Source organism: Aphis gossypii, chromosome 2 (assembly GCF_020184175.1).
Source record: "Aphis gossypii isolate Hap1 chromosome 2, ASM2018417v2, whole genome shotgun sequence".
Classification (NCBI taxonomy): domain Eukaryota; kingdom Metazoa; phylum Arthropoda; class Insecta; order Hemiptera; family Aphididae; genus Aphis; species Aphis gossypii.
In genome coordinates, this window is record NC_065531.1 from 8,937,765 (window position 1) to 9,081,943 (window position 144,179).

Below are 144,179 nucleotides of genomic sequence, written 5' to 3' on the forward strand. Positions count from 1 at the left end.
ACTTTTACATAAACATATAGTATAACGACTATATTAAGTAGATTATGTTTTAATATTTTATAATTTTAGATGTAGGATTATTTATCAATAAATTCATAAGATACCTACTTAGAAGCATATTTTTAATACTCGTTATAATTAATCAATATTTTTATGGGCTTGATAAATTATATATATTTTTTTTTAATCGTCAATGAATAGCTAATTATAAAGTATAAAGCGAACTATGCAAACACCATAAATTGCCTATCATAAAAATAAGACAATGATGATATATAGGTGAACATCAGAAGATAGGTATAATTTATCAACATAAAAATAATGTTCAGGAAAAAATAAATTATTATTTATCATCTATATTTTCCAAAGCTACAAGAGATTGTTTGAGGGTTATATTTTACTTAAAAGTAAATAAGTAATAGTAAAATAACCTGAGAAGTCACTCTGCTGTACAATTAGTGTTGAATGTACCTACATTTCTATGAATTAGTCATTGAATACAACACATTGTAATTGATGTTTTTAATTATTAGAATTCAATGATTAATCATTGCACAAAAAAAAAAAAATATGATTCTGAAAGGTGACAATCTGTCAGCCTATATTTCTAACGAAAATTCTTAATTCATCTTTTCAGTTGATTGCACGATAATATTTTTAATTTATCATCGTGTATAGTTAATAATAATATACGCAATGGCAAACAAGTTTTAACGAATAATATTCTTTGATCTACAACAAAGTAACTATAATCTATATTATTCGTTAAATGTTAAATTTTGTCGTAATTTATTTCATGACTAAAACAATGTTACCTATGCATATTATGTGTTTTCAATTTATTTAATGAATGTTAAAATTACAATTGATGTATGGATATTTAGTCGTGTGATATTCGTAACATCGGATTACATAGAGATAAAATTTCTAAGATTAATTTTTTTTTTTTTAAGTATCTATATTGTTTAAAATCCTCTAAATAACACGTTTAAATATTATAGGTACCTATAGTGGTATTTATATCTGAACAATTTAGTAGTTATAGTAGATTAAATATAATTAAATTATATTAAACACAAACAAAATATTGAATTTTATGTTCTTTTTATACCTAAATTAATCTTATTAAAATTATGTATATTATACTTGATTATACTAACTCAATATTACAATAATAATATACAACAAATATATTTCAATATTTGATATAGGCAATATCCTACTTAACCATCATGGATAGTTTAGAACAGAAATTAATTTGAAAATAATATGTATTTTTAGAATACGCCACGCCTGATCCATTCATTCAATACCTTCTATTCAACGATACTCAGCCGATGTCATGGTTACGTATTGAAACATTCTACATGCTGTCTTGTTATTAATAAATCCTAAAATTTACTACTGTGTGTTGTAAAACATATTTCTTGGAACAAATCAATTTATTAATATGGATCGATACGACAGTACAAGATGATAGGCAATATAAAAGTAGGAACGCAGCGTACTTCAGTCGTTTTATAAATATTTAATAATTAAAACTTACGTTGTATTTTATATTTTCGATTTCAAATTAACTTAAAAGTGCGTAACTATGAATACGTACTGATGTTGGAAAACGATATGCATGATGAACAAATTGACCCTTTTGAAAACTAGATGTCCTTTACGCACGCGTATTTAAATATTGGAACTGCGTGAACATTATTTAATCCCTGCGTAATATGCAGGCTATATTTTACTTGGATCTCACAAATAAAAAAAAATTCAGGGGGGAAACGATGTGGTTGAAAATATCACATGACGGCCACTCTACTGACAGGGAAGAAGACACTTCACTCCACTGAAGTTTTATAGTATTATTTAGAGGTTTACATTATTGTGTAGTGGCGTACGTCAGTATAACTACATCACTATTTTTATATATATATATGTATACGTATTCTACGAGGTACGCCTCGACCACCCACCTATGGTGGTTTTTTTTATGACACAGATTTTGTCGACGGTAATCCACTGGGATTTTAATCGAATTTATGTGGGTCAAAACGAAGCACATTGTGTAGAGCTCTTTTGGTTGTTGTTGTTTTTTTTTCTGTTTTGTTTTGCTTTTATATTGTTCGAATACGATTTCGGCAGCAAGTCGCTGTCAGACGATAACCACTTTAAGGGACTTTTACGCGTCGTAAAGTATACAGTAGATAACTGCTACCTTATACTTACTTCTTAGGTAATACGATCATAAACATAATAATAAGTGCATTTGGACCACAGCGTATCGAGCGGAATCGGAAATCTTCCAACAAAGTACCTACATAAAATAATATGATACGGATACCTATGCGGCCAAGTTCAAAGTTTAAGGGTTTTAAGTTATGGACTCAGTCGATTTTCGTGTGTTTGGACGTGACCGCAAGAAGGGTTATTCTGCTGAACAATCAACATGATATTATCGTACAATTTTTTAATTGAAATATGAAACGATCGTTTTTTTTCTGGACAATTTAATCTCTCCCTGTCTATTTCTCGCTTTGTGTGTGTGTAAATATTATATTTTACAAAAATATGTAGTGCAGTGATGGAAAACATACAAAAAGCAAAACTCATTAAATGTTAAGGCACGAGAGAGTTATTGGAAAATAATGATTCCCTAAACAGTATAACAATAATTACGAATGACTTTATAATATTATCACCACGCATTAAAAATATTTAATGGAGCTTAAGCTTTCGGCAAATATTCAAATTATTCCATTTCGTGCTAGACGCGCTTATAATAATATTTTAAGTCTTTTAAACACATTTGAAATTTCTAATTTACGATAATAGCATTTTGTCATATTTTATATTGATAGGTATTATTCATATTCAATATAAATGAAATAATACATGCAGTATTCTATCAAATATTCAAAATATTGAGTGATAAAATAATATTAATAATAAATAAACACGTTCAAACGTCAATATTAAAGTATACAAACATTTTATAATTAAACGTGATCGAAATTCAGAGTTTATTATTATTTCGATGCTTATATTATAATTATTATCGTCGATTTTGATTGATATTTTAAATGTACCTAATGTTAGTAATTTGAAAAATACTTAAATACGTATGCATTGAAATGATCGTAAATTGATAAACACTACAAGAAAAATTAAAACGTAAGAAGTATTATTGATGTTGTTTTGTTTAACTAATAGGACATGGTTAAATTTTGTTCTAGCTGTGCATAAATAACTACAAATTATTGTCTCCATAACGTATTACCGAGACATAAAATTCTGTGACACATAACTTTTGACTAATAGAAAAATGTTTAAAAGTTTTCGATTTATCTAACCTAACTTTCCAGCAAACCAATGAGACAATATTGTATTACATTTATATGTGCAGAAAGAACATGATCAGAGTACTTTTTCATACTTATAGCAATAAAGCTGTACATTAAACTCAATCGATTGGAAACCAGATGTAGGACATTATAGGTGTCTTATCGAATCCAATAGACTTGAAAATTGAATTAAAGGTCGGGCGCTAAGGCAAGACTTTGATCACAATCTTATAAATCGTAATTTCATTTTATAAACTTTGGAATGTAAGGTAGTATTGAACGTAAATTATTCCTTGCTAAGTTTTCACTGACCGCAAAAAGAATATATTTAACTTTTTATTAATTATTTATAATTTATCATTTATGAAATGTAAAATAGTCTATATTTTATAATTCAGGCTTGGCTTGTAGGAAATCAACAAATTAAGTCCTTCATCTGATTCATTCTAGTGTAAATATAAATGACAAAAAAATACATTCCAAATGAATGCATCAACAACTCTTTTGAAATTTCATAATTCATTATGAATTTTGAATTACTATATTTATGAATAATGTAAATTACAATCTATAATACCACATACCTACAGTGTAGAAAAATAATAATTATGAATAAGAATGTTGATTATCGACTTCAGTTTTCAGTGAAATAAATTATTATTTTTATTATTATCGTAATATTAGAACTGAATGTTATTATTTGTTTTATTTGCATTAATTTTGTTATATTAATATACCAATACCGCATATTCTATACTACTGTCTACCATATAAAAATATATCTTTCCTAAGATATAGATACTTCATAACCATGAAAACTGGAAAGTCATTTTATGGATCATCTTGTTGTCTATCAGTTCTATCAGCGCACTATACTATTTTCTAGCCCAGTAACTAGTTCTACTACTGAACGGTCATTCAGTACTTAAGAGTTTGTCCATTACAAATGTAGGAATAAACTACTAAGTAGTAGAATATTTCAATTCAAATTCGTAAAACAAAATTTAAAATTGTTTAATGATGCAACAATTGAAAAAAAAATCACAATTCAAATATTAATGTAAAAATACTAAGACAGATTCAGAAACACATATAATTCAACAAATATACGAGATATAGTTAAAATTAAAAGTGATGAAGATAATTCACTTAAAAAGATGACATTTTTAAATGTTTAGAAAAAAATTATAATAATATTTCAACATAAGATTTTGATTTTTCGTTCTAAACGCTCAGAAATCAGAATGTCAGATAATTGAATATAAATGTATTATCACTACCAAAATTATGGAGTCTGATTAATTCTGTGCTTATTAATTATGTTAAAAAAATCTTAAATTATAATCAATTACATTTTGTACAGTATACCTACCAATTTTTAATATTTTGAAATATAATTCAAAATTTAATAAATATTTCTAATTTTTACACTCCTTGAGTTAAAAGAAAAATTCTATTAAAAAATAAAATTTAATTTTTAAATTTATGAAATTTACATTATTACCTTTACTTCAGTTATAGCAATAAACGTCAATGAAAAAAATTGCATACAATTTTAAATGTAGTATATTTCTTGTAACGTATTTCAAATAATGGTTTTGATGGTATAGTACCTATCTTTTAACTGCGTACAAAAGAAATATCGTTAAACTTTTCACTATTCTTATGTAAATTATTAAAATAAAGTAGGATGCCATATAGCTTATAAATAATACGAAGTTATCCAGATATACAGTTCAGATTTACAGCAGGTGATAACCAAACCTCTTAAAATAGTGTCTCAACTTTTTGAATTAAAACGTATATGCAATAACGTAAATATTTATACGAAATATAACGAAAAAATGAATATTTAAAAAATATATATATTATTATACACAAGCAATCAGTTCTAAATAGAGTAGATAACAAAATTCCTTATCTAGGTTAGTTGTAAAATTTAAATGACAATTATATAAACACTCTTCATATATTTTTTTACATTTTTATTTTTAGTATTGTAAATAGGGTGTAAATATTCCACGATATAATTTCATTTGCACGACACTCACTCGAAACAATTATATGTTTTATCGCAATAAGGAAAAGTTAACTATAGGTGAGTAGTGACTTAAGGATCACTAACGGTCTAGTTCATTGCAGGATATATTAGAGTGTCTGATTTTATCGTTTACAGATATTATGATAAACGTGCAATATTCATAAGTACCTATATAATATATTGTTTTACTAAATATTTCCTTGCAGATTTATTTTTTTATTTTAATCTCTTAACTATCAAGTTATAAATTTAACTTAAAAACTACAAATGTACGCAAATTATTATCAGTGGCCAAGACACATAAGCAACTTTAACACATCACCTGCATTTGCCTTACAGTTTACACACTAAATAATTAAAAATATATTTTATGTTATACAAACTATATTATTATAACTTTAAATATAAGACCTATGATAAAATTAATTATAAATACCAACAGAAACACTTATTACGAGAACTATAGATGGCATTAGTTTATATCTAATGTATGATCATCGTAATTGATAAAATATCGTAAAAATTAATAGCAATTAGTAAACTTTAGAATAAATATGTGGCACTCACCACTTAATGTATGTACAATATGTATGTTATAAAATAAATACGAAATTTGTATACACAATTATTTCATAATAACCTTATTAATGCCTTTGATTTTCGTAGTGTTCTTAAACATACAGATTTGTACAATAGTTTTTAGCGGTTTTTATCGCTTGCTTTCAAGTTTAAGACTAAAGATAGATACATAATATTTTATATCCATGTGCAAATACAAGTCGTGGTTGGTGAGTTGCTGAAATATTATTATAAAATCAAATTCAAAAAATTCACCGGTTCTTATATTAAAGTATCTACATGCTGCACAGGGTGGCATTACATACAGGAACCAACCGAAACCATAAATCATCATTGTTTTCGTTGCATCGTGTGATATTATATTGGAAGAGTTGTGGAACAACCGGTCATACAAATAATTGTAATAATAACATGCTAAATATGAGCGTAGGAATAGTTATTAATATATGTGAATTATTGATAGTTGAAACACTTGTCTACAGCCCAATAATGCGTGCTAACATTTTTATATGCTAAATATTATTTTAAAATTTTAATTTTGAGAGATCCAAAATATTTTATTCTTATTTTACTAAGTACAATGTCTACTATAGTATATTCATGGTATAATGTTGAGTATTGTTTATAGGTAATAATTCAGTTTTTTTACAAATTGTACTGCAATTATTTTTTTCATTAAGCATTCTATAAAAACACCAATGTGCATATGTAATAGGTACTTTTTATAAACATATGATATAGCTGTTTTAAATAAAAATAAGAGTGTTAAATTTTACAATTAATAGTTTTTAACTTTTCATATAATATAAAATAAGTAATATTATAAAGAACATATCAATTATTCTATAAGATATACATATAAAATATTATCTCGGCACTCAGAATTCTTTCTATCGGCTTACCAACTAATCGGTTGAGAGCTTGAGACCAACTGAGGAGAATTTGCAGCTGTTGGAGTGTGTCCTTTATTCCATCGTGACGTGATCATGTCTTGTTATTTTTAATCCAGTACCTATAATATAGGAATTAGTTATGTTATTTGTTATCGTTTATGTGTATAATATACTATATAATGATTTGTTTTTAATTATACAAACATTTATTTTAATTGTAGTTTTAGTACTAGTACTTAAAGAACTGGACAGTGATCAGTAAGACTTTATATAATACACAAATACACTATTATGCGTATTGTATAAAATATAAAATATTATTTACGTCGATTGGTATAAGTACACTCGTCATAAATTATAATTTAAATGATACACCTATTCATCAAAGATGTACATTATGTGATCAATTACCATTTCACTAATGTTTAACTTTAGTTTTCCAAAATATTTTTTATACTTCAGTTGAAGATATTTGTGTAAACATTATTTCCCTATTTTTCTATCATTTATTGATATGATATTAACTTATAAAACTTCTATGGATATGTATATGAAAGCCACCCACTACAATCCCTTTGAAAAATACGATATTACATTAGTGAAATCAACCAGACGAGTCCCATTTGATGAATTTCTTACCAATCCAGTGTGCAAGCATCCATCGATCTGGAGTCTTATATTATTAGAGCCTAACTGTGTGGGATTGACTGCATTGACCAAAGAGTTTTTCTTTCAATTGGTTCTATCCTTAGCCTTTGTGGTTCGTTCATCCTGAATTATGCCATTCAGCATAGAATTTTACAATTCCTCGTAAACACGGTGGTAATCAAAAATATATAATAAATATTTAAATATGTATACGAAATACAAATACAATACATCAAATAACAATAAATAGATATAATATAATCACATTTTTACATTATTCTATAAATCTGCGTTACGCTATTATTTTACAAAAGTTGATTTGAATTTCAAATATTTGTTCTGATTTACACACGCTATAACCATATGTGCAAACGTAAAAAAATTTACAGACCCACATAAATGGTCGTAGAATTTTAAAAAAAATAACTGCAATGATTTGCCTATAATGTATATAAGTAACCAATAATATGGGTTAGGTATAATACGATATGAATGATATGATGGGTGACTTGACGCTTAGCCCTGGGTACAGACATTAAAAAGCGATCAACGCTTTTCGTTGGACCAGAAACGACGATGCTCGTAAATAAACGTATAAGTAATACAATAAGGCTTGATTCTCTTAGATTTTATCATATAATAAGCTTTTGGCCTTTCTAAACAGGCTATTAGAACATAGAAATCATTTAATGGGTAATAAAAAAGCATGTACTCCATTATAACATTATTGTAATAGTAAAATCTGATTTCCACTACACCGTATAGTTTTGTCTCTAGTATATTATTTAATATGTCGGTAACAAAATATCGGTAACACGTTACCTAAAAGTTTAATGTACAATCGACTATACGCGACATGGTAACTTTCCATATGGTTTTGTCATTTAATATACGTACTACGTGCACGCTCAGTAATTCTTAATGTTTCCTTCGAAAAGAACCAATGGTAAATAAATTATATACCTACGGCAAGTGTGTAGCCGAGATAATTTCAGTATAATTCTAGTACGCAATTTTTTTAGTGAATATTTTTGAAATCAGACATTCAATCAAATATTTTATTAAATATGGTTAATTATACGGTATTACCGTTGATTAAGCGGTGGCACAAAATCCCAATAATTGTATTCGTACAGAAATAACTACGAAGCGATGACACGCAAGTGCACAAATTATTGTAGCGTCTTCGATCGGAACTGATAGTAAACTGAATTATTTATTTCACATTCTAATATTCGATATCTCTGGAGATGGCCGAGGTAGCATCACTTTAAATCGACGTCCATAACCAAATTAGGTATTGATGGATGTTATGTACAGCGTTTTTAATGTGTATTTTATTAACGGTTGATCACTGCGACTTCGACTTGTTGTTCGAAATGTTTGGTTTTTATAAAAAACCTTTGATCCATTCATCTTCACAGTTCACAGAGGCAACAGCTAGTGGTATAGATCGCGATAAAAGCAGAAAAAAATGTTAAACTGTTTAAATGTTTAACCGTTATAAATAATAATTGTGTCAAAAATGTTTATTTTATTTATCTTGTCCAAGACGTGGTATACAGTAGTAAAGTGTATTTTTATTGAACTACCTACCGTTATACCCGTACATACGTATTATGTAATATTTATGGTGTAAATAAAAGTATAACACGTTAACAATTATACTTTATAGTTTATAATGGGAATATTTAAATCACTTTACCCAATAATCATGTATAACTAAATATTGTGTTATAGTCATGAATATTTTACAGCCGATTTTTTGATTTACAGTAGCTATATTATTTTGTAAACATTCACTCGTAGACTGTAAGATAAAAGAATATCAGACATTTTATCAATTTGTATAATTTTTGTCTACAGTTGACAGTATTTTTATATTTATGTGAATCTACCGAGTTGAATAAAAACCTATATGCATAGATACATACTAAAACTGATGAAACGAGGCATCTGGTATAGATGACTATTTTGAAAAAATAAAAGAAACAGGACAGTTGTTACCCTCCCCACACCACCACCAAAACAAATACGTAAACGATTCAATATTAAATCAAATGTTATTAATTATACATTAATAAATAATATTATATACTTTAGTTCACAGTGCATATTATGCCATACAACATATTTCATGATCATCGCTGATTTAATTGTTCATCGGCATGGCCTTCAAAAACTGTTTTTGTTATTTATAACTTTGGTTATAAAACAGTTTTAAATTTGTTTCATACATCAATTTCTTTTAAATACACTAAGTAATAATAAAGAAAAACGGTATCAAAACGGGATCATATTTTTAAGATGGGATAAAAAGCGTCCAGATCGAAGTTTGTACGGACAACAGAACATAATGATCAAAAATGGATAATCTCATAACAGGACGTTTGGTCATTATACTATTAAAAAAATAATATTATAAATGCATTATAATACAGCATAAATCATAATATTTTAAAATTTATTGAAAAGTTATTTTTTCACTCCTCAAGTATTAAAAAAAAAAAATAGAAAATTCAGAATAATATAACAAAATAGTTCCTTACTATTATTTAATTACTTTCGTCTTTTAATATAATATTATTTTTCAACTATGTATTTCATTTTCGATTCACTGAAAAATAACAAAGATTTCGTTTATTTTCAAAACATTCAACGTTATTATTACTTAGTTTCATTACAATGTTATATTATGACGTACACTTTAGTATACCTATACAACAAAATGTGTAAATATTTTTAGGAATAACTCAAATAACTGTATACTATCTTTCAAAATATAGACATTATAGTATTATTTTTTAGTATTTATTTTTATTTTACTTTTTTTTTCATTATAAAATATAATTATTTTTCATTATCTGAAAATTAATTTTTTTTGTGATAAGTAAAAGTGATGATGGCGTATTAAATTGGTTATATGATTTTGTCTTGCGTAAAGAATTCATTCATTGTTGGAACTGCATGTCATGCGGGCTTATTTAATCAATTAGCAGGTCACGTCACCATTCCCATTCAGTTGTCTTCTGAGGACACCTGAGATGTAAGTTAGGGGATAAGAGGATTTCGATGGTTGTGTAGGTTTGAGTGCAGTCGTTTCAAGGTTTAGCTACATTTTGTAATAGCTAGAATTGAGAGATCTTGAATTATATTTTAATGTAATTATAAAACCAACAATATGATAACAAAAGACTAAACTTAATGAAAACTGTACGGTATATTACAGGTAAATTATACAACGAGTTAGTTTTACTTTATTCACTTAAAAGTTGTAACTAATTGCCTTCATGAAAATTATTCAAACAAAATTTGCGTAAATAAGTTTCTATCCAACAAATATTATTTTCTCTGACTAAACAAATCAATCCATCGTACACGATATAAGATACAAAATAACTACGTAACTTAATGTGTTATCAACTTAAATATTGTGAATTTAGCTAATAATTATTCTTTTACATTTTTTAATAATAAGTTATTAAAAAAACTTATTTTGACGTATTTATAATCGTTATAAATTTTTTACATTTTAAAGTTTATTTTATTTTATAAATGTATTTTTAATTGCTTACATAAAACATTAAATATGATATTATAATGTAATATTTGTAGTCATTACCCTTGTACTTCAATTGAAAATATCATTTCCACTTTCTCAGAATTGGGACATCTGGTCAATCACGTTCATAACATTAAGCGCTTTTCTAATAAATTAGCTTTGCCTCTCTTTAAAAAAAAAACAAGCAACTTGGACTCATACAAAATTGAATTTCTGCTGTACACCAAAATAGCTGTCGAAAAATGTTATCCACCCAAAACCCACCTTAATGTCATTGCGCTGCCTGTCTTATGGGTACACTCAGAGTTACCTACTACAACCATGATCCATGATATATCAAATATGTAAAAAACACAGATCTTACGTATGCAATATGTCACCAGTCTTTTCTTCAAAATGTGTACTATGCCATAGCAGTCACCCAGCCTATTATAAAGCCTATTCAGTTTATAAAAAAAACCTTAAATTTTCCAACAATCGAATTCAACGAGAACGTATCACTCCTGCTTTCAAAATCAAAGATAGGTAACATTCCTAAATCCACTTTAAATAAATTTCGATTCAGATAAACCATCATATGCTCAATCTGCTTCTTCTAACCTTACCAAAACTATCCTCATTTTTCTTCAAACATCGAAACATTATTTACTTTTTCTATTTCAAAATTCAGAGCTATTTAAAGTTTCTCCAGTCTATTCTAAAAAATGTATTAGATAAATATAAATTATAATTATCTATACTGTAGTAAATCCTCCTCATAATGTTGATATTGTTTAATTTTAATACAATAAAATCTAATTAAATTAGAATCATAATTTTATATTTTTATTTTAATAATTATCTTTATTTTAAATAATAATATAAACTTAAACTACTTTCTATATTGTATTCATTTAATTGAATTGTCGCAAATAGTACAATTTTCTAATTATTTAATTTAATTATTGAGCTAGCATAATTTTATACTAGTAACTAATAGAAAAAATATATAGAAATATATCTTCAAATAGTAATAAATATCATATCCTAATAGATGAAAATAAAATATAAAAAAGTAAATGTTATAACTCTTATGTACCTACCTAAAAATAAAAACCGTTAAAATGTATACCACTATTTTGTTTTATGAAAACTATTCTTTTTCTTTGATGATATCGGAATATTTAGAAGTGTAATAATATAATATTACATATTATACTTTTAAAAATAGCATAGATCTATACATTGTACTTATTTATTTTTGCTTTTGAAGTGCTTTTAAATGTTCGTCGTTCTTTTTAATTTTCAAATAATTAAAAAAGTTACGTATTGTATTATCAGTCATAAGAATGTCGTAATAATTTACAAAAAAAAAAAAAAAGTTAATGTATAAACAATCTCACAATTTCAAATACTTATATAAAGTTCATAAGGATACATTTTATATTAGTTTTTACGAGTAGTAATATATTTCAAATTATAAATATAATATTTAAATGTATCTGATTTATTCAACAATGGCAATTTCTACAACTTGAATAAAAGTTATTTTAACGACTTCGTAGTATTGTATGATAAAACAATTAGTAGTGCATAAATACGGTATGATATTTCTAATATCATTTTGAGAATTCTATTTATAATTTTTAATTTATCCATGTTCTGTTTTTTGACATTTTTAAGTATATTTTTGAGTATATAGGTACATTTTAATTCATATAAATATATAAGAAGTACTATGTGGCAAAATAAACTTATTTTTTTCTTAATATTTAATAACCAAACTTAAATCAATAGTTTCTTAGTTATTAAATAACCATATTAAAATAAGTTAAAAATGTAAAATAGATATAATAATGAATTTAGTGTTAATTACACTCCAAAAAATTTATAAAACATTAAAGTACTAAGTAATATTATAATTTTAAAATTAGCCTTTGTATATTTCAAACATATAAATTATCATAGATATATGCATTAGTACACAAAGCAAAAACTCAAAAATTAATAATCCAAATTTTGATTATATTATAAAAATATTCAAAAAATATAATAGCATTAACCCTATCGAACTCGAATTAATTTAGATAGAATTAGCGATGTTTAGTATCAACTTTTTTTTTTTGAATTTAATTAATATTAATTTTTGGGAATAAAAATAATTTTTTGTTTTCAATTTTTATCGAAAAATCTATTTTTAATAAGAGATATTTTTTTCTATTTTGTGTAAAATAAAAAGATACGTATTTTGGTATTGGCTACACTATTTTAGAGTCGAAATTGATTACGATAGATAGAAAAAAATCGTTAAATAATTTTACGGTAGAAATTGGATCTGATATTCACCATATACTGAAAAAAATGATGATTCTCATTTGAAAAATATAAGTTTGTTAAATATATTGCTCCCGTGTTTCTTTTGTTAAATGTATGTTAGAGTGCAAATGGTATAATTGAGATTTTTCTTGTGTACTTTGGGTATCGTAATGTTTTCGTGGCACGTGTCGCATATTGGGGCTGGTTCTTTTGTAATAAGAAAGGATTATGTGTTCTATTCTGACCCAAGTAATTATTACTTCATATTTTCTTTTAAAAATAAGAAGAAATTTCCATATTTTAATGGAAGGTTTTATATTTCTTAATTTGTATAGAAGTGGTACTTTATTTCAAATTTTCTGCCATGCTTCCTTTGTTCTGAGGTTATCAACCTTGAGTGTCTCTGAGGGTAAGGTTAGGTTAATGCTATTGTATTTCTGGTTATTGATTTTTGTACACAATACTACTACTAATAAAATATATTATTCTAGTGCAAAACAAAAAAAAACCTGTACGGCTAAGTGCCCTATTTACCCTTCCCCCTATAACTCAAGCATGCTTCCAATTTATCCTTTTTCTTGAGCGACTACCATCTGCATATCTTGGTAAAAATGTCTCCTTAATTGTAGACCAAAAATGTTTGAAATTTAATGTCTTCGTTTATAATTTATTATACTTGTTCTATGATTATATAAGTGCATATTATATCTTAGTTAGGATAAATAATATATACATATCTTATTGTATATTTTCAAAACAACAAAAGAATTTGGATCTACAATGTAGAACATGTCGATTTTTAAATTTAGAATGAAAAGCTTTCCAGCTATTTGTTGTTTTACAGTAATGTTTATTATTAAATGGTCAATAATAATAATAATAATATTATAAGTATAATATACTCATCTTAAAATGATTAATATTAATCTGTGTGTAACTTATATATAAAAAAAACACAGACCATGATTCAGATTAGATTTTTTTTCGTAATTATATCTGGGATACTAGTATTATGCAGTCTTTTCCTTTTAATTTTATTTTGGACAATGTAATGCATGACTATTGACTATGATAGAATATTGTATTCCAAAAACTATTACAATCGACTCCTTTCTCACAAGGTTAGGAATTATAGAAGCTATATATGTCATACAGTGATATATCGCTATAACATTTTAAGATTTTCGTAATATTTTCAATGCAATTTTTGTCGTTCAAATGATTGTTATGTTGATAGAATGAGCTACACGGAATTACTTACATAAAATAATCGACAAATAAATATTACGGCGGTACTATGTGGATTTGTTGATTCGTTATACAAAAAGTTCTCTTTTAAAAACTTCATTCTGTTCTTTTATTGTTCTTTTCTAAACATTTGATTAAAGCGATGACGTAAGTCATGACTTAACTTTTGAATAAATATTTATATATATTATAATAATATATATAATCCAATGTGTCACAGCGCTCTACTTCTAGGAGTCCACTAAGCTCCTATGCTGATTCATTATAGTGAGTCGCTCAGAATAAAATGCACACGTAAGTTGGAAATCTCACTCGGGATTGATGTTGCCTATTATATTTTTGTATTTATGCAATATATCTTCGAGTTAACCTATTTACAAAGTCTTACATAGAAGGAAACGAAAAACATTACACATATCTATAGTTCAGCTGTATGCTGATTCATATTTCATTATGCATTATGTTTTGCTTCGAAGTTCTTAAGTCATTTTATCCAGTGATTCTTTTTAAAATACGAACTTAGAAAACTGCATAATCATATACTTTTAACCAAAATATAATGATCTAATTTAAAATATTGAATGTGTAAGTTGCTATAAGTTATTTTTAGTATCCATAAATAATATTTTTTTTTCTTCAAATGATAATCAAGCAATCAAAATATTTTTGAATGTTAAATTATTTGCATCGAATTAATAAAAAAAAAATGTGTCAACTTACTTGTCTTAGTTTTTGGATTTCGTCTATAAGTATTTCTTCAACTTCTGTAGAATCATTTTTTTTTTAACAATCCAACTCCGGAATCATCATCATTTTTATTTTTTGCAATGCACCTATGCATTACTAGTGTATTGACGTGACAGCAAAGTTTCTTTCAACGCTTTTTAAATTTGGAATAATAATACTCTATGCGCAAATAGTTCTATGTTTGCGTTTTAAAGTATTGTCGCGGGATGTGTTACTTGATGAAATATTTGGCTTGAACTTTTTTCCCCGTGGTGGACTGAACATGGGAGATCATCCCTGGAAAGCCATCAACTACCTACGTGACTATAGCTGCGATAAAGAACATCGTCGTTATTTACTAGCTCCCTGCGGCCGTCATTCGTGTTTTTTGCAATCATTTTATATAACATTATGTTTTAAAGCGTGCAACTATTGTAATAAATACTTAGAAAAGCTTTTATTCAAATAATGTGCACACGCGTGGTGGCTTGTATAATATTTCATAACGTTACGGGACAAACCGGGCGATACTCGCGAATATATTATTATTATTATTGTAACACAATGATACTGGAAGCGCGGGAAAAAAAAATAAATTCGTCGTTTCCGTCGGGTCTGGACTGTTTAAAATGTTAAAATTCTGAACACGGGAGAATACTTCGGAGGAAGAGCACGCGCGCACACGGTCGCCACTCGCAAGCATAACGTAATATAGACGCACGGCCACACGGGTCAGGGTTTCCGGTCGCCCACGTGCGTACTATACCGATACAAATATACCATGTATTATGAAAAATGCATACAACCTATGTATATATTATTATTATCACGAAGGGGCAAAACTATAGCTTGAACCTTTCGCATTCTATAGTTTAGTGTGTATAATGCAATATTGTACGTCGTCCATACTGCACCCGTATTAATATTGCATCGCGTTGTTATGCGCGAGTTACTCACGTCGCCGTCGTATAATAATACTCTTACATAATATGCGTAGGACTCCAATTCTTATCCGATACAGTCTCGATCCAATTGACGTGCAATCATACGATCATAGTATATATGATTGATATTAATATTAACTGTTTGTTTTATTTTTATTAATGTATAAATAAAAAGTACATTGATTTTATCATTGTGCCCGTGCGCTACGTTTTTTGTACTTAAAATATATTTTATATGATACAGGTAACAGGTATTATAATAGTAATTAGGTGTGTGTGAGTACGTATAAATATTATGTTAGTAGAGAGATAGTAAATCATTTTTATCTTCAAATTTATTTATTTAATTAATTAACTGTTTCAAAACACCAAATGTTTTCAGAACGTTAACAATAAATCATAATATAATGAAAAAATTATTTAAATATAAATATATCTATTTAAATAATTTATCAAGGCAATTTATTATTATTTATGAATGGATATTTTTTACAATGAAATATAATATATATATATAAGATTTCTATTTTCTATTTTCTAAGTCATTAGACAAACCCTTATAGAAATCAGCGGACAAATATTATATTTTTGCTTCTTTAACTAATATATATTTTATTTTTAAGAACATTGAAAAATATACATTTTTTTTCTATCTCAAAACGTACATTATTGAGTACATACTATAGTATAATGGTGTAAAAATAATGTTTATATTTAAATGTGAAAGTATAAGGTAATAAATTCTATTCGATAAAACTTTGTATTATCAAGTAAGTTATATTGTAGCTGCACCTTTGGCTTTATCTATTTTTTCTACTCTCTAAGATAAGATAAATTCTTTGGCAATAAAAATAGAAACACATAAATTCAACTAAAATGTGAGAACCTAATACGTGACCGCTTACATTGCAATACAGTACAAATATCCAAAGAATACTACGTAAGTTTATGTCCAGAAAAAATATAATTATATTTTCAAATTATGGTGTCTCACTTTGCACTTTGACGTTTCCGGATGCATTGTTAATCTTTTCAAGCTAAAATAACGGTATACAACTTTGAACCAATAATTAAAAAAAGTTTTTATGAAACTTTCAAAAAATTTGCATTTTAAAAAAAATACGTAGTACTTCAGTAATAACTTAATTAGTTAAAAGACTTAATACTAATTATTTATGCACAGTTTTCGTGAATTATTCATCGATGGGATCAGTAAATTTTAATGTTTTTATATAAATATATATATATTTTTTTTATATATATATAATGAAAATTTATGATTTAAAAAGCAAACGAAAGCGGTTGGGCGAAATGATGATTTTAATTATTATTTGAAATGCAAATTTTTGGATTTTGCAATGTTTTGTTTTCACAAAGCCCTCTTCAATTAGTTCTTTAAACTTTTTACCTCCGGTATTTTGTTTAAAACGAAAATAAAAAAATAATTAGTTACTCACATCCGCCAAGGGAGACAAAGTCAATGCATGTATACATTTTAAAATTATTATTATTTTATCTCAAGACGTAAATATACACACTACAAACCTATAGTTATATTTGTACTTTTTGGTTCTTAACTTATTAACATTTAAATAGGTACTGTCATTAGTCAATTTAGTTAACGTTACTACCCTATGTGAATATAGTATTTTATTTACTGAATATATTAAAGTTTTTTCCTGATTGTGCTATTATATAATGTTATATAAATAATAATATATTAATGTAAATAATAAAATTGGTAAATATGACTCCGTACCTATCGAAAAAAATAAATGCATATAAAATTAAATATATTATAGAAGTATAGAAGCTTAATAATTAACTTGAGATGAAAAATGCTATGTAATAAAAAACTAAAAACACTAGTAATCTAATAAACGGATTATTATGAATTTAGCCACATAAACTCAACTAAATAAGAATTTTAATAGAATTACGATCACTAGTAAATTATAAATAATTTATAGTAATAACCAAAAAGTATTAATACATTTATACATATTATGTATATTATTTTAGTATATAATATAATTCTTGGCATAAAAGTGAGATGAATTGTATGAATATTATGTTATTTTTAAAATTATTTCCACATCTAAAGACATGATAGATTCAACTAAATCTAAGAATAATAATACCTATTATTATGTTTTGTTTTAACAGATTGTGATGAAAAAACGATTAATTTGACTAATAAAACATCAAAATGGATCAAATAAATAATTATAATGATTAATCATCATACATATAATATATTAATTCGTTTTAAAAATATATTTTTAAACTCTAAATGTAATACTGGAGTATGTGCAGCTTTAAAATGTTATTTCATGTAGATATTTCATTAGATAGCGACAATTAAAATTGCAAAAATCAATATTGCAGCATGAACATGAAGGAAATGATTCTATATAATGTGTAACTATCTCAATTCTGCTATTGAATAAACTATTTTTTTAGTTTGACGCATATATAGTATAAGTAGTATTATTCATAAGACACATATTTAAAAATATCATATGTGTTGTGGTTTTATAACTTTAATAAAATTGATCAAGTCATGTAATTTATTGTTTAGATTTTACAAATGGAGGTTGTGTAAAACTATTTCTAAGCCAAAACCATATACCTAACTCTGCATACAAAATAATTAACGATAAATAGTTAAAGTTTACATAATTAATAATGCAATTTTATTTAAAAACAAATACAATAAATACTTACATCAAATTAAAATTGTATTGCTATATTTTTATTTTTTATTTTTTGTGTTTTGTTGTAAAAATTCACTATAATAATTACCATTATTAAACCTAGAATTATTAAAATGAGGAGAGGCATTTAAAAAAAATAAGTAAAAATAAAAAAGTGGAAAAAATTCGTAATTGAAAGGTGTTTGTGTATAATAAAAATGTTTATCTTGCAGTGTTGTTTCCGTCAGAGCAAACAGGTTAGTTTTTAATATTGTTTCATTTCCTCTTTTGTATTCACTGATACTTTTGTCCAACAAGAGAATTGAAAATAATAGCATTTTACGACAACAATACACGATGATAATATTTTAAGTAAGAGAGAGAAAAGAGTACTTTGTAGGTTTTTAGTATACGTATCACATAATGTTGGAAATTTTGAATTACCAACGAGTATTTCAATGCTTATTGACTTGTGAGATAATATTTAATATTGAACAAAATAACAGTTTTAAAAAGCAAACTATATTAATTATTGCTATTTTAATAAATGTTGTTGTTTATTAACATTAAACTTTTTTAATACGTATACATATACACCATTTAATCAAATAATGTTCACATTTCAATAAAATAAAAACTATACTTTATAATAAGTATCTGCTTTATTATTTTTAAATTCAATTAAAATTAAAATCATTTACTCATCTTTATCGTATTATAATAATATGTTCGTAGGTAATATGTTTTTGAAAATGTATTTATTTCCACGAGTACATATTATTGAAAATCTCAATAAATATAATAACATAATGATACATTTTTCAAACGTTTATAGTTATAAAATATTTTAAACCACAAAATCATTAATCCACTACATTAAAATAGTAAATAGTTACCACTCGGTAACTGAATTTATAAAATCACCTGTTTACAAATAATTAAAATATAGAGTAGCTTCAAGAGCTTTTTTGACTATGAATTTATTAAATTATTTAATATATCCTAGACGGATTTCAATATTTAACTTAATAGGGAAACTAAAGCATATCATACCTATTAAGGTAATATTTTATTTTTTTCAAACAGATTTTGTCATGTTAATAATATACGAGTATAATTTTTTTTTAATAATATTCATATTATATGATACGTATATTATTCATTAATTTATGCAGCAAGTTTGTTGTTTATGTCATCGTCTATATTTTTAAAGGGAATAATGCAATTCTAGAACAATACATAGTTATTTATACTCGCTTTCAGCTACTAAATACGTGTGAAAGGTTGACATATTGAAAACTTAAAATGAATACCTACCATAAGATACTATAAGTGTACTATAAGATAACTTAACGTAATTATATTTGTACTTTTGTAGTTGTTTCTATTTAAAACCTAATTAAAGCTGAATTTTAAAATAAATAAGTATTGGTACGTGTGCTACGAGTAATGTACAAATGTTGCAGAGTATGTACTTAAAATATAATAATGCATTTATTTAGTCAATATTTCAATACAATTAGATATATCAGATGTAGGTGGTATACAACAGCCGTCTTAGCATAAATTATGTAAACTTAGTCAATTCATAATCGGAACACGTCTGATGTGTAAAACTTGTCACTAAACTGTTGAGTCACAGAATAGTAAGCTTTCTACTAGTCTTTTAACCACCTCGCCAATGAGCTTAGAAATTTAAAATTATTTGTACAACTCGTGCTGTAATATAAAGCGCTTATCCATCGACAAGGTTAAGTCATTGGTTATATTCACATGTAATGTTAATCAGTTCAAACATAAATTGACACCAGAATATTGCAGTTGTATAATATATTACTACCTATGCTTCATATTATAAAAAAAGTAAGTAGATATCTTATTTTAAAAACTAATTTTTTTCTTACTTAGCTAAGGTTTAAGGTTAGCTAAAATTAAATTAAAATATTATGGATTTTAATACCTGTGTACTATTTGTTTACCCACTCTCTTCAACAATCAGTTGACAATTGTTGCTATATAATCTTATTTTTTAATCTTACATAATATATTTTAAATTAAATTAATAAGAAGAATAAAAAATTGAAAATTAAGTACGTGTTAAATACACAATGTGCATTGTACTTTATATTAATAATTACTCTTTTAAAACTGCAAATAACTATTTACTATTTTATTAGTATTAAAATAACTTAGCTTTTTGTATTATATTTTTTGTGAGCATTTAAGCACTTATATTATTTATAAAATCATAAAATTACAATGATTTTGTGATGTAGACCATATTATATTGTATGGTAAAAAATTACTATGGGTTAAAGGTACAATGATTAGAACTTCACCACTTCGGTACTTTTCAAATGTAAAAAAAAAAAAACTTTAAATAATAATTAGTAATTTGTTTAAGAAAACGTAATAATGGAATTTACCGTATAATAAGTGAATAAGTGTAGGTATACATAAAGTATGTATAATTTTTTCACACTACCTGTTAGAAGTACAAAAACTAATTTAATGTTACACGTATAATGTGGAGAACTAATTAAAATATTATCCAAAGGTTTTTTAAATATAACAATTTCACAATTCAAAATTTCGTTCAACAACCTTAAGTACTGAGCAGAATTGTAAACGTAAAAATGAACATAGCAATTTATAGTGAAGTAGAAACATAATGATTTTAATTAATTATAACAAGTAAGAGATGTATAACACTCTTATATTATTATTGCTAAGTTGACTACCAATTTTTTCAATTCTAGAAATATAAGATGGTACTATTCTTTTTAAATTTCCAATCTCTAGTATAAAACATTTATACTTATATTATTAAACCAATATAAGAAAGTTTTAAGATTAAACTAATAAAATAAATAATGTTTAGAATAGTATTAGATATATCATAAAATTGATAAAAATAAAACTGTGGCCCAGTTTGTGTAAATTATTATCCTAAGATTGTAAAATAATTAGAATATTTTACTTACGGTTAAGTTAGGTTGTGTAATGTATATTTTTCATCGATATACATTTTCATTCGTTAAAATATCTACCTATTTTTTTAATTTTACTTTAATTTCTATAAATTATGTGAATCAATTACCTAAGTTATTTCTTACAAAAAAAACAATTTATCAACTTTTATAAAAAAATGAATGAAATCTTTTAAATGTTTATTTTTGTTTAATATAATGCATAAAAAACAAAATATTATATAATTATTTTAATTATGCTTAGAAAGATTTCACAAAAATGTATTGTGATTATTACATATTTATGGTTGTTTATTTTTAAATTACAACTAATTAACAAAAAACTATTTTATGGAACCTAACATCGCATAAATAATCTTATTTTTATAATTTTTTAAAACCAACCCTTCCTTCAAGATATAAAATTAAAAAAATTCACTGTTCAAAAAAAAAAAAAAAATGATAAAATTAAAACATAAAATTAAAAAACCAAAAGATTCATTACTTAGTTTAGAGTCTAAAATATTAAAACGATATACCTATAGTATCTAGTGGTTAAAGTCGTAACCACTCAAGCCAGCTAAACCCAGCATACTCGTATTATCTTTTAATAAACAAAAAATAATAATTGTAAAAATCCAAATATAGTTAAGTTTTTTGTAATAACCTTCAAAGTAAATATTGAATTACTTATAAATAATATTAAGCAAAAATTATACATTTGTTTTGTTTTTAGGATATTGTAAAATGTTTTAAAGCATCAAATGGTTTCAAAATATTTAATGCTAACATGTTGATTCTAGTAAGTTTGCCATGGACTGCAATATTATATCGTTATAGTTTGAGACATTAATTTTTATTTAGATACAAATTAAATGAGGAATAAAATAAATTGTACACAGAGTAACATACTATTTTGAGCACCCATCAAAAATAGAATGTCAAAATTATGAATAATAATTTATTACATATTATAGTAAAATGTACAAAAAACCGGCAAAAATGACACGAATCAGGAACAGGCGAACATACAGTTTTGTCAAAAAAGTAAACACACAAAGCAATTGTCGATGGATACATTATAAAAGTATATTATACTTCTGTTGTTATAATTTATAACTTTTATGAACATTATAGCCACAGAGTTATTTTTTTCTTGTCTCACATTTACATATTTTTACTATAGTACATCCATGGAGAAAATTCACTGCAAAACAAAAGTATATTTTACTATACAGTAATTATCTGTAATTGAGGCACACATACAATTGCTTTGACATATACTTTTAATACAAAACCATATTTATTTATAACATACATATTACACAAACTTATAGTAAAAAAAAAAACATTATTATTATAAAATATATAATAACCTAGGTACGTAATTTATATCGTCATTCCTTGTACTAAAACACAGCCTTTTTAGTTAATTTTTTATAGAGTATTGTCTTGGCTCGAGCTGTTATTTTATATAAATTTGTATCATATAACTCGTCTTTAAACCGATCGACTAAAGCTCGTCAAACTGAATAATATATTGGCTTAAAACACCAATAATATGTTATAATTATGATCTACTTACTTACAAATGTTTATTGTTTAGACTATAAAGAATATTGCCCACACTATGAAATGGGCAATAAAGTAAAAAAAATTAATTTAAAAGACAGTATTTTTATATATTATAAATTTAATATTATAAAAACATAAGTTAAGACTCGGCGTTTTTGTTCATCAATATTTAAAAGATTAAAATGATGTAGGTAATACATTTTTACAAAACTGCGTCATAGTACTATAATATAATATACATTATAAAATATAATGTTTTAAAGTTTAATTGTTTACGCACATGTGGTAGGAAACAACTATTATTCAATAGTAGTAGTAATAATAATAATAATAATAACAAATGTTACATCGTTAAGAGTTACATTTTAAATTATATTATCACGTGTTACGTTATAATTTGTTTCTATATTTGATCAAGATGGCTATGTCTCAGAATCTTACTCGGTATGACTATAAAATATATGTACGAAATTGTCTAAAGTCTACTAAATATAAAAAAAATAGTGACATTTTAACTGTGTGGGGACGATGGTTTAGAATCCGGTGGTGTAGTCCTTTCACTGGCAGTAGTAGTTGGTGAATTTTCTGGCCTTAACGAATCGTCCATTCTGTTTTCATCATCTTCGTCCTCAGTGTCTGCTCTGTAAATACTTGTCTCGGCAGCTGAAGGAATAGTTGCCAAAAATCGAACACTCAATCTATTAGGAGAACCACCCACGACCAACTCGGGGTCGTCTAACACGGCTGGTTGGCGAGTCAGCCGAGGCTTTGGTTTATGATCGCTACAACCTACGCTAGACCTGGAAGTCCTTGTGCTTACACTAGTGCTGGCCGTGTTAGCAGAACCCGAACTGTCATTTCTCGAGCTCGATAGATTTGAGTCTTGTGAAGTCTTCCTAGTCACAATCCACGAACTGGCACGCCTCTGTTTTGGATCAAGAAGTCTCAAGGGCACACCACAATGATGATGATGATGGTGGTGATGGTGTTGTCTCCATGAATCCGATCTTGACGAACTGTAATTTTCACTAGAAGACATCGATGATGCACGTTTATGCTGCTTTTGTTGTATTTCAGCAATTTGGTAGGCATACCGGTCGCTTCTCATGTACTGTCTGCCCGAATCAGATTCTCGCTGCAAACACGACATTATCCTTCTAAATTTGATGTTGATCCAATCGTAGAATGTCTCTTCTGTTTTCACAGACTTGTCATCCAACAATTTAACGTTACAGCTACATGGAGGATGAGGATAATTGTCTCGCGAAGACCTATCAACTAAACTGTTGGTGTTGGCTGGTGTCTGCCTGTTGCTGAAGTTAGAACTATGCCTACACCTTCCGATGCCTCTAGTCACTCTCGACTCTTCGATAGCTTTGCATATCATCACACAATCTTTTTTGAACTGTTTAGTCAATATTGCATACAGAAAGGGATTGCAACACGAGTTCAAAGGCAACACAAATACCGTGAACACTTTAGCTTGTTCCAACGAGACAAGATGAAACCCACAAATAGCTGTCAGAGAGACGAATGCTATAGGGGCCCAGCACAGCAGATCGGTAAAAACGAGCAATGCCATGCGTTTAGCGATTCGTGAATCGTTAGAATTCCAAGCCTGGGAGCCTCTGATGGCGCAGTACATTTTCAAATAGCATCCCATGAGTATGAAAAATGCCACACCATTTATAAACATCAAAAATACTACATACACCAAACTCCATGTGCCAGTAGTAGTTTCGAATGGCAAGCATGTTGCATACTTTCGGTAGTCAGACACGCCAAACAGTGGCAACGCGGCCATCCCACCAGCGAAAATCCAACCACAGAGCATTATGTATGACGCATGCTTAAGTGACAGACGTTTGTTTAGATGCATGGCGTGCGTTATTGCGTAATTTCTTTCCAGTGTGATCACGGCCAGTGTATACACTGAAAGTTCTGAACTCAGCACTGCTAAAACGCCAGCCAGTTGACAACCGGCAGACATTTGCCATGGTATAGCGAACACTTTAAACTCTCCCAAAGTGCCAGCGTCAACGACAGCTAATATACCTGTAAAACAGTCAGTTAATGAATATCTTGGTTAGAAAAGTTACATAGAAATATTTGGATAGATTCATATATTATTTTAATACTATACCTAAATAAAGACCCATGAAGAAATCGGCTGCTGCCAAATTGCATACGAGAAACCTGGGCACGTCTATTTTACTTCTGGCAAATATTAGCACAAATACCACAGTCCCATTTCCCAACATGGCTAATAAGAACACAACCCATACTCCACATCTCAATGTCCACCAATCAAAGAGATCTTGGCATGGCAAAAATGGACCTATAATAAAAGTTTTAGTTCAACTCTCTGGTAGTCTTATTATATCATGTATGAATAATTGAAAATATTTACCAGGAAGTGGCAAGCACTTGATTTTTGACGACATAACATCTTGTGACCTTCCTTCCAATTGTTGTTCTTCAAAATATTCCTCCATGTACGATGGTAAATTCCCTGGATACGTGAAGTCTGAACCAAATGAATCCCATAAATCATTGACTTGCGTTCCAAATTTTTTACTTAAGTTTTCTGTAAATTTATGATAATTTTCATGTACACATTTATAATTATTTAAAAATAAATGCATGAATAATTTCAAATAGGTATATAATTTTCGGTTGACTGGATTTTAACAAAAATTATAATGGATAAATATAACAATTATTTAAAAAGGGGTGGATGACTTTTGTATTATAGCGCAAAATGTCATTCTCAGATGGCGTGCGTTTGTTAAAAAATAAGCGCTCAATTTTAAGTATAAAAAATGAAATAACTCCAAAAGTTTTATTTCACTGTACTTGAAAAAATCTCAAGTAGATAATAGTTTCATTTGAATAACTTATTTATTTTATACTCTATCTGCTGTTATTGCAGTAAAAAACTGATCAGACACAGTACAGAGACTAAGTATGAATGTCACTCACAACCAAGTTTATAGCTGGTATGCACTTAAATTAGGGTTATCATATTAAAAATATATATATGTAATATTTATATTTTAATAATAATACAATAATATTCTCAATGAATTATCAATAAGATGTTACATGCAACTTTCAACTGCAAAAACAAATGAAGGGAAAAAAATATGGATAAGAATGTTCCCTTACTTTGAATTTATATTAGATTTCGAGGGAATCACTTTAATTTATATATTGAATTAAAATTCAATGGTAATAACTAATATATCAATGTAAACAAAAAACAATTCTGAATAAAAATATTCTGTCAACCTATTTTACTAACGTAACTTATAATATTTTTTAATATGTTTTATTTTAATATACAGCAATACAATTTATTAGTTTTACTATTAGTATATTGATTACTGATTTTATAATATAAAAATATTACATTTATTTTATTATTAATATTTAATTATAATAATAATATGTTTATTAAAAGCCACCATAAAATATAATTGTTATTAATTTATGAGTCAATAATACTACATTAACACAAAGTTAAATTAAGTTAATTAGTTAATTATTTGAATAAGTAATATTATAAAATTATTCTAAATATTTTGAAAATTTCATCGCATTTAGTAAAATTCATTAAATACGAAAACGTTTTAATTTCCTATGATTAATGTTTTTGAACTATAAAAAAATTATTAACATCGTTATTCATAATTAAAATATGCAATTTTTTTCTAAATTTGATTATCAAATAACTATAAAAATAATTGTGACTGAATGTTTTTTGAATTTTTAGTTCCAATATGAACAATTTATGTACGATCATTAAAATTATAATTTACAGTATATAAATTAAATTTTATAAACATGAATATCAGTTAATATTATCTGTACTGGAAAGTTGGAAAACTCTAAAAAATTATATAATAACTTTTTTTTTAAAAAAAACTTTAAAAGTACGTGCTTGTATATAATACCAAACGTACACATAATACAAAATTACTATAAGAAACAAAAGTTTGCACATTGAATATAAATATTAAAAATTCGGAGAATATTATAAATTATTTTGACGTTATGAAATATGTTAATAAAATGCGTATTCCTTTTATACTTCGTGTATATTATGTTTCATATGAATGTTAGCTATAAAATGTAATCCAATAACAGATGAACAAAAAAAAAAAAAAAAGTAATAATCATAATAAAATAAAATCATGCCACAGTGTTGTTTCTCACTTTTTATTTAGTTATATTAGCTAGACAAAAATATATTTTTCTGTGACTTTTGCCAATAATTATTCAACGATATAAAAATTATATATTTTAGTTATTATCTTATTAAAATGCAATTAATTCAAAAAAGAGCTACGTATTTAGACATTGCTATGATATATATATATACTTAATAAGCTACTCAAACAATTCGATACTATTGTATTATTTTTTTTTATAATAGTTATAACTCTATTATAATATTTTATACACTTTATTATTAATGTAATTATTTAAAAAAAAAATAATTTTATTTAAATTTAATACCTATGCATGGAATATAATTAGATTTAATTACATAGTATAGTATGAAAATGCAATTGCATTTTTTATATATATTTTTTTTAGTTGAAAGTTTTATTTATTTATTTATTTATTTTTTTTAATGGATTTGCTCTCGAAGCTTCGTTCTGTGAATATATTTTTTCAAATATATCGATCAAATACTGTTAATATGTTTATACTAACGCAGTTGAGGCCATATGTCAGACATGCTGGAGTTCCAGAGAGTCATGTCAAAATCATTTTCGTTGGCTGGAAATATGACAGATTCGTGAAGACTTGTCTGCGAAGAGGGCGGTGAATCATCTTCTGACTGGAGTGGCAAAAACGAACAACAATGGTATGCATATGATAGCACCAAAGATTGAATTCTGGGAAAATGTTCAGGAGTTGGAAATTGTCTCAAGTTCGGGTTATTAAACGTTTTTAAGTGTAGCAATCTCTCCAGACCTTTGGTAGGCAGATGTTCAAATACGTTTTTTCCCACGTTTCTGTAAATAGTTTGTATTGCTCATTTTCAAAATATATGATTGATACCTTAATATAATATTATACATCAGCAGATACGTACAAGTCTTCCAGTTGGCTAAATGACAAAAAAGTTTCGTCATCAATACGGTCAATTTTGTTCGATTCAAGATCCCTGGAAAAAATAAAAATGAATTATGATTATTATGGCGCCATCTATGAGCGTTATTCTCGGTCGAGATGTTTCACTAGCAGTGATCATAATATTTTCTATTTTAAATGTGGCAGTGACATCTAGTGGTAGTGTAATCATCACACTTACAAGACTTTAAGCTGAACTAATCCTTGGAAGGCGTCTCTGGGTACCGAAGTTATATAATTGTGACCAAGTAAAAGGTCGTGGAGATGAGACAGATTACGGAACAATGATCCGTCCAATGACGCTATATGGTTATTTGCCAAATCTCTGAAAAATCAATTTTGAATAAATCTTATGCTTTATGATTTGTTTGTAATTTTATGTTATCTATTTTAATGAAATAAATTATCAAATTAAATTAAACAGTTCATAATTTTACATTGAAATTAAATTGTTTTTATAACACGCAATCTTGCGTTGTATTTTGATTATGTATAATTGTTACACCTAACATCTTCATGAAATTATATTAATCATAAAAAATAAATAGTAATGAGTTTTTGTATTTTTTTTAAATTATTTTGTTGAATTTATAAAATTTAAATCAATCATAGCATTAAATAAAATATTTTATGAAAATCATATTATAAATATGTCAAAATAAAAATTAACTCACAACACTCTGAGTTCTTTACACTTATTGAGATTCGGTATCCTAGATAATCTGTTCCATTTGATGTCACTAAAGTAACATACACGAAAATTCAATAATTTATAACGTTTTGATTCATTCTTACATCGGCAAAGTAGTATCACTTACAGGCTTTTTAATTTAGGACACGTCGTACACAGCGTATCAGGTATCGAATAAATGCTCGCCCTGTCGATTCGGAGCACTTCGAGCGCTGACGTGCCGTTAAGATTCGGAAATTCTGTGAGTTCCCTGGCCTCTGACAATACTCTAGAACAATAATTATTATTGTTAATAATATAACACACTGAGACGTAAAAATGTGTTAAATCTAAGAGCAGTTATACTCACAGTTTTCTTAATTTCGGTAGGGAAGCGAAAGCATATGGGTGCACGCCAATCAAAGGGTTGCCTTTGAGCTCGAGCAACGCTAGACCTTGTGATCGTTGCAACACTCCTTCTGGCACGAACTTAATATTATTACCAGACAATGACCTGAAACAAACCCCAAATATAATATCAATATTGTCGTTTTATTAATACCTTAGCTCCATACACAATATTATGCATGTTATAATAATATGTAATATACATATAATACAATACTACGTGAAATCCATACTCTATGGTTGATATAATACGATATAACAAACAAACTAAATTTTATTACCAAAACTCTAAATAACACGTGTCCTGAAAATATTTTTATGATATGAATTTTACCCCATACTAAAAATCTCGTATTATTTTAGTCATAAATTGCCAGAAGATCTGAAATAATGTTTTGATAAGTCTTTCGAGAAGCGACCGCAACGGGGATAGAACCTTTTTGTTTCAAGTACTACACTTTTTATTTTCGCCACACTTATACGAGTATAATAACTTAACCTAAGCTGTATAGTGTATATCATATATTATACGGTATACATTATTATGAAGTATAAAATTTATTTAAAGATAACTGCACAGTATGGTAAAACCATGTCATTCATTCATGTCTCGACTTTATTTTACCCAAAATATCCCCTATAACAAATCCTAACACTATTCTTTTAAAATTTTCATAAAATTATGTTATTTATAAATGACATATAACTTACTCCAAGGACCTTATTTTCTACAGTGTTTTTTCATTTTTCATTTTTTTTTACTTTCCATAATAGTATTCTACATATCATAATATCTCTTTACGACTTTAGTGCACTTACCCACTTTACTTGACACATTTCTTTTTTTCCTAATGTGTGTATAATAATATTTGTATATAAACGTATATTACGTATCTGAAATGTATCTAATATTTGTATTTATTTCGATGTTCGTATTATCTTTTTATATTTATTTTTTCTCCAAATGTACATATAAATGTATTATACCTAAATTTGTTCTAGAAATATTATACATAAATATATTAAACTATTTTTTTAACATAGAAGTAATCCAAAAATAACTATACTCGAGTAGAAATGCATGATGTACATTTAAACTAAATTATAATTATTTAAATTACAATGGTACATTATTAAATAAAAAACACAAATGAAGAATATCGGTAGTCTATTAACAGTTCCATTTGATTAATGTTATTTATTGTTTTTAATTAGATTATATAATAATTAACTAATTCAAAACCCAATAAATTGAAACCATTACAATACAAATACTACAAACAGAAGGATTTAATTTTAAACGAAAGACAAAATACATTATTATACATTTATGTGTATATATAAATTTAAAATAATTATATTACGACTACTTACTATTATTGTTATTATTTCATAATACTGTGTCATTAAACATATTTACGCTGTACATAAAATAGTTTTATTGTATCAAGCTTATAAAGAACATCGTAAGCTATTTTATATTAGTTCGTTTATTATTTTTTGGAACGTATTCAAAGTTTATTCCAAAGATTAACAATAATTATTTATTAATTTTAGCTATAACCAAAACTATTGGACTTATTCCAAATAGTAAATTTATAAACATTCATAGATGTGTAATTAATTTAGGTACATATTAAAAATCAAACTAGAAAAATCTTTGTCTCAATATGGCGTTAAAACAGTTTAAGTAGGTACTTAGTATCATGAATTGTATAGATACCTAAACATTTTTGTATTCAAGATAACGAATGGAGCTGAAAAATAAATATTTTGTTTTGGTGTTTATATTTTGGCAACATAAAAGATATTAAAAAATATATATTATCTTTTACATTGAATGGTACTTTTTAAATATATTACGTTATAAAATAAATAAATATTTTTTCGGATCTTGAAGGTGTTGAAAAAGATAAAGCATTGGTGTTTCAAACTGTTTTAATCTCTTTTTTAAGTGAAAAACCCGAGAAAAATTTATAATTCCATCGTTTGAAATAGCTAGTAAATCGTTAAAACTCTGTACGAAAGCTATTAAAAACTAAAAAATGTAGTATTAAATTATATACGTTTAATTCATTTTTTACGTCTCAAATAAATTTATAACTTTCAAGTACACCTATATATACATTCAAATTAAATTTATTGTACATAAAAATTATAACTATAAAAGTGAAAATGAAATTCTTAAGTTAATATTATTACATTATAATTTCTAAATATTACAATATTTAAATAATTTTGGGACATAAATGATAACGATCATAATGATAGTCAAATATTCTAAAGCTACAAAAAAACTTATTCTTGTTCATTTTATTTTTAATTGTTACCATTTTTATTTGTATAGATCTTACAAAGTCTATGATTATTGTTTAGGTTTAATTTAATTAAAATCTCTAACTATACATTATGAAGTTATAAGATTGTAATTTCCATTATAAAAAGAATCTTACTCGTAACAATTCTGATATTTTTTAATTAAGTCGAAATTTCAATGCAAATTGCGTTATTTATTCATTTAAATATATAAGCAGGTACATAAAATAAATATTTACAAAAATTTGGAATATGTTTTTTAGCATATTTGTGAATGCGAATTCCATGATATAGCTTACCTACTTTTATTTTATAGTAAATTTATTTTATTTTTAGTGCTTTAAGAATGAAAAGTTTGCAAAAAATTATGTCGTTGAAAGTGAAAAAGTATAGACAATAGACAATTGGGAATTTATAAACTCATGAATAGAGCTTGTTAGTAAAAAGTATGGAGGAGGGGACCATATAAACGAGGTGCAAAAACCAAAACCCAAGTGGACGAGCATTATTGTGACTCATCTGCCAAAAACCGTCTAACACATTCCAATGAGTTAAAGCCGCAAATTTCGTACATGTGTGTGCACGGATATATAAACGTGGTTCATACATATTATTTATTAAAAAATATTTACAATAATAATAATAATCATCTTACAGCTCCTGAAGAGATGTCAACTTGGCAAGAGCGACCGGGATCGTATCCAACTGATTGTCGTCGAGTTCCCTGGAAAATACACACGAGATTTAATACGCATTACATACGTACCGTATTTTATATTATTATATATTATATTATATTATATAAACGGACGCGAAAAACGAGAAAAATGGAGGATGTAATGTATAGTAATATACGTAATAATCCTTCGTCTCGTAAAATCCGATTTTATTGTTATTATATTACGAAAGCTGAGATAAAATATCTTGCAACAATCATAAACGCCCTCCGATTTATTATGTGCAGCGTGAGACGGCAGCAGCGGTGGCGGTGATGGTGACGTTTTCCATGAGAGGTCTTCGACCCAACGCGAAAATAAATAATAATAATAAAAAGCGATACCGAAAGACAGACGACCGACGACGATTGCAACCCATTGACCCCGTCGGTTCGGTTAAATACGCCGTGAAATAAGCTTTCCCCCGATGACGCCAGTGTTGTATATTTTAGGAATGAAAAAAACGTGTGTGGTTTTACAAGGATTCAACGGCGGCAAATTGACGAGGATGATAAAAGTTTTTTTATCCGTTTATACTCCTAGTAAGTACAATGCGCCTACATCAATACTGTAATTATGATTATGCTATACAATAAATTGCTTTCCTTTTGTCATAGTTTAGTATCCCTAACTGATCCTAAACGGAGCGTAAATGTATTGATTTTAGATTTATGTGTATGTGTATGTATGTGTATTTTTTTGTGTGTCTGTCATCAACTTTTAGAGCTGCAAAAATGTCAAGATTTTAAACTTCAATATCTGCTCTGATAGAAAAGTGAATCTAGTACCAACTTTGAAGGGTCAAAAGCAAATTCTTAGTACTTTTTTAATAATTAAGAAAAACGGAAATTTTTTTTATCAAAACCAGTTTTTGACTTTCGATTTCATTTTTTGATATACTTTAAAAACGAACAACCGTTGACATACCTGTTTCTAACTATGGTCACAATCTTTTTGCATATCTCACGCTAAGCTTTGTCAACCTTTATAATAATATACAACACGGATTCATCGTATAAGTGTTGTGCTGTGTTTTTTTCCTGTTTTTACTATCCTCCACGTGGAAAACAAATAAAATAAAAGGCGGAGTTTTTGGTTTTATTATCACTCCAGTCGACGATTTAAAACGATTAATCCCCGGAGGGTGTATCTAGAAAATGTTTTTTCTGCTGTAGAGAACTTCGGCGTTGTGCGTTATTTGGCTTTCCGGGAAAATGAACCGGAAAGCAGTCAGCGGAAAATCAAAATTATTTTGGCCCACTTAACAACGACTACACAAAAAGTGATACCCAGCCAACTGACCACCATCGACACCACACCTCCACCGCCATCGCCATTAACAACGACGCCACTGCTGTCGCCGGACTCACTGCTATCTAACAGTACAATAAAAACAATGATTTTAAAGTGCCTCTGTATTTTTTGTTAGATAAGATAAAAATGATAATAAACAATTTCTACAAAAACGGTCTTGATATAACAAATCGATTATAATTATAGGTGGAGAACGAAAAAACTCTATATTACCCCACGTTAAATTTTGTATAAATTTACGGTAGTACATAATTTAATTCATTGGGTTTTAATTAAAATATTTACAAGTAAACATTAGGTTTCGACGTAAATTATACACCTTTAATCAAAATATTATCAGCATTTCATATGTTAGAGTGAATAAATACCAAAAACAATTTCAATTTTATGTTTACAAAATTAAAAATCAAAAATTAAATTTAAATCCACGGTACAAAAGTTATTGAAAATAATTATTTCTATTATAAAATTACTATAATTTTATAAAGGTTTAAATCTTTTTTTTCTTTAATATGCTTTTGTGTTTTGTAAAAAATGATATACGAGTAATACATATCTGAAAGCAACCTTTAAATTATGCAAAATAATAAATAAATTGTATTAATTAGTCTTAACGACACCTCTCTTGGGAAGGAACATCTGCAACCGGTGCTTCATATCTGCTATCTAGTCATTTACATTAAAGATTCCAAAAGTCACTTACAAGATATTTTAAAACTACACCAGCTGTTATTCGGCACAATTAAAGATTTTCTAAACTATAAATTGGTGTAAACTGTAAGCTATAAGTATAATTACCTTACTAAAAACATTGCTATTGTATTTTTGGTCTTAATATATTATATTTATGTATATATAATATATATATATATATAAATAATAACTTTGAACTATATTTAAAATAATATTAAGTTTAATAATATTATAAGTTGTACGAAACAAAAATAATTTATGTAAAAACTTTAGCAGAACAATGCGTAACTTCAATACAATTCTAAGCTATGAAAAATGAATTTATTTAATGATATTAGTTTACCAGAAATAAATTATATTATCTTGTTGATTAAATTATAACTTATAAGTTAAAACTTATGAGTATGAGTATTAAAATGATAATTTAATAATTGCTATTTTAAACTTAATGATATATTAATTATAATATATAAGTACAAAAAAAAAATAATAATAATATAATATTAATGTATTGAATTTTTGATATACTTAGGTATCTGTTATACAGATTATATCAGATCAAAAATTCTATACATTGTACTATATAAGTACGTTCCTGTTTAAAAGAAAATCAAATAAAATATTTTTAAAGACATAATATTTTATAATATTTTTTAATTTTGTTTAAGGTTTTGTTTATATAATTTTTATATGATATGCATAATGGTAATACAAATATTAAATACAAAAGAAAATATTTCAAAAATGATTTTAATGATTTAACCAAACCTAACCTAACAAAATTTGCAATGATTCAAGAATATAATTTATTACAAGCATAAAAATAAACTAAGGATGTTCTATATCATTGTTAATGCATTTAGATACTACATAAAAATAAATTAGCTCTATAATTAAAAAATTGCAGATATATTGTGTCTCCATACTAATACAAATTAAATTTAAATACAAGTGCTATAGTTGATTAATATTAATAATTTCTATAAAAATAATCTAGACATTTTTATGACATAATACAATTAAAAATATTGATAGCTAATACTCACAATATTTTCAAAGAAGTAAGGCTCTCAAACGCAGTTTCATCCACGAATTCGATTTGATTTCTCTTAAGTAGCCTATAAATATGATACTTAGTGAGAACTTTTATATATTGTAAAAATAAATGTTTTTAAACTAATACAGTTTTATCATAATACAAAAGAGCAAGTTAAAATAAATAATATTAAATTAAAAGTTTTTAATCGATTAAAAATATAATTGTTTTTATTTTATTTTTGTCTAGTAATAACTAATAATTAACATGGCTAAAATAAAATAAATATTTAGTTTTATGAAATTTTCTAAGAGTATTATAATTCATACTATGTTGCTATTATCTTTTAACCGAACAAATATATTTATGTGAAGCAAATCTATAATAAATGGTTTTTATTACACATAAAAATATATATTATTAGATTTTAATATATTATACGAAAAAAATATGATATGTACATACAATAACTTATTGCACTAAATCACGAAATAGGCAAAACTTATAATGTGTATAATGTGTTTAAAATGGTCAAAAATATACTTCAAAATAATATACCGTAAATATTGTTTTATTTATAGCTTTTAAAGTTATGTCACAAACAAAAGCCACTTTTAAGTATAGGGTTATAAAATTAAATATGTGTATTTTATATGTTTAAATAAATAATCCAACACGAAAAAAGTAGACAATAAAGAAGAAATATTTATAAATCAATATAATTAAAAATTGTTTTAAATAATCAAAGAATAACGCATTTAAATAACATTTAAATGTTGTATAATAACTAAGAAATTTAAAATGTAGAATATTTATTTAAATTGTGACACTAAAACTAAAAAATAATATATATATTTTGATTATTTGCATTAAGTGCCTAGGTATATTGAAACATAATATTAAAAATGGAGAAAAAAAAGTATAGTAAATATTCATTAAACAAAAATCAGTATTTTATACGAAAACAAAAAGTATCGAAACTTCTTATGATATTACATTGTATTTAGTTCCTTGTTCAAGTTTTATATTATTACTGTCACATTTAATATAGAACTATAGTTGATTCCCGCCATTGTATTCTTTTTTATTAAAAATAGTAATATCTATAATAACTTATAACATAAGCATCATAATATTTTATTTATTAAGATTGATTGCTTGTAAATTTTGTTTATATTTAGTATCCGTGTAAAGTTGTAACATTGTTATAAAAAATAATGTGTAATACATATTAAAAATTATATATTTACAGAAAAAAACTATTTATATATACTTACAATATGACCAGATTGGGTAACGAGGAAAATGAGTCATTTGAAATATCTACAATTGAATTACTTCCCAAGTTTCTGTAATTAAATATTAAAATTAATGTATAAATGTATCATCATATAAACAATGATAGAATATAATTAATAAATTACACAAATATAAAACATAACTACAATAAAGTTATCAAAATATTATTATTATGTATTATAATAATTATATTATCCAACTAACAAAAAAAGTTATATAAGTTATAATACGGCCATGCTTAAAGTTAGATAAAATTTAATATAATTTTACCTTTATTATATTTTATAAATATAGAATTTTTTTTTGAAGTGTCGATAAAATTTTTTTGGCGGAGTCAAAATATTTGAAAAATTAATACAAAGTTCCTCATAAGTTATTCTTATAGCGGTAAAAAAATTATAAGAATACATAGGCACAATTTTTTTTTATTAGCATTTGAAGTTCAGATTTTGACAAAAACTCGTAAAAATCATGGATATTTGCAAATTATTTTGTAGTTCAAAATTCTTAAAATTGTTTATATTTATATCTAACGTTAAATATTTAGACTGACAAATCATCTCTGTTCAGAATCGTTTTTCGTATACAATGATACCTATCATTGCATTCAAATTTAACCTACTCTAGTTCGAGATCCACCCCACCCCCTAATGTACAGCAGAGCGGTACCCACTTGCCGACTTTTTTAAATGTTATACCTATATAAGACAGTGTGATTAGTGAAATGTGATTGATTAGGTTAGAGGTTATAAATATAAGATCGAAATTATTACTTTTTTGTGTAATATAATCTCTGTAAATGGTATAAATAAAAGACATCGAATGATGAAGACTTTATAAGAATAAATAAAATCAAATACTTTTTCTTAAAATAAAAATAAACAATAATAATTCATTATTTATTTTGTAATTATCATTATAAAATGAAGTACACAAATATTAATGAAATGACTTAACATTTTATGAATGATCAATTTGGGAAAATTTAAATTAATACCTACGTATTAAAGCCATAAATTAATTTCAAAATATATTTATCGTTTAGCTAAAAAATAAAATAATGGAACAAAAAAATTATATTCATATTATTTAAACATATTATATATTCACATAACAAACAATGAATACATAGATAATAACATCCTTTCACATTCATAGTTGTTACGGTTAGGTACTGTATCAATAATTTTAAGTTATTTGTTTTCGATAATTTTGTTTTTATATTTTTACGTTAACAGTTTCAATAGGATATCATATTTTAAAAATTATGAATAAAAATTAATTTATTGAATTGTTGTATTAAAATGAAGTACAACAAAAATTCTATTCCGCTTTCTTTTTTATCATCATTGTTGCAGCCTTTATAGAAAAAAATAAAAAAATAGAAATAGAAATGCAACTGAATAAAATAATAACAACAAAAATCCTAAATAATAAAGTTTTCTCGTCACGCAACGCAGCCACTTGGCCCCTAAGGGGATTTTTATCGAGTCGCAAAACTGGCGACATGTGTACTAACAATAAAACCTGATCTTGTTCCTTTTTTACATCTGAAAATCATATACAAGTTTGGAGAAATACGAGATGTCGAATTCATACAAACCTAATTATTTCCAGAATACAATTTTATTTTTAAAAAATATTTAAAATCACCAAGAAGTTTCCACTGTAAATCAATAAATTAAACTTATTTTATTTTCCCTTTCATGTGTACTTAATAAAGATAATATTTTCATTTATTGATTGAATAGTATTAGCAAAGATAAGCTTTTATTGTGAATCTTTATTATATATTTATGGTAAGTCATAATAATAAGAAAATGAAATATTATTATATTTTAAAGTAACACAAAAACTTTTTAACAAATATAACTTATGAGTAATACTACGTAAAGCGATTAGGTATGTACTTAATCTATTCATAGTGTTCTTAATGTAAGTAGAAACTTGATAAAACATTAGAAACGATTCGTAACTAAAATAGCCTTTGTTGGCTCAAGTTGTAAAAAGTAAATTTACCTATCTCGTAAATTAATAATTTATAAGGATTAACATATTTTACAACCTCACATTAAGTATGGAAATAATTTCGTTATGTATACAAAAAATTGAATGAAATTTTAATTTTTTTCTGTCTAGATGTTACCTGAGATATTACATTATTATTATTATTGACATTTTTATTTCGTATAACTATGTTTATACTACGCCATGATATATATTACAATATAGTTACTTCTATTGATTTTTGATACCTACGCATGAATGCATCATTATTGCATATACATATCGCCTTACTTCTCCAATTTTAAATTTAACAAAATATATAATAGCAAGTGCATTTAGTGACATATTACTCGAGGAGGGAATATGGATATCGATGTGGATAATGGACATAAACATTTTCTTGACATTGTTTTTCAATAAATTATACATGCAGAGGAGAGTGCTTTTATAACAAAAAAAAAAAAAAAATCAACTCCATAGTTGTAGGTAAATATTTAACATTAAATGTCAAATAACAATAATAGTTAGTGATTAAATACAAATTTTTGATCCAGGAAAAATAAAAATGAGATAATATTCTAAGTGTACACCCACTATATTATTATATATAATTATAAATCGTTTAAATGAAGTATTCAAGTACAGTTATATAGCTTATAGTCTCACTCACTGAACGACCATGCTCTGGTGATAAATAGGTTCATCTCGTTGGTACACCAGCCGAATATCAAACAATTAAGGCAGACGAAGTTATTGTTGAGGTAAGTCTAATAAATGGAAATTTTAATTCTGTATTATAGAAATTAGGATTATTACTATGTATGAAATAATATAATAAAGTAATAATTTATTTATACATTTTTCCTAAATTTGTTATAACTTGTAGCATAACATATTATTTAATATCTCAGTTAGTGGGTTATTATATATGTGAATTTAGCAATATACCTGGTTTTAACGTTATTCAGTCATTATAATTTTAAGACAACTTTGAGAATGAAAGGACGTAGAAAAGATCCTAAATATGCCACTGTTTACATTGTTTAACTAACTTTTATTATAATTTAAAATGTATTACATTTTTTATGAATACATTTCTAAACTTAGTTGAAATCAATTTTTATTTTTTTATTTTTTGTATTTATTTTATTAAAAAAAGCATAAGCTATACTTATTATTTATTAATAATAAACTAAGTATGAATTGATACTCACAATGCTTCTAAGGTAGGGACTAGGCTTAACGCTTGTTTAGGAACTTTAGTGAGTTTGTTATTTTCCAGTCGAAGATTCCTTAATTGAGATAGTTGGTCGAAACACCGATCGTCGATCTCAGTCAAATGGTTTTGATCTAGTTGTCTAAAAATGAAAATAAAATAATTTCAAAAATAACTTAAATAAATAAAAAATAACTCAATGTCATTGTTTTTCTTGCAATAATAATATTTACCCTACCACATAATATGATCAATTTTATGTTTAAAAAAAATACCACCATATACGATAGTCCATATTTTTCATGGTCATCGTTGAGTTTCATATTTTTTTTTTTACTTTTTTCACAACTACTGGCTGTAATAACCAAACATTTAGGTGGAACACCGCAAAAATGGTGAACCCAAAAGCTTTAATACGACAACGATAAGGTTTATGCTAATGCGTTTAGGATAAAGAACATGGTAAACAAAAAAACTATTCGAGTTTTATTCTTACAAGGACGACAGTTGTCTGAAACTCTGGAATGTTTCACATGGCGCCCGGACAAGTTGACATTTCTGGAACGACCTATATATAAAAAAAAATAGTGGTAATACGTTACTTTTTATATTTATATAAACTTTATTTTATACACCATCTAAGTCCATCTTTGCGTAATGGTTTTCAATTCATATTATATATATATTTTTTAACCAAACATTTCGATTTTTTATGAATTCTATTATTTCCAGAGAAAAGGAAATCGTCAAAACCGTAAATTCTCGTTTCAATAGCTCTAGGAAAAAAGAAAACTTTTGGACTACATCCAGTCTTTTGATAATAATTGCCTTTGAATTTCTGTGGAGAGGTGTTTGTTAATCGAATGAGAGAATAAAAGGCATGGATAAATTTATTATGGAAGAAAAACGAGTTGACAAAAATAAAAAAAATTACCAATGAACGATTTAGAAGTTTAATGGACTGTATTTTAAGAATTTATTATAGATTTGAGATAAAATTTGTCATGCTTAGAACGAATGTTTGGCATTCCTCCACGATTTAAACATGCTTAGGGTATATGAAAATAATGATATATTTCTTTTATAATATTTCTTTTAAGTTGTCTTTAAAGAACAATTGATTTAGATCTTTATATATATATATTATATACATTATACACATATGTATTTATAAATTATCCGACATCCGTGTTATATTTTTATTAATCACTTTAAAACTACTTACAGACGTTTTAACCATATATTGTTTAGAAATGCTCCGGGGTGTATCTCTTTGATAGGATTATCAGCTAATACCCTGAAACAATAAAAATAAATATTTAGAAATGTTTTTAAATATAATTTTAAATTACCGTGTGATAAAATTCTTGATTTAATACCATTGACAATACATATAATCATACATTATTCATTACCATAAAAAAATATATATCTACGCATATACTAATATCTCCATTTTAACAAAATCCAAAATGGAAGTTATTATAAGAATTAGCCAATAAGCACTATATCATTAAAAATTGTCAAAATAAAATAAATTTATAAATTGTTTAATATAATAATTGTAATTCACATTATTTATCAACAATTTAAAACGGTGATGTATCATAATATTATTCAAATAACCAAATAACCGATGTAATACATATTTTTCTTTTTTTAACACCTACTAATCTTTTTCAATTGTAATAATAACATGCAACGACATTGCATATTTTTGATAGTTTTGGTTAATTTATCTACGTTTTTACGGTTTTATTAGTTTTATAACACCTCACAATGATTCTAAATTATAGTATTATATGCTTTTATTGCTGCGTGTTTGGTTGATTTTATATGATCAAATAAGCGTCTAGTATAATTTAACATTGTAATACAATCAATATCATAAATGCATAAATTTATAAATTGTAAGTGAAAGTATGAAATATATTTAAGATTCCAAGTATGTGATACATTTTTAATAAATTATTTTTTTATGTTTACATTTATACTCCTATCTTATGTATAGACGACACATATTCAAATTATTATTTAGTTACCATTCAATATAATATAATGCATTACAACAGTATACAATATACATTTAAGTAATTTAATGAATATTAGTTATAATGCATACCTAGGTACTTATATTATACATAAATACATTTTTTTTTCATGGTGTATTGTCATTTATACATTGTATATTATAATACATTATGTTCAATGAAAATGACTAGTTTTCTATCATTAATTAACATTTTAATACGTTAAATAAAAATGTATACGTTTTTTAAAAATATTAAACACAGTTCTAAGTGTATTATACCATATTAATTAATAATGCTTAATAATTACAATTTGGTAATTACAAATATAACACATTCGCTTAGTATTACCTATATATAAAAAATATTGTTATTGATAATATTATGTTGTATTCAAATATCTGTCTATTTAATTTTTAAATCAAAATTTATTCAAGAGTAATACAGTACTTAAAATAATTTATATTATTCTAACTGTATTATTATATTGAATTTATGGAAAAACTCTAGTACTACTAAATATGACTATTTATAATTTAAAAATAACCAATAAATTTAAATTTATCTATATTAATACGTCATAAAGATGCAATTATTATTATAATATTGTTATAGATACCAAATAAATCATTTCAATAACTTTTAAGTATATATTATTTTTTAATTACAAATATTTTATTACATTTATTAAAAGAACTTTGAAAAAAATAATTTAATGTTTGTTTTTAATGATATTTATAAAGGTTTCAAGTATTTATTTAAATTTATATATTATTATATACCTAATACATTATATTATTATAGCTTTGTTTGTAATGGCATAAACTAGATATGAAAAATAAAATAAGGCGCATAACCTTTTTTGATTTTTATCTTACTGGTTAAGTTCTATAATAAAAACTAGAAATAGGGTTTAAATATTAAAAGAAAAGTAAAAAGTTATATATCCAAGTAAACAATAAAACTTTACCAAATACTTTAGTAGGTAGTGGTGTTACAAGGATGCAATCAAAATATTAAATCGAACTAAACTTCTCAGATAAAAAATATATTAGGATGTTTAAAATTATTATTTTGAAAACATTAATAAACTGTGAAACTATTCAATAACATTTAATGTTCTTTGAAACAATATAATATATTTCTAGATACTGCTTGTATATAAAATTGTTCGGAACTTAAAAAAAAACCATACCTAATTTATTAAACTATCAAGAACTTTTTTTATCCGTTTCTACAAATTTGATGCATTACAATATTGAATACATTATAATATAAATATAATATTATGTAGAATGGATATATATAATATCATGTATATGTCTATAGTCATTATCTGATATTATAACTAAATCTCTTTAATCGACTTTTCATAAAGTAGACTTTAGATTGTAGATGCATGATAATTATATAATACGACACCACATTACTAAGAACGTCCATATTGACTTATTAACAACACTATGATTTATATTATAGAATAAAATCAAGACGCATAAGCTACTTAGAAATAAATATAATAATATATTTTATTTTTATTTTTTTTTTTTTTAAATACAAATCGAAAATCATTATCTTGATCAATGTATATTTTCTAATTAAAATAAAATTACAATATTTCTGAATAGTTTGAATTGTTTAAAGTAGTCATTCTTGTGATGGTACATTTTAGAAGAAAATATTTTTTATTATTTATTAGTACTGTTTATTCTTGTAATTTTTAATTTTTTTGATAATAACTGGTATTATTAATTATTTGAATTACAATGGTTGTATTTAAACTTTGATATAAAAGTATTGAAAATTTTTTATAAGAAAGTTTTTATATTTTCTTTTTCATTTACCTTCTATATACAATTGAAATATTTTCTTTTCATATATTCGATTGTTTTCTCTTAAACTGTGATATAATTAGTTCTTTAAATAACATGAAAACATAAAAAAAAAAATTTCCTAATTATTCAAGAAATAAGTGTTTATGTCAAAGTAAGCACTATGTAAAAATTTAATTATTTTGTTTTCAATAAAACTTTAGCTCACACTTAAAAGGAGATTTATAAATATAATAGAAACTAAGTGCTTATTTATTGTATCACTGTGATTGATAAAAATACGAATGCTTATCATTTTTATTAATAACAGAATGAGAGAAAAATATGATTTATTTCTGATTTATAGAACTACATGAGAAACTTATTATGATATTATGATACCTAAATATTATACAATATGAACAAAATAATGTCCCACCTACAATACAATTTTTTTATTTTAAACTTTATCGTAATAATAATAATAATAATTTATCAAAAAAAGTACCAACATTTTTTATTTAAATCTGTATTATCTGTATTATTTTATTTTAAATTATAAAATTATAATACTTGTCGTCATAAGTTTTTAATTCATCCAATAATAAAAGTTTTAAGTGTTTTTTTTACAATTGGAAATAAACAAAATGTAATGATTTATAATATATATATATTAAAATAGTTCTCTTTCCCAATTTAAATATTCAATTTACAAGCAACACATTTTAATTTCCAATCTTAAATTAATTAATTTTTCTTTCTTATATATTCTAGTTTATCTAATGTTTTATTCTTCGGAGTAAAAAAAAAATATCAATCAACTAATGTATCGATTTAAATCATGGATTTTATTTCTAATTGATCTGTATTTTGCATTAACGTCTATATTAACCTAACGAATATTTATAATAAAATATGTTTTTTTCTATAGCATTGGTATCACTTGTATAAGTATAACTTACAATTCATAGTTTAAGCAAATATTATTAAATAAATACGCACAAGACATACATGATTTATGAATCATATTCTGTCATTTTCTTCATTTTATAAAATGTCTAAAGCTAACAAAAAATTTGGTAAGATTTACATTTTTAGTAACTTGTGTATTCATATTATAAAAAAATATATATAAAAATAAAGAAAAGAGTAACATACAAAGAGAAAAACATACATTGCTTGTTACTCTATTACTATAAGTTCATAATAATGTACGGAATATTATTTGAAAAACTATATTTTTTACTAAGCTGCACTTATTATAGTGATTAAGTTTATACATAATATAAAATTGCGTAGTAATAAATTAAGTAATAAACTAACCAATTCATATTATAAATAAGGTAGGTATATAATAAGATATTTTATGAAGCAGGTCGTAATAATATTTAAAACGAACTTTTAAATTAACTTATAAATTAATATTATTATAAAATACAATAATAATTAAACTATTTACTAGAATATAGTTTTTAAACTATATAATATTATGAAGTGACAAAATTATTAATTTTAACATGATACCAATGTATAGTTTTATATACATTGAATAACTTAGTTACCTTAAATACGAATCATAATATAATTTATATTTATTTGTTTTAATTAAATACAATGGTTATTTATCCATATTTGATAGTAAACAACAAATATCAATTATCTGCGGGAACTTTTTAAAAATCACTTATAGTGTATTACATAGTAATGAAGTAGTGTATTCAAGTACAATTTATAATAATCTTGTATATAATTTTTGAGCGATACATAACATGTAATTTAATTGAATGACGTTATAATTTATGAGAAGTGTTTGATGATTTTACTTAAAACGTTTTCGAATTCAATCAATCAACTATAATAAATTGAATACAATTTGATAGCTTAATGTTCAATGTTCATCATATCGCTATAGTATCGTAAAGAAAACTTTTCAGATTACCGCAGTCTTTCAAGTATTTACACTTATTCTTATAAGTCTTATTTTATTTCATATAAATATATATTTCTCCACACGATTTCAGAATCATATATAAACACAAAAAAAGATTAGGGTATGTTTTTAGATTGGGGGGTGGAGACGTTTGGTCGTTTTGATTAGGTTATGGGCGTGCATTTCTAAAATACATATATATTATATACGATTGCCACTCTCATCTATGTTTTAGTTCACTACTCGGTCATTTTCTCGTGGGACATATTATTATAAAACGTTTTAAAACGTTACAGTACATATTATACATAATGTTAATGAACATTTATATGAATAAGTTGAACGTGAAATGTTAAATTGACTCCCTAGACGATGTTGGCCATTTTTAACTGACAAGTATAACTCGTTAAAATGTAATGCAAATGTTATTAGCTATATAATGACGATATGTGAGTTGCTATAAATCATGTCTATAGTTTACTTAGAACGCTGTCGTGAAATAATAATTTTTTTGAGATTATGTGTTTTTACATTGACAAAATAAAACTTAATAATTTTAATAAAAATATAATATCATAAAAAAATATTGTTTAATGAAACATAAGTGAATTACAATTAATTAAATTTGACATATCAATTAAAACAGTTTATTAATGGTATTTTTATTGTTAATTTTATCAAACCATAAATTATATACCTAATAATGTTAAATTATTAAAATGTCTAAAATTTAATATGCATTTCATAATATATTAAATTACTTTACTTCATAATGTTGGTATCTAGCATATGATTAATGACTTATGTCAATAAAGTAGTGTAGAACTACTGCAATAGTAAGTAAAGTAGTAGAATGTTTTAAAAAGGCCTCACGCAAACTTGACAAAAATATACTTAAAAAAATAACATAGATTTTACAACAAGTTTGCTAAGCTATCGTAATAAATAACTTTAAATTCTTACTCAAAACTTATAAATTATATATATATTTAAAATACTATAACATCTGTCTTTATTAAAATTTAAACTCAGTAATAGTTTAGGAGATTAGTAAAGTTAAAAAGAACAAAACAATATTTTTAGAACAGTTTATTAATCCCCACACCTGTATTAAATTAATAATGTGTTCGAACTTCACTCTGTGTTATTTCCTCATATGTTTACACTATGCCTACAAATATGAACATTTCTGAAAAAAAAATATTTCTAAATTTTGGATTTCAATCAATATCTTAAAGATTATACAGCATTATTTAATATTTCTGGACAAAAACAATTTTTTCGGAAAAATATAAAAAAAAACCAGAAGGTAAAAACATTCCTTGCTCAATCAGTGAGTAAAAGATTACCTATACATTGCATACAATTTTAACAAAAAATTAAATTGTTTGTATTTTATCATTGTTAAACTAAGAAACGAAAAAACAGATTACCAGTTCCTTGTTCTTGTGTAAATCTTAAAATTATAATTATAGAAAAGTATTTTTTAAACGTAACTAAAGTATATGAAAAATTTACTATATATAGTTGTGTACATTAGATATATTAGTTTTATTTAAAAATATCCATAAACATTTACTTCAATAATTATTAAAATATGATTAGATTTTATAGGTTAGCATGTAAAAAACAACAAAATGATGAAAAAAGGTAAAAAAAAAAAAATAGGTTATTAATATTAATAATAGCTATAATATATAAATGCATTAATATTACCTTGGAAATCATTAAAATGATAAATACCTAATTTGATAAATCCTAAATACAAAAATATTTAATATTTCTCATTTTCTTATTAATGTAAAAAGAAATATTATACTACATTACTTATTTGTCATTTGGATAACTGTTTTGAAGAGAAAACAACTTTAAAAGCTTAATGTAAAGAAAATTATAGTATTTTGTAGATAGTTTAATAGTGGTAGTTATAGGTAATAAAATAATATTTTTCAAAACGTTTAATGCAAATAAAAAATTAAATTGTTAATAATATATAATACATAAAATGATAACATCAGAAAATCAGTGTTTCGAATGTAAAGTTTTTTTTTTTTTATTTATATATTATACCTACATAGAATCAGTTTATAACGAATATCAGGTAATTGTTTTAGATTAAAATCACTTTTATAGAAACAACTAATTATTATATTAGACACTGAATTTGTGATATAACGTTTGAAAAAGTAAACCATAACATTTTAAAACAAATCTGTTGGGTGCGAAGTTTTGTTAAAATTACAGTTGTTTAAATTTCCTAATTTCTTCAGAACTTATATGTTATGTTCTTTATTTTTAAAGAAACTAGAAAGATTGATAAATTGAAAAATCAAAGTATCAATTAGACTTTATTTTCAATCGATAGTTAGGAGTATTTGTAAGTTTTGAACCACTCCTTTTGACCAACAAAGTGTTCTTGAACATTTTATTTCTATATACATAACGTGGTTAAACCGATACGTGCTTAGTTCTGTGCAAACTAAAGTACACTAAGTAGTTATTTTTCTAATTTGTAACCAATACAAGACTCTTAAGATTATGAACTTTCATTGATTTTTCCATTAATATAATTATGATTTTAATTTTTTATTTAAAAACTTATTTTAACAAAATAATCTTTTATTTTCTTAGAAAAAACATGCATGTTATTAAAAGTTACCAAAAATTGGTTTTAAGCAATAGTAACTAATTTTTCTAGAGTAATTTAAAATTATATCCATTTAGAATGAACCATTTTATGGACGGTTAACGATTCTTCAAACACTCAAAAAGTCCTGTACAAATCCGAATTCCCTAAATAATAGTCATTTAATCAACTTATACTTTTATCAACAGCACGAGAACAAATTCCTCTTAAAGTGGACTGAGAATATAAAACGTTCAACCTGACAAATTTTACGGACACGACGTGACCGAAAAACGTCAGTACATTCATGAAAGTGACTAATATTGTACCCATTATTACAATACATTTGTAACATTTATATCAGAAAAAACCTTATTGAAATTAAGTATATATGTATATACTTCAACAATGTACATTTTTCTAAAATAATCGTAACATTTTTTTTCTTTTATTTGTAAATGTAAATAATGTTTAAAATTTAAAACCATTTAATTATATATTTATAATATACATATAATACAAATAGTTTTTCAAGCATACATAACACTTCACAACCTTTAAGTATTCAATACGAATTTATTGAACTAGAGTATTTGAAATTTGATAAGTTAATATTTAAAAAATAAATTGTTATTCTTAGTAGAAAATTCAAATTTGTTACCTACTTTTGTAAAAAATAAGACTTAAAACTTTTGAATTTTTTTTTAAATAGTAATAAGAATACTTGTTTCCATTTTTCAAGATTTTTGATAAAATTCCAATTTCTATAACATTTAAATTGTAAATAAAAAAAAAATATATTTTCATTTCAAATTTCAAAAAAGAATACTACTTATTATTATAAACAGTACATTTGTAGAACGCATTAAGTAACAATCATAATTATCATGAACTCTCTACATTAGTATTTTAAATATGACAATACAACTAAAATAATTTTTATTAACAATAACGAGTATGCAATACAAGTTAGTAGTTCTTTCTTCTTTATTTGTTTATAATTTATTATTAAAGGAAACTAATGACTATAGTAGTAATGAGAATGTCAAACATGACCTGTTTAAAGTATCTACTAAATAAAAACCTCAAACTGAAGTCATATGAATCTTTTGAAGCACTTCTATAAACTTAATTTTAAATAATGATAATATAGAAATAAAACTTACAATAACAAAATACATATATGTACTTTATACATGTTCCACTAATAATTCAATATTTTAATGATGGGTATATTTTATATTATTTGTTGAAATAATAATTTTACGTTTAAAAACTAATACTAGTTAAGGGTTCTTAAATTTATTATCAAATTATTCTTATGGTTCATATAAATAAAACATTCAATAATAAAAAAAGGTATATTCTATTAAATCACTTACAGATCTTCCAATAAGGTCAGTCGGCTAAATACATGTTCATCTATCTCCGTAATATTGTTACTGGCCACATCTCTAAAAACAAAATAATTCATATTTAAATAAGTTTCAACATTTTCAAAATGGGACAAACTAAAATTTTGTTCACTTAAAATAATTATTAACTATTTAATTGAATTTATTGATTCGGAATGGAAATTAAATTTATTAATTCCTTAGTCAGTCCCACAACTTAATGTTTCATTAAAGTGTATTTTAAAATACCATTTACTAAATAAACGATAATTTCATCAATGAACTTCTTCGCCTTTAAAGGCATTAATCTTCGGGCGCATACTCACCCATTTAGTTTTCCAATATTATTGATGACATTGAACAAATAACTTTAGGTCAATAATACAAACATACATAATGGAAAATAAATATATTATTTTATATTTTTTGAGAAAGAAGTGTTTTTAAGTTGTTTCAATTACATTTCTAAACGCACGGATTTTCTAATAAATTCTACTGAAATATAGAAATGTCATATTTATTATCACTTGAATTTTATTTTTATTTTCCAATGCGATTATCTATATGATAATGAATGCTATTTAAATGTTTAAGTTTAAAAATTGTTATGTAACTTAAAATAAATGATACGGTATTAAGTATTGTCTGTATGTATTAAGAAATAAAAATACCATTAAGTGGACGTTTAAAAACACTAAAATGGATTTTCTTACAATAATATTTGATTTTATTTATTTAAACTTTGTCTGTGGTAAATTATAGTATTGTACATTAAAATTCGTATACTCTAAATGTACAAAACAATTTAAGAATAATAGAGTTAAAATAAATTCGTCATCGGGTGTATTTTAACGTGCCCCCCAAAAAAAAAACTTATTGAAAAGTTACCAAACACACACATAAACAAAATTGTTTGTCAAAGCATTTCTCCCGGGTATATGTCACGCAAAAAGGGCTGATTGGAAAGAAAGGATAGAGATGATTTGCTGAATAAAATTTGTTGCCAGTGACACAATCCAAATATCTGGTCGAAAAAATTGAATACATTTTTCAACGCATAGTTCAATAACCCTCAAAGACACTCAACGTCAAAACTAAGTCGTTGCAGAGATGAATTATAGTGGGCTTACGAAAAAAAAAATAAAATGAAACGAAGCTATTAATCATCGGCGGATAATCCTCGAGCTCCAGTACTATAAAAACAACGCGTTATCATTTTCTTTATTTCCCTTCAAAACAATAAACGATAATCGACCAATTTTTATATATACGCCTGGAGTACCCAAATACGATGATAAATTCGAAACCACTCAAACCAGTCTACTGCTGCACTGATGATAGAGAGTAAAGGGTGAAAAAAATACCAGAAAAGAAATAAATTATTGTTTGACGGTTGGGTTGGATGAGTGGAGAGAATTGCAATTTTTCAGCTTAAGTACAAAACCTGGTTTGGGGTGAGAGTTTTGGCTTACACAAGGTTTAATGTCTCTGTTTCATTCAGTCTATGTCATTAACAACAAAAACAACAGGGCCAGCCCATTATTTGTAGCTATCAGTGTGTGAATGATTAACCGTTTCGTTATAGTGACCTGCCGACTGAAGAAAATATATAAAATGTTATTAAAATATTAGGCTGAAAAAAATATTATCTACTTTTACTTATGTCTTTGCAGATCCAACATGCACTAAGATAGCTATTAGTATAATACGTCAAAGATACTTTCTTAGAAACAACTAAAAGTAATATTTTTTAAATAACTCATGTGTTACTCAAACAAAAATATACACAAAAACTAATTTAATTAAAATGTTTAGTTATATGTTGAATTCTAGATCTTTGAACCTTCCAAAGTAATTATGTCAAAATGAAACAAAATAGTATAAGCATTTTGTGCACGTGTATAAATTTACTTTCAGTTTTTATCTCGTCTAATATGCTGAAAAACGATAAAAACTTTCGTAATAAGGATCACGGCTATAATACTAAACGTTAAGTCCCCAAAACCCATCTTATGCTACTTTTATGTTTTCATTTAAAGAAGAAGGCATCTCTTCTTGTTTATTGGTAGTGAACGTCGATCGTGTTAACGAATCTTATTAGACTTAAGGGTTAAAAAAGTGATTAATTAAACCTATAAATCCGAAAAGTTATCAATCATCAACATTTCTAATGAAACAGCAATTTTTCCCCTTTCATATTTTTAAAAATTTTACGGGTAATAGAGGTTTTTGTTAATGTGTAAACACTCAACACTACTAAAATCATACACAATAATTGTGTAACCACAACAACAGAAAATATTTATTAAAATTTATACTAAAGATGAAGTTTATTAATTTAATCACACTTTTAATAAATTTTAGAATTATATTTATAACATACTATAGATAATATTTAGTATGCAAATATGTAACCATTGGAGTTATACCAATATAATATTTTAACTATTTTTCTACTATCGTATTATACAATTGCAATAAAACGTTTGAAAATTTAAACTAAATTATAAAATTGAATAAACGATGATAATTTATTTTTAATGCTCATAATTTTAAGTAATTTTATTTTAAAAGAAAATTAATTAAACAACAAAATGTTAAAAACAACTCATTTAAAAAAGTTATTTGTTTCAGTAAGTAAATATATTTATTCAATGATTGATTAATTTTTAATCATCTTTAATTGACTTATTTTAAAAATGTCCATACATTTTCATTAGATTAATTTATATTAATACGAAATATTGACGTTTTGACTTGACTTATTAGTAATTTAGTATGTTTTAGTTAAACACTAATAACTAATTTTTAGTTAATATTTTAATTATATTTAATGGAATTGTAAATTTAAATATATTATTTCAAATAGTTTTATTCAGATATGTATTTAAATTTAAATTTTGGCTCTTTAACAATGAACCTAACGGATGAAAATATTGATAAAGTATACGCCCATTTATTTGTTGAATGCCATTTAAATAATCCGAGTCATTCATACGGCTTTAATATGGTTTTAGGGCCAACTGTTTAAATCTAAACATTTCTTTAGGGGGGCGTGGATAGAATAGCGTTCTAGGTTTTTACACCATAGATAATAATATTGTAAGTCCGAAAGCGACTGTATAAGGGAATACAAGATTTGGCCTACCATTGTGTTCGAAAAAATCTGTTTTATGAGTTTGACCTCCTTACAACTCAAAAATCCTCTTTCACAAAATTAATTAATAAAATAGATTCACGAATAAATAAAATTTATTTCAACATTAGGCTATTCAATTTGTATTATTAATTTAAAATAGTCAAATATATTATGGATCAATTGCTAAATATAAATTATTATAGTAACATAATCGTCTTTCAATAATATGCCATAGATGTAAATGTTTAATGTACTTATGTATGTATTTTATGTAGTTAAAAAATGTATAATCTAACATAACAATCAAACATATTTTAGGTTCAGATATTTTTATTTTTATGATTAAGTATAAAAAAAAAAACTATGCAGACAATTAGTCTAAAAACCTGTTCGACGAGATTGTTGATTCTTTATTTTACACTTTTAGGCATAACCCATTATTATATTATGCCTAATTATTTTTTTTTTTTATTATTTTATGCAACAGCAACTCTTATTGCGTAATCGTAGGTATGCTCTTAGAGAAAAAAAAATAGATTTGTGTAAATTTAATAAAAATAAAATCTGTGGCACGAAATACGTCGAATTCGGAATATTTGACTTTTCAACCACGTGCGATAATGGAGTCAACTAATTTCCGGGGTAAATTTCCCTTTCGTAATGTTCTCGTAAAGTCTCATGGTGACGGCGGATGTAGCAGGTATTTAGGGCTCGCCGTAATAGTACCGGAAGCGTTGAGATGCGGAGGAGGAGGTGGTTGGCGTGTCCGGGTTGGGAGCGAAAGAAACACTCGGAAAGCGGCGACGACTACGACGACCACGGTGGCAGTGGCAAAGTAGTCGAACGTAATGTCGAGAGTGGAAGGAAAATGAATTACGACCGCAGATAACGGCGGACTCAGGTAATAATTATTTCGTAATGAGTACCGGCGACCGCTGAGACTAATATTGCACACGAACCTGAATCTAAGCGCCGTATACTGTAATTGATATTTACGACGATCGGTTCGCGGGTACGTATATTGGCGAGGTAAATCGTTTTGCATTTTTGGGAGACCGCTAATCGCCGTGGTTACTGTCAACATCATAGTGGTGAGAGGGGGGGAGACGAGTGTAGTGGCCACAAAAATCTTTTCAGCATATACGCGAGCTCACCAAAACCAAAAGTCGGTTTAACTGTTAGGTAAACGAGGCGCGAAGGTGGAAGTGGTGGGAACTCAGGGTGTTTGTATGTGCGTGTAGGAGGGGTATGGGGCGTTCTACCATCCACCCACTCTATATAAGCCTTTGGAGGACAACATGACTATAAATCTGTCTCACGCAAAAGCGTTAAATCCAATTAAGGGCGTTTTCCATTAAGATTATTCGGAGAGCCAACGACCTCGCCGCAAAACCACTGCACAAAAATATACGTATATACATAGACATTATGTAACGATAAGTGTCCGCAAACGGAGAGAAACGGTCGTCGTCGTCATCGTCGTAGAATACGGAGGAAAGAAGAAAACGAAAAAAAAAAACAAAAAACGAAAAGTATTTTATTTGTTTAATTCTGCACTGTGACGCAAACGGCAGAGGCAGCGTGTCTCTCGGATATCTTTTTCCTTTTTCTTTTCCGTTCCTTTTTTTCCACCGCTATCTCTTTCACTCCACTCGTCAACTCCCTTTAGTTTTTGTAGTAAATCATCCGGGCGAGTTACACTATTTTTAATTTCCGGCCAAAGGGACGACATGACACGGACACATACGCACATACACATACGCACAACAGCACGCATGCGCGTACTTACGTACTATGTATTCATAATAAAATGGAGATAAATTCAGAGTGGTTAAATGGGTCGGAACGGTATGGCAATATAGCGACGCAGATCGGGTAATACGATATTATATTGTGCCATTGAAAATACATCAATCAACCTAATTACCTACTAAACGAATTTTAACGTTAGACGGATAATTTTTAATCTTAAGGTTATACACAAACTGTTTACAGTAAGCTCGTTATTATGATAGTGTGTGTGTGTGTGTGTGTGTGTGTGGTTAGGGTAGAAAAAAACCAAGAGGAACTTTATACTATTGTCTTTTTGGTGAATTTCCGGCCCGTTGAAATATTTAAAAGGTTTTTTTTCTTCGTACCCCACAACCCATAAACCAGCCGCTTTGGTTAAATTGCCCGGGATGTAATCTTATTTTGAGCTAGTGGGCCAGATATTTTTTCTTTGCTTATTTTTTCCCTGCTTTTACGCATATATTCTCTCACTAAACCATATTTTTTTTTGTACGGTAAACAAACAAATTTTTTTATTATGCTTGGCAACCACCAAAATTGTACGTGCATCCCGAACAATATTGTTTTTTGTACCTTTACCTATATTTTTAGTTTTTACAGTATTTTTTTTTACAGTTTATAATAAACCAAGATAATGGTTACTACGATAACAAACGAAAATAATATGTATTTTTTTTAATTAAAACCTAAATTTATAAATTATTATTTTAAATGATAGATGGATTACAGTAAGTAGTTATGATAATATGTTTATACGTAATACAAATAATAGTGTTATAGAATATTATGCTACAAAAGATTTAAATACTCATCAATATTTCTTGCCAAAATAATAAATTATTTCTCAAAACGACAACACGATTTTAAACAATTTTAAAATACGTAATTTATTTTAAATAATAACTTGACATTTTAAAATAATACTACAGTTTATAAATCTATAGTTCTACTAAGTTATCAAATATTTTAAGTTTCTGAAAACATCTGTAACAGCAATAAATTTCACAACAGACAGAGTATTATATACATTCAAACTTTTGAATACCGAAGTAAACGGAGAGATATTCGAAAAACCATTGGTAGTCATATAACATGACATTTGATTGTGTTGTATAAAATTTAAATGAAGTATTTCACTTGTAAACATTATTCGAATTATCATGATTTTATTGACACGCAAAAATATCGAGTTTAAAATGTAATACAACACATGTAATCAAATAATTTCTTGTATATAAATTAAATTTAATGCTCATAGTACCATTAAACAACCATTTAAATAAACATATGAGTTAAATATATTTCAGTTTGAAAAAAAAAGTTTATGAGATTATTTTATGAATACCATTAAGTATCAAAATATAATTAACCTAAATCATCTGCAATTTATTTTAAGTTACAGTAAATCGATAAATACTAAACACGTAGGTAAACAGCATTTCTTTTTCATACATAATCCAATAACATTTCCCAATGGACAATATCCATACATAAAAATAAATTATTTATTTACACCCTATAGGTAGGCTGTTTTTAACAAAAATAAAAACGACCCATTAACTTACATTAATAAAATTATATACTTTTTTACGAGCGATTCTGCAAATAACTAAGATAAATAAACATATAAGCTCCACATGATTATGTTTAATCTGTTTGGCAATCAAATAGATAATCATATTATGAACGTTTTTTTACCATAATATAACACATGAAACTTGATATTTCGGAATAACTTTGTAATAAATTACGTTTTTAGGTCAACGGAGTTATATTGTGGAGATTGAACGGTAGTTATACAACAATAGTTTTTTTTTGTTAGATGTCAAGGAAAAATAAAATAAATACGTATCCGAGAGTGAATAAATAATGCATACACAATTCGTTTTGTACGATCTGTGACGTTACGTTTTACGACCATTGAAATATTGTACTAACTTGAAATCGCCTATCATCTATTAGTATCATTTATAGGTACATAATATGAATTACATATTTTATTTTATCTAATAATAACGGTAAACTAAATAAGGATACTTTGTTTTCATATAAATTCAAGTATTAAATATTAATTTTAACCCATTGTACATTAAATTACGTAAGTAGATTATAATAGTATATTCTACTTGTACTGATATTGTCTACTAATTGATCAATAAATAAACAATACATTACCAATCACAGGTACCTAATAAATGGATGTTTTATCTAATGATGTAACGTAATGTATAATATAGACTGCAATACTGCATATTTTATTGTACCGTATAATTCATAAAATATATCATAAAACTAAAGCGCTTTATAAAATAACCAATAAATTTAAATTATATTGTAATATACTCGTATAAACTCATTGAAAACATCTTTAATATACAATTTGTATTCAAAATATGAACAAATATTTTTTAATATTTTTTATATTACACACCAAAATTGTTTACCTAATTTTTAATTGATATAAATTATTAATTTTAAAAACCGCAGTTCAATTAAAATGGCTAGGATATTTATGTTTTGTTTAATTGCTTACTTTTTAAAAATAATAATTTAATAATTTCAATAAATTGTAATTTTTATGATTAAATATACGTAGATAATTTTATTTTGTTTAAAATGTACCTATGGATTATTCTAAGTTATCAACGTCTTATAGATTTTTTGATAATATGTATTTGCTTGTTAGATTATTATAAATTATAAATTATTAATAAATAAACTTGCTAGGAGACAAAAGTATTTTTCTATAGCGAGTTAATTTTCTATGAACTTATTTAAGTTATAGCTTATTAAATTTCACATTATTTCCGTATAACAAGATTTTGTGTTTAATAATAATAATTAATAGATTGTTCAGGTTCTATAAGATAGTGTCTAAGGAATGTCTACTAAAAAGAGCTTTAATTTAAAAATCCATAAAACCTTCAAAAATCTTGTTCCATTTTTCGTAACTATTTTGTATACATTTTGAATATGTAGGTACCTATAATTTATAGTACACATATTGCCATAAATGATAAAACCCTAGTACCTATCTAATTCAATTTTGTCGAATTATGTAATATCATAAGTTTATGTCCACAAAATATTATGTAATAAACAATGCATTTTTAACGTACTGTTTACACTAATAACAGTTATATTATAAAATATGAATTTATATATTATAATGAATTGACTGTATTTATTCATATCAATGATAAAATAAATTTAAAACTATTTAAGTATTATTTTTTAATAAATGGTTGAATTCCAATTAATATAATCATACAATTATAGATTACTATTATGATTTATGATACAATAAATTTCCAAATTTACTGACAAATTTTAGTTAAAGTATTAATAAAATAATTACATAAATATATATATATAAACATTTATTTAAAAATAACACGTCTAATTATTCTACATCACTATATATTTTTAAAACCTACATATTTAGAAGAATCCTTTTTGTAACAAAAATGCGTTAATTACCTAGTTGCCCTCGCCCACTATAGCTTTTTGTATAAGCTTGTTTAAGCATACCACAACTATGATGTAAAATTAAAATTAAGGTGAGTTTTACTTGGCAACTGTAACATGAAATGCTTATTCAACCAAAAACAAATGTTCCAGTCTTAAAATATCATTTGTTGTAAATTGTAACTGAAAATTGTTTTTAAATAGTTCACATAATATTATATTTTATGCTATTTTATTTTCAACATCTCAATCATTAAAAATACTCAATATATTCTTAAATATTGTAGTACTAATCTATTTATTAAAGAATAACATGCACTAATATTATATATTATGTATCGGATTGACAATTTTTATAAAACGAAATAAAGTTATAATCGTTTTTAAAATTATTAAGTAATTTAGTAATTAGTAATAATCATTTTCATTCAGCCTGTACAGTAACACGAGTTACATTATATACAAACATATAACTGGTGACATCATAAAATTTTAGTGTGATAAAAAAAGTTTTTAACAATATGATACCGAATTATACAACATCACTAATCTCTTTTTGCATACAATTGTTTTAATTAAATACATAACTATAACTTAAAATCGGGTGTCCAATTTTCTTGGCACTAAAATTATCATCAGAAAAGTGGTTTTGGACAAATCTGTTAGGGAAAATTTAATAAAAAAAAAACCAATGTTATGTAGTCAATAAAATATAAAAAACAAAGAGCAATATAAAATATATCGTCGGCATTTGAAATTATTCACGTTCAGACTAGCATTTTAAATGATTTTCAAGCACCGCGTATTATATATTACCCTGTATTATTTGACAACAGTTGGAAAAAAGGAGTGAAAAAAAAAAAACAAAATCAAAAGGACAAACAATTTAACGATGGTTTGTTCGCTTCCACTGTGGCAGTACAACGCGTATACGACAAAAATCGAATATAGAATCACGTTAATCATTATTATTCGACTCGGTGGTATAGACAGGTCGATCGATCACACACGAAATATGTGTGCATATAAAATAATACATAATGCATGAGCGCGTGCGCAAACATATTAAAATAGTATGCGCGTATATAAACTGTATAAGTACAAAACATAATAATCATATATTATATACGCGCGGGCGGTCGGCACCGTCGCGAATAACGCACTGGGCGAGAACGGTAAACTGACTATTTATGCGAGCCAAACACACATGGTGTACATAGAATAACAATAATAATAATGGGTAAGATAAACAACAAAAAACGTGCAGATTCGGCGGTTCGGGCGGTCCAGTCGGTAAAATTTGACTGCCAAATCGTTTCGCACCTGAACTTTGTTGTGCTTTCGCTACGCTCAGCAATGACTTCATTACTGACATGACACATTTAACCAGTCATATAATATTAATAAGTATAATTTATGTATACCGATTACAGTATACACATCAGCGTATAATGTATTGTCATAAACAACAAGTCCACACGTATTACATATAAAAATCAAGCTGCAGGGTACGGATCTCATAACAATTGGATGATATTAACAAACATTACAAGAATATCCAGTGAACAAATATAATACATTTAAATACAAAACTTTATTTTTATGCATTTTATTTATTTTGATTATTTGAAAGGTTTCAAATAGATATCGTTATTTAAAATAAATCCAATTATCATTATGTAAGCAATTTATTGCAAATTATTGAAGGATAAAATATGTTAATTAATTTACTTAATAACTATCGTATATTTTATGAGAGTTAAGCACAACTTTCGAAAATAAAAAAGGGTACAAACTCGTTATCCCCTCAAAAACCTATTTTTCAAATAATTAGTCTGCAGAAGATACCTATTTGAAGGATAATTTTACATCAGCACAACACTCATATATACCTTTATCGCTTAAAAGTTACATCGCGTATTTTGTTTTTACCCGCTCAATTTCAAAATGTATAATATTACAAAATTATATTTGTATAAAATATATATAATAAACACAAAATTTCAAACAGCTAATTCATAAAAATTAGTGCTTGGAGAGAAAAAAAATAATTTTTATGGTTTTCATTTTGCTTTTTTTGGGGGGGGGGGAGCTGTTTTCTACTGTTGCACATGCGATGCGAACTAACGTCACCTTTTGGGGAGAGAATTGACGAGGGAGAGAACGTGGTGTAGTATGGCCAAGTTAAACGATCTATTAGCGTTTAGGAGACGGCGTAGGGGTGGACAAAATGCAAAAGCGACAAAACGGTCTTCGGGATGCGACCAAAACACATTTGGGTTATTACAAATCGATACAGACCCACAGCGGCGGTGGTGGCTATTGTGGCACATCTGTGACGACGACGGTGGCGGTAGTAGTAGTAGTAGTAGTAGTAGTAGTAGTAGTAGTAATAGTAGTAGTAGTAGTGGTAGTAGTGGTAGTAGTAGTTATAGCGCGTTATGCCGGAAAACCCTTTAAACGAGAGATAGATACGTGGGCTGAGGTAGAGATACCCGTTTGCGTGAAAGGGATGAAGGGGATGAGAAGAGTGAATGTGTGTGAGTGAGAAGAAGAGCGTGCGCAAAATTCGATACACACACATACACAGTATCGTCCAAAGTCTGCACTAGCTGCAGCAGTTACACTATATGGAATTTCAAATCGATTTCGATTTGTTTCTTGTTGTTATTACTATTATTATTATTATTATTATTAGAGTCTAGTTTGCGCGTTTTCCGTCTTTATTACATCAACGATATATTTTTTTTATACCCGTCGACAAAACACACCCTGCATAGTGCACACACGCACGAACCGAGTTTATTATTATGACGATATCCTATGTGGTCCCATCCGAACAACCATGCTGGAGGTGGTGTAGTGCAGGTCGGAGACGATAAGTCGTCGCAGCAGCAGTCGTACAAATCAGTTCCGATACATTTGGCCCGGTCGGGAAACGGAGCAAATTTACTGCTAATGTTCCTTTCAACGTACCTACCCCGTTCATGAACGTACACAGTTGATAATATGTATGTGTACATGTACATTTCGTTGGTTTTACCCTTTTGGCGATGTTATGATCCCTCCACCTCAGCTCTACTACTGCCACCGCCGGCGCCGCCGCCGAATCCGAAATTCTCCCCAAAAGGTTATTGCACTCAAAATACGCTCGCGCGTGCGCGCACGCGCGAGCGCTTTGACTGCCTGATCGGAATAGACCAGAAGGGCCAGTATTTCGTACGGTAATAACTTTAACCGTATAAATTATACCAGTCGATCTGAACGCTTGTAGTTAATTCGATCAGAGTGTACAGGGATTGCATGGATTTTAGGGATCTTCGCTATCAGCTGTATCATCCATTAGATAAAAAAATAAGTAAAAAAAGTGCATGCCGTATTTTCACCATCGTTTTGGTATCTATTACTCAATACTATTCAATTTCAGACAGACAACAACTACACTGCTAACCAGTATTTGCAAACCATCGTCGTCATTAACATAATTATTATTTAATACTGAAACCACATATCTCTCTATGTATACATAAGCAATGTACACAAACAAAATAACGATAATATCCAATGACTAGTTATTTACGAAAGTGTTATAGTGGAAGAAACTTAAAAATAAATGAATTTCTAAGCTCTAAATAATATTAAAATGTAGTTCACTATTTTATTATTATCATCTATATTAAACACACCTTTTTTCCCCTTTATTATTACTCATCTATTGTTCAATAAATAATCATCATATTATATATATAAATATAATTGGAGAAAAAATGTATTATAATTATAACGCTACAACTTACAATAATTAAAAAACATTTTGGTATACTAATTAAATGCTTAAGTCTTATTACAAATTTTTTATTTTTCTAAACTACAAAATATAATTTATAGATTTATAATTTTTCTCATTGCTTAACACAAATTGCATAGTATAAATATATATATTTTTTTAAATAAATAGTGATTAATACAGATCAACAACTATCAATAATAATTGGTTATATTTTATATTTAATTAGTAATATAAATAATATTATGTATTTTATTTCCTTTTTTGTTGGATGATTATTTAATAAATAATATAATAATATTAACCCAAGTCCTAATATTATTAATTTTCTTATATTTAAATGTGTCTTTACAATTCACATCACAAAATATCTCATAGTAATTACATCAAAACTTCAAAGTTAAATGAAAATGTCAATATTTGCGTAAATAACTAGAATTACACCAACAATAATACTGTATAATGTGTATATAGTTAACATTAAAACACAGAACTGCACATAATATTATACTCAATCATAAAACATTAATCCTTAATCTTTTTTAAATAAACGAACAGTGCTATTAACTTAATATTATACAAGCACAATATACATTATTATTTAGTTCTTGTAGAATATATTTGAGACATAAATATATTTTTATCGATTCACCTAAAAGAACATTATTTTTATTATTTCATATAAATATATGAATATTCATTTGTGCAATATGCACTCAAATACTCAAAACTTGGGGAATATTATTCTCAAAGTCCCTATAGTAATAACGTATACAGCGTATACAGGGTGAACTAATAAAAGTTTTACTTTTATTCTCTTCTTAAACGTTTTTATGGAAATAAATAATACCATGTATCCAACCCTATACAGGAAAGATTATTAAAAACGTTTCTATAAAACCATAGAGTACTTTATAACATATAAGTACTTATAGTTATGGCGTAATCTCCACAAAAATTTATTAAAAGTTATTGTAAACAGAATACAAGGATATTAAATTTGTCTTGTATTATATTTATAAATTATAAATACCTACCTAAATAACCTATTATTCTGGTAATTTAACATTCAATATATTTTGTAACATAAATAAATAAATCAGTAATTTATTAATGTAAATGATGAAAATCATAACATTGATACAATCTACAATAATTGTATATCCATTAGTTAAACAAAATACAAATATATGAAAAAAAAAATATCTACTACTGAAATATATAAAGATATTTGATTACAATACTATAGAAATTTAACTCAAATATAATTTATTTCTTATAACTCTTCCCACAAAAACAACATGAAATATAATACAAGTATATTTCGTTAAATTATGAAAAATGTTTGTAAACATTTATCTATTTAAAACTTTCATTTCTCTATACTTATTTGCTTTATTACTTCCTTGGTGAAAACTTTTCTAACTTTGTATTTTAACGAACAAATTTTTAAAATGAAACTATTATTATTATTTAAATTATTCTCTTAAACATAACATTTTCTTTATGTTTATTTAATGCAATATAAATGCAATAGTGGATATGTACTATTGTAATACTATGTAGTTTTATCAGGTAAATGTACGGAAACGTAAAATTGTAGGTATAGCCGGAGACAAGTGTTTATAAATGTGTTTACATTTTTGTAGTGAATGTGAATAAGTGAATAATATTATGAAACAAAGTTTTTTTTTTGGCACTGAAAGTCGGATAAAATGGTGAAACTTCCTGCAAAGTGTTTACCCGTTACATCAGGTAATCACAAACTATATTTAAATTAATGGGTTGCTTATTTCTTGGAGGTAAGTTGATATGTTTATATTTTTGATAAATATAAAAATAAAATATTTCAATTATAGGTGATGTATTGTCAAAATATAATATGTATTTTGTAAACAGTTTATAATTATTATGTTTAGACTGACATTTAAGTCTTTAATGATCAAAAAGTTTCCCGAATTTATTTAAAGAGAAAAAAATATTTTTTCTTACAAAACGTTTGATAACTACTCGAATTAAAAGTAGACGTTATTTTCTGTTTAGTCGGCTTATTCGTTCAAACTATAGTAGAATCAATTTTGTTTGAAAAATAGAAAGTTGGTTAGTTTGTATATCACGAAAAAGCACAAATCATATTTTTTAGTACAATATATAAGTTTAAAAGTGGGGTTTTATTTTTAATAAAAAAAACCAGTTTCCAAATTTACGCATAGCCCGTTTTCACTAAAATAGCTCTATAAAAAATATATAGATTGATCTCACAAAAATATAAGTCATACAAGGAAATAATTATTTTTTGGAAAATTACATATGGCGATAATATTAAAATATTGTGAAATTCAATGATTAAAATATTTATTAAGTAGTCAAATAAATACCAATTAATATTATTTTATTTTATTAGGTAGGTACGCATAGGTTAGGTTGATATATCATTTTAAAAACAATAATACAATTTATTACGTCAATACTCAATTGTTTAACGATATCTTATCTTATGATTAAGACTACTAAATACATTTTTTTGTTTTATAAATTTAAATTAAATAATTAATTAATAAATCATTCATATATGAATTTAAAAATGATTTAATTATAGTACAATTTTTCTTTTATATTATAATATAATATATATCATAATATATCATTAAGTAACTTTCATAAGGGTAAACTAGAAATGTAAAGTCACTTTATATTGTTATATATTTGTAATTTATAAGTGATAACAACAAACTTGTCGAAAACAATATACTTTTATGTAAGAAAATAAATTGTGCTTCAACATTTTTTGTTTATAAGTATTTTACTAGAATCACGATAAAACAATTTCTTAAAGTTTTAAACATCAAACATGTACGAGGGGGGAAAAATATTATTGACACATTGTGTACAAGTCTTTTTTCATTTAAAATTCCATTGGAGACTCGAATGTTTTTGACAACACGTATCCTGACGTGGAAATAATACGATGATGAAAAATATCTCAAGTACATTATATTATATTATATTATTATGTATGTTATTCAATCTAAGTTTCTTGGCTAAAACACTATCATGCTACGTTAAAAACATTTTATTGTTTGCATTTATGATATAAATTCTATATGCATGTTCAATGTACATGTAGATATAATATCCTCTTAACCATTGATAAATACGTTTATATTTTACAGCATTTAAGAAAAATATTTAACAATAGAATATAATATTATAACTTAATTAGTAACATCAAATTAATCCATATTTGATTAGTGTTTTTATCGACAAACGAATACATTAAAAAAAAAAAACTGATTCGAATGATTGTTGATATTAAAACGAAATTGCATGGATCTTTGAACAATATCATTAAACCAATCGATGAACTCAGATCGATTTTTGATTTATACTCAGTAAAACCATTAACTGAGAAAACATATTATACACTTGGAACAACTAATTAAGCCATTAGCTGGTCCAAAAACTACACCATACAGTACGAGTCGTAACTTGGAACTATGACATTGCTAAATGCCAACACAAATGTTACATATATAATTGTATATGTACTATACACGTAGATAGAGAACAATTTTCCGTATCTGGTCCATTAGTTTTGTATAGTTATATAACCAGACGCATAATAATATAGAAATAGCTGCAATACTAGATCTAAAATGCACAAAGTTTTAAAACCTGGTGACATTTATACGGCCCGGCGGTTGGTCTGTCGTTTATCGGTCGTTCCGCGTGAAATACTTTCAGTACCCACCGGTGGACCTTTCTTGCCACTGCCACTACCGCAGGTCATTTACTAATACTATTACTCTTATTACTACTATGCTACCTACCTACTACTGCTATTATTACTACTACACCATTATTATTACTCGACAGCACAGTGCAAAAGCAGCTGATGTTACGGAAGAACTTTCCTTCTACAAAGTAAACAAATTGCGAATGAGTAGAAAAGGTCACGTCAACAATTATATAAAAAAAAAGCGTACCTAATGAAAACTGGGAAAAAATAGCTGTAAAAGTCTGTACATTGGTTTGTAATTTTGTTGAGGAAACTAATTCATGACAATGTAGTGTGAGTTATATTGCAGTAGCAAACTAAGGGACGGAAACCTTTGAAAATAAATAAATATACTTCCGTCTTTGTTAGTGGAATAAAAGCACTGACAGAAGAGAGACGATAAGAATGAAAACCAGCTCATTTTAGTGAATAATTCAAAATATATAAATCGTTAATCGAAGAAAAATATAATTGTAAAAAAAAGTATAAGGTAATTACAACGATACAAATTTGATTTAATTTTCATTCAAATTTCAGTGATTCAATATTGTAACATTAACCTGGGGCTCACCCTCATATTTTTTTTTCATGGGTTTATTAAAATTCTGATTTTTTGTTTATTTTTTTAAATATAATCATTCTTTGGTGATTTAAACTTTATTTTTTAAATAATATCCAATGGATTTCATTTTAAACTGCAAAGCAATTGATTTTTTTTTAAATTTAATTTATCTATTTAAAAATTCTAATGAGTAGTTTTCAATTTATTAAATTGTATATGTATACACTAAGGACGATGGTCCTTAAAAATTATTGCCTACCTATACAAAACTTTAAAATAAATGTTAATATTATATTCAATCTACTATTTACTTATTTATAATACTTAGATCATTTTTATAAAATACAAAATTATTAATAATAACTGTAATTTTTCAAATTATATCTTCAAAATGATATGTTTAAAGTGTTACCATCCTTATCTATTATATTTATTTACAAAAGTAATTAAGTCAATAAGTAGTACTAGTACTCATTTAAATTTTGATTTGGATAAGAAAAAAAAATCTTTAACACAACAATTTGTTGGAAAAGGGCAATTCTCATTAAAAAAAAAAAAAAAAAAAAAAATAGTTGGTATTACTTTAATACAATTTTTGAAATTTATACAAAATCTAAGTATATATTTTCAAATAAAATCATATGATATTACTTAATAATTCTAAAAAATATTATTTTAAGTGTAACTAAAAATAAATTTAAATCTTATACATGAGTTAATTTAAGGTATACCTTTATTTTACTGCCATAATTGTATATATTTCTTTAGTAATATGAATTATTATTAAGATTGAATTAATTGTATGCTTAAATTCATAAATTTGCATAGTCGTTATATTATTAATATCTTATAAAATTTAAATGAAGTATATACATATATTATAAATTTGGAATGCATATTTTAATCAATTATGGCTATTATAAGAAATGCATCCATTATTGTAAAACTAAAATAATTATTATTAACTTATCATGAATACGAAGGCGTGTAAGTATAAAACTATGTCATAATAATTATACCAAAAATATCTGAGTTTAATATTTTAATTTTAAATTCTATTTAGCATTATACATTTGATTATATTATTTTGTTGAGTCTTAGCAACTATAAAAATAATTTGATAGTTAAAAATCTATATTCTGTGTATTCTAAATTGTATATAAATAATCTTGACTAGTAACACCTCGGATAAACAACGTTAAAAGCTATTAACGAGATTAAAATAATCCTTTTAGTTCTTTAAATGTAGTTACATTTTATGTTGGTCAAAATAGTTTGTGCCAAAAACATTTCATTAAACTCAAAGTCATTATTCACCTATACAAGACCAATTCTGCTGTATTGCCGGAGTACATTTTCGCGTAAAAGTCATAAAGTTATTTCAGAGACTCAATTTAATAGAGTTTCAAATATAAGATGTCTAAAAACAGGAAATCGCTTTCAGTATATTATCTTGACATAGAAGATGTTGTAGGCATTCGTATTTTATTCTATTTATTTATTGTTATACAGTTTAATACCAACTTAATATTGGTATTTTGTACACATAATTAGAACATGAGCATTAGTGCTTAAAGTTGATGAATTTTAGAATGCCTAATTCAATTTATAGAGATATACATTATAATGAAACACTAAAACAAAAATGTTTATGTTCAAATAAATGAATTGTTGAAAACTTTCAAATGGTATTTTATATCCCTGCCAAATTTCAGAGAAATAATAAATGTTTTTTTTTTTTTGTTATCATACTTTATAGTATGTACTGTAATATTGAAAACATTCAAATATCGATTTTCTAGTGTTTTTGTTTATCATACTAATGCAGCCATAATTCCTACGCTTGAATTACTGTAGTTTATAAAACATTTATTATTCTATTAATATTCAATATTAGCTAACACTTCCACTCTAATCAAATGTATAGTACTATTGACTTATATTGAATATAAACCCTATTTAACATAATTTTATTCCTAAATAGTCCGACTATAATATGTCACTTTTAAAGGTACCTAAATGATACAATAAGCTCTATTATTTTTATTTATTTTTTGTTAAGACGAATTATTTTTTATAAGTTTATTGATCCAGTTTTATAATGCTTATCATTATATACTTCCTAAAAATAGAATTGAAAAAATACATGAAGGTAATATAAAAATTAATTGTACTTGATATTCTTGTCTACAATAATATTAATAAATATAATTATTACGGTTAACTCATCGGACATTTGAATAACTCTCAAAAACCGGAAACTCTGTTTCAAATTAACATTTTAGCAAGGCAGGAAAAAAGGTCAAATAATGAATTGCTTTTTTGCGTGTCCGTTTTTTTAAAATTAAGGGATTTTCTAGATATGTACGTCCATTATATTTGTTTTATAATTTCAAACTAATTTTTCATTCATACACAGACGGTCGGGGTCAAAAAACTGAAATTTTATAGGAAATAGTAGTTGTAATATTTGAAAATATGTATACTAAAATATAAATTATTATAGCACCAATTTCATGTTTTATATAATATAGTAAAATCTTTAAATACCATACATTCTCGTTTGTTGAAATTTGGTCCACTAATCAAATGGTTTAGTTTGTAGAATGTTGGTAGTTTGCCCCCTTCCAAAAAAAAAAAACTATTTGCTGATTGGAGGTATCCGCTATTTAGAAGTGTTATGTTTCACTCTAAAATATAGCAATAAATAACTATACAAAAAAACTAATACTATGACAGAAAAATAATTATACCTAAATTAAAATCTATTTTTTAAAAATTTACTTTAAACTTCAGTTAAAATATCTATATAATTATTTTACTTTAATTTTTTAATCGGAAAACGTATCGTATAACGACAGTAAATAATTAAAAACTATAAAAATCCCCAACCATTAATGTACTGTATATTTTAAACTTATGGTTATCATTATAGTGATATATTTTAACATTAACCTAAAAACCAAAATTCTGTAAAGAAAAAAATATAAATAATTGTATTAATGAAATAAAACGTTATTTTAAAAATGTCTGTGCGTTTTTATGTTTTCAAATTGTTTTATCAGCTAAAAATCTCACCATTCCTAAAGTATTTTACAATAAGTTTCATTTTCAATAATTTATTGAAATCGGTTTATATTTGAATTAAACATCATGTTTGATATTTAATTATTCATTTTGTATGAACAAAATATGAAATTTTGTATTTAAAGAAACTTTAAATCTGAGCAAAAAGTGTCATGTCTTTTGTTTTATGCAGAACTTTTTTTTTTCTTCTCTTAAATTAATATATTAATTCAAACATTTATTCCGATGAATTAAAACTTATTTAAATATAAATTAAAATATAATTTTTATCTATAAAGTATTTTTATTCGGTGAACAAATGATACGTAGAAATAATAAAACGTTAAAGATTAAAGAACATTCCGTGAAAACTATGTGATCATTTATTTATCATTTTTTTTTTTTTTTTTTAAATTATTATCCCGTTTAATGTATATCACAGGAATATGCGCGTTGGTATTGTAAGTTGTTATTAATATTATAATAACCGTCGAAATTTTAGAAGATTGGCTTGACGTACGAGTACGATAGAGGCACTCGTTTTTAATATACGCGTCTGGCAATGAAACATTTGATATATCATATTTTTCGCGTAACGGTGGTGGCCAATACCTAATAAAATTTGTTAAACTAAAACGCTATAGTTGCCACGACGCGCCCGTACGCGTACATATCGCTTGTATATTAAACGCATTAGCAGTAGATCCCTACGCTATAGAACACGTACATATAATATAATTATATTTATATTTTTATCGTACACCGTTTGTGTTCCAGTTTTATTTCTAACCATCAACGCCGCCGGCTGCCGCCGCCGCAGCTATACAGTTATACGTCGTGCGTCGTCCTAGTCCTACACTAACCCGAAAGTGACGTCATTAAAACCGACACGATTGATGATCACTTTGCCCCTTCTTTCACTATCAATCGTTCTCTCTTGCGACCATCCATATTTGCATGCCTCCCCCTGGTTTGTACGCGTTATACTACGTGTGACTGTATGCATTTCAACGAACCGACGACTACACGTAAACCGGAAGTTCTCATGTATGTATTTTTTATTTATTTATTATTTTTTTATTATTTCTTTTTTGTTTGTTTGTTTTTTTTTTTTTTTTTTGAAGGTAAATAAGACTCCAGCCAGTACATTCGGTATTATCACGGATTATTATATGCACATGATAGCAATATTTATAGATATTCCTTAAGGTTATCAAAGAAACGAAACTAAAAATGAAATAATAACTCTATAAAAGACATTAAAAGTTACTGTTTTCTTTGGAAATGGGAGTTTAAATGTTGAAAAAAATAATTGTCAAATTGTGAAAAAATTTACCTCTTTCAACCCAAAGTAGATATCTACTTAGTAGTGACATTTTCATAAAATACCATTAAGTAAAATTAATTTATCAACAATGTCAAGAAATTTCTAAATCCTAATTCAAATGATTTATTATCTAAGTATTGTATTTGTTGTATGAATGTTCAAGTAATATAATACACAATCTTTTACGTGAAACAATAAGAATACGTTATTACTTTTGAAATATTATGAACAAAAGAACATAATTAACGTGAGGAAGAATCTGTTCAAAAATAGCAACTCCAAAAATAAAATATTTTTAAATTTTAATTAAAAGAACAAAATGTGAACAAACGAAATTTATTTTAAATAATATTCGTAAACATAACATTAATATATTATGTATAAGTACAATATACATTACATTCATTACAATAAAACTCTGTTCTTTTATATAGTTATCTCTACATTATTTTTTCTTTCATAAAAAAGACAAGCTTCTTCATTTAATAACAAATCAGTTTAATTTTGTATAAATTATATTATTATATTTTGTATTTTGTATAATCATATATGATTATCCATGCCAATACGCGTACTCCAGATAATGTTTTATTTTAACTGTCAGTCGTAATTTATTAAAACTAATAATAAATGCAATAAAATGAATGAAATAGGTACCTATCTATAATAACATTTGTGCCATAATGATTAGTTTAAAAAATATATATTATAGCATAATATATTTAACTAGTTCAATATTTTTAGATTTTATGACTAAGAAATTAATGTTAATATATTATGTAAATCTTAAAACTACTTATTTTTAAGCCAACATTTTGAATCGTAAGTGCGTATACAAATCACCTAAAAATAATATGTGTGTATTACTATATATGAAATGAAATTGAGTATTAACTAATATAAAAACAGTATCATCTTAATACACATAAAAAAAATATTATTATTTGAGAATAAAAAAAGCGAGGTAGGGATGTATTTAATAATATTAAATATAAAACATGAAACTTAACTCTATGCACATTATATATAATATATGATATGAAAAATAATATCATGTATTTATTTATATTTTTTTAAACTGTGTTTTCAATATTCTGATGCCAACTCAATAAGTATAAATTTGACCAGTTATCGTTTCTGATCGCATCCGTATACCGACCCTACCCCAAACTTACCATTGCCACAAATAATGTTATGGCTCACCGACTGAGGTTTCTATAGTATTTTTCCGAACAACCATTATCGTAAATTGTATTCAACGCAAAGAATTTTGTGTGTGAAAATCCAGAATACGAGTAACTCCAAAAAATGGAAATCACGAGCTACAGAAGAAAGTACAATGGCAAATTGATATCCCATCGGGGAACGATGGACAACTTTAACGGTACCATGTCGTTGTTGACGACTGAAACGGTTGAAAAGATGTGCAAGAAAAAAAATATAACTGACAACAAACGCAAAGTTTAAACGACTGTAGAAATCGTTCAATAGCAATGTTAACCTTTGTCTGTAAAGAGAATCATTATTTTATTGCTCCAGAGAGATGTATAATCTCCTCCCCTACTAACATAATATTAAATTTCACAGTTTTTGTATGTACACTACTAGAAAGTTAATTTTATTTGCTTGACCTCATACACATAACAGTATAATTTTATGAACAAATAATATTATATTAACCCCATAGTTAAACATTCAATGCAAATAACATTTATTTTTTTAATTTGACATGGGGTGTTAAATAAAATATTATGCTAAAATTACACTTATAATCAACATTTTTAATAAACTAAAACAAATGAAAAAACTGTCAAAAATGTATAATTTAACTATATTTTACAATTAAAACTTAAATAATAAGTTTTAATAATTTAATTTTTTTTTTTTATAAAACAAATTTAAATATAACATGTAGCAAAAAAACATTAAATTTGTGAAATAGTTTAATTTAGTTTTAGTGTGGAAATAAAACAATTACAGTTTTGTTAACTAAAACCTAGTCTAAGGTAGCAGAAAATTAATTTTTGTAGTTTTTAAGCATTTATTTTGTCCCTTTAGATTTATTCAGTGCAATCAGTGGAAGATATATAACTAAAATATAATTTCAAAATATTTAGTTCGTTAAATTTTGTATTGTCGTTCTATAGAATAATTGTTACTATTTACTAACTCGATGACTAATTATTATTATATTTTATATACTTTACATACTTATTTTTATTAAAGATACCCAGTATAAGTAGAAAATTATAATTTATGTTACCCAATCTAATCTCAATATTTTGATAGTTAATACCTTTAAAAAAAATTACCTCCGGCACGATTACCACGTTCAACTGAATTTTGTAAAACTCATAATAAACACAAAAACTATAACAACTAAAGTACCTAGTTTTTAAGCAACTAAAGGATTAATGTTCACTCCCAAACCTTTAGAGACCTTTGTTGATATCTGATATATATATATACCTAATTATTAATAACACTAAACAAAATATTTCCATATATATATATATTAGTATTATCAGCAAAACAAAAACTTTGAGTACAATATACTTTTATGAAAATGGATCTAGATTAAAGGATGAAACTAATAATAATGTGTTCATGACTAACTTGATCGGTTTTACTAACTTACGTGTATTAAATTGCTTACTATAGGTTATATACCTATAATAATACATATAATATGTGTATTGCCAAAAGATGCACGTGGTCAGAATTTTAAGATAATATTAGATTAAAATCTAGATTTGTTCCTGTGGGATTTCAACACAACAATATACTTTTATCACACTTGCGCACATTCACCGGAAACGTTCATTACGTACACCAGTTTTAGTCAGCTGATGAAATGTAATTTTAAAAACTATGTAGAGCTCGATCAAAAAATATAGTATAATAGAATTTAAAAAACATATTGAATATTTCAAAAGTCAAAAGAATTTTATGAAAATGTGTGACTAAACAAAGGTTTTATAAATTATATTTAATTTATTTTTATACTTTGTATGTACCTTACCACCTACTAATGATGTGCAATGTAAAGTGTCAAGACAAGAATCCCGATAGTAAACACATTATAACGTATGATGTCTAGGCATCTGGCACAGCTCAATTGTTTGAGTTTGACTAACAGTCACACGATGACTACCACGCAACAAATATATATATATATATATATATGTGTGTGTGTATACAAAACACAATATGCCAAACTTTTTAAAATATCAAACCTAATTACATAATAATACACAAGTGGACAAATTATATATTAATATGATAAAGGGAAGTGTCTGAAAATAGGTACCGTAAAATATTAGTTGCTGGCAAGCGTCCAAAATAAATTATTTATAGTTTTAGGTGTCACTACTTTAATGATGACGTTTCAATATAAGAGAAAAAAAATCATGGAATAATTGGGAAATGCTGAACAACTAACGGGCTTGACTTATTTTAATGGTAAACTGCATAAATATGTGTGAATACAAATTGTAGAAGATGTTTAATTGCAGTAATTGAATGTATTGTTAGAATATTATTTTTTTACTTTTTTGGATGTCAATGAGTTTAATTCAGTATTTTTTGAAGGCTAAATTGAATTTTAACCATGAGAAAAAGGAGATAATTTTGAAGGTTAATTTTCAATGTATTTACTGTTATATTATACAATAATACATGAATTGAAATACTCATGTTATGTTCTTTTCACTTAAACATTTCACTCACAATATGTGATAATAATACCTTTTTCAATTTTCTGCGCCTCACAAAATCACATTCTGAATGCTTCTTTTAGTTGAACTGTTGATTCATTGTTCTTATTGTTATAGACTAAGGTCAAAGCTTGTTTAACTTTCTAATCATGCTGATCTACCTCTTAGCTGACACAAGCATATTAAAAATGTATTTACTACATTTTGTTACCATCTAAATAATAATCATTTTTATTTTATTACAATATCTATGATCTTTTGTATTTTAGTTTTTTTCCTCTTCAAATATGTTTTTTTATTTATTTTTTTACACTTGATACTGTGTCAGATAAATAATTTTTTAAGTTAAGCTCTTTTGTAACTTGTTATTTTAATAAAAACTATTTTAAATCATTTAAAAACAAATTTAATTAACGAAAAAAAAGAATTAAAATTATCTTTTAATAAGCATTCTATCCGTAATATTATTTTTTAATATTTTGCATTCTCTGATTAGGTACTAAAATATACTATGAAATAGATTCTCTGTAATATTATATAGCAACTAGCAAAATATTATTTTGTCTAGTTTAAGTTATGTAATTTTATAATTTTAGATATCTAAAATAAAAGTGTAATATAAGTTAACTTATATTTTTTAGTTAGATAATATTATTTTCCAATTTTCATTTCAATATACAATGTATTTCATTATTGTTATTATGCTAGACACGCATTTTCATTTCTAAAGCATTTTAAGCTCTTTTATGATTAATGGATGAAGAAAATTCGTTACATTATTCTATAAAATATAATGAAAGGTAATTAACACAATTTAAACAAAACTTTGTGAATTTATATCCATACTATTCAAATTTCAAAAACTCTTAGCTTTTAGACTCTAAACAATTTCTCTAGATAAATTTATAATACCCCAAGAAAAATAATTTTGGCTGTATTCAAAAATAAATACCTAGTTAACATTTTTAATTTCAAAATAACTATGTACTATTCTATATTTCTATGTCTTATAATATGCCTAATATTTTATTTCAAAATAAAATAATTAAACCAAAAATTTATATTTGCTTATAAGATAATGCAGTGCTAGTCAAATTGAAAATGTAATTTTGTATAGCATTTTGTATAAGTTTGTTTACCAATTATATACTTTAATATTGTTTCAAACGAGAATTACTAAAATTTAACAGAAATATTAGATCCAGTTAATGAATTTTTTTTTCATTCATGTTACAATAGATATAACATAACCTATAAATATTAACAGACACAAATTTTATAATTATAATTTACATAAAAAATATTAATAATATTATAATATTATTGATTATCTAACTTATAGCTTAGAAAATCTATTGAGTAATTTTACAGAAGTCAGTTATTAAGTATGCGTTATTTTACCATTAGATGTTTAACATTTTCGAATAATGCAATAAGAATATACTAAATAGTCTAAAACTTTTACTGATCGATATTTTCCAAATTGCAATATAAAGTTGGCTAGTACAATATTTAACTAGGCTTTCTTACAATATTCACTAACCTACTATACACTTTACAAACTTCTCAATGTTCTTGCATCCAAATATAAAATAAATTTGGTTTGATTATAATATCAATAATTTTATGAAAACTACCAAAGCAGATAAAATTGTGTTTATTAGATTTTATGAAAAATCTCCCGTAAATCTATACAATATGGTCAATAATATATTATATCATATTTGAAATATATATTCGCAAATAAAGGTGATTATTTTATATTAGTTAATAATAAAATAATAAAAATAGAAATTAGAAATAAAAAAGTAATTTAATATTGAATACAATAAAAATTAATTCGATGTAATATTATTAAATAAAAGATAATTTTATAATATTTATAAAAATATCATTGTAGTTAATTAATACTATGTACCTATAACTAATTCAAATTTAAGAAATATTAAAATACTAAAAAAAAAAAAAATTAGAAATTAAATCTCATGACATTTTTTCTATTCAAAATGTATTTTTTAATGTATTTTTAAAAATAAATACAAACAAGAATAGAACATAAAAATACATTATATTCTTCATTTTAATTAATTGATATCTTTGAGCCATCATACTGTCACTATAATAATACGAAAATAATACTAAGAATAGATTTTCATTACTATTATAATTACTAATTCGCAGACTAAAAATATTTCAAAAAGACATTGCTCGGAAAAGTATCATGAAGGTTTGTATGTCACTAACTAAATATTATAGAAAACAGAAAATTATCCAAACAACTTTTGAGAATATTGTACTATTATAACTAGTATAAAGTATTGTAATGTACAAGGACTGAAGAGTAAAATCTAGTTGGACATTTCGAGTTACCGCAGATTATTTCTATAAAGTTTACAGAAAACAGAGGGGTTTAAATTAAAGTTGTGTAATAATATGTTTCCCAGCCATCGGGTTATGTAATTTTGTTTTGTAAAATCCAAATGTACAAAATCTGGGATATTTATTATAATAGTATGCTACTAATGTACAATATTTAATAATTATAATTTCCTTCATTCTATCTTAACTTAATTTTAAAATGTAAATAGTATCAAAAAATAATAATTTTATTATAATGCTTTAAAAAATACTTAAAATAAAATAATTATGAAATCTCTCTGTGAATATAATATATTGTTGTTAGCTAACAAATGATAAATTTCAAAATCACCGGTGCGTTAGTTGTACCATTATAGGTTTTCTAGTATCGTAAAGCCGGAAAGGCAATAAAAACCGATGATCTCCCCCTCCACCGCCAGAAATGTCGCAAACGCATAAAAGCTAAAACTATCCTCCGACCTATTATTTTGGTGACAACTTTAACGTCTCAGCAAGGAGCCAAATTTATGTGAAATATCCTCTTTTTTTGTTCTTTATTTTCCATGGAGGAAAAGCATAGCTATAATACGACATAGTTGATCAAAACATAAAAGTAGAAGCTAAAACTTACACAGATATTAGTTTTTATTTAAACATATTTAAATTTTAACTTAACAATTTTATGTGTAAATCATTAATATAATAATGAACCGACTATTGAATATGGCGCAATATCATCAGTCGTGAGTATAGGGAGATTCTTAAGGAGTCAGTACCCTTTAATAGAGAACTAGACGAGCAACTATAGAGTCCTTATAAGGTGAAACAGATGTAAACTGGTAGTTGTGACCGATAACTTGAATTCTTTTCACACCCGATAACTGTGAATAAAGTCTTCAAAATCAAATTAATATTTTAGAGCATCATGCTAAATAATAAAACAAAATATATTATATTATAATATAATAGTATATTAATTCAATATCATTAAAGTATTTATAAAAATTATAAATTATTCTAATAAAACTAATTGTATTCTTTTTACTTTTAAATTATTATAATACCTATTGATATTTAAAATCAGTTTTATCTTACGTTTTAGGAAGTATACATTCGCAAATCGTGAAATATTAAAACACACAGATCCTTGCGTTTGTTATCTATCTTTTTTTAGTTAAAAATTACAAATCGCATTTACGTAAAATTTAAAAAAAAATAAAATCGACTACCTATTATAGATTTTCTACTAAACTGTCATAGATTTATTCAATGCATTTTAGAACAAAATTTTAAAATCTATAAACTCGTTTGACATCGATTTCGACCTTTAATTAAACGGCAACGTGTGGTTAGTTAAACGTAATCCTCGGTAGCGCCTAATGTATCAAAACCTGTCATACCGTTGTTCTAACGAAGTGACTCGTATAACGAAATGCGACGTCATACGATATCAGTGTACCTAACATACATAATAATGCATTTTTATACGATAACAATTTTAAATTTATATCATGCAAGGCAAAAAATATGAGTTATATTTTTTCATCTGTATTCAAAGCAACATTCATTGGGTCAAGGATTTTAACCAAAATAATATTTAATGTTTATTTAATTTTTATGATGATAAAAAATAAATTACTTGACGTTTATACCGTTACATATAGTTTGCTTTATAATCTTTAATACTAGGTTATAATATAGAATATTTTTTTTATTAGTTAGGTTAGGTGTGGTACAAAAAAGTATATATATTCTAATTATTTATTCATAAAATTAAATTTAAAAAATATCGTTTTCTTTCTATTTATTTTTAATTATTCTAAAACGAATTAATAACTTAAATATGTTATTATTTTATTTATTTTCCTTTATATCGTGTTCTTACTCTTAACTCGTAAAAACTATATTAAGATGTTTTTAAACGAATACATATTTATCTCTCCTCAATCTAAAGATTACTAGGAAACTAATACTAGATATACATATGTGTACCAATCATCTACAAAGGTTAGGTAAACTTTTTTCTTAACATATTTAAATTAGATATTATAATAGGTATAAATAGTAATTCACTTGATTTGATTTTTAATTATAAACAACACGTTTTCATTAATTTTTTAACTAAATTATGATATTTGCTACACATTTGCTTAAAATATTTTTCATAGTATGGTATAATTGTTGCTAAAATTGATATCATATTAGAGCTTATAAAAAATTATTTTATTCGGAATACGAATTTATTGGTAGAACATAAGAACAAATTTAACACAACAATAGTCAATATAAATATTATTAACTAATAATGAAATAGCATAAACGGTATACTAAAAACACTGTAATATATTATTTTATACACAAAAACATTTTGACGGCAATTTATGGGGAGGTTCGCACTACGACATTGCTACTTTATACTTATTTCGGTATATAGAACAGTAAAACGTATGCTTTTTGGGCACGTCAGTCGCGTTGTGCGGTCGTCGTCGTCGCAGTGGGGTCGCTCGTCTAACGCTCGCAAATACAATTAAAACGACTTAACTGGAGCATAGAAGATAGCTAAATGTTTTCCAACTCAGTGGTTTCGTTCACGCCCGCGACCACTCCGCCTGGCCATGACGTAAAATGCAATTTCACGATTTTAATTTCAACGCGTGATACACACACGACGGGTTTTCCTGAAAATCACCATACCAACTGCTCAAAGCATCGAACAAATGCAATAATATTCCACGCTACAATAAAATTATCATGGCCAACGAAAAATGACAAAAATATAGTAAAAACACATTATAAACGTATACGAGTGAGTGTCGCGGTGGCTACGAGATGCGGGAGACCTTCGGGGATACGATAATTTATGTGCCTATGCATAAAATATGCAAAATACATATCTAAGTAAAGCCACTATCATGATAGGTGATATATTTAGTTTTGTCTCGTCTATGCGTGCTGGTTGATATTATTTTTAAAGTATAAGCTTCGTCGAAAATCTCTCGGGGGAGGACGGCAGACGTCTCACATAAACACAATATACATAAACACACGTGACACGCGGGGGCGCACACAATCACATACACCCCTCACAAATATATAACTTATATATGCATGTAGATCGTGAATGTATTACGTTTTAAACAGTACCTGTATGTACATATTATAATATATACAGTCGTCGTTTGAACGAAGAGAGCCACTACGCTGTGCTTGGCGTGGCGATTGGCGACAACGCTAGCAGGAAACAAGCATTTAATATTCCAGACCACGAGCCAACCGGAATTACTCGCAGCCGTTTTTGATCCCATTATAAAATCCTTCTCCTCGTATACCCTCATCCCTCACAACCTACCAACAGACGATACTGTTGAGTGTGTACGCCGAAACGGGAAGGGGGTACACACATTGCCAGAGGGTGTACGCCGTGAATTCGAGACTAGTATACACGTAAAGTGCACGACAATACGCGCGCACTGTTTTGGTATTACCCACGTTTTCATCCCTCCATCACACCTCGCTCGCTTTCCCGCTCGTCGGTGTGACGATAGCTCTCTAATTGTTCCAGCGTTTAACCTCCTCTGTACAATAACCTCTGACTTTTCTCTATCAGCCCACCCCGTTTCGTGAAGCATTCGCCAATATATTGTACCTATTATAAGCCAAAAACGTGCTAGCGCCACCGCCGCTGTTGACTTTCACGTAAATTCAAAAAACGTACGGCGCATGGTACGACTGTGGTTACAGTTCAATTTCCAGTGAGTAAACGAAAAATGAGTGATGGCAAGAGAAAGAGGAAAGTAGACAACGAGTTAATTTTAAAATTATTTCCGTACCTAATACGAATGCAAATGACATATTATGTTTTATGCGTAGGAAAAGAAAATCTGCCATAAAAATTAAAAAGTACTTTTATTTTATTTTATTTTTATCGATCGTAATTCGTAAGTATTTTCTACACATTTTATACTCACTGTTTTCAAAATAAAAATATTTCTATTTTATCTTATTTTGTTCTGTCTTCTATATTATATACCTACAATAAACTAGTTTGTCTTGACATAATGGTCAAAAGGTATTTTACTCATGACTCCGTAATATTAGTCATAATTAAAATATGCTGTGATAAAATAATAACAGCAATAAATTATCCCTAACTGTAATACCTGGCTTATTAACACTATGTTTGTATAATAATATGATCCTGCATTATAATAGATTATTGTACAGTTATTATACAATATAATAGTATACTTATCTCCATAATGTATGCATATGATCAGTGACAAACTGAATAAAAAATTTAGAAGAAAGGGAAAACATACTTAATTCACCAAAATTAAAATTATAAAATAATTATTTGTTTTTATATACAATACTTAAAATGCATTTTATGGCTTATAAACAAACCATCTTATTAAATAATTTTAAGTGTATACGAGTTTATTAATAAAAATGATGTAAAATTATAAACTTTTAATCATAATTTATGAAATAATATTATTGGGTACTATTTTTGTAACCCAAACAATACGAAAACGTTGACAATACCTTAATATACAGGGTGCGGCATAAGTCGGTTCTCCGAATATATTATTAGATATAATAGATTTTATTTATATTATTAAATAATTACAAAAAATCACTGGTTATGCTCGAACTGATGACAAGGAATACTGAATTGATAAGCAGTTTTGCGATAACAAAACAGCGGGAACCGACTTATGGCGCACCCTGTATTATACAACATGATAAACGTAAAATATTTTATTAAAATAATATTTGTATCTTATCAACGTATTTTATTTATTCTTTATTTTAGAAAATATTACTATTGTCTATACTCTATTAACATATTTGAGGGAAGAAAACTTATATCTTTGTCCCCATTCGCTAAAAGTTCAATATGTGAGCAGTTGCCCACAATTCAACCATTGTGTAATATCATATTATATTATGCTACTGTAAAATAATTTATTTATATAAGATAAAAAATTAACATAGGTATTTATCACCAATAATTTATTATCGGAAGAAAACATATTTTCTATTTGAACTTTTTCACTAGTTGTGTTTAGTTAAATATTTAAAGCTTACAACATTAAGGAATAAAGTTCTACATAGGTACTTAATTGTTCCAACTACACAATTTAGTAATATACTTTTTAAAGAAAAATAATGTACTGTAGTATTAGTTTTTACTTAATTAAAATGATATTATAGTTACAAATTATATAATTATATAAAATATATAATTTCTAATAATTATTTTATACCAGCGTTTTAATAACTTTATTATATGTCAATATTTTTCTTATAAAAAATTACAACTTAGAAATTAAAAAAAAAAATTATTCAAGTTAAATCTTATTATAACAATACTTTTTTTATTTTTTTATTCCCTTACTAAAGAATATTATTGTATAAATAATATTAATGTAACTCTTTACTTTCAAATAATGTATGTGGTCTTTAAATAATTTAGTAAAGGTACCTATATTTGCGTGTTTTATGTTCATTAAAAATTTAATTACGATAAATAATGATTAAAAACTTTATAAGTATAGACTTACAGTTTTAATCCAAAACTTTTAAGTTTAGTCCTACACAATAATAAAAGTAGTAGTTTACTCAATTACTCCTTTAACAATAACATAAGAGGTACCTTGTTAATAATTGTAAACATTAGCAAAGTTTTATTTACTAAAAACTCTCTATTTAATATAAAATAATATTATTTTTAGACTACTAATAAAAAATATAATTTTCAATAACTAAATTCTCATTATTTATATAAAATTAACTTAGATTATACAATACATAAATTGTAACCACTTTTTGCTATTTGTAATGCTATGAACCATCGATGCAATATACCTAAGAAATTGTATTCGATTCTTTGGTTATGATTGGCGTCTCAATGACTTACCGTAATTTGATTATAATTGGATACATTTTTCACTTTTAAACAAATTTCAGAATTTTGTTTAAATAAATAAACTAAAACTAAGTGCACAACTATTAAATACTTACAGTTATAAAATTATTCCTTAGAAAATAACACTTATATCATAAGTATGAAAACTTTTGATTTGTACATAATAATTATAAATATTTATAATAAAAAGATAAAACTTCTTAAACGATAATGATGTTACATCATTAACATAAAAAAATGCCTAATATACATTATATAATATTGTAAACATAATATTTAGCCATATAGGTATTGTTATAATACAATCAATTTTTTTTTTCTATAGTTAATATTAATTGTCCATAATATAATGGTTCCTGAACTATTTTAGATAAAAGAAAATATTTTAAGAAAATTATTTTACTGAATCTTTTTTGTCAATAGAAAATAAATCGGAAGCATTTTAATAAATGTGCAAATTCAAATACGGCAAGAAAGAAATCTTAAAAGTCATAATAGAATGACTTACGGTTATTGAGATAAATCCTACACGTATAACATTTCCTTCAATAAAATTATATTACCAAATGCCCATTTCAGTTCGTCTCGGGTCAATGGTTTTTAGGGTTTCCGTTGTTTATGATAACGAGTCCCCTTCTCTTCGTATAACACCAACGTCAGTATAATATACAAGGGAACGGCCACAGTGGCGACCGAGAGAGTAATAATTAAAAATGCCGCAACATCCTCTGGTGCCGAAATTTAATCTGCAAGCGGATTTTGCTGAGAGTAAAAACTTTTCTCGTCCCGATTAATTTATTGTCATTATTACGTTATACGAAAAACCCCTTCTCATAGTTTCATTACACGGAGCTGAACAAAAAAAAAAAATTCTAAGTCATTAAACATTAATTAGGGAATAAATCGAATTTATTTTACGCTATACTTCTTGGAAGAAAAATAGCAGTAGATTGAACATTTTTAAAAACTTTTTAATTCCACTACATTAAAACGGATAATTTTTTTAAATCAATACAAATACAATAATATTGTATAACTGTATGCTTATTTCTTATACTACCTATTAAGTTATAAAATTATTTTGATTTTACAAGAATTATTTTTGAAAAATATCAATAAATAGCTACATTATGATATTAGATAATTAAAACTTAAAAAAAAAACATTAAAGCTATTGCCTTATATTAAATACTATTTCACAAATATATTTTTAATATAATTAAAAAAAAAACATTCAGGTATTAATAAATTAACTATTCGATAGTGCAAAATAGATTATAAACTTTCAAAGATACTGTACACACATTACACATATTATACAAAATATAAGACGTTTTATAATATTATTAAAATCAATAATTTAGAGTTACCTATTAATATTTTTCTAGTAAGTTACATACTTATAACACTAATGACTCATTTAATAAAATCTTAATAAAATCGTTCTTTAATTAAAATAAGATATATTTTTATTTAATTGATGAAAAAGTTATTTTTTAATTTATCTATAAAGTAGTTCAAAAAGTACTTTTCCTTATAAAATGGAGGTAGTTATTTCCGTATCCCATAAAAAAAATAATAACAATGTATTCTTTAAAAAGTAAAATAAAGATAGTTTTATATTTATTTACATTTGTGTAAGGACATTTTACAATTGATAATGTTGAAAAATATTTTTAAAAAACAATTTCATAAATGTACAGTAAACAAGAAAATAACGTAATATTAAAATCAACAGAGCATGCAAATATACCACATAACACTGAGTAGACAGATAATCTAACAATATTTAAATGCAGCTATTACAGAATATGCCTTGAGGGGGAATTATAAAAAATAAATAATTTAAAAAAATGTTCTATTAATTTAATATGAACAAAAAAATATATATATAGCTATAAATATTGTACCTACTACCTTGGTATTCAAAAGATGATTAGACAAAATAGTATGCAGTTTGCAAGAAAATATTTAAACAAAATTAAAGTGTTTAATTTTTTTTTTTTATATATAACATAATAAATACTTACTTCAAATAAAATGGAAAACAATTAAATTTAAAACTAGCTGCATCGTTGAATTAATTTTTTTCTAAACAAGTAATTTATAATGAATTTAACTATTGTGAAAACCAATATATTATAAAATAATAAATATGATTTACAATCGTAATATTATACTTAATTTTAAATTATAACTGAATAAAATATGATGCTGCTGGTTATACAGTGATTTAATTATTTTAAAAGGGTTTTCAAAAAAAAAAAAAAAAAAACTGTTCAACTATTAAACTCGCCAATTTAATCAAAGATTAATGGAGTAGTGGATAAAAACTAAAAATAGTTATTTGAAATTTTATAAATCTTTCGAATAATTTTAAGCAATTGTAATAATGTATACATTATTCAATATAAAATTTTGAGAATACATATTATAATAAGTATACACTATACAATACAAATCATTCGCACCATTTCTCCGTATCATCATATTATATATATCGTATCTATCGTATTCATATGTTGAATAACTATATAGTCATTATGACTGGGATCACTGACGTAAAAAACTGAAAATGTTGTAGTATGTCTAAATAGATTTAAATAGGTAATTAATCATAACTCATAATATTATATAAGTATAGTTGTGTTGATGATTATTATTGCATCATAATAAAATAAATAATGACTGCACTTTTAAAATTATATTATCAAGATGGATTTTTACTCAATATTTTCGTTTTTTTTTTTTTTTTAATTCGCTAAGGTCTGATTGTATCAAATTTAGTTAAAACGTCGTTGTATTTTTTGGTTATTTTGTTGCATACCTATTGAATAGTACAATTTTTATTAAATACTTAACACTAATTTAGTACATTTAAATTATAATTTTGATAAAATAGTTTTAAATCCGTGGATGCTCACTTTCTGACTAATTAATTGATTTAACAATAAAAAAAGTTAGGCATTACTGTATCCAGTAGGTCACTATTATTTATTTAGATGTGTTAAATTTGAATTCAGTTATACATCACTATGTACAAAAATCGATTCTGAGCGGTAACTTCCTGTCAGTTTATAATATCACAATATATATTCTATCAAGACATTTTTTTAATTGAAACCTTGCATCAAATTTTCAAGTATTTTTACAAGTACATAATTTTTTTATTGACATTTAAAATAAAATTTCAATTTTCTATTAATACCTCAAAAATAGTTGAAATATTTTAAAAATTATTCATGATTGAATTATAGTGGTTCAACATAAAAATTATCATTTTTTCTTAATTTTTTATTTAATTTTTCAAATTATAAAAATAAAATCATAGACATTTCAATTTTTAAGAATTTGAAGTACAAACTAAATCCAATATTTTATCCCAAACCACACTAAAACTAGAAAATTAAAGCATTTTTCAACAACTTATAATGCACTAATACACATAAAAAAACGACATACATCATAGTAAAATCAATACATCAATACATTCATTGTTCCATTTAAAATATATAAAATAGAAGTATCTGTGAATCTAAAACCATTTTAACGCTATAATTTTATGATAAACATAGTAACATACTACTTAACAATTTTATTCAATAGAACGTTGTATAGAACAGACTATATATATACATAGTTTGATAAATGTAATAATGCCGTTTTAACATATAATAAAATGAATCATAAAATCATAAAATGAAATGTTTTAATGATTTAGTTTTTAAGGATCACAATAAATATTTATTATTACCAAAATATTTAAAAGCTCTACTAAGTTACGAAATTTTTTTTATTGACTCGTTAAAGTTGTATTTATTGCTGGTAATATTTAATATTATTAGGTATAAACTTATTTTGTTTTTATTATCAATGTACATTTTAAGAAGAATTATCATTATTATAAAAAATAAAATATCTTTTAACGAAATTATAATTGTTACTAGTGTAGTTTTATTTAAAAAATATTATTTAGTCAAATATGACTGTAATAAAGGTTGACATATGTGTGTCGGACCAAACAATTTCGGTAGAGAAAACCTTGGCTTTGTAATAATTAATGGCCCGCATTGTGTGAGCTCTGTGGTTTTAACCTCGATTTTCACCTTGCTTGAAAATATGTAATACAACGTATAGACATAAGTTAAACATTATCAATGTTATATGTTTGTGTACCTTCCACTGAAAATGAATAATACTATTTTGGTACTTTATGGTATTGGCATGACAAAATTATTAACCGATAAGAGGAAAGTTATCTTTTTTCATAATATCGTATTTCTGATGCCGGACGTCTGTCAAAAGCAACGGTGCAGAAAAAAATAGTAAACGGCCCAAAAATATATAACAGAAAAGGAATCTCTATAAGAGCAAGATAAATAGTAGCCAAAAACAGAGCTCACACAAGTTTTTCATGAAATGATTTATTATTGCTCGTTATTTCTCATAACAGTTTTCTTTATCATCGTTTCTGTATAGTATCATTTCGATTTATATCATTTTGAGAGAATTTACGCTCTTTGACAGTCTTTATAGTTCAAATCTATACTTCAATACATAATTTATTGTCCGTTTCATTTATTTATTTTTTATCGAAAAAAAAAGAGTTATATTACAAAGTTTATAAATTACATGATTCATATAAAAACAATCAAGTAAATTTAAAATTTTAAGTACTAAGATAATCAAAATATATTTTTTTAAATTATTTAATAAACAAAAAATTAAGTTAACGATTTTCAAAACAATTCCAAAATATAAATTATTATAGACATTCTGATCTCAATTTTTTATTTCAAATATTTCAAGATTCTAAAAATTTTAAAAGTATAAAATTTCTTACAGGCAACATTATCCCTCAGGTGCCATATATTTTAATATAAAACTTTTTTAGTTAAAAAAAATTACTTAACTAAAATAAATCTCATAAACAATCGTACTTAGAAACATTACAATATATTATATAGTTAGAATGTGATACAAAAAATATAGTCACGTATTTAACTCAAATAGTATTATCCCTTTAAACCTATATACTTAATTTAAGATCAAAAATGCGCAAAAGGGTATAAAAAATTAAATCATTTATTTCATACAATAAATAAAGAAAAATTAATATAAGGACAAATAAAATAAAAATATAATTTCATACATACCTAACCCTTTTCCTAAATATAAAATTACTATGGTAGCTTTAATATAATATGCATACTTAAAATATTTAATTTCAAGTAGCTACTTATAATTATTTAAAACATGAAATAATTAAGTTATATTTCTAACTAAATACAGATATAGGTACCTAGTATCATGATTTAAAAAACTAATTATATCAACGTTATTAACTATCAGCAGAATACATTTAACATTCTTTGATTTTCAGCTGTTTCTATTGTAAAGTTTTAAGTTAGGTTCTTATTAGTAAATATTCAAATATTAACTAGTAGAATCATAAAAAAAATCTAGCACTTAACGTTAATAGTCAAAACTAAATTATGATCAATAAAAAAAAAAATTAAAAATTAATGTTATTGAATATATAATTAAGTTATTTACATACTTATTATTACTTATTCAAAGTAAAAATACCAATTTTGAAGTATTTATAACCTTCATACAACTAAAATACATATTATGTGATTCTTTAAAACAAGTGATGACAAACTATATAACTACATAGTAAATAAAATGGTGCAATTATTTTACTTTTTACTTTATGGTTATAGTAACTGTATACATTTAACGGCGTCGTTAAAAAGGTCCACCCAAATCCGATTTCGACATACACCACTCTCAAGTCGATGACTGTCGTTTACGATCACGATTATACACTGAAATATAGGTGGTTAGGGAAAACCCAAAAGATATTGTTATTTACGACCGACGTGGAAACTTTTCCCGAAGGAAATATGAATTTTGCTTTCATCATCAAGTGCCTTTCATCCAGTTCTTCATATGAGTGCCAAAAAAAAAAAAAAACATGGAAATTTATAGTCGAGCCAAAAGTTTGTGCTGATAAAAAATATATTATATAAATTTGAATGCGTTGTTTTCTTATCTAGAGTACATATTTAAGAAATGAACTCATTTAATGTTGATTCTACAACAAAAATGTCCCAAAATATTTTGTTTACATAAAAATTCAATTTTTTCATTTCAGTTCTTAGACACTCATAAGCTCCTTGAGGCGTTACAATTGCATTTTAGTGCCAAATAAAACACAACGATAGGTTTTTATGATTTTCTTGGCACAAATTTTATGTTATTCGTTCATGAAAAACTAATACATCCGGTGATCCTGTCGTCCAAATACCTAAATGGAGTTTTCTCAAAACACATTGAAGGAACTCATGCTGAACTCATCGAAAATTCTAAAAGTTTCCAACCCATTGTATATACTTATTTTTACTGAATTCGATTTCCTTATATCACGTACAAAGTGTTACAATGCATTATTTTTTAGTGTTAGAATACATTATAAATAAATCAAAAAAAAAAAAATCTGCATAATAGAGATACTTTAAATTTACACAGTGTTTAATAATATTTATTGTATGTATCGAATACCTTCACGCTATTTAGTTTGTAAGAAAAAAATATTAAACTAAGCTAAAAAAATATTTGTAATTGTATAAAAACAAAATTTTAAAAAGTTAACTCGCAAAAGACTTTTTGATACCTCGTTTGTATAAAAAATATAAATACACTTTCGGTTTTTAAGATTGTTCTACCTTACACATTGTTATCTTAATATCACATTTCCAATTTTATTATAATTAACTTTACATCTAATATCTAACAAGGTATACCTAACTACCTAATATGTTTTAATAATTTTCCACAGATAATCAATTATGGAAAGTTAATCCCTTATTCTCTTATAATTTATATTCAACTTAGTACAATACGCTTAATTAATTCTATTAGAGCTAATTATCTTTTATGATATAGAATCAAATTTAAGACTCGATGCTATATTCTATAGTATCTATATTAGGTATTGATTTTGTAACTATGAGATACTAAAATACATTAGATACTATCTGACCTTGAAGACTTAATTCATTAAATAAATAAATAACTCAGGCGATTTAATATAAAACAAAAAATATTAAGAAAGTATACGTTTCCATAAATCAAAATTTAAACAATTATTAAACACGCAATTGTATAAAGATATATTATAAGTATAAATATAAATAACATGATTTTCTTATGATTAAACATAGTTGTAAAATTCTTATTAAATTACGTTTAATTATATAAAAATCAATAAATATTAAATATTCATCTAATTAATACTAATTTTTGTAATTAAATTATCTATTGATTAATTGGCTCTCTTTTTATAATAAATGTCCCAAATAAACATATTTCACGCCTAGTTCATAAATATGGTATGGAAGTTTAAATACACTTATTTAGAAAAAAGAGCTATGTCATTATTTATGACGAAGAAATATGTATATTTAAAGTTGTGTTATAGACATTTCAAAAAACCAAAACACATAACAAACATTTAATAATTTAGTTTTAAACATAAAAAATTAAAATAACGTATAGTTTTATGAGCACAAATACTTTAAATTAATATCAACATATTACATATTGTTAAGTATTTTTACTACCTAAAATTTAATCAAACAAAATGTTCATGAAGTTCAAATAAAATAATAGAATTTATAACATACGAAAAATTCAGGGTTGAAAACTCTTAATGACAAAACTAAAATAATTAAATAAATACATGTATATACCAAACTAAAAAGACAGTAATTCATTAAATTTACATTAAAACAAACTTACACTTTAAATCGTAATCAAATTAAAAAGTAATCCAATATTTTAAAATATTTTCTCTAATTGTTTATTATTAAAAAATAATAATAATAAAGCTAAAGAAAAAAATTAAATATTATTTTAGTTAAAATTTTGAAATATACCATAAATAAATAAAATAAATATTAAAATAAGCTGATTAACCAATTAAAAAATTTAACAAAACTAAATTTAGAGTTATAAATCAACTGATCCCATTCGTCCGATTAAGAAATTATTATAAAAAGTAAAAACGTAATTCATGTTAATATTCAACAATTATTATGAGTATATAACTGAAAATTGAGACAAACCATGAATACTATAAAGGAAATAAAATCATGCGTATTACCTTGAGATCGTGAAATTATTCTACGCAGACCCACTAAGGTATAACACACAAAAAAATAAACGGTCAAGAATACGATTCCTATGATTCATATGCCAATTCAGTCACGTTAAACATAAAATCAGCGATAGCATCATAACTATTCAAAACGCAATCCATCAGAGACAGTGTTTCGCTTACCCACAACATATGTGTACGACTAGCCTATTTTAGTAGCGTATTCAAGCTAATTAAATTTTATTCATTAATATTATATTATTTAATAACATATAAATGTGTGTAATACACACTGTGTGTACAGTCAAAAAACTCTATATAATTCTAACAACCTTGTCATTGACGAGTATTATTTATAAATTTGTATTTTTTCTTAACTTTAATAGTAATTAATGTTGTTTACTTATTTTATTAAGCACATATTTATATTAAATTAAAATTATGTAAAGACCATGATAATATATATTAGACTACCTTCGTTCTATAAACTAATAAACAATGAATTTATTATCAGAAACGGGAAGGTATCTTCATAATTTTTTTAATATAATAACAGTATTTTAAATTATAAAGTAAGTGTTTTAAAAATTAACTAGACATCTATATAACTTTATTATAACTAATTACATATTATAATTATAGTAACCATGCAAATAATTAGTTACCTTTAATATTTCAAATTATGCGTTAAGATAAGACAGAGATATATTAGATATTTGATAATATTTTATTTGACACTTTAACTAGGAGATAAAGTCTTTCAAAAGCTTCGTATAGTCATTAATCGAATTAATAGTTAAACCTAATTTGCTCTTTAATGTTATTTTTAGTTGCATATTTAAAAGTAAATAAAACAAATAAAAATTTCTAATGTGTTTGCTTTAGAGTGATCTTTACTTGGAGTCATATTTTGGAATAAAACGATTGAGTATTAGCTTAAAACATAATTCCAAAATACTAGTATAATACACTACAGTACATTAACTCAAATTTGGAATCAATTCTGATTAAAATGATTAAATATTTCGTCCCAAACTTGTAAGGTATGTTATATATACCTAACATTAAAATAAATTGCGATAATTAGATAATTAATTTTAAATACAGAGTATGATATGCGAGATATGTTTTGTATTTACCTATTTTTAAGTATCATATTCTAATATTAATGTAGATTCTGATTTTTTTTTAGTGAAATTAAAAAATGTTTAGTTCATATATTGTGTTTTTAGTTTGTTTTATTATTATTATATTTTTCCAACACTATTTTTTAGGTTCCAATAATCATCTTCTATAAAAATGCATGTTTTATGTGGCTAATAGTTGATTTAAAAATTTTAACTAGTTCTTACTTTAAAGGATTTTAATTTTTAAATGTTCTTAATAGTTTTAAAAAATGTAGACTGTAAGGAAAAACTAATGACAACTCCGAAGTGTGTTAAAGAAAAATATCAGCAAGTGTGGTTAATATAATATATGTAAGCCATACTATAAAATAATTTTTTAAATCTTATATATTTATCACTAATAAACTAATAACACATCACACCAGCAATATTTTGAAGATAAGTCAGCGGACTAATACAAGCCCCAAAACACCAAATAGGTAACCCTGTCAAGTTTTCAGATACCAAGCTATTAAACTGTAATATTAAAGATCTCTTATCAAATTCCTGTATCAGATAATTTTGTTAATTACCTGAAGTATTTATAATCATGTAGTTTAACTAATAAATTTAATACTGGTAAATAATAATGAAGAGAAACTAAAAAGCTAAATTCGAATTTATTCCAATAGTTTCGGTTTAATGTACAAGACAGTGGCGACGGTGTGGGATAATGTGTATATGCTGACAACTACTCTACTAGTACTACTACGTTGGTCCTTTCCACAACATTCCAAAACCCTTGAATGTGTGATATTTATTGTTTCAGGGTTCCAGAATAATTTTAAGGGTTCCCTACAGGCAGACGCGTTTATTGCTAATTAAATCGAAAGGTCGCTCGATCGATTTTTTTTCTGCCCAAAACCTCTGTGCACGTAATAAATGCACGCACACGATAACAACAATTTACAAACTAAAGGTATATACTATATAGTATATACGTATACTATATAATGAGTCTAATGTAGGAGAGACATATACTTTTTAATTGTATTATTATCAGAGTCAAAACAAAAACAAGTGTACACAATTATAGTACATATGAGCAAAAAACTCAACAATACACAGTATACTGATAAAGAGTACACAAATATTTGGATATACTAGAGTATGAAAAATAATTCTGATGGGAAACTTGCTCATTATAATATTAAATACACTCCCTTCCCATAACTCATCATACGTGATTGCAATACGAACTGACTATACTGGTTCAATCATAGAAAAGGATAAATACTTTTAAAATACATGATTAATTTAACAAATTGTTAACAATTTTAACAAAAAAAAAAAAAAAAATTGAAATGATTTTGATTTTTTTTTTTTTTTAATTCAATGTAAAATTTTAAAATTATTAAATCCGATTAAACTAAAACTAACTTTTTGCTTTATGATAGTGTTTTAATACTTAATATTGTTTTCAAAAATGTGTATACTATACATATTTTACCATATACAGCACGATAAAAATAATGTAAATAGCCGCAAATATGATCTAACGGTCAAAACTATTAAAATAACACACTTTTTTACTCAAACTCTACTATAATATAGGTACCTAAAATTTTTTAAATAATTAATTTCAACCACTATGCTAATTATTAACCTCTCATTCATATTATTTTTTAATTATAAAACTAAAAAAAGTAAATAAATATTGAATATACAAACAAATAAATGAGAATCTTAAATAATCGAATTTTCTTGCAACATGTATGGTACCTAACATTATTATATGGATTATGCTAATTTTCAACAGTAAAATGTAGAATATTTTACTCCACATTGTATAAATTAAATCAATGTTGAATTACTTTTTTTTTTAAATATTATAGATATTATACAATGAATCGATTATATTTTTCCAGCTTATACTGGAACAGTAAGTATTAACAAGAATTAAATATTTAGTTATTATTAGTAAATTCATTATACATTTTCTTTTATACTTTAAGCTGTTATATTATTAAATTAGAATTTTTTCATTATTAAAATAGACTAATTTGTAAATTTTAGATGATCGTCGGTGTAATAATGTGTGATGTAACTGATACTGATTTTTTATTGAAAATAAAGCACGAAAAACCATCCATGATCCATGCTTACATTAAATAATGAACCACATTGCAACTTAGTTTAAAAACGCAACTTTACTGATGCTGCATTTACTTGACATGATTTTGATAAATGTGATACTAGGAATTGAAAAAATAAACGAAGTGTAAAAAAAAGAATGGACTGAGAGTGAATAGACGTGATGTGATCGTAGTAATTTATTATTGACGAAAGCGTGTATTTTAATAAACTACTACAGTTATTCCAATGAATATGCACTAGTTGCACATGAAAAATTATAAAATATGTTAGAAATAAATAAAATAACAACGTTTATTTAAAATTATCCTATTTATTTTATCCTTAAAATGAGTTCGGTAGGTACTTTGAATTTTATTATTAAAAAAAATCTATTCAAACCATATATTTTATATGCAATACAAAAATGCATCTTATAGATTTATAAATATAATTATCATACCACTTGAAAGAAAAATATTTTTTCAAATAAGTAGTTATATCTATGATAGTAAATTAACTAAATTTTCTCTGCTTAGAATTTGTAATACGAAAAGTATTTTGCCAAAATGTTTATTTTCTAATCTCCATTCAGTTTCAATTTGTATTTATGCCAAAATCACGATCCTTTGACACATACGTTATTATTATATAATATTATTACAGTTATGGTTTATATTATTATTTCTGTCATTAATCAATCATGATCATGTAAATTTCCCTATAATGATATGTGATATATTTGGACATATAATAAAAATAAATCATTAAACTGCAACGTGAAAAATTACATTTGAAGAATCTACCGTCTGTCAAAAAATATTCAAATATTCCAATTTCCACGAAAAAAATTATTAAATAATAAATACTAATACTAAATGAAATAGACATTTAAAAATTAAAAATTAGATAAAGTTCTAATTTTATATTCTGATTATCATTAACTAAATAACTATATGTTTGTAAATATTATTTTAAGTATATATATATGGAAGATAAATTTTAACTTACGTCAAGTTTTCATAACTATTATTTTAAGACACTGTTTTATAGCATAAAAATGTCCTACATAATAATATTATCTTGTAATTTAGTATATTGACTAAGCAAAACTAACAATATATTTTTAAGGATACATAGAATATTTCAATCATAAATAGGTTAAATCTAAGGTACAAGTTAGCATATGTTTAAAATGAATATTTTAAATTATTATATTGTACATTTACGAATGGATTGAAACATAATAATCAACAAATTAACATGATCTAAATATGGATTAATGTAGGAGAAATTATTGTAGTTGAATAAATAAATAGTAAATGATGAATATATTTTAAAATATAATTTTATTATGACGTCCTCAATATTGTATTCATTTTATTATGAAATAACAAATTAGTTATTTACAAGAAATTTCATTCGGAAAGTTTTTATAGGTCATCATTTCTGTGGACGAAGGTCGTCCTAACCATTTCCTAGTTTTATCTCTGAATCACGTATTATTACGCACACATAACATTATAATTAAAATAATGAAAAATGTACGTGAAAATAGACTAATGTTTATAATAATAATAAAGTATTGATTTGATTTCTAATTGTATCACATTATCGTGTAATAATAATCGCTGCTATATTATTACATATAATACATTTGAAATATTCTATATATATTACGTATTCAATACTAAACCACGTGTTCATTTTAATTTGTCTTAAAACAATAGCAATAACAATTGATTACGTTTAGTTACTTACAGCTTAGTAATGTTGAAGGGTATATCATCGGGTATTCTGGTGAATCCCAAATTTCTACAGGAAACTTCTGTTGCTTCGTGGCCATCGCATCGACACTGCGCAGGAGACTCACAAGATTGCATAAAATTTACGTCCGCTGATGCAAGCGACAATATCATTAAAGACAAAGCCGTTAGCAGCGCGGATATCATTGTTCAATAGATTATAAACAGTATTAGTCTGAGTAAATAAATCTCAGGTCAATGTTGATGATGCCACTTCAGCTGACTTTTTCAATCTTAGTCGACATTTCCAAACCGCCGAATATGGATTCATTTTTATAAAACTTGTCATTTTTTTAACACATAAATCAAATCTGAAAAATCAATAAACGTTACAAATAATCAATAACAAATCCAAGTTTTATAAGTTTATTATAGTAATGTATTATTATTTTGTATACAACAAATGCATGTACGAGTATAATTTAATATGTTATATCTACATATTATAATATATTACATAGTTTTTTCAATATAATACATTCTAATCTTTTAATAATTATAAAATATATTAAAATAGTTTTAAATTAATAAACTTTAACAAGTAATGAGTTTATATAAATTGTACTTTTTTAACATCAAGTTTTAATAAAAAAATAATACTTCAAATAAAGTATATAATTAAAAGTCTAGAGATGAACTCATTAAACAAATTTTTTAAATTTTTACTTGATCAATTTTTGTTCCGGATCATTTACTTTTATGGTTGTAAAGTAGACCGAACATAAATACGCCGTTTCTACATAATACAATTTTAACCTCAATAATGTAAAAGTAGTTTTGAAAGGAAGAGTGAATATACTTAAGTGTTCGAATAAAATAGTATGGACATTTTTATTTAAATTTTACTCTCTAACAATACATTGCAATTTAATATTAAATTTACAGGGTCAATATTTTAGAGTAGACGTAACAACGTAAATCAAATACGTATGTTTATCGTCTATATTACGTCATTATCGCCATTGAAAAAAAAAAACGATATAGGTGAAAGTTGATTTGCAAACAACGGCAGTGAGCTCCTGCAATCATTATAGCTCAGTCTAGGATCATAATTTGATTCGACTAATATGTATAATATGTATTAGTTTATTGGCATGTATATTGTATAAGTACATTATTGAAAACTAATTTGACAAGTTAAGTATTGTCAATACTTTATTTCTTAATAAATGTTAAAATTAAATCTATTATTTTTAGTATGTTGACATACATTTTTAGAGTTATAATTTCAAATTAAGAATTTATTTTACAATGTTGATCATCGCTCATTCGCTAAACAAAATTAGTAACAAGACCATATTCGTTCCAAAAAAGTGGTGGGCGGATATTTGATTATAATCACCATCAGTGGGTCAATACAGCAATTTGACTATTGTTTGGAACTCTGGCCTTCGAAAATGATATTAAAAAAAATTAACCATTTAATTAATATCACGTTTTTGAGGTTATTGTTTAAAATTATTAGGTGTTTTCATACATAAGTTACGCAAATACATATAATAAATAACTTAATGTCCTTCAATCAAATTCAAAATATTTACATACCTACACCGATCATCCTAATAATGAACTATTTAATACCTAATATAACTACATAATACCTTTTTAATAATTGCAATATTAATTATCAGATACATTTTATTTTTAATATTAAAATTCAAGAGTACTTACTTGTTTATTAAAACATAAGGATTATACTATAAACTATCAAACAAAAACATTCAGGCCAAATAATAATAATAAAACATTAATAATACCAATTAATTACTTATACCTAATAGTACTCAATTACTTATGTCAATATTTACTATAAACATTTATAAGCCGTACTTGTATACAAGCATTTAATGACAGTTTACATAAATATAACTAATATTATACAAACTATATAATAAACATAATATTGAAAATTTTTGTTAAATACCTTCAACACATTAATCAACACATCTTTTGCATTTCAATTTAACCAAAATATGTCACCAAACTTTACACAAAAATTAAATAACAACATATTAAGTCAATGAAATACCTTATTGCGATCTTCAGTATACTAGATGACCAAAATTAATGGATCATCATTATTTTCATAGTATTTACAATATTTTGATCATTCTAAATACATTTATAAAAATATAATACCCATATATCTAATTAATACCATGATCTTCTATTTATCTATACAGTATATATATATATATTCGAAACAATATATTTATACTATAATAGTAATAAATATTAGTATAAAATCTGATGAAATTAGGTAATTGATAAGTATGCAATTTTAAAAAATGTTAAATATTTTATTTTGTAATAATTCTTGGTCGTAAGATGCTACGGTTGTCATACTTATACATAATTTTTCATTGCTCTTTAAGTAAGCATATCCAATTTATTATTATTTTAAATTCATTTGAATTAGTAAAAATATATACATATAACTATTGATAAAACTCATATATTATATCACTTTAGTTAAAAAAAAATTCAGTAGTTAATTTTAAAGCAATTTATAATGTATCAAACTATAATTAAATAATTGTAATTATTATTATTGAAAAAAAGTATACATATTATTTCCCAATACATTAACTGTAAGTACCTACTTATTTTTTTTTAAGTATAAAAGAATTATAAATTATTCGCGTGAAACATATTTTAGTATTTCAAAAAACTTAAATTTTTTATTTTAAATAAATAGAATTAAAAAATCAAATAATTTGTATGTTCTTGACAATGGGGAAAATTAAAAAGATTAAAAAAATATTTCTTAATATTTCCTTTCCAAATAAAATTCTTTATTTTATCAAGTATAAATAATCACCAACCCTTGAACTAATAATATATGTTTCACAAGTTTCGTCCTATCTGAATATTATTGTAAGAGTAACGCAAACACTTTAAATAAATAATAGTTATTATTAATAATCACAGTTCATCGTAGATACATCGAGATATTTGTAAAAGAATTCTACCGTAAGGAATATTAAGTACAAAATGATAAAGAATATCCATCACCTATTAATTATATGAATTATTGAAATAGCAACTAATATAACTTAAAATTTTGAACCGATTATGATGATACTTTACCTCAATATTAATCTAAAAATAATTTTATTCATTCTTTAGAGCTATACAATTATAAAATATTTTAAATCATAAAATTTAAAATATATACAACAGTTCAATGTATTTAAAATTTTAATATTGCACACACTTTTTTCAGTTTAAATAATAATATTTGTGTTTATAATAATATTGATTAATCTACTAATCTACTATTACAGGTTTAAAAAAATAAAAGGTTAACATTGAACAGTTATTATTACTCTTTATTGACCCTCCGGGAGTATTAAATTTATTAGTCTTAAGACTTAAATTATTCAATAATTATACATAGGTAGGTACCTACATATCTATACGTGTTTTACTCATATAATAAAATTATAAAATAAATGGTGAATTGATATTTTAAGTTTAGAAATTTATTTTAGAGCATTTTTAAAGATAAATATTTTTAGTGAAAAAAGTTTTGTTTTCTAAGTATATTATATTTTTCTTACTCAACCAATCAAGATAAATTATAAATACTACAAAGCTAATTAATAGTAAAATATTTAATACTTTTGAGTATAATAATAATATACACATTTAAATTAATAGTATAGATAAATAAACTATAAAATGTAGTTTGGTTATAATTTACTGAGAATTGTGTGCATTTGTCATGCATAATTTTAAATTAAATAAAATAATTTTATTGTAATCGACTCACTGTTATTCCAAATTGTATTTATTTATTTATTTACTCCATGCAATAAATGTATTCACAAAAAAATATACACTCGTTATAAATCACTTTGAAAATGTCAATTAGAAAATAACACTAAAAAAACTATTTTCGATACTTTTTTTAAAAACCTGAACAATAATTAAATTAAACTCAATGCATTTTTTAAACTTAAATAATAAAATTAAAATTTTAAACAAACACAATAAAAATAAGAAGCAAAAAAATCTAATCGTATCAAAAATTGAGTTTCGAAAAACTTTCACCGCGATATGGATACCAGGCTCAGTAAGACCATAGCGAAGGGCATGCGGCGTACCATTCACTGAGGAGCGGATTTTACGGTTATCCCGTTACTGAAGCCAATTGCCGCCGGAAGCGGTCGTGAACGGTCGGCTATGGTCGGCGACAACTTTCAAGGAACCCGCCAACGGTGATTTTTGTTTTATTTTTTTCTTTTTTCAACTAACCGTTAACGGACTTTATGATACACAACAGTAACTTTCTAGTCTTTCTAATCAAAGTTCAAATAAAAACTGATATGGGGTATTTCATGAAATAGTTCACAAATGTTATCCCAGTTGTTTTTTATAGCTGAAGATGCATATTATTATACAAATACGTGACGTTGACATTTTATACGCGCATATTGCATTTATAGGTACTTGAATAAAAATATGATCTTATCAATTGTGGAAACAAACATAAAATAGAATATAATCCGAGTTAATGAAAACAGAATAGACAGAGCCAATTTATTCTTCAGAAGGTTATTTATATATTATAATAATAATTAAATTAGTGTAAACGGCTAAAACAAAAGAAAATATATTTTGTAAGCATAATTATAATAAATAATTATACCTACAAAAAAATAAGAATTTTTTCTTAAGACACACAACTTTTTTTTATTTTGATCATGATCATAAAAAAACATATAGGTTCTATAATAGTATAATGTAGTATATAATAAATAGAAACACCTTAAATTACATAATATATAATAGGTATACCTAAATAAAAATGGAAACTCAGTGTAACTATAATAAATATTTTTAAACATCATAATTTAAAAATACCAAATAAACGAATCTATACGTCTTATGTACTATTAAAAATCATTTAAATGATATTAATTAAATAATATATTTTTTTATAGACGTATAATACACAACATACAGCGAATATTTAGATTCTAAACGTAGCGATGTTGTATGAGTGGTTGGTATTTTCATGTATATGTTTTATCTTACTGGTTAATAAAATCTATTCGATCTTAAATTTTGAAGGTTATACTTAAGTTGTACTTGGTAGAAAACAGTGCGAAAATGGGTTATAAGCTATATTTTGTAGAAATTAAAAAATATACATAGACATAGTTATTTTTATAAGTGTTTGAAATTTAAATTTTTACAAAAATAGATATTTATTCAAAACTAAAAATAATAGATAACATTTTTAATTTTGATTGCTAGATTGAAAATGTTTCACATAAATTATCCTGAAAAACAACCTAAAAATCTAAAAACACAAATGCATAACAACTTTTTTGTAGGAATTTGAAGTTGAAATATTGACAAAATTGAATATTTAAATAAAAATAATGATGATATTATAGTTATTTTGTTGTAATAAGGTCATAAAATGTTGGCTATTACATAAATTATTATTTATTATAAACAATTAAATTTTAAAACTATTTTAATTAATTTTAATATGTTTGTACCATAAACCTATCCATCTTCATTAACCTAACTACTGGTTATTAACACTTAGCAACATTATATTGAATAATATTATAATAATAAGTAATAACTATGTATTGTGTGCAATTTCTTGTTAGTGAAAATGTATTCAACTAAAAATATAACTAATAAATTACTATTACCTAGGTGACTGTAATATATATAATATATATATTATATAATTAAATATCTTTAAAAATGTATGATGACTAACGGTTTTGGCTTAGTATCGTTTTTCGTCGTATATAATATATGACTTATCATAAAATAATATAATTTGAATTAGCACATCTATTATATTGTCTTAGAACCAAGCTGAATATAATACATTCGGCACTTACCATACAGTAGAGTGACATCCTCGGTTTTTTATTATGAAAAATATATCTATATTTATTATTACAAATACTGTCAAATATCGAAATTAATGAGTATAAAAGTTATGTATAATATTATTCAATTAGTTAAAAATTAAAATATGAATCAACCGTTCTTTTATTTCAATTAATTTTAATCGATTCTAAACATTTGAGTGTTTTTGTTTAGTAAAAAGTAGAAAACTTATATGTGTAATATTAAAAAAAAAAATTCAAATATACTATTATTAAATTTTCAGAAAATTTTACCTTAGTTGTTTGAGACTTCCAAGTAAGATAATAAATTTTACCTCAAATACCAGGGTCAAAATATTTAATTCTAAACAAGTTTTCATTTCTCAAAAAGTGTTCACAATCGCCAGGGATTATATACGTTCTAAGGAAGTGGGAATTCAGAAAATTAAGTCTTTATATAAAATTGTGTATGTACCAAATTTAATCATCCAGACAATTCAGTTATCTATTATTGATAATATTTCATATACGCGCATCATGCAATACAATAATGTTTATAGTTTTATACATATATACATTCTCGCAACTCGTTTGTTGTTTAAAATGGTAAGTAATAAAGTACAAATTAATTATATAAAACGATAATAGCTTTCATAAATAAAAATATTATAACGTCACAAAAACATGTACCTACTCAAATCATAACCGTCTAAATTACTCATTGCTTAAAACTATAAACAATATACAATAATCGTGCAACACGTGGATAATAGTTTGAATTATTTTTAAATATTTTTTTTTTTTTCATTTCAATTACTTTATCTTATTATGTATTAAACTATTAAATCAATTATTACACATATTTATAAACTATGAAAAATGATTTAGTGACTTTAATTTTAGAATAGTATACAATTTTCAAAGTGTATCATTATTCAATAGTTGAATACAACAAAAAATTAATTAATTTATCATTATTTATTAATTATTTAAATATAACATAAACTTTTTTTTATATAAAATTGCTTTTTTGTTATCAATATTTAAGTTTAAAAGTTAAATACTAAAAACGAGACATGCAAATATACATATAAAATTTTAGCTTTCATATTACAAATACATAATTTTTATCAAATAACTTTGTTATAAAAACGTATACAATAAAATGTATACATCTGTGTTTTGTAAATGGTATGCACAATTCATAATAAAAACCATTTTCTATAAAATAATGGTCGAATTTTATATCACGTATTATGTAGAAGTACAACAGTGCGTGTTAGAATTTATATTTGTTTTTTTTTTTTTTTTTACTACATTATATCATTTATATCATTGCTGTATCTTGTAAACCAAAGTTTTATTCTGCATAAAGATATGAAATATAATTGTTGTGCACAATGATTATATGTTTAATCGGACACGTGTTTTTTTTTAACGAAATTATAAAAAGATAAACATTTTTTTATAATAAATCCCTGAAAAATCCATATTATATTCCCTTGTACGTATTTACGTTTTTTTTGCATACACTTAACGCCTGATTATATTGAAATGTTGACAAATTGTTTCATGGGTAGCCAGTGTAGTGACGTGACAAAAAATGTTTGATGGATTACCAAACGTTATATTAGCAAAATATTTTTCCTGATCACTAACAGTTTGGTTTGATAATTTGCATCGAATCTACAGTGGATTATTTATGTTAACGAAACACACAGACATGAACATTATTGATTGACTTTTTGTTGAAACTCGTCAATAATAAAATTATTAAAACATAAATATTACTATAATATTATGTTTTAAATAGGTAATAGAAATATTTTTACCTTCTTTTCAAGAAAAACTTTTTTTTTTAATAAAACTTTTCATTTAAACTTTTTAGAGTAACTTGTGTTATTATTCACTGAATGATCTATAATGTTTAAAAAAATAAGTTCAAAATGTTTTTTAAGCTAAAATTAAGTTTTACCAGAAATAATTTTCAACTATATATAATATAATAACTACAACGAACCATTAGTATTTTTATAAGTTTTCGTGTAATTTAAATGAAAACACTATCAATGATAGTAGGTATATTGTGGTTTATGAATTAAAAAGAATAGTAATGAAAATTACACAGAAGATTAATAACATTACAAAGAATTCATATTTTTATGTAACATAGCAATTTAATTATTTAAATGTGGAAAGAAAAAATAAAACAAAAATGAAAAATATGTTTAAATGAATTTTCCTTAATGAAATTATTATACACAAATTTAACAATAAGGACATTTTCAAACTTTATTCCTAGTGGTAGGTACAAGTTATGATTAGTGTATTAGTATAAATAAATTAAATTTAAAAAAAAATTTATATTTTTAAAATTCTGTTACTGGAAAAAAATAAATTTTCAAACAATATTATTAAACTTAAGTAAAAAATGTTTACTTTTGTGTCTTAATAGTTGATACCAATTTTTTTTTGTTATAATTTTAGTGGTAAATTTGTTTAATAGTTCTCATTACCTAATACAATTTGAATACATAATAAATTCAGTCTTAAATTTATAACTAAAAATTAAAACAATGATGTAAATATTATGTGTTGTAATATATTATATTGAATTATTTTTTTTAAAGGTAAATACATATATCAAAATTTGTATCGAATATAGTGAAATATGTATTGATTTCACGAAAATACATTTACAATAAAACTGCTTATAGATATAAACTGACTAAATACAAATTATATTTTTTAACATATATTGTATTAAATTCTATTCAGTAATTATAAATATATTTTAAATGAAAACAACTAAAAAAATTCATTATTTTATTCTTATATATTTTCATAGATAAATAAACCAAATGTTTATTTTATGTTTATACTTAAAATCACATATGATGCAGGATCGTGAAGGATGTAAAGTTATAGGTTTTAAAATGATGAATCGTGTTTCATTTTATCAATTTTTCATGGTCCTCAACATTTGGGTTATAATTGAAAATACATTTCTTATTGGTACCTATTTATAAATTTTTGAAAACATCAATAGCATTTTCAAACATAAAAAATTGTACCAACTATACACAAAAAATTTTAAAAGAAATATCATCCAGCGTGAGTTCCACTTGGAACCATTTTTCGAATACGGTGATTTATTGCTTCTCTTGTTAATAAATAATAAATATATAATAGAAATATAGCTCAGATTTAAACATTTTCTATTTATAAATAATGGATAGTGTTGAATTTTGTAAACTTAAGAAAAACCTACGTAATGATATTTTTTTAATACTATCATTACATTCTAATATTAAAAAAAATAAATAAAAATTGTACGTGATATACCTAAATAAATAATTGTTTTTAGTATTATAATATTGTATAATATATAGTTATTATATTATTATTATTCGTGTAATATAATATTATAAATAAAATAAATTTATTTATTATTTATTTATTTATTTATTTTGACTATGTAATTAAGATCTGAAATGTTAATGTTTCAATTGCTATTTGTCATGAGATATTAGTAGCAGATTGCACAATAAAAAAATGATTATTAATAATCATTAAAAATCTTTATTAAGTTTTTTATCTGGACAACATAACTAATGCACTTTAATATTATACTTAGCGAATTCATGAAGTATGCTAAATATTTCATCAGTTAAATAATTTGACGTTTTTAGTTATATACCTAAAAATCTACTTTTATTAACTGTAGTTTTATTGTATTTAAAGGCATATTTTGTTAACTTTATTATTTTTGCATCTTATAATAATTTTATATTACTTTGACACTACTTTGACATTCGTGTAATGATTTTAGAATCAAATATGTGTAGCCAATAAAACAGTAAATAATAAAACAATTACCCTGATATATTTATTATAAAAAGAGGAGAGATATATGCGAACATCTTTTAAGTTACAAGTAAATAAAACTTATAGTTAAAATGATAAAAATAATAGTTCAAAGTTTTTTCAATCTCTTATCCTAACGAACCTTAACTGTACCATTGGTTCTATTTAAGTAAATATAACATAAATATCACACTATATACAACATAAGAACATTAATTTAAATTATACATTTTTTAGTTGTTAATTTTTACAGAATAGAAAATCTAAAAAACAAAATGTATAAAAAATAAAAAAATTGCATAAGGTAGTTTTGTTTAATACTTAACTGTACGTCTGTACATATAGTAAATATATTAATATTTTAAATTACGTTAAAATTATAAATGTTATTTAAAATTCAACGATAACAGTTGCCAAAAATAATCTTTTAGTTTTTATAAATAAATTTTAAATTTTATAAGATGGTTAAAAATTAAAAACCCCTAAATTAGTTTATTTTAAGAAGTCTTACAATAAACAGTAGAATTTCCCGATAGCTATTATTATAATAATATGTTTAAAAATATATTTTAGTATCTTTAGCTTTAATTTAACGTTAAATACTATTTTTTATTGTAATTTACCGTAAAGAATTCTGGCGTTCGTTAGTAAAAACAAAAGTAAACATTTAATGTCCTGTAAAAATCAACAAACTTCAATCGTTTTAAAGATCCGTAAATAGACGAAATCTATTAGTACTTGTCATACAATGTTTTGTTGGAAAATTATAATTCCATGTATTTTTATTTATTGATCTGAGAATAATGATAAACATATTTTTTTATCAAAATATAAAAAATTTTTGATTCAATATAAAGCATGAAAAAGTAGAATTGAGAAGTTTGGAAGTCACTGATTAGTAAGTACGTCTCCAAATTATAATGTGTAAATCATGTACATTTACGATGGTAAAATATCACAATCCAGGTACGTAACATACGTTTAAATCTAGAAAGTTGTTAACTATTTATTGAAGCTTATTATTGTTTTTGATAAGAAATTTTGACATTTTGTATTTGAAATTGTATTGCTATTATACATATCTATTAACATTCCAAATTTAAACGTTTATAAAATATAATGCATAATCAATGATAAATCGTCAAATCAATAATTCTGAACAGAACTAATATTAAAAACCACTCTTTCTGACTACTTAAACCCATGTTTGTTCAAGAAGGACGATTATCATAATAAACTTTATTTATATACCTAATTTTGGTACAACGTTGTTCAAATATTATACTTTTTTCCATCGATTCAAAACTATGAGAGTATACATACAGATAAATTACATAATATAATATAATCATATTATCATTATAATCATATGAGACTATAACAAAGGCATTTTAAGTTTTTTATTATTTAATGCGTATTCTTGACTAAATACGCATTTTTTACTTTAGAAACAAAATTCCGTTTATAAATATATTTTATAAATTTAAAATGCGATTTATTTTATTCATATAAATTATCAAATAAAATTATATCGATGTATAATAATTCAATAATAATAATATTTAATTGACTAGTTTTTAAACTTCAATATTTAAGAAAAAATAATGCACATTTCATTAACAACAAATCATTGAATCGAGTCAAAGGTGGTAATAACTAACAATAGTTCCAAACGAATTATGATAGATTTATGAAATACCCAGTAAAATGCCATTGATATAATATTATTATTAGAAGTTATAATACTTCATAATAACAACTATCAGTATTCCATTCACATACAAACTATAGAGCTTATTTCTAACCCTGTATTTCAAGCACGGACACGATAAAATAGGAAATACACAAAGGGTTTTCTTACTCTCAATCCAAAAACAAATTTTTGTTCACAAACATTTCCTATAATTTAAAGTATAAATGTAAGTTAGTTATGATAATTTAAACTTTTTTAACATTTTTTAATTTTAACTTCATAAAAAAATTGGGGTTGCATTAAATTAAGTCTTAAAAAAGTATTTTCAATAAAAATGCAAATTCATCAAGTCTAATATTAAATGTTTTATACTTTTTCGTATTCATATTTATTCCACCTTATCTATTAATAGAAGTATATCCTGTTTATAATATTAAAAAGTAGATGACAGCTCTATTGTGATTGAGGAGTGAGTTACTGTAGTCTTTATATATATACATGACATGTTAAATTTAAATTCAATGATAAATCATTACATACGAAAAACGATTCTGTGCAGACACGGTCTGTTAGCCTACATCATTACTAAGTATCTATATGTTTTAGTTTATTTTTATTGCTACTAAAATAATTTATTTTACAATTGATAATATTGTAGTAAGTTGAATATACCTATTTTTGGGGAAAACACTACAATAGAAAATGTTTTTTTTTTGTCAAATACTAATTTTGCGTAAAAATTCTTGTTTTTTCTTAATTTTTTTTTCTCCTCGTTATTTTGAAAAATACTTTATTTTTCTACTTTTTATCCCTCTCTTTAATCCAAAGTATCTACTAGTTCCAGTTTTCTATCTGAAACAGCCTTAAAGTTTAAAATTTTAAATTAAAAAACAGACCAAAAAAACACACATATCATTGTAAAATCAATACATTCTTTGCTCCGCTTGGTATTTAAATTTAATTTGTAAATCAAAGATTCAGAACAAGGAGGTAGTTCGTACTTTGTAGTATAAAATAAGATATAGTTAGTACTTTTAGCTAACTAATTAAAAAAATTGTGATTAATTTTTTTACCACGTCAAATAGAATAAAATTATTCAGCAAATTTATTATATAGTTAAGTATATACAAAAATACAAATATTGCAAAATATTAATTCAAATAATGCAAAAAACAACTTAATAAAAATATTTTAATGTTTATTTAGAATTTAGTTAAAATTGTATAAATCAGTATTATTGCTATGTTTTAATTTCAAAATTGAGTCATTCGAGGAATATTGTGATTATTTTCCTCTGATTTTATCTTTACCTAGTTCAATAAAATGAGTTAAGACATTATTTTTTTACAAAATTTAATTGATACATTCGTATAAAAAAAATTTACAAAGTACATCATTATAAAATCAAAATTCATCGCACCACACAGAGTTTAAAATAAAAAGGCAATGTATGTATAAAACTTACAAAATCAATTTTTTTTTTAAATATAATTTAGTACAATCATATATTTTAATAAACTGTATTAAAAATAATGTAGATAATTTATTCTTAAAATATTCTTGACATCAAAAATGACCTTTCAATGTTCATCTTAATTATCGATTTGATAATGACACGTCACACATATTGTATATTTAAACATATTAACAACGCATTGTTTGCGCAAGTTGTTATCTATCACTTATATCGATTTGCATTGTAAACACATACAAACTTATTATCATAATATAAGTAATTTAACACATAACATAAAACAGGGGAAAGACAAAACGAAGTTCATTCCATTGAAAATAAATGAAATAAAAAATAATTGTATATATTTAATTTTAAATCCAAACCCTATACTAAGCATTTGCATTTTGATGGCAAGTAAAAAATATTTATGTGTTAAATTTATTGTTAGATGTATTATTATCAAGTATTGTAAATCATATTATTATTTTTTTTCGCGACATATCTATAAACTTACATAAATCATACTATTCTATCATATTTATTATTCTCGATTTGAATTATTATTTTTAATACTTTTAATAAATTCACCTATTATTTGAATAACCGTCTACTATATAAAAATTAGTTTTTTAGATTCTAAGTGGATTAATGAATTTATTAATTTTACAATGATGCGTATGTTGTTGTTTTTTTTTTTTAAATCATGTCTATTGACAATCATCAGCTATTGGATCAATACAATTAATATTGATTTGGATATATATTGAGTAGAGAAAAGCTGAATGTTTCTAGTAATTTTCCAAATAATCAAGAATAAAAAAAATATTATGGGAAATAAGAATATTTACCACACAATCTAACATTAAATCTATTTTTTTATATAATTCAATAATAAATAACTTTAGAAACTTGAATTTTCTACTAAATGTTTATAATACTATTTTCAAAATAGTTTAGCTTTATTCTATATATAATTATTATAAATATATAAATATTATTTTTAGCCTAAGATTATAGAGATAATAACAATAAAATGAAAAAGGGTTAAATTATTAAATTTATTAATTACAACATGCGAGGAATTGGAATATTGGTTGATGGAACTATTTGAAAATCAATTACTCATTGGTAAATTATTATTCAATGTATTCAAATTATTTTATTTTATTCATTCTGGCCAGTAAAACGATTGAAAATACAAAACATGTTTAAACATTCATAAATCAAAATTAATTCCATATACCTAGTTAAAGAATTCAGTGGTTCTCGATCTTTTTATAAATATAATAATAATGTAAATAATATATGATTTATTTTTTGCAAAAATTAATTTTTTTTCAATTTTTTTATTTTCCCGTTGATATTTCGTGGTCACCCCTAAACTGGGTCCATGTCATCCTGGTTGAAAACCACATCTATAATATAAATAAAACACCCATACCAGTAAGATCTAGAAAACCGCTTCAGTAATATTCTCCAATTGATTATAATTATAAAATTCTTATATATAAGAAATACAAACATACCAATTAGGTATACCATACAAAATAATTATTTTTATTTTAAATTAAGAGATATATATTACATAGTCAGCATTCAAGTGTATCACACATTGTATTTATATTAATAAATAATAAAATAATTATAAATATCATATTAGTATATTACACGATCGGTGGAGACTCTCCATCGGTCTTTATTGAGTAGAAATTTTAAATGTATATTACATAATAATTTAGAGAATTAACTACAAAACACGTTTGTTCAATTATTCATATTATAAATAAGCAATATTTGCTATAAAAATATAAACAATTTTCAACTTGACACAGTATCTATATTCTATAAAATGTAAATTATTATCTGTACATAAAAATTAAAGTGGGTAAAATAACTCAAATATTGGATAAGTATACAACTATTCAGGCCAAAGTTTAAAAGAAGTATCTAAGCGAATTGAGCCTAGATTATAAGCAGTACATTTTTTTAAGCTAATTTGTACAATTTTTACTTAGTAGAATCTTATTCCAATTTAAAATTAATTGTTTATATTCTTGTTTAGTAAAAATGTATTGTATTTTATTCAAATTCAAACTTTGTCACATAAAAAACAATACACATAAAAAATGACCACAATATTGAACGAAAGTAAATTATTAACTTAATATAATATTTAAAAAGAAAATGATTATAAAATTATTGTTATATGAGAGTTAAATTAAATCCCTCTATTATAATATGCGTATGGACGATTTAGTAATTGGGTAAATACAAACTAATAGGTACATATATTTATGTATATAATATTTTTTATTTTGATAATTAATTTTGAAGATTATACCTATACGTATTCTAAGTATAATTGTATAGATCCATCTTAATGACTTGCTATAGGTAGTTAAAGAAATTTTAATTCGATAAAATATATTATACATAAGAAATAGTTTACAAAAATATATTGTGATATCATATTGATAACCGTTTTATAAGATTAAAAGTTATATTTTACGTTAATATATTCTTTAAAGTATACTACAATAAATATCTACCTAAACCTTTTTGCTATTTTAACTTTGCAGAAAACCTAGATATCAATAAAGTGCTATTTCTTATTTATATGGGTTAACTACCTATCAATAACAGTAGTTAATAGTTGTTATACTATACACAGTTTTATTTTTTGCAAATTTATAATAACGTATGTTCATTTTGTAAAGTTTTAACATAGTTTTAAAAAACTCATAGCAACAATAAATTCAATTTTTTCACATTTTACCTAAGTACATTAAATAAATATTAACAGGATGCACACATTTCATTAAACGCCGATACCCGCAATAAAGAATCACTAAAACTATAGTTCTAATCAAAAAACCATATTTTTAAAATTAAAATAAATGTACTTTTTTTGAGCAATAACCTTTCTTAATAATAGTTATATCAAAACAAGAAAAAATGATAGTGCATATACAGAATATGTTCTTGTTATGTTAAAAACATAGTTTTAAACTATAATAATTATGTGTTACAGACATTAAACTTCTTGTAACACACATTGAATTAATATCTAAATATATTTAAGATTAAAAATTTCAATTTTTCTCAAAATTCCATTAACATATCCTATATCAGCTATATAAAACACCTTAAATAATAGTGGTGTAAGGAGTCTGATTATGCGGTACAGGTAACTGGTAGATACATGTAACATAGTATATACTAGCTGGTATACTACAACATATGAAATATTATATACTATTATTATTGTTGTTGAGTGCTATAACGTGCTTTTGGTCCATAGAATTGGATTTTATACTATACACAATGCCAACAGAACAACTAATAATAAAATAAAAATCGATGCTCATTGTTACAAGGATTGAAAATGACGAAACCACATCAGTGTGACTAGTATGAAAAATAAAAACTAGTCTGAAAAATGCTTTATTAAAAAAAGAAAAATCAACATTCAGTAAACTTAAATCATTGTCCAAATGCATTGTATTCGTATTAATGCACTTCAGGGAAATCATCTGTAAGAAAATGTAAGCCAGTGTTCAATGGATGTCATATATAATAACTGGAATCAACACACGATTAAAAAAATTACTTGATCATAATATAACAATGAAAAAGTACCTATTATGTATCAATGGTGTACACGCGGGAGGGTAGAGTTAAACTCTGCAGATCTCCTCTTCCATGACTATTTTTACTCTATAAAAATACAAAAAAATTGTATAATAAATTATGTTAATGTATATTTTTTTTTAATATAACCTAACCGTCTACCGTAAAAGTTTCTATGTACACCACTGGAATGTATAATATACAAAAAAAACCTCATTAATCAATAAATACGTAATTAAGATTTATTAATTTATACTATAACTATTTATAATATTCAATAAAATATAAACAGAATCATATTTGAACATTAAATTAATATAAACAAGAATCAATACACTTTAAAAATGAGCTAAAATAATATTTTTTTTCTCGTGACATACTGTAACAAAATTCAGTTTTTTATACCCGATGTAGTCGATCATACAGCATTACGCAACTCGTCATACATTTTCCCTAGTCGCAGATCCAAGAGGGGCCAAGGGTCCACGCCCCCCTTCAAAGACTCTGGTGAACTGAAAAAAATGTCTATTTTCTTCAGCTGATAAAATGCATTGTTTTTCTGATAGCGTTTTCAGCGAAATTTTATTCAAGGTGCCCCCCCCCCCCTTACATAAATATGTTCTGGATCCGCGCCTGACTTTCCCTAAGGCAAATGAAGAAGAGGAAAACATCTGTCATAGACCAACCTTACCTACAACTTTTAAAGCTATGTGAAAAAATGAACAAACTTATCCAGGAATAATAATTAGTAAGAATTTAAATTTCATAAATTATATAAAAACTTTAAGTTGGATTAGTAATGATATTCTTTAATATGGTTAAATATTAAATTGTATTCTACTATTGGTAGAATTAAGTTATTTTTAAAATAAACCAATTTTTTTCCTTAAAACAATCACATTAAATTAAACAATTTATAAAGTAAATAATTTATCGAATAAAAATGTATTTTACTATAATTATCAATGGTTAAAATTAAAAAAATCAAAAACGGATTTATAGACAACACAGATAAGTGACTATTATATAGATCAATTACCAGCACGTACGAAATAAAAATATTGTAGACGCATCAACACACAGGTCATAAGATAAAAGTTCAATTTGCATTCATATTATAATCATATTATTATTGTAGATATTGATTCACAGACCTTGTTATTATGACCTGTTAACATTATTACAATGTATTGTGTAATATAGGTATGTAATATTGTAACCAAATTAATAATCTCAATAGACGGGTTCATTTAAACTTATTAAGGTGTCGACGATAAAATAAAAAGATAAATAGATATTATATAAGTTCCAGATTAAATTAATGTATTTTGAAAAATCAGGAAACACCAATAACTTAATATGTTGATCTAATTAAAATGTCTTTAATACAGATAATGACAATCACATACTCCAAACGGATAAGCTACATTAGCGTTTACTGAATTGTGGTCCGCGAAACCCTAGGGTTCCGTGAAGAGCCATAAGGATTCTGCGTTCCGTCCAAAATTTAAACATAACCAACAGCAGTACGGTTAGGTTAGGTTCGCTAGCTGACGTATAGGTTAAAATGGATCTCGCGGTCCGCGGAAGTATTGTGAAAACAGTTATAGCGTTGTTAGTTGTAGCGTCGCCGATTTCAAACCTGAAAAAAAAGGTTAAGATGGCTAGATGACACAAATTTCATCCTTCACATTAAATTGATAAAAATAGGTACTTAGTTACATTGTATTTCTTTGCACAGCAAATGTCTTTTAATGCAAAAAATAATTGTTTTTCATTTATATTTTTTCTTTCTTTTTAAATAAAATATAAAAATACTACAAGGCAATAATGTTTTGTTATCAAACTAGGGTTCCGTCGAAAAAAATTGGGAAATGCTGGGCTACATTCTTAGCTACATTTCTTATCTGTTTTATAAATTTAAATTATTTAATCACTCATTTCCATATCGCTGTTTCATGAATTCCCTACAAAACGAGTATAAATATGTTTTAAATGACAGCTATAGTTTTACTAACATATTTTATATTAATACATTATTATGTAAATAATTAGAAATAATAAGACACGTTTACTTAGTCACTCATCTAAATGTTTTTACCAAAATTCACTGCAGGCATCATCAGTAGGTATATAATATATATTAGTATGTTATAATAATATACTGCTACGTAATATATACGCACGCTTATGCAGTTGTGCTAATACGTTATTAAGTACACGATTATGCTTTTGAAAATTTCAAATATGAGAATTAAAATATCATTTAACCGAATTCGCCTTTTTAATGGTATTATATTTTATAGGTACATAAAGACACTTACCGATTACGAGATTATTTTATTATGTGTTACATGGCCCGCGTCTTCTAAATATACATTTTCAAATATATTCCTCTATCGATACATAATGCTCTCTGCCACTAATAATAAAATAACGCGTCATAATGTAAAATAACCATTAAAAGAAAAAAAAAATCTCATACACAAATACCACATTTTGAATCTATAACGGGGGATTCTGCAAAGGCATTATTGCCTCTATCACCACCTCTCGCTCACACCCTTTCACAGATTGTGAATAAAGAAATGTCTTTTATAATACACAATTCACGTATACAATCTTTTTATTGCCATTAAACCCTATACCTATAATGCAGTAATAATTATTAGCCATTAGAAAATACCTATACGTTAAAGTGTTATACAATTATTAAGTACCTATATACATAATAGAATTCTTTTGGCTTTTACGTATTGAAATAACAATACATAAAAATACATAATTTTATTATATATGTTTTTTGTTGAAATAATGATTTGATTTTATTTAACTCCCAGAGCCCTGCAAAACTTTCATTATAATATAGTTATTATATTCCTACATAGTGAGATAATGACAATAATGTAAAAGATATAGTAATAGTAGGTAATAGATATACCGTATACATAATACATGTATAAAAACATAATTGTAAAAGATTTCCATACTATCGAGTTAACCACAGACTAAGAAAGTAAGAAGTATGTCACCATTGTCATCTATAATAATTTTAACTTTAAAGTTTAAAGTTTTAAACAGAAAATTATATAATTTCAGAAATATTTATAAAATAGTTAGGTGCTTATAAATCTTATTGGAATCCATCATTACATGAGCTATTTAAAAACTGAATTTTTCAACTTATTTTTTTGTTTACGTAATCGTATACCTCGTATAATACTAAGTATATTAAGTATAATTTTATAGTAAGTATTTACGAAAAAAAAAATGTATGGATAGCTGTGTTACTTTTTATATCTTAGTACCATGATATTTAAAATTAAATTATACTCTTAGTAAATATGTAAAGTCAATGGCTTTGAAATAAAGTGTGCATACTACGTGAAGCTTCATAAACGGTTGAATGTTTAAGTCCTTGCTTATCATCAAAATATAAAGTCAGTTTTTATCGTTGCGATATTACTTTTTTAAAGGTAGAAGACAATTTATGTACACTGTTAAGATTAAATTTGGTACCTATAGTCGTGTATAGATGATAACATAATGTGTATATAAAATGTGTGAAGCCACTGATTGTGTTTAACTGATTGGTAACATTCATACATATTTTATATAAAACCATTAAAGAACCTATAATAAAATATTATTAAATGTATGCCTATGAATTAATACCTTACCTAACAATGCCGATGACTGGCCTATGTCTAAAAGCCATGTGCCCAGGTGTCAAAAAACAACATTGAATTTGGAGTATTATACCTATAAGTAGGTACAAATAAATACATCGAATTAAAAATATAAATTAGGTGTAGTTAAATTGAATATTATCAATTTACAGTGTCATATTATTATAATAAATATTATGTAATGCATATTTGCTACTGGTACTCAGGTATAACCAGGTATGGGTTACTTTAAACGTTATCTATAATAGTACTCAAACACTGCATAATATATACATAAAAAGTATAGATTTTCAATTTTTATACTTTTTCTATAGTTAACTAAGTATTTATTTTAATATTTTTCAAAAAGAAATTTCAATAAAGGTAAAAAAAGTAAATAAATTATGTGCATTTTTATTCTTAGGGTTTGTTACGTTTATAAAACCGAGGCGGAAAAAATGTAATTTTTTTAAGCAATTTACTAAAATGAATGCGATATTTCTAAGATCCACTGTACGATCACACATTTTTGGATAAAATACTAAGATAGGTACTTACTTACTTTTTGCAATAAACTCCGAAATTCTAAACCGGGATAGAACTCATCAATCTTACTAATGATCGCAATTTGTGTAGGTAGTGAACCACCACGTCCACTAAATTACATGAGGTATATTCTATCTCACTATTATAATATAAGGCCCGGAAGTTCTAAATAATATGATACATAAACATAAATCTATGTCAAAAAACACTTTCTTAAATCATGTCTAGATGACAATGGTGTAATGATTAAAACTTATAAATATTGATAACTTCCCACATGTTCTTACTATAGGTATCCGTTTTTTTTTCTCATTTACTTTTCAATAATATTCATTTAACTATTTAAGTATATTACAATTGAAAAAATATATTTTATCGTGCATTCACTATATATTCTTAATACCTTTTGATCTTCTACGGCTCTACTTCAACTATACGTCTATATAAATATCAACTTATCTAATAATAATCTAATTAAATTAATAGATAATAATCTATTATCATTAGTAATTTTAATTAAAAATTAACTATAAAAAATTAATGTACAATATAGGGGCGGTGGTAAACTCTCCCGATTTTATGGTAAACTATCCCGATTTTTAAAAATAGTAAACTCTCCAGAATTTAAACTCTCCCGGGTCAAAATTATGTTTACCTGAAGTAAATGTGTAAACTCTCCCGGGTCAACTTTATAGTTACCTGTAGGAAGTATGTAAGCTCTCCCGAGTTGTTTTAAATGTTATTGCTTCACTACGAGTTTGAAATTTTTACATATATTTTGTATTTGTAACTTATATTATTATTATTGAATATTTTTAAAAGAAACTTAAATGTATATTGGATTTTTTGAAATTTTATTTTTTATTGTATTTTGACTATAATATCATGTTCATAGCAGCTAAAGACATTAATTTATATTGTAATTATTAATATATATGATTGACTATTTTTAAACGCAACTTAAATGTATATTAAATTTATTTTATGATTTTTACTAGACCCGGGAGAGTTTACATATTTTCGTTAGGTAGTACAGGAATAAATCCGGGAGAGTTTACACGTTTCTGTCAGGTAGTACTGGAGTAGACCCGGGAGAGTGTACCATCGGGAGAGTTTACCATCGGGAGAGTTTACAATCGCCCCAATATAGGTACACAGTAGGTAAGTAGCAGGTAGGTATCAACTTATAACTTATTTTCACATATTAAATAATTGACAAACAAACGTATGGGTATGGCCATACCTATAGTCTATATAGGTACTTTAGTTTTAATATAAATACTAAAACTAAAACATACAATAATTTTGAGGTATCTGGGTACGGTACACACTTCTCCAGAGGGGGATATTTTGGATATTTTGATAAGGGGCACATATAAATTGTATAATTTAAATTTTAAACTATAATTAATACATACTATATTATTTTTAAACAAAATTAGTAATATATTAAATATAATGTCGATTGCATAATATCACACACGAAAATATTATAAATATTCTTATTCACTGTATTGTTAATTTTTATGATACACATAGTTAAGAACATAAAAATATATATAAATGGGTACTAGTGGTAGGTACTACCATATCAATTATACGTACCTACCTATAACAAATATTTGTTATTAGGCGTTAAAATATATAAAATAACAGTACTTCTATCTACGTCTAAATTAGTACATTGTTCTTTTTTTAAAATTATTTTATTTATAAATTATAAGTTTAATTATTATTTATAAATAGATATATCTATTTTATTTTTTAGTATAGATAGTTTTCAATTTTTGTAATATATACATAGGTAGATCTTAATTTATTCGATGTTAATCACATAAAAATAAAACAAAATTATTTAATAAAATTTCAATTTCTAAAATTTTGAATCAAAACAGTCAATTACTATGATCAAGGGCACCCGCAGAAATTTTCACCAGGAGGGGGCAAGGTGTATATTAGACATATATGTATATATATATATATATAAATGATAGGTTAGATTAGGTAAAATACTGTAATAAGTATACAAACATTGGCAACAAAAGCGGGGAGGGATGTCACCTCCCGGCCAACCCTGCGGACGCCCATGACTATGATAAATATATTATTAATATATAATGTAGGTACACTTTATATATAGTAGGTAAGTAGTAAGCCCCTGTATGTTAAAATAATGAAAAAAAAATAAATCGATGTTTATAAGAGCCTACCTACCTTATTACAGCTACAACGATATGATTATTCTTGTTATTTTTTAAACGCATTTTTATTATATTCAGAAAATATTCTTCAAAAATAAAACTAGAACAATTACTAAAATAGAAAATATATTTTCATAGATTAATTAAATGATAATAATAGTAAATATAAATTTACTTGGAAAATGTGCTACAATTTAAATAGTACCTACTAGGAATTCAAGTAAAATATACATTATCCTTGGAAATTGAAAAGTACTTCAACCCTATTGTTTTATAACTCATAAATTACTAAATAGGTAATAGGTAGCATAGTTCAATATTTTACAATGTAGGTAATGTTATTTAAAAAATTAAAAAAAAAATACTACTATGTACAATGTACATCAAGTACATCAATAAATAAAACACAATAAATTATACCAAACAGAAGCATAGTTAAAACTTTTTCATACAGAAAAAAATATATATATTTATCCAACTTTCATATAAAAACAAGTAAATGTATATCACAAACTCATTTTTGTGTCTTTGATTATATGTATTTATAAAGCTTTTGAATGTTGAAAATTTTATTACAATTACATAAAATTGTATCCTATTTTTAATTAATTTTTTCTTTACAATGTACCTATGATAAAATGTTTATTGTTTAAATATATAATTATAAAAATCAGGAGTACTCTGCTGTATAGATTCGGTCAGGTGTACCTTATCGTCCTCATCGTCTTTGAGTAAGTTACCTACTATAAACTATAATGATAATGTTAAATTTTAGTTTAATGGTTAATGGTAAAAGATTTTGGGTGTAAGCTGTCAGTCAAACAATATTTTTAAGTATATTTTTTTTATATTTATTTTGCTAATAATAATTTATAATTATATTAATAGGTTGAATTAAGAAGACGTGATACCCGCATGTGTTGTCTCTGTCTTATACACGCGTAACATAGTTAAAAAGTGTTTTGTACGGGACAATTTTTCTCCCTCAATATTTATATTAAAATTACCAAAATTTTAAATCGCACTGAGAAGAACTTTACCTATGATATAGCGTTTTAATTTTTTTGATAAATCAAAAAGTTTAATTAAATTAATTTTCATTAAATGAAAAAGTTGTCAGTTTGAGAACTTTAAGTTTTTTTTCATTTAATTAATAAAAATTATTGATAACCACTATCAAAAAAATTTGCTCATAAATATATTTTAATATTACGTAATTGCATTTACCTACTAGCTGTTATTACCTAGTTACCAACTTATTAACATATACTATAAACATTAATACAGATAAACATAAACCATAGGTCCAAAGAAGTACCTACATAGTATAGTTTGATTAGATTTGTGGTAAAATAAATAGAAAATAATATTTATGTATAAGCTTTTTATATAAAAATAAAAATTTTAATCAATATTTATAACTTTATAAAAATAAAAACTAACATTCAAAAATTTTAAATGATTAGGTTTAATAACAGTTTGAAAATAGTTTGAATATGTTGATAAAATTAATTGTACGCAGAAAATTATAATTTAAGTACATACTTAATAGTAGAATATTCCAAGCATCAGCAGTTAATATTTTTTGGTTAACAAAATAATTAATATACATTTTTATTATATTTTTATGTTATTAGAACACAAGATATAATTTATATTTAAATACCTCAAGCATTTATTAAAAATATGTGGCTTTAGCCTTTATGCTTAACATTATTTTAATTTCCAATAAAATAAAATTGAGACATTTTGTAAAACATTTTCAAATGTTTTAAAATATATAAATTTAAAAAAAATATATGTTAATGACTTAATGTTAATGTTCATAAATCTTACAAATAAATAATTATTTTTATTTCCTACGAAAATTTCAACTTATACAGTGCGTTGTGAATGTGTAATTATGTTTGTTTAACAAATAGGTAGTTATCTACTTAGAAGACTTAAAAGTTTTATTAAAATGGATTTTAATAAACAAGGAGTTAGCTAATAACTACTGTTAAAATTGTTGCATTGCTAGAAAAAGAATTTTAGATATTAGATATTGATAAAATTGATTAAACTGAAAAATAAAGTTTATAAAAATCTGTGTTTTACTATACCTATACAAATTAAAAAGTATTTAAATTATTAAATGAATAAATAGGTATTAAAAAATTAAACGTTCACAAGAAGAAAATTAGCTACACTAGTATCCGTAGTCCGCAGCACATTCTGGTGAGAAATTAATCGATTTAATGTGGAATTTTTTTATAATATCGAATAACAAATATCGATTTAAATTTCGAGTTAACGGATTTTGGTTGCATACTTTCTGTATAGTCTTTGACTTAAAAATCGTGTTTTTTGCCAATATTATAAAATGATGATGAACCTAGATATAAAACAATAAATTAAACATTTGGTAAATATAAGGGTAGGTAATTAATGCTTAATTTATTAGTATGAACACGGAACAACAGATACCATACATTGTAATAGCCACGATTTAAGTATCTCATATTATAGTAGCGCTACTTGATACTTATCGATTTTTGAAACTTTACGCTTAATCACAACTCACGAGATAGGTTATCTTTAATCGCGATGTTATCAAAGTAATTTATAAATATAAGCAACTTTATCAGTATTCAGTGTTAATGATTGTTGATTGTAAAAAATAATAAATAAAAAATTGGCAATTGAATTGTTTACCGTTAACATTCTTGCTTGAAATCGTACGACATGGAATGACGAATCACATTCGTTTTAACGTGTACATCTCTATGGGACTAATTCACTGTGATCACGATTGTAGATAGAACACTGGACGACGTCAGATTGATGGCGGTATTTAATCAGTAGCAGGTCTTTGCTGAAAACCAATAAACATGAAAGGATCGTTTGTGTTTAAATTGATACCATTCAGTAAGTTACGCGAAAAGATGGCCAAAATTTCCAATAGTGTGTCAGAAAATCGCAACCATATCCGTTTGATAGCTGAGTCCATAGCCTATTGTGTGGTGACCGGCGGTCTAGGATGGCTGGCATACGAGTTTCATGAAACTGTCTTGACCATTGAACGTTGCGTACAAAAAGATCCAATGCTGTTGAACAACAAATCACCAGAATATATATTTGCTGACAAAACTACATTCACTGGTAAACTTTGTGTTATTGATACCACTACCTACTATAGTATATAATATATAGTCATATTTCTTTAGACATTCTTCGTGTATAAAATTCTATTTTCATCAATTTTCAAATAAGAATCAAACATACAATTTGAATTATGTTTTATATAGGTACCATATATATACATTACCTATAAGTTGTTTACATTACTATTACAAAAAAATTTAAGTAAGATGTATATTTTTTTTTACTTTTTACCTATATTAATATTAATAAATTACTTTCTTAACATCTTATTTGTAAAAATAAATTTAGCTGTCTACCTATGGGTGGCATAAATTAAATTTAAATACCTAATTATTCTTAGTTACCTATCACACAATAATGCAGACAATAAGTATAACATGTACGTGTACCTACTAGTCATAGATACTAAATCCTCAAAATATAATTTTCTGGTATCATTTATTTGTCTATTAAATCTATAGGTATCTAGGTATTCCGGGGTATTCAGTCTTCATTAATTTAGTAATTTGATTAAAATTTAATTAGGTACCTTATATTTTAATTGTTATTATTTTTGTCATTTGATTTAATTATTACTTTTATTCTTTTACATTGTTTTTATTATTAATTTTCAATAATGATTTAAAAATTCAATTCAATACCAGCTTTTACTATAGATATTATGAATAGTTAATAGTTTTAACATTGAACGTGGAAATAAGAAAATATTTTTGTGTGTAAAATATGTACTCTCAATTAGTGTCAGATACATTTTTAAAATATAATATTAGCTTGTTATTAATGTTATACAATTATTTTTATAGAACTTGATGAATATCAAATTATTGATAGCAACAGTATAATACAGCCAACAAATCCTCCTGTATTTTTTTTACAAAAATGGAATGATTTTAAACACAAAAAGGCTTGGAAACTTTTGGAAATAACTAACAAGTATAAAAATTCTAAATTATCCTGGGTAGCCACTTCACGATTAACTAAAATGAATGATCTAAAAGGTAAATATTATATTCTCATAATAAAATAATATAATATAATATAATATTTATTTTACAAAGAGGTATGTTTTTATTTTAGATTCAGATTGTCAACATTTAGCACAAATGAGTCACGCACATACCTTGGTTGGTTTGGCTCGTTCAACTAATGTTAATCCTAAATTTTTCTTACCTCCTAGAAATATAAGCTGGACAAAAGATGTAAGAATAATAATACTAATAATCATTGTTTTATTTTCATTTTATAATTATTAATCAAATTTCATTCAGGAAATATTATGCAAAATCCGTGATTTGTTAATTAAATTAAATGATTTAAACGAACACAAATGTTTATCTTACTTCATAGCATATGCATTTAAAGTAAGCAAAAATCATATATTTCACAGTTAATGTACTATTTATTTATTTTTAGTAATGTTATATTTCTAAATACTAGTGTTTATTTATTTTTATTAGGATAAACAGCATGACTATTATCATCCAGAAGATACACCACCAGATTTTGGTAGTATGCAAATAGACAATGATAATATATTACAGTTAAGCATAAATGCCTTACGTCATCATTGTAACAATGAAACAAATGTTACTGGTAAATACTATAAATCAAATTTATTTTTTGCAATACAAATTCAAAATTGATAAATGTAACATGTTTAAATAGCTATGGTAAAATTGGGAGGTTTACAAATTTTAATGGCAATTTATCAGTATTTAAAACATGATGAAGAAGTGGCAGAAGAAATCGGAAAACTGTTGTCAGTTGCTTCTTTAAATAGAGATCTTATCCAAGACATTTGTTCAACCGGTATAGTCTAATGAATATTGTTTCAATAGATAATTATTATAGATTTCCAAAGTAAATATGATATTTGATTATCAACTCAGTAAGAAAATTTCAAAACTTCTCAATATTCATTTTTATCATATCTTTATTATCTATTATTAACAAATTAAAAAATAATGGTTATACATGATTATTTATAATATGTGATTTAGGTTGGATCAGTATTTTGTTTGAATGGAAAAATCATCAAAATTTTAGAATCCAGTCATGGGCCAACCGAACATTATTAAATATGGATGATGAAGATCCAATTAACGGAAATTATATGTTTGGAAAGCAAACAGTATTATTACATCCGAAAAATAGATACCACCAAGATGCTAAAATTGATGTAGTTCTAGTGCATGGCCTATTAGGTGGTGTCAGTTTTTCATGGCGTGAAAAAGATCTACTTATTAATGAACCTCTTGGCCTTTTTGGTAAATACTAATAAATATTATCATCAATTATTACTAAATTTTTTGTTAAGTTACGTATTTCTTAGTAGTCTCGCTGGCTGTGAATTGGCTATAACTATTGATTACCTTAGACAATTAATCTAATTTTTTAGATGTTTCTTAAATATTCCTTAATTATATATATCTAGTAGAACTTCTATAAGTTAAATTTTCGATAACTCAGAGGAAAACCTTGGCCCTTGCCCTATAATATAATATTATATATTTTTCGTACCTAAGTCAAATTCTTGATAACTAAAAATTGTTTTTATTCCCAACCAATTCGATTTATCAAGGTTCCACTATACTTGTTTCATATTAAAATAATAATCAACATATACATTTACTCGTACATAGTTTCAAGTATAAATTATGTTTTATTCATTCAGAATTTATATTTACTATCTTACTAACAATATAAATTTTGGTACTTGTGTGTTATCGCGACTACCTCATATTATGGGTTATACGTTATAGCGACGCCGTGTCCCACTCTAATGTTGCATTTTTTTAGTGAATTTTATTTCTAATTCTATTAGGAATAATTAGGAGCCAGTGTTGCCACTCGCTAGCTGCTCTTGCTCGGACATTTAAAACGAAAACATCCCTCGATTTGCTTTGCAATACCACCTAAGGTAGATCACAGGGTTAAAAAACTATGCCCATAATTTTACTAAATATTTTATTTCAATGAATATATTGATATTAGCTTTGGGTAGTCTTGTATTATTATAAATGCATGCATTGCACGCTATGTGTTTGACATCAAGGTAGTTGCGTTCAACATCGAGGTAGTAGTGACAAGGTGACGGTAGTCACGATAACGCCCAAGTACCTAAATTGTTGATCTTATTAATAGTTATAGTTCAATATAATAATTTAAAACTTTAATTTAATTAAAACTATATGGGCTTATAATAGATATGAATAATAAGAATGAATCTCATAACTCATCAAATACCACTACACTAAAAAAACCAGTTGGTGAAGATATGCAAAACTATCTAGATAGTTATAAAGAAGTCAAAGCTAGAGAATGGGACTTGATTGGAAATGAATTTGAGTTTGTTTTGAATGATATACCACTTAAAGAAAATTCAAAAGGAAATGGCCCTTACTCATTAAAAGGGTAATATTTTATTTATAAAAATATAAGTATATTAAATTATATATTATTGAATATTGCTTTTCAAAAGGGATGATCCTACTGTACGACAAACTGCTCTCAATGAAGGTTATAGTCAATGTTGGCCATCTGATTGGTTACCCACCGACGAAGAAGGTCTTCGAGTGATTGGTGTTGATTATAGTACAACATTATCCGAATGGTTACCATCTTGTCCTTTAAAACAAAAAAAGTATGATTTCCATTCTTATTAATTCATGATGAGTATTATTTAAAAATTGTATGTTTTTTAGTCATCGTACACTCGAGGGACGCACAGAAAAATTAATGCACCAATTATTGGCTATTGGTATTGGAGACCGACCAATAATTTTTTTGGCTCATTCTATGGGAGGACTTTTAGTAAAAAATATGTTGGTTGCAGGTAAAGTGTCTATTTCTAAAAAATATATGAATTTAAAATAAATAATTAAAAAACAATTATTTCAGCAAGAAACAGTAATGATCCAAATGTGAGAAAACTTTTTGAAAAAACAAGATCTGTATTCTTTTTTAGTACTCCACATCATGGATCACCATTAGCCACTTTAAACAGTGCATATCGATTCTTTTTATGGCCATCAGTAGAAGTTGAAGAACTTAGAACTGGTATTTTGACTTATTAATCACGTTTTATAACATATGTTAATTTTTTTTTTTATATATAGATTCACCTAAGTTAGTATCCCTTCATAATAATTTCCTAGAATGTTTAGAAGAAAATCCAATGAAGATAGTCACTTTTGCTGAAACCCTTCCAACAGAGTTTACTGCTTTGAAAGTCCCTATATTATGTGTACCTAAAGATGCAGCTGGTAAGCTTCAGTTATTTAATTAAAATATGAAATTATTAATACATAATGTAGCATACTAATATACTTATAGAATTAGATATATAAAAATTAATGTGAAATATTTGGATTATTTAAAAAACAAGAGTATCTTGTTTAATTTAGTTTGTAGCAAAATGTACTATAACTCTCATGATTAAATTAAAATAACAAAATATATAAATAACCAATAAATATATAATATGTATGATAAAAAGAAAAACATAGACATGATACAGGGTACTATGTATTAACTGTTATTAAAAAGTAAAAACTCACCTTTAGCATAGAATGTTTGCTGTTAATTGTTATTATATTTTAAAACTATGATTAAATCATCGAGTAAAAAAAATTATAAAGCATCATTTAAATCTAATTTTTTATTTATTTTTTTTTTTATGCTTAAACCTTGAATATTGAAAAATGTTTTTCATTTTGAGTTAATTTTCCATTTTATAAAACTAGAAAAATATAATAATTATAAAAATATTTAAACCTCTTAATTTAATAATTAAATGATAGGTAATAATGTTTTTTTTTAGTTCAAAATTTTACAACTTGTAGCACTAATACATTTGAAATATGCCTAAAAAATATAACTTTTTATTACATTTAAATAAAGAAATAAGTTACACATTTTCCAATTATAGTACTATATTAAAAATATCCCCGAGGTATTTTTAGTTTACCTACAGTATTTTTTTGTACTTCAAACAAACATGAAATAAATCTCAAATCCTGGTTATCACATAATCTTTAATTAAATAAATAATGATTGTTTTTTAAACTTCAAGAAATCATACTAAAGGTTATAAATTAAATATACAGCAAATGTATTTAATTATATTTATACAATAAAATAATAACTCAAAACAATAAGTGTTTTTCAAGCAATTCCTTATCACTTATTAAAAAACATATACATATGTTTACCAAATAATACATTTACATCTTTTTAATTTATGAACTAATAAGTTTTTAGACTTTATACAAATTTAAAACATAATTTTTAGATCCATCCGTGGGTGAGCTTTATGAATTGCCATTAAACCATATGTCTATCTGCAAAGCTGATTCTAAGTAAGTATATAATAGTCTGTGTTATTATAATTAGTTTGTAATAATTTAAAAAATCATTTATGTATAACCTAACACCCAATTTGTGTGTATTATCATTTTATATAAAGCAGCAGTTCTAAAACTGTGCTCCGTGGAGCCCTAGGGCTCTGTGAAACTAATCTAGGGGCTCCGAGAGAACATCTGAATTAAGTTCATGTATTATTATTCATTAAATCGTTATAAGTTACATTTATATTGTATTAAGTTCGTATATTAGCAATTTATTGATCTATAATTTTTTATGAGTTGTAAAATTGGTATTTCAAGTTTTTGGGGCTCCGTGAATTTTTTTTAGCATTTTTAAGGCTCCGCAAAAAAAAAGTTTGAAAACTGCTGATGTAAAGGGTTGCTTTAAAGTTGAAACAGATTAATAGTTGGTGACAATTTTTAAAGTGAAAATATTTTATCTATAAATACTTTTAAAGACTGCATGTATTGATATAGAATATAATTAAATAAATATAATTTTAATTTGTGTAATTATTATGTCATTGTTTTTACAGATTGTCATTTGTTTATCAAAAAACTATATCTGTGATAAAAACAGTTGCTGCATACAGTAGTTAATTGAAAAAAATTTCAATTTATATGAATAATTTTTATTTATATTGTATTGTTTAAAACTAACTAAAAAATGTTAACTTATTATTCTGAACTAATGATTTTGTTTTACATTAAAAATATTGTTAAATAATGATATAAAATTTATTGTAACTGACATATTGGTATTTATCACATATAATGATCTCTTGTTTATTTTTGGTATGTATAATATATATTATTTAAAACATTTTTTACACCGTTTCTTCTACTGTTGATTGCTTTAATGATTGTATCATATTAACCAGCTCTTGATATAAAAAACAATTCCTGTAATAAGTATTATTATATCAGTATTTAAAATAAGTGCTTACCAAAATGATTGATAATTAAAATAATCTTAAATTACTTGTATAGTTTTTTACTTTGTAATATTATATATTTTAATATCTTACTATGTTGTAATTCTTACCGATTTTTTGGCTTACAAATATTTCGATGATCTAATGGAACGCCATATAAATCTCCAAATCCTGGATCTTAACAGTATTTATAAAAAAAAAGTGAATTTTGATTATATCTTGAATAAAATTTAATGTTATTATTATTGGTTTAAAATTAAAAAAAAGAAAAACCTATTGCTCATAATATAAATATGAAGAAGTCTACCTAATTCACTTCATTAATTTTTTGAAACAATAAATTTGTTTTATAACGTGATTTGTAAATCTGAACTATAAATATTGATTATTAAACCAATAATTTGTAATTTATGAGTTTTAACTTAAAATAAGCAAAATAGAACCCCACGATAAAGTGAGAAAGCCAAGTTTAATATTATACATCTACGTTTACAGAACAAAATGTAAATTTTTAGATTAGAGAATTATAAATACAAGTTGCTATTTACTAAATCAAATAATCTGAACATTGTAAATGCGATTTTTTTATTTAAATATAGTGATAAATTATAAAAAAAAAAAGTTTTTAAAAATCAAAAAATAAGGAGAAAAAAAGTATAAAACATTAAATCACCTTGTGTTATGATAATTGATGATAATGTACACAAATCAATATTGTGAAAAATATTTATGTATGTAATATTAAACTTCTTGGGATCCTAGGTAAAATCATCTCTTATACTGGCTTATACAATTATGTAACTGTGTATTTAACCTGAACTGTTAAGTTAGGTTATAGTTAAGTAAAAATTAAATGTATCTATAGACTTATAAATATTTTATAGATATGATTATAATATGCTATGGTAAGATTTTTTGTTCTTGAAATGTATAGAAACAAAATAGTTTTACAACATATTGCATTTGAAGTAATTACAATTTTAAAATTAATAATGATTGTTTTAGTTACATAGGTATTATTTAATTCTAGCTCAACTATAATAATTTAAAACATTTAAATATGAGAGTAGATACCTGCAGATTGTATAGAAACGATTCTTAAATAAATTAACTTCATCAATGTTAACTTGGTTTCAATAAAACTTTTCACTTGTATTTGTCTATTAATGTTCATTATTTCATAAAATGTTTTCTGAAGTTTTGTATATCTTGTGAATCTGTGATAAGAATTAAAAGCAATTATTAATCATTCTAAAATGTACACATTGACAGTATTGTGTACTATACCATTTACTAACTCTTGTAATTCAATTGACCTTTTGAATAGTGGTAGTTTTATATTGGCCAAAGGAGATCCGTTATGAGGAACACTATAAAATAATATTCCTCTGGTATTTGTTATGATATTGTGGGTTTGCTGGTTTTCATTAGCTGTAACAATATAATTGATGTACGTTTAAAAATCAATAAACATAGCTATATATCCATCTAGTGCTGAATAAATTATATTAATACCATGTACTAATATTTGTTTTATGAATAATCCTCCTTTAGAGTGACCAACCCATGTAATGGGATGCTGTCCAACTTGTACATTTCTTAGAAGTGATATCATCTCCAATCCTCTATCATTCATGGTTGTTCTAAATAAAATACATTCTTGAACAATTATAATTAGAATAATACATTATGACATAATAAGTATAATATTATATACAACTAATCTGACATATCATTTCAGTCTATCAATTGCTGGTGTCATAACCAGTCCAAAATATATTCAATACTACAGGTATGGAGTGGTTTCTAAGGAAATGCTATAACTAGGTAGGTACCTACCTACCTATAGTAAGTCGGATCATGGTGAGTTCTTTAGCTGGAGACTGAAAAAAGTTTACCTAGTTATAATAGCTTATGGCATATAGGTACTTGAATTAGGTAGACAATGGCAATATGACATTTAAAATATAAGTGACTAGAAATGTCAACTTTGTTTTTATGTGTATACCTTATTTACTATAGGTACATGTATATTTTATTTTTTACAGAAATTATAAACATTTGTGATTTACGATACAAAAGTATCATGCCACTAATACCCTAATGGCTAATAGGTACCATCAACTGGTGTATTGATGTCATGGCCGTAGGTAAGAGGAGAGGAGGTTTGGGTGTTTGTTCAAACACCCCCCGAAGGCCCGAAATTAAAGATAAAACAATTTTAAAATAAATATTGTGAACTTAATGTAGGTACCTATATCTAGATCAAAGCCCCCTCCGAAAATATTTGAAACATATATGATTGGTATACCTGCCTATTTATCTAATACCCCAACTTGCAAAAGTATACAAATGTACTGTTCAGTGACCACATTGGTAGGTAGCTAATTATAAAGTATTAATTTTTATTAAGCAACATATTTGTACCTATTATAAATTATAATAGTAAATTTTCTATACATTTTTTCGGAGTGTGACCCTAATGATGTACATTGTAATTTTAATCAATATTCAATTTAGCTTTTGACATTTGATAAAAAATAAAACAAAAAAGTTAACTACTATATTATTAAAATAAAATTTTTCATGTACCTAGATTAATTTATATTGTTGTTGTTATTCGTTGCCAATCGACGTCAACAATCTATATTATTAGAAACTATACCTAGTAGTATTTCCATATGATACAAAACTGAAAACAGTAAATAGGTAATAATTATTTATCTGAAGTTTTGGTCATTTATGATTAAAAAAATGTAAGTTGGTATTGATAATACATTTCAAAAATTTATAAAATATTTTGAACACAATTTATACATTTATTATAAAGAAAAAATCAAACTATGTTTTATTTTTATCATGCTAACGAGAGAGAGAGAGAGAGATAAGTACCTAATTGAATTTTTCCCACCTACTGCCCCTTGGAGTTTTTCTATAAAATCTTCATTGTTTTGTGTTCAGATTAATAACCATACAATTATAGTATACTATTAATATTATTATTACAATTTACAACATAAATAGTATTCAAATCAATATCTATTCAATTTATCAATATTTTTTCTGTTATACCTATGTTGACATTATGTACAATTCCAAACGTATTTGTTTACTAATATGAATATCATTTTCTAAAAAAAATCATATTTAAATATAGGTATACAAATTATATACCTTGATATTTAATATGTTAATAATATATTATACTACAATAAATGTGTGTGTATAAATCCGTAGCTATTTTCCTCCAAAAGCCAGTTACCGTTTTCCTCGGACCTACTGTCCATTTTCCTCCACATTATTTCGACTAAAATTATGTCAATTTCCCTTCAATATGTTAGCCAATGTTTTAGTGTTGCGTTCCGTATCATTAAGATAGAATAAAGATTAACCTGGCACAATCAAGGTTTCGAAAAATTCAGTTCAAGTTTATAAAGAAAAAAAATTCTGAAATTTGTTCTTGGATTAGAAATACGTTTCGGCTCACACTTCAAACGTCACGATAAGATCATTTATGTTTTATTGATGATTTTATATGCATTGTATACCTAACGATAATAGAGCGAGTCAGTATGCTGACTATTTGACTATTTAATAGACACGTACGTTTCATCATAATATGCTAGAATTTCAGAATTATCATCTTCATTATTACGAACTACCAATGCACTTAAGTCATTCCATTCACATTTTAATGAACATTTTTATAAAGAAAAACTAAACATATTTATTTGGCTCAATATTATGAAGTAAATTCAAACTCATATTTATTGTTAAATAAGAAGTATTCATACCCCGATAAAACCGAAAGACTACCGAATAAACAAACGTCATGGAGCAATCGAAAATGCAAAAATTATTAAATTGCAAAACTGAGACATTTCCAAGTATGTAATTAAAAAAGTAAAATAATTATTCATGTTAGGTATGTCTAATTTTTCTTTTCATTAAATAGGTATTCATTTGTTGCTGAAATGTCCTACAATTACCTATAAAAAAATATTATATTATATACTATTTTATTATTTTATTTATTGGAGGAAAATGGAAAGTGGAGAAAAATGGACTCTCCCGTGTATAATGAAATTAAGTTCGTCGTCACTCTTTTTAAAATGTCCTGTGGGAAACTTTGTAGGTATTTTAGGTACTGTATACCAATTTCACATTGCTTATACATCTTCACTTATTATATTATATTATTGTACTTATTGCAAGCTACTATTTGGTAATCATGCTCTTAAATAGTCTACATAAGACGCCGTAAATTTCGTCATTAATTTTTAATAACATTTGCAGTTAGTCAAGGCTATTGGAATGTAATCCACATATTATGGCGTAAGCTTCTATTACAGCTAAGACAAAGGATATCCAAAAAGGTAACAATCTAGCTCATAAGTCATGAGTTTAAAAAAAAAAAATAAGAACATCGTTTTATTAATATTAAGCGTGGTAAAAACAATTTACGAAGAATCTTCTATAAAATTTTAAACTTTTAATATTAAAAAAAATATTATTGCCTTAGCACAAAAATATGCAAAATATTTTGAAAAGTATTTTATATTTAAAAAATACTAATTAGGTATATTTTTCAACAATTGCCAAAAACTAGTTTTGCTTATGAAGTTTGTTATTCCTGATTATTTTGAAAAATACTCTGAATATATTTTTACTTTTGACACATAAAAATGACCAACTAAATTCAATTTTCTACCGTAAACAACTCTCAAAGCTTAAGAAATAAACATTTTTTATTTATTATTTTGTTAAACTTTTCTTACCTAACTGGTTTACTTAACCATATAGGTCTCCACAAATAAGGATCGGTACTGTAACTAATCGCTATAACTCGGACATATGGACAATCTAGTGGCAGCCAGTCTCTGGGCCAACAATTGGTAAACTCTTTGATCTCCTCGTCGATAGCCAATCTTTCAAATTGATTTATCGTGGATAATCCGGTATTCCTGACAACCACGGGCTCAGGTTTTTGATCTACTTGTTTCCACGCACCTTGGTTCCAAGTCTTAAGTTTGTCACCCTTCAGTCCGTGTATAAAAACTACGTCCATGAAAGTTGATTCAATTCCTGGGTCGTATAATACCTCACATTTAACTTCACATCTTTTGGGGCCATCGACTGAATCAATCGAATTCAGCTTTTGGTCAAACGTATTTAAAACAATATAACATTTTTCAATTGCAAATCTCGCCAACCACCGACTGTATTTTATTAACCATGATAAAAATGAAGTCATCAATATAGTTTCATAGAAAAACATATTCTTGGTCTTCGCCCAACATAATATCAGCATTTTCTGGTATAATGTGATGTTAGGTTTAAAGTAACAAATAACATATGCAATACCTTGAGCCGTCTTCATAATATTCCTATTATCAATTAATTAAAATAAGCTTATATTATTAGGTGCTGTTTAAGGAATAAATAATTTTAAATCTAAAGTTACCTATTGATATTATTTCCAAGGATCTTTCAACTAACCCAGCAGCTCGAAACAAAAACGTTCACTTCTATGTTCGTACTAGAAAATTAGTAATCAATGTATGCAAACTTGAATTTGTTAGGTACCTACAAGAATCCATATTTTTAATTTAAATCACTTTGGTAATATTGTTTATTATAATTAACTATGCGTTAATAGTGTTAACACTAAAGATTTATAACATATTTTTGTATAAAAAGGTGGAATTACTATATAAGTATCTAATAGAAATTATGTTATGTTAATATTCATTAAAGATTTATATATATTTAAAATTGTTTAAATTTCATTATTTTAAAATTTAAATTAATGTTGTATTTTACTATACTTATCATGTAGGTATAATATAAAACCATTACCTAGTTACTCTTTTATGAAAGTTATGAAAATGTACTTACTGTACATCCTAAGTACAGATTGGATTTAATTATTTGTACCTACAAAAAAAAAAAGACTCAAAGACCTAATCAGAGGACATTTTGATTAGATATTCTTACATTATCTATACAAAGTAGAAGTGATGAAGTTAATTACAAATTAATGTTTTAAACAGTTTTAGATTCTGAGATCGCGTGCTTGGGTATGTGTATGTGTGTGTGTGTGTCTATGTCATTGTATTTGTGTATTAGTGTATTAGTATGTATCTGAAAACAATTTTTAAAGTAGAAAATGACTTCAACTATAAAATCTGTGGGAAATTTTTAATAGAAATTGGATCTAATTATATATACTTTGTGTCTCACGGAATCAAAAGTCAAAAGTTGTTATAGCTAAAGTCAAAAACACGTATATTTCAATAGTCTACCTACTCAAAAAATAATTGTAGGTAGTAGGTGCTATAGATTTGTATTTTTTGAGTACTTACTGGACTTATATTATGATATAAGCCATTATCTACCCTTACTGTTTTGCAACATTCATTCAAACTTCAAAGATGACATTTTGGATTAAAAATTCCTAATTTTATGTGAAAATCGATTAAAAATTAGTTGTTGATTTTCTAGAAAAAATAAAATATGAGATTTTTGGTCTTTAACTAAGTTTACTTCCGCTGTGATATTTAAAAATATTTTAAGACGTTACTAGAAAATCGATTAATAGGTATACCATGCATACATTATATTATTGTAGTAAGGTGTAGTTTTACAACTGAAAAGCTCCCTCTGATTTAAATTCATTTTATTTATTTGTAAGCAAATTATAAAACTATTATTGATGCAAATCCAATAAGTACTATTGGTATTCGAGATTCAAAAATAAAAAAAGAATAAAATATAATATAATATAATAATTATTATTCAATACTTCAATATGAACTTAGTAGTTCATAAGGAACTTAGTAAATACCTCAAAATTAATTCAAATATAAAAGTAGTGTAATTTATAAATTTTAAACACACTTAGAATCTAAAAAGGCAAAATATTTCTAAAAAATGCATGTATCTAAATCTAATATTAATTACTATCTCATTAAGTTTGAAGTATAAATAAATTAAAATTAGTCTAAATATTTTAAAAATTGCGTGACAAATAAAAAATGTTAATATATACGTAATGAAATGAAGTTTCAAGTTCCTAAGATAAATGTTTCTTGAATTACAACAAAATAATTAAAACCGTTAAATGGAAAAATCGTTATTTTTTGTTTAAATTTACAGTATATAATTACGTACAATTTTGAATTTAAAATTAATTTTCCTGGAACCTCAGAGGGATAGTACCTACGTGAGTGATCTTACTGATAGTGAAATAAATTAATAGTATCAATTTAAATATGGAATAAAATATTCTCAGTAAAATATTATGTTTGGATTCCGCTCAGAATCATTTTTCGTGTGTAAAATGATTAATTATTGAATTACAATTTAACACGTTAATTACCACGACCTATACTCAATAACAAGCCAGAATCGACACCTCCTATACCGCAAGACAAGTTCCTCGGTTTTCAGTGTTATAACTTAAAAGAACCACCCAATGTAATGTATTGTAGCATTCAATTGTGTGTTTAATACTTATAAAAACAATTAAGAAAATAGAAATGTAGGTAACTTACGTATTCTGGCTCGTCAACACAGCTTTGATTACATTTGGAAAATACTTGAACTAGTTATGATCAGTGATGTATAGTCTATTCTGAAATAACATATTTTATTTTACATATATTTACTTACACACAATTATACACCTATAATAATATTACCCAATTTTTTTTTTTTTTTTAATTATAAAATCTTGAAGACAATTTTAGTATATAAATAATACTTAAATATGTTTAAATTATTATTTATGAAAATCGTTAAGATGCTTGGTTTAATTTCAGTACCTAATATACAATATGATTCTATGACGGGTCTTTCACGTTTGTTGTATTTTATAAATTGGCTTTAAATTAGACTAATGTACAATACCACACTGACTACAACTAACGATTTTATTAATTTGACATTGAACTCAAAATGTATGGTTTCTTGCTTAGCTCAATATTATTGACATTCAACATAAAGTTGCCTGTTACTCATTTACTCTTATAATATATTTTTTAAATGTATATATTAGTTTAATTAGTTTAGAAAAAAATATGAAAATGTTTATGTTAAATAAACAAGTAATACTGGTAATCTATCCTATGTTTATTCTATTTTATCAGTTCAAGTATATATATATATATTTTTTTTTAAATAACATACATTTTCAACAGTGTAGATTCTAAAATATATTAGTAATTTTATTTTTCAAACATATTTATTTTTTTTATGGATTATATAGGTTTTAGTTAAACGTGTAATATGGCTCAAATTAAGTTTACTTTTATCTAATAATTAAAAAGATTTTCTTGGTAAAACTTATCAAATAATAAAAATAAATTTACTTACGCGTCATTTACAAATTGTCACATGCGTTACGAACGTTTAGAAAAAACCAACTGAGTATAGCCAGCCAATAGTTAGTCTGACCTTCTTTAACAGCTGTATTTAATATCGCTACAATATGATGTTTTAACATCCACGTTAGTGTGTAGTACATTGTTATTAATTGTCAAAGTGTCCAAGTAACAATGGTAATGTATCCATCACACGTGCACTGTGCAGCTACAATTTACTTCTAGAAAATGATTTCTTTAGTATCAATGTACGATATAACGTAAATCTCAGATTTAGAAATTTTAAAGTAGTTGAAAATTGTATATAAATATGATAACGATTTTTGTACCAACTGAAGTGCTGAGACTTATAAATCAATATACCATAAAATATAATATGTTAAAAATAATTTAGATACTTGTTAACTAAACTGTTTCAATGTTAATCTATACAAAATTATATTCATTTTAATATACCTCTTTTTTTTTAATTAATTAATATACCTATCTAGATATGTTGTTGTTATTTATATCGGATACCTATTAATGTTTTTACGTATACATCAAACATTAAAGTCTTTATCAAAACTAAAAACTATTGCTTTCACTAATCAATTTTAGTAATACAAAACCCTATATTATTTATTTTATTATTTATTTACCAACTACTATTAATGTTATACAAAATTCAGTCAATTACCAAATGTTTTTTATACTTACAAATTATTTACATACTTTTTTAACCATTTTATTCTTATTTTCACATGTATATTATGCAAATGCACATTATAGGTACAAAGTTAATTTGGTTGTAAAGTATATATTATGTTTAAACGCAATTTTAGTTTGTATTAGGTTAATATAAAATCATATTTAAGTACGATTGACGAAATCGATCAAACTATAATATTGTACCTATGACATATTGACGCAAATTCGTAGCAATATCAAGCGCAACATATTATGTGCACGGCGCAGAGAAAATAACGATATTGATATTGACACAAACACGCAGTGAAACCAGTTTCGCTATTACAATTGCGATATTTACTTCAATAATTATTAGTTATTATTTTATGGACTCTTACAATGGAGTCAGAAAATATACCACATTTTTATTTTTATACAATTGTTCTTTTTGATTTGCGTTCCAACAATATACTAAAAACTAATCTACATTATTTATTATTACTTGCAGATTACTGCAATAATTACTTATTTTACGAGACTAGGTCTTTCAAGCATCCCGCAAATATTGCTATAAATATTGTAATGAATTTTTTATATCTACTGAGAATTCAGTTTTTTATTCATTAGCAAAATAATTTTATTGAGTTATACGTTATAGCGATGCCGTGTCCCACTCTAATGTTGCATTTTTTTAGTGAATTTTTTTTCTAATTCTATTAGGAATAATTAGGAGCCAGTGTTGCACTCGCTCGCTGCTCTTGCTCGGACATTTAAAACGAAAACATCCCTCGATTTGCTTTGCAACACCACCTAAGGTAGATCACAGGGTTAAAAAACTATGCTCATAATTTTACTAAATATTTTATTTCAATGAATATATTGATATTAGCTTTGGGTAGTCTTGTATTACCTATTATAAATGCATGCATTGCACGCTATGTGTTTGACATCAAGGTAGTTGCGTTCAACATCGAGGTAGTAGTGACAAGGTGACGGTAGTCACGATAACGCCCAAGTACCTAAATTGTTGATCTTATTAATAGTTATAGTTCAATAAAATAATTTAAAACTTTAATTTAATTAAAACTATATGGGCTTATAATAGATATGAATAATAAGAATGAATCTCATAACTCATCAAATACCACTACACTAAAAAAACCAGTTGGTGAAGATATGCAAAACTATCTAGATAGTTATAAAGAAGTCAAAGCTAGAGAATGGGACTTGATTGGAAATAAATTTGAGTTTGTTTTGAATGATATACCACTTAAAGAAAATTCAAAAGGAAATGGCCCTTACTCATTAAAAGGGTAATATTTTATTTATAAAAATATAAGTATATTAAATTATATATTATTGAATATTGCTTTTCAAAAGGGATGATCCTACTGCACGACAAACTGCTCTCAATGAAGGTTATAGTCAATGTTGGCCATCTGATTGGTTACCCACCGATGAAGAAGGTCTTCGAGTGATTGGTGTTGATTATAGTACAACATTATCCTAATGGTTACCATCTTGTCCTTTAAAACAAAAAAAGTATGATTTCCATTCTTATTAATTCATGATGAGTATTATTTAAAAATTGTATGATTTTTAGTCATCGTACACTCGAGGGACGCACAGAAAAATTAATGCACCAATTATTGGCTATTGGTATTGGAGACCGACCAATAATTTTTTTGGCTCATTCTATGGGAGGACTTTTAGTAAAAAATATGTTGGTTGCAGGTAAAGTGTCTATTTCTAAAAAATATATGAATTTAAAATAAATAATTAAAAAACAATTATTTCAGCAAGAAACAGTAATGATCCAAATGTGAGAAAACTTTTTGAAAAAACAAGATCTGTATTCTTTTTTAGTACTCCACATCATGGATCACCATTAGCCACTTTAAACAGTGCATATCGATTCTTTTTATGGCCATCAGTAGAAGTTGAAGAACTTAGAACTGGTATTTTGACTTATTAATCACGTTTTATAACATATGTTAATTTTTTTTTTTATATATAGATTCACCTAAGTTAGTATCCCTTCATAATAATTTCCTAGAATGTTTAGAAGAAAATCCAATGAAGATAGTCACTTTTGCTGAAACCCTTCCAACAGAGTTTACTGCTTTGAAAGTCCCTATATTATGTGTACCTAAAGATGCAGCTGGTAAGCTTCAGTTATTTAATTAAAATATGAAATTATTAATACATAATGTAGCATACTAATATACTTATAGAATTAGATATATAAAAATTAATGTGAAATATTTGGATTATTTAAAAAACAAGAGTATCTTGTTTAATTTAGTTTGTAGCAAAATGTACTATAACTCTCATGATTAAATTAAAATAACAAAATATATAAATAACCAATAAATATATAATATGTATGATAAAAAGAAAAACCTAGACATGATACAGGGTACTATGTGTTAACTGTTATTAAAAAGTAAAAACTCACCTTTAGCATAGAATGTTTGCTGTTAATTGTTATTACATTTTAAAACTATGATTAAATCATCGAGTAAAAAAAAATTATAGAGCATCATTCAAATCTAATTTTTTATTTATTTTTTTTTTTATGCTTAAACCTTGAATATTGAAAAATGTTTTTCATTTTGAGTTAATTTTCCATTTTATAAAACTAGAAAAATATAATAATTATAAAAATATTTAAACCTCTTAATTTAATAATTAAATGATAGGTAATAATGTTTTTTTTTAGTTCAACATTTTACAACTTGTAGCACTAATACATTTGAAATATGCCTAAAAAATATAACTTTTTATTACATTTAAATAAAGAAATAAGTTACACATTTTCCAATTATAGTACTATATTAAAAATATCCCCGAGTTATTTTTAGTTTACCTACAGTATTTTTTTGTACTTCAAACAAACATGAAATAAATCTCAAATCCTGGTTATCACATAATCTTTAATAAATAAAGAATGATTGTTTTTTAAACTTCAAGAAATCATACAAAAGGTTATAAATTAAATATACAGCAAATGTATTTAATTATATTTATACAATAAAATAATAACTCAAAACAATAAGTGTTTTTCAAGCAATTCCTTATCACTTATTAAAAAACATATACATATGTTTACCAAATAATACATTTACATCTTTTTAATTTATGAACTAATAAGTTTTTAGACTTTATACAAATTTAAAACATAATTTTTAGATCCATCCGTGGGTGAGCTTTATGAATTGCCATTAAACCATATGTCTATCTGCAAAGCTGATTCTAAGTAAGTATATAATAGACTGTGTTATTATAATTAGTTTGTAATAATGTAAAAAAATCATTTATGTATAACCTAACACCCAATTTGTGTGTATTATCATTTTATATAAAGCAGCAGTTCTAAAACTGTGCTCCGTGGAGCCCTAGGGCTCTGTGAAACTAATCTAGGGGCTCCGAGGGAACATCTGAATTAAGTTCATGTATTATTATTCATTAAATCGTTATAAGTTACATTTATATTGTATTAAGTTCGTATATTAGCAATTTATTGATCTATAATTTTTTATGAGTTGTAAAATTGGTATTTCAAGTTTTTGGGGCTCCGTGAATTTTTTTTAGCATCTTTAAGGCTCCGCAAAAAAAAAGTTTGAAAACTGCTGATGTAAAGGGTTGCTTTAAAGTTGAAACAGATTAATAGTTGGTGACAATTTTTAAAGTGAAAATATTTTATCTATAAAGCACTTTTAAAGACTGCATGTATTGATATAGAATATAATTAAATAAATATAATTTTAATTTGTGTAATTATTATGTCATTGTTTTTACAGATTGTCATTTGTTTATCAAAAAACTATATCTGTGATAAAAACAGTTGCTGCATACAGTAGTTAATTGAAAAAAATTTCAATTAATATGAATAATTTTTATTTATATTGTATTGTTTAAAACTAACTAAAAAATGTTAACTTATTATTCTGAACTAATGATTTTGTTTTACATTAAAAATATTGTTAAATAATGATATATAATTTATTGTAACTGACATATTGGTATTTATCACATACAGGATGATTGGTTAAGCGTAAAACACTCATTATTTCCAAAAGTATTCATGTTTTTGAAAATAATTTTTTACATAGTTTCAAATTGTTAAAAAACAACATTTTTATAAAAAAATTATATTTTTTAATAATTTTTACCCTTATAATTTTTTAAGTTTTTTACTTTTTTGAATGACAACATAGAGTTTTAATTTCCTATTCCAAAACAGAATAATTTTTTGAGTATTTTGGTACATAAAAATCGAATTTAGGGTTAGTAGTTTATGAGTTATTCTTATTCAAAGTTTTGACAAGCGGAGTAGTGGACAAACATTTTACGGGGTAACCCCGTACCACTCCACTCTGCGCAGCTAAACTTTAAATACGTATAACTCATAAACTACTCACCCTAAACTCGATTTTTATGTATCGAATTACTCAGAAAATTATTCTGCTTTGGAATATGAAATTAAAAATCTATGTTGTCATTCAAAAAAGTAAAAAACGTAAAAAATTATAAGGATAAAAAATATTTAAAAATATAATTTTTTTATAAAAACGTTGTTTTTTTAACAATTAGAAACTATGTAAGTAGTATGTTTTAGTCGGTTCTGTGACCCCCGCAAATCCAGGAGATCCAGGTACCCCGCCCTCCCTATCGCTGCCATGCCCCTCCATGCCGTTCCCGGCCTTGTCACTACCCTCCGTTCCAATACCTGCCCGGCCATGCCCCTCCCATCCATTCCTATCCACTACACGATACCCCCCCCCCCCGAAAATTATAAGTAATCGAATTCAATATACTCAATACGATTTAGTTAAAAATTTATTGATATTTAAAATCATGTGCAGAATACATTCGTTTTGAAAAAGTGTATTAGTTAATTTTAGTTCATCGAGAGTTAGTAGACGATTAATAATATAATATACAACATAAATAAGTAATTATTGATGAGGTCTCATTATCTTTTATAGAAGTGAAAAATGAAAGTGTCACGTACACTTTCATATTTCATCTATATTATCATATATTACATTATATTATACATAACATAGCAAACTATTATTACAACAAATTATTCATTATATTTTCGTATTTTCACTTACCTATATCAGAAATCAATAATCCTACAGTTATCAATAATCAGTCAATACCTTTGTCTCCAAACTTATACTACACAGTACATAAATGAATATAGTTATGTCTTTTATTAGGAATATCAAACACATTTTCCTTGCTATATATTTTTCTTTATTTCGTTTTAAATTATATTAGGCATAATGATCAAAATAATTATCATACTTAGTAAGTATGATAAATAAAAAATAACGTTCTATTTTATCCCCCCCACCATATACATGTAATCGCGGCAAACATAACAAACACAGGTCTACTTGATATATACTATGTATATAGTAAAAAAATTAAAACATTATATATTTAACTACTTAAAATAAATGGAAATATTTTTAAAGTAAATGGTTAAATTTCATCTCTTAGTTTAAAATATTATCATATACTATCCCATACCTAATATTATAAGCTATTATTATAATAGATGATTCATTATATTTTAATTTATTGAAATAATATTAAATATAGTATTAATAGTATTATATTACACGATATGCTCAAAATTGCTCTACTTTATAAATTAAAATAAATTTACCTACAATAATATATCATTGTTTGAACAGCCCAGCTAGTTGTTTTAACTGGATTGATCTTATTTTAACGTAGTAAGTAGATATGAAATATTTTAGCAATTCATAATGTTATTATTACTTAAAATATCGCCATACACCATACACCTTGTAGTGAATAAATAATATGAATAATTTTACTGTGAAATTTATTTCATATGTTTTCAATAGGTAGCAATATTAGACTATCATTTCTAATGTATCATATAATTAATGCACATGGGTAGTTTACTAAATATATCAGTTAATCGTTTCTCAAACTCGTTATTATACCATGGGTACATAATTGTTTTTTTATATTCGTTCTAGCTCATAACGTGTAGGTCAGGGGTCACCAAATGGCGGCCCGCGGGCCGCATCCGGCCCGCTAATGCATTTTAACCGGCTCGCAGACTGAGAGAAAAATTCAATAATTTAATACGTACTTATTATAAAGCGCGACTGTTGTAATAATAAATGTTGCAGGTAATTTCTTATCTTTGTACATTATTACAGCATTATTAGGTTTTTTCGGCTGCAACAAATATTATATTAGATGTGAAGCATAATATCTTATCATATCTGTTTTATTATTTATTTGAAATTTCATTTTCGACAACTCGTTAAGTTACAGTATAAAAAAAAATAGTCACACATATTAATATACGTACAACACGTCAGTCCGTCAGTTATCGGTGAGACGGTAGTGTCCGTTGCGACGTAATTTTTGTTCGTCCGTTCCGTTTTGTTTATTAATTTTCGTAATTAAATAATGTATTATTCTATGTTTTAATTT

The 144,179-nt window shown here is 25.1% G+C and overlaps 3 protein-coding genes across 8 annotated transcripts; 1 reads left to right on the top strand and 2 right to left on the bottom strand.

Moving 5' to 3' along the window:
* Positions 1–22,886: 22,886 nt before the first annotated feature.
* LOC114125461 (leucine-rich repeat-containing G-protein coupled receptor 5) lies at positions 22,887–100,378 on the bottom strand. Its single transcript, XM_027989116.2, has 18 exons — positions 100,033–100,378; positions 96,214–96,568; positions 50,114–50,185; positions 41,560–41,631; positions 40,831–40,902; positions 40,333–40,476; positions 37,090–37,161; positions 35,823–35,894; positions 32,709–32,777; positions 29,700–29,843; positions 29,478–29,618; positions 29,334–29,399; positions 28,841–28,984; positions 28,622–28,693; positions 28,237–28,541; positions 25,925–26,101; positions 25,658–25,852; positions 22,887–25,569 (listed from the first exon to the last, which is right to left on the bottom strand). Exons 2-18 carry the CDS (start codon positions 96,402–96,404, stop codon positions 24,026–24,028), a joined length of 3,552 nt encoding a protein of 1,183 aa, XP_027844917.2. The 5' UTR covers positions 96,405–96,568; positions 100,033–100,378; the 3' UTR covers positions 22,887–24,025.
* A 21,678-nt stretch (positions 100,379–122,056) lies between these two features.
* Positions 122,057–141,622, top strand: LOC114125462 (protein SERAC1). 6 transcript variants are annotated; one of them, XM_050199035.1, is made up of 14 exons: positions 122,057–122,327; positions 123,134–123,328; positions 123,408–123,529; positions 123,599–123,691; positions 123,788–123,923; positions 123,996–124,139; positions 124,331–124,597; positions 125,537–125,744; positions 125,812–125,973; positions 126,035–126,165; positions 126,231–126,389; positions 126,449–126,595; positions 140,877–140,943; positions 141,488–141,622. In XM_050199035.1, the coding sequence occupies exons 1-14, from the start codon at positions 122,057–122,059 to the stop codon at positions 141,549–141,551; spliced, it is 2,166 nt and encodes a 721-aa protein (XP_050054992.1). In that variant the 3' UTR covers positions 141,552–141,622. The 6 variants fall into 6 exon arrangements, with proteins under 6 accessions (XP_050054992.1, XP_050054990.1, XP_027844918.2 ...); XM_050199033.1 differs by lacking the exon at positions 126,449–126,595 and adding an exon at positions 139,702–139,848; XM_027989117.2 differs by lacking the exons at positions 126,231–126,389; positions 126,449–126,595 and adding exons at positions 139,484–139,642; positions 139,702–139,848.
* LOC114125463 (protein SERAC1) lies at positions 128,450–137,104 on the bottom strand. The gene is given in 10 exon segments (XM_050199038.1): positions 128,450–128,599; positions 128,742–128,808; positions 129,706–129,834; positions 129,837–129,848; positions 129,919–130,062; positions 130,147–130,274; positions 133,410–134,018; positions 134,096–134,217; positions 136,188–136,267; positions 137,008–137,104. Coding segments are annotated over 7 exon segments (1,158 nt in total). The 5' UTR covers positions 134,012–134,018; positions 134,096–134,217; positions 136,188–136,267; positions 137,008–137,104; the 3' UTR covers positions 128,450–128,523.
* Positions 141,623–144,179: the final 2,557 nt, after the last annotated feature.

What these genes read in the sequence shown, in the direction of transcription:
- LOC114125461 (XM_027989116.2), bottom strand. Translation starts at nt 96,404, where the DNA reads ATGATATCCGCGCTGCTAACGGCTTTGTCTTTAATGATATTGTCGCTT. An exon ending in GTCCCTACCTTAGAAGCATT is followed by an intron (nt 37,162 to 40,332) that starts GTGAGTATCAAT and finishes ATTTAATTACAG; the next exon opens with AAACTTGGGAAGTAATTCAA. An exon ending in CTTACTTCTTTGAAAATATT is followed by an intron (nt 32,778 to 35,822) that starts GTGAGTATTAGC and finishes TGTATTTTCCAG; the next exon opens with GGAACTCGACGACAATCAGT.
- LOC114125462 (XM_050199035.1), top strand. Translation starts at nt 122,057, where the DNA reads ATGAAAGGATCGTTTGTGTTTAAATTGATACCATTCAGTAAGTTACGC. An exon ending in TAAAATGAATGATCTAAAAG is followed by an intron (nt 123,329 to 123,407) that starts GTAAATATTATA and finishes TTTTTATTTTAG; the next exon opens with ATTCAGATTGTCAACATTTA. An exon ending in TGTCCTTTAAAACAAAAAAA is followed by an intron (nt 125,974 to 126,034) that starts GTATGATTTCCA and finishes TATGTTTTTTAG; the next exon opens with TCATCGTACACTCGAGGGAC.